The sequence below is a fragment of the Urocitellus parryii genome, chromosome 11, assembly GCF_045843805.1.
Source record: "Urocitellus parryii isolate mUroPar1 chromosome 11, mUroPar1.hap1, whole genome shotgun sequence".
NCBI lineage: Eukaryota > Metazoa > Chordata > Mammalia > Rodentia > Sciuridae > Urocitellus > Urocitellus parryii.
In genome coordinates, this window is record NC_135541.1 from 124,696,005 (window position 1) to 124,838,525 (window position 142,521).

General features: G+C 46.5%; 1 long non-coding RNA gene and 17 other non-coding genes across 18 annotated transcripts; 11 read left to right on the top strand and 7 right to left on the bottom strand.

Annotated features, from left to right (window-relative positions):
- The first annotated feature begins 8,940 nt into the window (after positions 1–8,940).
- Positions 8,941–9,013, top strand: Trnav-cac (transfer RNA valine (anticodon CAC)). The gene has a single exon. It is a non-coding gene; the product is annotated as a tRNA-Val (tRNA).
- Positions 9,014–18,207: 9,194 nt separating this feature from the next.
- Trnan-guu (transfer RNA asparagine (anticodon GUU)) lies at positions 18,208–18,281 on the bottom strand. The gene has a single exon. It is a non-coding gene; the product is annotated as a tRNA-Asn (tRNA).
- Positions 18,282–22,524: 4,243 nt separating this feature from the next.
- On the top strand, positions 22,525–22,688 carry LOC113177336 (U1 spliceosomal RNA). Its single transcript, XR_003300127.2, has one exon. It is a non-coding gene; the product is annotated as a U1 spliceosomal RNA (small nuclear RNA).
- Positions 22,689–24,881: 2,193 nt separating this feature from the next.
- Trnan-guu (transfer RNA asparagine (anticodon GUU)) lies at positions 24,882–24,955 on the top strand. Its single transcript has one exon. It is a non-coding gene; the product is annotated as a tRNA-Asn (tRNA).
- Positions 24,956–31,547: 6,592 nt separating this feature from the next.
- On the top strand, positions 31,548–31,619 carry Trnae-uuc (transfer RNA glutamic acid (anticodon UUC)). Its single transcript has one exon. It is a non-coding gene; the product is annotated as a tRNA-Glu (tRNA).
- Positions 31,620–48,929: 17,310 nt separating this feature from the next.
- Positions 48,930–56,057, top strand: LOC144249204 (uncharacterized). Its single transcript, XR_013342184.1, has 3 exons — positions 48,930–49,097; positions 53,646–53,930; positions 55,657–56,057. It is a non-coding gene; the product is annotated as an uncharacterized LOC144249204 (long non-coding RNA).
- A 16,611-nt stretch (positions 56,058–72,668) lies between these two features.
- On the top strand, positions 72,669–72,831 carry LOC144249423 (U1 spliceosomal RNA). The gene has a single exon (XR_013342220.1). It is a non-coding gene; the product is annotated as a U1 spliceosomal RNA (small nuclear RNA).
- Positions 72,832–78,889: 6,058 nt separating this feature from the next.
- Trnag-ccc (transfer RNA glycine (anticodon CCC)) lies at positions 78,890–78,960 on the bottom strand. Its single transcript has one exon. It is a non-coding gene; the product is annotated as a tRNA-Gly (tRNA).
- A 7,315-nt stretch (positions 78,961–86,275) lies between these two features.
- Positions 86,276–86,438, top strand: LOC144249427 (U1 spliceosomal RNA). The gene has a single exon (XR_013342224.1). It is a non-coding gene; the product is annotated as a U1 spliceosomal RNA (small nuclear RNA).
- A 4,301-nt stretch (positions 86,439–90,739) lies between these two features.
- Trnaq-cug (transfer RNA glutamine (anticodon CUG)) lies at positions 90,740–90,811 on the bottom strand. Its single transcript has one exon. It is a non-coding gene; the product is annotated as a tRNA-Gln (tRNA).
- Positions 90,812–96,941: 6,130 nt separating this feature from the next.
- On the bottom strand, positions 96,942–97,012 carry Trnag-ccc (transfer RNA glycine (anticodon CCC)). The gene has a single exon. It is a non-coding gene; the product is annotated as a tRNA-Gly (tRNA).
- Positions 97,013–102,077: 5,065 nt separating this feature from the next.
- Trnan-guu (transfer RNA asparagine (anticodon GUU)) lies at positions 102,078–102,151 on the top strand. The gene has a single exon. It is a non-coding gene; the product is annotated as a tRNA-Asn (tRNA).
- Positions 102,152–113,782: 11,631 nt separating this feature from the next.
- Trnae-uuc (transfer RNA glutamic acid (anticodon UUC)) lies at positions 113,783–113,854 on the top strand. The gene has a single exon. It is a non-coding gene; the product is annotated as a tRNA-Glu (tRNA).
- Positions 113,855–115,998: 2,144 nt separating this feature from the next.
- LOC144249424 (U1 spliceosomal RNA) lies at positions 115,999–116,161 on the top strand. The gene has a single exon (XR_013342221.1). It is a non-coding gene; the product is annotated as a U1 spliceosomal RNA (small nuclear RNA).
- Positions 116,162–121,909: 5,748 nt separating this feature from the next.
- Trnag-ccc (transfer RNA glycine (anticodon CCC)) lies at positions 121,910–121,980 on the bottom strand. Its single transcript has one exon. It is a non-coding gene; the product is annotated as a tRNA-Gly (tRNA).
- Positions 121,981–129,798: 7,818 nt separating this feature from the next.
- On the top strand, positions 129,799–129,961 carry LOC144249429 (U1 spliceosomal RNA). The gene has a single exon (XR_013342226.1). It is a non-coding gene; the product is annotated as a U1 spliceosomal RNA (small nuclear RNA).
- Positions 129,962–134,263: 4,302 nt separating this feature from the next.
- Trnaq-cug (transfer RNA glutamine (anticodon CUG)) lies at positions 134,264–134,335 on the bottom strand. Its single transcript has one exon. It is a non-coding gene; the product is annotated as a tRNA-Gln (tRNA).
- A 6,130-nt stretch (positions 134,336–140,465) lies between these two features.
- On the bottom strand, positions 140,466–140,536 carry Trnag-ccc (transfer RNA glycine (anticodon CCC)). Its single transcript has one exon. It is a non-coding gene; the product is annotated as a tRNA-Gly (tRNA).
- Between the last annotated feature and the right edge of the window lie 1,985 nt (positions 140,537–142,521).

Sequence of the window (142,521 nt, forward strand, 5' to 3'; positions counted from 1 at the left end):
GGGTTTATAGATGAACAGTGTTTCACATAATAACTGGTGTATAATTAATTGTTCAATAAATGGCATGTATTATTGTGATTATCATTGTCAACTCGTCATTGGGTAACATCATGCAAGCACTTGACTTTAAACAGGACTTGTTAGTTTTTAAAATAAAGTACTTAGATTGAATATCTTTTTCTGACACACTGTCAATTCCAGTAAGTACTGGAGAAGAGAGTTCAGAAAAGTGTGTTTTGAGACATTTCACAAATCAATAGTACTATATAGTTAGATGTGAAATAACAACTATCATTTGTGCATGTGGTGTGTGTGTGTGTGTGAGAGAGAGAGAGAGAGAGAGAGAGAGAGAGAGAGACACACACACTAGGGATTGAGCCCTGGGCAACTCTACCACTAAGCTACATCACTAGTCCTCTTTATTTTTTATTTTGAGAGGTGTCTCACTAAATTGCCCAGGCTGGTCTGGAGCATGCTATCTTCCTGCCTCAGCTTCCCAAGCCTCTAGGATTACAAGTATGCACCACCACACCCCGCAGGATAACAACTTTCAAAAAAATTTTCCCATCTTTCTTCCTTCAACTTTTTATAAATGTTCTGCTGCATTTATAAAAGTAGATGGACGTGTCTGGGGTCACACATGTGATACCACCAGCATAACCACACCCAGCAACAGAGCCATATATAGAGATACTCCAGTGATCTTCCACAGTCTTAGAGTTCAGTCTAGGTAGAGTGAATGCTCAGGAGAAAGGTGGTGGATCAGATGATCAGTCTCTCCCCTTCCATCCTTCAGCATCTCTTCACAATCTCAGTTGCAACTCCACTAAATGCCACTCATTGGATCACCCACCAAACACCCAAGAGCCAGATTTTATCTTACTCTATAGAAAGATCACATTCATGGGCCATATTCAGCTGCTTTATGGAGACTTTCAGCAAATTAATCAAGATTCCTCTCAAATTCTGTCCTGAAAAAAAGAATAAAGAAAATTATTAGATACATGTGTTATCATAAAATGGATGTCCATTATTTATATTCAAGGAGGTTAATTGTAAAATGATCAAGTGTTGCAGGATGACATGTAAAATTGACAACTATAGGAATATTTATAGAAATAAAAAAAGCAAAAACAAAAACAAGATATGGGAATGTAGCTTGATGGTAGAGTGCTCATATAGCATGCATGAAGCCCTGGATTCAATCCCCAGCACTGCAAAACAAAAAAATAAAAAATCATTTGTGTTAGTCAGCTTTTTATTCCTGTGACCAAAATACCCAACATGAATAACTTAGAGAAGGAAAGATTTATTTTAACTCACAGTTGCCGCAGTCTGGCTGGGCACAAAATCAGGAGCCACTCAAGCAGGAACAAACTTTATTTTTGAAACTGCCGCCAATGCCCCCGTAAGCTCCCTGGACGATTGCCAACCTACCCACCCGGCCATTCTCCCGGACTACCACAGGAAGTCCCTCCTCTGGAATTCCCTCCTACCGCACTTCCCCAACCAATGGGAACTCTCCAGGAGTCCTGTAGCAGGCTGAGGTGGACAGCAGGAGTCCAATATCCATATGAATGTAGATCTTAACATAATCATATCATCTCAATGGCTTGCTGGTGTCACCTTTCAACCAAAAATGCCATGCATCATATTACTTGGCTGTGGCTCTTAGCACACAGTTTCATAGATTTTAGTCCAATGTAAGCTGCCCCCATAGTTGGCTGCTCTGGGCCTGAGGTAAAGCAGAAAAATCATAGTGGAAAGGCATTGCAGAGGGGAACTGCTCACTTCATGGCAACTGGGAAGCCGAGAGAGAGGAGGGGCAGAGAGAAGATAACCCCTTTCAGGGCATGCCCCCAGGTACCTACTTCCTGCAACTAAGTTATACTTTCTAGTAGTCTATTCAGCTATCAATGTATTAACCCACTAATGAAATCAGAGCTCTCACGATCAAGTTATGTCCTACCAGCCCCGCCTCTGAACACATGAGCCTTTGGCAGACATTGTGGATCCAAACCATAAGAGTATCCTACAAGCAGACATGGCAGTGAAGGTGACATTAGGAGCTCAAAATTGTCAGCAATTTAAATTAAACCCCAATAATATGTGGGGAAAAGGAAAATTGGTGAAAATAAGTGGGGTCATTGCTGTGACTATATCTGAATTGTGTGGGAAAGCATTTGGAATTGATTTATGGGAGGAGTTTGGAAAAGTTTATAAAAGCAAGTTAGAGAACCCTCTGGTTAGAGCTTTACAGGTGATTCTGGTTAGGGCTCAAAAAACTAGAATTCTGACAAATGCAGATAGTAAAGTCAATACTGAAGAGGTTCAGATGGAAATGAGGATTCTGTTGTGAACTAGACTAGAGGTCACCATGTCCATGTCCAAAGACTTTGTGGGAGGCCAAGCTTAAATATGATGGACTAATTTATCTGGCACTAGGAAACCTCAAGGCACTTTGGCTATGGCATGAGTATTACTGGCTGCTTTTAACCAAATTTATAGTGAGAAACAGAAGTAAAAATGAACAGAGCAGAAATCACTATTTGTCCACTTTCCTCATCAGAATCTTATTTTTGACCTCCTAGAGTTATATCCCTTCTTTAAGCCTATGGTCTTCTCTCAGGGTGCAGGAGATAACTTGAGAATTATGATATTGTGACAATATTACTGTGGATTGTTCCATGGATAAAAAATAACTCAAATAATTACATTCATTGCCCCCTACAAGGACTTAAACCTTAGAAAAATTGCCGGGGGGTGACGAATAACTTGTGCACGTTGATACAGCAGGAGTAGGAGCCATTTATTGTAGGGCAACAGAGCTATTTATACATTTTGCACAGCTTATCTTAATTAGCATGAACTAGATACATCAATCAACCAATAAGGAATCTCCACACTTAATGGCTCGCTTTTGTTACTTCTCAAACCACGCCCTCTGACATTTTGCCAGGCACCATCCAGACTTGTTTACGAACTCTTAACATTTCTCTGGCAAAATACCAGGTGTTATTTTTGACTTATTTACAGACCTTAACAAAAAATGACAATTGAAAACTTAGTTTTCCTCCAAAGAGGAATTAGAAATGATAATTTCCAATGTTTGAGAAGTTAACTGGGTGCTAAGCTCAAAACAAAGCTCTTGCATTCACCCTGGGACTGAGATGAAACATCAGTAAAAGTTGGTTGCAAGGAGGCTTCTTAATCTGCAGATACACTGCTTTAACTGAAAGAAAGTTATATTTCCATTGGGTTCTGGACTCTTCTAGGTTTGCATATGGAATTTATAGAAACTTACATTCCAAGGGAATTAAGGAATAATTTATAGGGGGGCAATTGGTCTGCCAGTCTAGTCTTGAAATAATTTAACAGGTGTTCCCATGAGCCCAAAAATATGTTCTATGACATGACTTTTCCCTGTCATGTCCCCAGGGTCCAAAGCCTCCCCAGGATTACAGAAGAAAGGAATTTGGAAGAGCAGAAGACAAAACAGACTTATTAAAAATGAGTACCTTAAAGTCTTTGAGGATAAAAATTTCTACCGAGTTTCTGAACAGACATTTTTCACATGTGAAGGCAACCTATTCCCTGTAGTGTCCCCACCCCTTTCTGACTGAATATAATGTTTCCTGCTATGTCTAAATTTAGGGCATCTGTATAGTGAATGCTTAAAATTTTATATTGTCTTGGTAACCATCTTGAAATATGTTGAACTTTCTCATACCAAAAGCAGGACTCAGTCATTCTTGGATCAGTTTTATATATATATATATATATATCCCACCCAAGTGGATCCCAGCAGGTGGCCAGAGATAAAACTTAGAGACCTTGCGGGCTGGGCTTCCTTCTTTCCCTCTGTTTCCTTTAAATGGACCATTCAGACATTTGCCCACAAATTTAAAGTGATTACCTATCAGTCACAGTGTGACCTCCTTGAACTTGTGTCTGCTTGCTTTAAACTCACCAATGAAAGTTCCCTGAAAGAAATGCTTATATAATGCCTTGGGGCCAATGAAGCGGTTGGCACAAAGTCCTCCCCCTTTTCTCTCCTTCTCCCTCTCTTCTGCATGACCTCCTCCCTATGTGTGACTTCTGGGTATGCTGACCCTTCAAAATTTGTAAATATTAAAAAAAAAAACCCTCAAATTTTCACATGTGGTTCTTGTCATTGAAGACCCAATCTGTTCTCTAGCAGTAAGGTCACCCTGAGGCAATTCATGCAGATGTATTTCCTGCTGATGCTCTTCCTTCTAAGCCTCTGGTGCCTGCTAGAAACAATAGCAAGCAGCTAAATTGATGGAGAACTCAAAGAGTTTCATTCAAAACAACATGATATGCAAAATTCAACTGCATTATACACCTGGAGCAATATCTTCAGAAAGAATTCAGACTACATTTCAGCAAATGAGAGCTGAGCAGCCCATAGGCCCTTGTTTAGGAGCACTGCCTTCCCTTGGAAGCAAAAACCCAGTATTTTCACATTCTAGATAAAGAATACCACATCTGGGTACCACATCTATATCTTCTTTGATATAAGGGGGGGCGACTCAAAACAGAGCAGGGAGGAAGAGCATGAGAAGAAGATTACCATTAAATAGGTGCGTGGGAATGGGAGAGAGAGGGAATGGGAGAGAGAAGGGGAATTGCGCAGAAGATGGTAGGAGACCCTCATTGTTATGCAAAATTACATATAAGATGGTGTGAGGGGGAAGAAAAAAGAGAGAGAAACGTGTCACAGTAGATTGGGTAGAAAGAGGGGAGGGGAGGGGAGGGGGGATAGGAAGAGCAGCACAATACAATAGACACTAGTATGGCCCTATGTATAAACGTGGCTATATAACCAATGTGATCCTGCAGTCTGTACACGTGGAAAAATAAGATTAAGATTAAATACCCCATTTGAATCAAATGTATGATATGTCAAGATCATTGTAACGTTTTGAGCAACTAATAAAAAAATTTAAAAAAAAAAGAATACCACATCTCAGTCAGGTCTCCCAACTTGAAATCAAAGCACCAATTGAAAGCTTTTAGCCCCTAGACTCTGGAACTCCTGGAAGCTGCAGGAGCTGGAGCACTGGCACAGATCTGATAGGAGATTGCTCCCAGCAAAAAAAGAACATTGGGACTCTCCCCTACCCCACCCCCTTCATTGTATTGCTTAGCCAGGTGATTTTTTTCGGAGCTTCAATTTCTCTTTGTTACCTTCTCCTCTTAAATAGGGAAACCCTATAACTCCTGTCACTTTCCTTTGTTCTATTTGAGCAAATTTCAAGTTGAATGCCTTAGATCTTTATGATCTTAGCACTTTCATACCAGTGCTGAAGGTCTCAGGGCATTTGGCTGTTTGAAAATGGTGAACAATCAAACCAAGTCAGTCCTTGAAAAAGGACTTGAATTGGACAGAAGACCAACCATGAAGCTCAGTACTAATTATTCATAGCACAGAGCCACTGGGTCAGAGCCAAGGTGCAGAAAACATGATCTGCTATGTTTGCCTGATGTTTTGTTCCTATTTCTTTTTTTTTTTTAACTTTAGATTGTTCATTTTCTTGGAGATAATGATATAATGATGTCTCCTACAGGTGTTTCTCCTTTCCAATACCTACACCATCCATTTCCTTGCCATTTTATTTATTGTTGACCTAGAGGTCATTAAGAAATTTTACCCAGGATTAAGAAAAGTATTATAAAAACAGAGAAGCAGTCTTACCTCAACCTAATTATGTTCCTTGGTTGTTTTTTTCTTAACTAAAAATATCCTACATGGAAAGCAGGCAGAAACAGGATTCTTTGTAACTTTCATGTACCCATTTCCTCCAAGATTTCTATAGAAGTGCAAGAAAAAAAAATCCATAGCAACTTAGGACTCCCCATTGAAATCCTGGAAATGAAATAGAAGCTCCATCACTGCTGAATATGGGGGAAAGGCCCAATTGAAGATGTGTCACAAATCTGGATGACTTTATCTACAAGAACTGAGATTAGAGGCAAAACAAGTCTCAACGCTATTATCACAGGGCAAACACATCCCCAACAGCTCCTGAGAATTTTCCCCTTCCCTTCCATCCATTTTCTACCTGCACCCTCTCACCCTGCCAACCACAGAACCCTAGTGGTCAGAAGGCTTAAGACCACTGCAGAACACACAGAGCCAGGTAGGAGCAAAGGGATAGCTATGCTTCCCTGCAGGGTTTTCCTTACTTGGGTTGTTTTGGAGCTCACGATGTCCCAAAGTCCCACAGTCTACCCAAGCAACCAGGAGGCATTGGGAGGGCAGCCTGTGCTGGCAAGGTGAAAAAGTGTGTGCATACCAGCAATGAGTATGCATCTGGCCTGTTCTACCAGGGAAAGTCCGACAGAACTCTTCTACCTGAAGCTTCTCTAACAACTGATCAGAATGACTGTTTAGTTCCTAAAGGGACAAGAGGGAACCTATAAGGACACTTCTCTGGTCTTCAAGGAAAGGTCCCTGAAAATGCTGGCTTTGGGGTACACTCCCAAAGAAAGGAGCAATAGCAGCCCAACAAAGGGATCTTGATATTCTGTGACTTACTCTCAAATGGTGTAAGAAATCCATAAACATGGAAAGAGAGTAGTAACAAAGCAATGTGGGAAAGTGCAAACTGGCAAGTCTACACCAAGAATATTCTTGCAACGTTTTGCAACGTTGCAAGTTTTTGGAAAAGGAGTGATTGGAAGTCATGTCTCCGGTTCTCTTTGGGTGGAAAACTCTGGAAAGGCAGCCAATAAGTCTCTTGAGATGAAAGGATCAGGGTGGAAGTGAGTCCCTGCCCAGCTACTCACCACATCTCACCTGTCCCAGCCTGGTCCTCACAGGAGTCTTGAAGGCAGGTTTTTCTGCATTTGGGGCTTGTGGCAGACCACACCTCTGGAGATAAATGGGAAGATTCTTTAGTGCAGAATTCCCCTGACTGGGAATCAAAGAGGTGAAAACGCCAAATATGAGCCACTATATCGCCAGGTAACAACAAACCACTTTTTTTCTGTTCCATCCTTTCAACAGGAACTCCCTCGCACTGACCTCTGAAAAGCTCTGCCTTCTCGCCTGTGTCTCCAGCCTTCCTCCCCAAGAATTGTTCCTGAGGACCGTCCCCTCCCTCTTTTCTGCAAATTGAGAGCCTGCCCTCAACGCTCCGCAGGTCCCTTCCCGACTTCCCTGGCTGCACTAGTGTTATTCCGGCCAAGGGGACCAGTCCGGGAGGACCAGCCTCGCAGCTGACCGGGAAACGCGCCTTTCCGAGGCCTGAGCCGGAGCCAGGGCCGGGGCTGGAAGGGGTTGCCCCGAGGAAGCGGGGGGAGAAAGGACCGCAGGATCCCCAGCGCCAAGACCTCAGAATCCCGACACATAAACGACGCCGAGGGTCGCAGGAACGGAGACGGTCTGGACGGAAATCTTTCAAGCAAGGCTCGGGGGCTCGGCACTGATCTCCAGCCTCCGCCCCACACACCATGCTGCCTGCCGTTTTCCCTTTAGGAGGGAGGTTCTAAAGACCTGCATCCTTGCATCTTGACGTCGGTGGTTGCCTCAGAACCCACAACCAACTCGGGTTTTATTCTCGGTCAAGGGTGTGGCCCTTTGTCTGCGCGATCTCTCCCTTTCAAGACCTCCGAGACTGAGCCGCGGCTCTTCTGATCTAGCGGGAGAGACCAGTTTTATAAAGCGCGATTCTCGGTGGGCCCCGGACCCTAGTCTTGAGGTCACGCAGTGGGGCCGTCGGTGCGCTTTTTCTTTGAATCTGCCCCTTTTCTGGGAAAGGGCTGAGTCCCCTCTGCGCCAGCTCCTCCTTCACACGCCTTCCCTTTGGCCTCAGGGAAGCGTCGGGGGTGCTTTACTGGGTTTGGAGAACCCAGCCTAGGTCCTGGGGGCGCCCGGGGTGAGTTCGGTTCCTCGGGCGCCCAACGCCTTCGTAGCTTCTGCAGTGGAAAGAACAGTCTTCAGTGCAAACCACCTCTCCCCGGCGGTCGGCGCCTTCGGTGCTGAGCGCGAAACCCTCCGGGCCACAGGCTTTCTGGGAACCCAAACCGCCTTGATCTGGTTGTCCTAGTTTAAAAATCGCTGCCCCAAACCCGTTCAGCAGAAATAACAAAACGCCAATAAAAGGTGTCTTCGTATGTGAAGGGTAAAATAAAGCTCTCCTTAAGAAAGAGTCTAAGCCCAACGAGGAGAAAGCAGCCCTGGTGAGAGGGGCGTCCGCTGTCCCCGGCCTTCCACCAACCCCTGCTTCCTGGTGCACCGGCCTCGGGGCCTGGTCTGCAAACGAATGCGACACTGGTGGCCTGCCCGTGGCTTGGCCTGGATCGATAAACACCTGCTTAAATGTGTGAGTGGGGTTTACTTAGTACTGGACCAAAACCGAGTCAAATAGAATAAGCGCCAGCGGCAAGAACCCGAGAGTCCCCCTTTTCCGGGACAACGGGAGGAGGCGCTGGGTGAAAGGGCTTGGGGGGAAAGGGCCCGAGAGTAAGGTCCCCGGGAGTGGGAAAGAGGGCGGGGAGGGAAGGCCCGGCGGTCCCTGGGTGGGCTGGAAGCATGACCATTTGTCAAGAGCCAAGAGCATAGGCCTCTGGGGCCACGAAAAAGGTCGCCTGGGCTCCGTGCACCTTCGGACGTCCAGACGCCACTGGCTCCTACAGCCTTGGGGAGCCGGAGAGCCAGCGGGGAGCCCGTGCACTCGTGGTTCTGCAAGCCCTGCGTGAGAAGCGGACCCCAGGGCCCGAGACCACAGGCACTTCACTCCCTCAGGTGGGTACAGAACCCTAAACCAGGGCCTAACGCGACCCGCAGTCCTCTGGGTGCTTCCTGGGGCAATTCGGAGGAGCAATTCCTATCGATTTTCGAAAGGCAGTGGATTTCGCGTATTGGGGAAACCATGATAGTTGGAGATGGCAGATGCAGCCTCATGCGGGAAGGTTTCCGTAGTGTAGTGGTTATCACGTTCGCCTCACACGCGAAAGGTCCCCGGTTCGAAACCGGGCGGAAACAAAAGTCTTTTCTAAGAAGTTTCAACCCTTTTTAAAGGGGTAGGTAAAAAAGCAAAGCAAACAAAACTGGTCAAGCCCAGGATTGCTTCACAAGCAACCAGACTGCATCAATCTCAAGGGCATCTAGTATTAACACTAGGTGTTTGTGTCCTCTCCAAATGCGTTGGAACCTTTAACCCTCAATGTGGCCTTTCTGGAGATGGAGGGTGAGCATGAGGTTTACATGAGGTCATGATAGTAGGGGATTAGTATCCTTTTAAGATCAAGAAGAAAGCCCAGGGTGGCCTCTCTCTGACTCCAGGTGAGGACAGTTCTCTATCTGTATCTCCATCAGGTGGTTTGCAATTCAGAAAGACAGCCCTCCTCCTGAGCCAAACAATCAGCAGGCACCTGAACTTCCTAGCCACCAAACTGAGAAACTACTTCCTAATCATTCAGTCTAAGGGATTTTGTCATGGCAGATGAGCTGAATGAAACAACCGATTAACTAGGAAATCGCCAGCATAAAAAATTTTGGAAAGTTGATTTTTTAAGTTCCTGACATATGGAGTCGTTCACTGTCCCCTGGATCTCAATACTGGCAATAGACATGAGAATGATAAGCATGGAGGGGCGCGGGATACAGGTAATAAGGTACTAATCACTTTACAGAAGAAACATGAATTCAGGCTTCAGCTATGCCTAGATTTAAGATATAGGTCACTCAGGATTCCGTGTGGCAGATGAAACTGCACTGTAGCCAGGCCAGTTTGTGATTTGCTTACATCAGTGGAAGTAAGACAGAAGAGTATAGTAGAGTGTAGTAATAAAGTGTCAGTATACTTGTGGAGTCTCCAGGGACACTTTTACCAGTAAGCTACATCCCCAGCCCATTTTTATTTTTTATTTTGAGACAGGGTCTTGCTAAATTGCTCAGGATGTCCTCAAACTTGCCTCAGACTTTCAATTTACTGAGATTACAAGCATGTACCCCTGGGCTCACCATAAGCACTCTTTTTAGTTAAACTGAAAACAAGTTGTTGTGTTATGAGAACAAGATTGTTTATCCAAAAGGACAGCAAGATCTCATTTGAGAAATAGAGTTAGAGTCTGTAAACAAGTCAAAATAACACCTGGTATTTTGCCAGAGAAATGTTAGAGTTCGTAAACAAGTCTGGATGGTGCCTGGCAAAATGCCAGAGGGAGTGGTTTGAAAAGTAACAAAAGCGAGCCATTAAGTATGGAGATTCCTTATTGGTTGACTGATGTATCTAGTTTATGCTAATTAAGATAAGCTGTGCAAAATGTATAAATACCTCTGTTGTCCTACAATAAAGGGCTCCCACTCCCGCTGTATCAATGGTACACAAGTTATTCATCACCCCGCGGCTATTTTGCTGCAGCCGGACTGCGCAAAATAGGATAGATGTTGATGAGGGTAAATGTACTTTAGGGGTAGGAACAGGGTTTAGTGATTGAAACCAGACCCTTTGGGAGATATTGTGCCTGGTGTTGAGGTAGAGGGTGATGTGAGATGCTGACAGGAAACTCACTGGTGTGTTGAATTTTAGTATTTGTAACTCAGATGCAGATGAAGCATTGACTTGTGAATTAGGATTTCAGTATAGCAAGAATAGTCCTCTAGTTTTGAAATAAATGTGGGAATAAATGTAGATCTTGCTGATGTGTGAACATGATATTTGAAGTTACATTGACTGGAGGTTGTGTGTGTCTTGGGTGTTGGGCAGGGGCAGATGGAACCAAAGCTCTTCATCAGTGTGAAGGTGGAGTTCCTTGTTGAGCCCAAGTTGAGTCTCATCTTGGACCTCGCTTGGCTTCTCAGCAAGAGAACCATGATTACACGTCATACAAAACTCTTTGTCTTTCAAAAAGTCATGACTCCCAGACCCAACATATGTGATAGTTCTCCAAGTTCTTCTCTTCAAGAGAAAAATTGATTTCCTTCAGAAAAAAATTGGGGAAAGAAATCTCTCCACTATTTGAATTCATCTTCTCTTCAAGAGAAAAATTAATTTCCTTCAGAAAATTAATTTCCTTCAGAAAAAAATTGGGGAAAGAAATCTCTCCACTATTTGAATTCATCAAAATACCAATATGTTAATATTTCAACCAGCAATGTTTCTTTAACATAGTCCACTACTGATATATCTAATAAATCAAAGCATAAAAATAGGAATTTGATTCTCTCAAACTTTGATTGCAAACATTATCTACCTTTTCATCTGTTAAGGTAGAGGGTGGTTTTGTCTTAAAAAGCAGTCACATTAGTATTATTACAGTGATTAAAAGGCTAATCCTTACTTTTTTTTTCTTCCACGTTTTTTATTGGTGCATTAGCTGTACATAATGATGGGATTTGTTGTTAGATATTCTTACATGCACACAATATAACAATAAAATTTGGCCAATATCATCCCCCGCACTTCCCCTCCCTCCCTTTTTCCAGGTCTAGTCTTTTTCCTTTGATTTTCATGAGATCCTGCCCACCCCCTTCTTTTCCTTTTTCCTCTCCAGCTTCCCCATATGAAAACACACACACCCTCAATTTTCTATGTTTGGCTTACTTTCCTTTACATAATGGTCTCAAGTTCCATCCATTTTCCTGCAAATGACATAATTTTCATTTTTAGGACTGAATAAAACTTGATTGTGTATATGTGTATGTGTGTGTGTGTGTGTGTGTATATATATATATATATATATATATATATATATATCACATTTCTTAATTCATTTTTCTATTAGTCTATACCTAGGCCATTTCACAGTTTGGCTCTTGTGAATTGTGCTGCCATCATCATTGGTATGCATGTGTGACGATTTTAATACCAAGGAGTGGTATAGTTGGGTCATATGGTGGTTTTATTCCTAGTCTTTTGAGGAATCTCCATACTGATTTCCATACTGTAGTACTAAATTGCAATCCTACCAACAGTGTAAAAGTGTTCCTTTTCTCATCCACTCCTTGATGACTGCTGTTTTTGACTCATGTGACATGAAATCTCAGTGCATTTCTCTGATTGCTAATGATGATGAATATTTTTTCATATATTTTATGGCCATTTGTATTTCTTCTTTTGTAAAGTGTCTATTTAATTCACTTACCCACTTAATAATTGGGTTATTTGGGGGTTTTTGGTGTAAAATTTTTTGAATACTTTATATATTTCTAGATATTAATCCTCTGTCAGAAAAGTAGGTAGCAAAGATTTTCTCCTATTCTATAGGTTCTCTTTTCACACTCTTGTTTCCTTTGCTGTGGAAAGCTTTATAACTTGATGCCACCCCATTTATTAACTCTTGGCATTATTTCCGGGGCTTTAGTGGTCCTACTGAGAAAGTCATCTCCTGTGCCTATGTGCTGGAGTGTTCACCTTAAGTTTTCTTCTAGGAGTTGCATAGTTTCTGGTCTAATTTCTAAGTCTTGTACCTATCTTGAGTTGATTTTTGTGCAGGGTAAGAGATAAGGCTAATTCCTACTCTTTTTTTAAAAAAACTACAAAGGAGGGCTGGGGATATGGCTCAAGTGGTAGCGCGCTCGCCTGGCATGCGTGCGGCCCAGGTTCAATTCTCAGCACCACATACCAACAAAGATGTTGTGTCCGCCGAGAACTAAAAAATAAATATTAAAACTCTCTCTCTCTCTCTCCCCCTCCCTCCCTTAAAAAAAAAAAAAAACTACAAAAGACTAATTAACTCCATGGCCAAAATCTGTTTCTTCCCTCCCTTGATTCTTTTTATTCTTTCTTCTAATGCTATATTTTGTTTTGATTTCTTTAATGAATTAAAAATTAGAATTTTATTTACCTAACCCACACATTAGGTCGCCTTATCAGGACCATTAAAACAACTGTTTGAGGTTGGCAATTCTAGGACCAGAAACAAAGGACCTGGATAAATATTTCTAATGTTTTTCTATAGGGGTCTCCTGCTATTGTAAACCGATTTCTTCAGACAAATCTGTTTATCAGACAAATTAGATATTTTGATATTATAGTTCTGTGGGGTTTTTTGGGGGCCGGGGGAAGATACCAGGGATTGAATGCAGGGGCACTCAACCACTGAGCCAAATCTCTAGCCCTATTTTATTTTGTATTGTATTTAGAGACAGGGTCTCATTGAGTTGTTTAGCTGCCTCGCTGTTGCTGAGGATGGCTTTGAACTAGGGATTCTCCTTCCACAGCCTCCCTAGCTGCTGGGATTGCAGGCATGTGCCACCAGGCCTGGCCCTGATATTACAGTTTTGTCTAATAAAAGTGTCCTGTAAAAGCCTTCAATTTGGGTGTCTTTATTAGTTTTTAGCTAACCTTACAACAAGCCTCTTTAGGAGCAATTGTTTTGTTGAATACTCTTTCCAATTTCTTCTCCAGAACCTTTCCCAGGAGTACATGGTGGTTTAGTGGGAGCATTCTTGCCTCCCATGCCAGAGGCCTGGGTTCGATTCCTGGTCCATGCAGAATTTCTTGTCCCAGTCCTTCAAAATTATATTACCCAAGCCCATTCAGCCTTTTAGGGGCTTAACACACCAAATGAAGTGTAATATTTGCAGCAGAAGACAACTGAATTTATGTAAGCGGGACCTTGCAAGTTCTTGGAAGCAAAACCTTGAAATCAGCAACCGCTCAGCAAGTCTGTCTTTGAATGTCTATTTCTTCTGCTGTGTCTCTGCAATTTTGAATGTTAGTACCTAACACCACTGTTATTGTCATCTAGTTTCCTGGCAGAAAGAGTTTTCTGAACACACAAAGAATCATCAGTTCCCTGATTGACATGCTGGACCTTGGACAGACCACTGGGCCACTCCTCGCCATGGAGTTAGAATCAAGAAATCGAGGTCCTGGAAGGAGAGAACCGAGAGGGGAGGCAGCCACCCAGATGATACGGGAGGTAACAGAAAGCCCCTCATGGGTAGGAATCCACTTGGAGGTGGACTGAGCTTCGAATACACTGCATCCTGTGCCAAGTGGCAGAGGAAGCTGGGCTCTGTACCCAGACACCTGAACCAACCTACAATCCCCAGCCGGGGTGGCCGCTGTCCCCTGGGCCCAGCAGTGTTCCAGGGGATTCTGCGTGTCTGCCAATGCGTGTCAACAGATATTGGCCTGAAAATTATCTATTTAATAAGAGAAAACAAACTACAAAATTTGGGAAATTTGTGCACTTTTGTTTTATATTCCAGAATACACTCCAAATTTTGAGAGCAACAGAGATATTACTGTGTGGGCAACGGGGGAATGATTTTCTTCCAAAACTATCTGAAGGATTTTTTTTTTTTCTATTTAACAATAGCTTAAAATCTAAGACCAGCGATGTCGGGAGATTTTTTCCCCCCTTTCCATTTTAAAGATAGACTTGATTTATTCAATTTCAAAAGTTTTCTTAGTCTGAAATTGTCTTTCTGCATTTTTATATGATTTGGTGATGATACTGTGTTAGAACTATCTGTTGTTTTTTTTAAAAAACTGGGTAATCAGAGTTTCATGAATAAATTCTAAACTGTGAACCATAACTTCCTCTTTTTTAGCATTTATGTAAACATCAACCAGACATTAGGGAAGAAAAATGTGAAAGAGAAAGAAAGGGAGAAAGAAAGGGGGAAGGAAAGGGAGGGAGGGAGGGAGGGAGGGAGGGAGGGAGGGAGAGGTGAATTATGAGGAAACAAAAAAGATTAAAACGTCTTTTATGATTTGCAACCGAGGACACTGGCTTTGACTCTATTCTTTATCTTCTGATGCCTGAAAAGTTTCTGCCATATTCCAATGTCTTCTTCTTCTTCTGCAATGAAGAAGCTGGAAAAAGTGGGATGTGGGAGAAGACTCACCCAAGCACAGACAGGAGGAGGTGAATTTTTTTTTTTTTTTTTTTTTTTAAGAATTGAAGGAGAGAAAAGTTATGGGTTGTAAAATAAGCAATGCAAAAGAAAGGAATTGTTTTGTTTTTGTCTTAGCAGATCAATGCCTTCTTAATATGAAAATCTTCTGAAGCTGCTAATGGGAAATCCGTATCTATCAACTTACATTGTGTGTGGTTTTATTTTTTGGGTGTGTGTGTGTGTGTGTGGTAAAATACACATAACAAAATTAATTATCTTACCCATTTTTAGTTGTACAGTTCCATGTATTCACTACATTTATTTTATTGTGTATCTATCACCCCCACCCATCTCCATAATTCTTTTTACCTTGCAAAAATGAAACTCAGTTCACATTAAACAACAAACTTTACTCTCTCCAGTCCCAGCTTCTGGCAACCACCATTCTGTCTCTATGATTTTGACTACCCTAAGTGCCCAATCTAAGAGGAGTTATACAGTATTTGTCTTTTTTTTTATTGGTATAATTCATTAAGTATAACAGCCATGAAATGCATCCATGTTGTGGAATATGTCAGAATTTCCCTCCTCTTTAAAACTAAATAATATTTCTTTGTTTGTATATATCACATTTTGCTTTTCCATTCATCCATCCATAAACACTTGGGTTGCTTCCACATTTTGTCTATTTTGAATAATGCTGATGTGAACAAAGGTGTACAACAATTGCTCTGAGAGCCTTCTTTCAATTCCTTTGAGTATATACCAAGAAGCCTAATTGCTGGATCATATGTAATTTTATTTTTAATTTTTCTGAGGAACTACCATATTGTTTTCCATAGTAGCTATGCCATTTTAAATTCCCCAAAACAGTGCACAAGCGTTCTAATTTCTGGACATCCTTACCAACACTTAACGGTTTTCTGTTTTTATTTTAATTAATAATCATCCTAATGTGTGTGTGCGCGCGTGCGTGTGTGTGTTTGATGGGGAGGGAGAGACAGGGCATCTTGGGCTGTAACTTATATGTTTCCCTACCTATTAGTGATTTTGGGCAACTTTCCATGTTTGTTGTCCATATGTGTGTCTTCTTTAGATAAATGTCTCCTCAAGTCCGTTGCCCACTTTTGAATGAGGTCATTTGTTCTTTTGGTGAGTTTTAGGTCTTTGTATATACTGGATATTGAATCCTGATCAGATATGTGGTTTGCAAATATTGTCTTCCATTATGTAGTTTGTCTTTCCTGTTTATAAGGTCTTTCTGGTGTACAGATTTAAATTTTTCATGACCTCCAACTTGTCTATTTTTTCTTTTGTTGCCTGTGCCTTTGGTGTCATTAAAAAAAAAAAAAAAAAGTCATGGCCAAATCCAATGTCATGAAGCTCTTTTCCTTTGTTCTTTCTTTCCCAAGACTGTTTTAGGCCATACATTTAGATCATCAGTCATTTTGAGTTAATGTGTGTGTATAATGTTAGGTTCAGAAAGGTCCAACTTCATTGTTTTGATGTGGGTTTCCAGTTTCCACAACAAGCATCATTTGTTGGAAAAGATGTCTTCCCCCATTGAACGGTGTTGGTGCCCTGTTGAAAATCATTTGACCAGCACTCAGGACTCTGAGGCAGGAGGATCACAAGTTTGAGGTTGGTCTTATCAATTTAAAGAGGCCCTAAACAACTTAGTTGAGACCCTGTCTCAAAATAATTAAAAGAACTGGAAATGTTGCTCAATGGTTAAACACCCCAGATTCGACCAAAGAAAGAAAAAATTTGATCATATATGTAACAGTTTATTTCTGGACTCTTCATTTTATTCTATTGATCTATATGTCCATCTTTATGCCAGAGCCACAGTTTGGATCCCTGTAGCTTTGCAGTAAGTTTTGATATCAGAAAGTGTGAGTGCTTCAGCTTTGGTCTTCTTTTATCAGTATCACTTTAGCTATTCAAGGTTCCTTGAGATTCCATATGTATTTTAGGATGAACTTTTTTTTTTCCTAACAACTATCATTGACAGTTTGATAGGGAATACATTAAATCTGTAATTGTTTTGGATAGTATTGACATCTTAGCAAATTTTGTCTTCCAATCCATGAACATGGAATGTCTTCATTTCAGTCTTTCACCATTGAGTACAGTGTTTATAGTGGATTTTTCATATATGACTTTTATTGTGTTGAGGTAGTTTCTTTCTAATTTTATTAAGTGTTTTTCATTAAAAAAGGTATTGAATTATGTGAAATGTTTCATTGTTGCACCAATTGAGATCATGTGTTTCCCCCATTCTTCCTGCTAATGCATCAATTTTCTGTTAATGATTAATTTTTTGTATGTTGAACTACCCATTCCAAGAACAAATGATTCCAGAAATAAATCCCACTTGATTATGGTGCATAATCCATTTTGCATGCTGCTGAGTTGGCTTTGCTAGTTTTCACTGAGAAATTTTGCATCAATGTTCATAATTTGCAGTTTTTGTGTCTTCATTTGGGTTTGGTATTAGGGTATTTCTGACATCATAAGACTGTGTTAGAAAGTATTTCTGCCTTTCCAATATTTGGGAAGAATTTGAGAAGAATTGGTGTTCATTTTTCTTTAAATGTTTGGTAGAATTTACCAATAAAACCATTAGGGCTTTTCTTGGAGGAGTTTTAATTACCAATTCAATCTCTTTACTAGCTACAGTTTATTTAGATTTTTTTTTGGCGGGGTGGGGGCGGTGTTTAACCCAGAGTTGCTTCACCACATCCTCAGCACTTTGTATTTTTTTTTTTTTTAATTTTAAGAGAGTTTCTCACTAAGTTGCCTAGAACTTCTCTAATTTGGTGAGGCTGGGCTCCTGCCTCAGCTTCCTGAGTCACTGGTATTACAGGTGTCTGCCACCAAGTCTGGCCACACCAATTGTTTTTGTGTCATTCTTTTTTTCCATGATATGATTGTAATTGGGACTTACATTAATTATTGTTAATGCCATTAATGTCGTCAATGCTTCTTTTCTAATATATATAATGTTTTATTTGTTGTAATTAGTTACACATGACAGTACAATGTCGTCAATGAACTCACTTCACAGCAAATGGATTGTGGCAATGAGTAAATACCAGGTACCACCATAAGGCCTTTTGCAGAAATAAGGATGTAATAGTTACAAGTATTCTTCCCTATTAAACAAACAAAACAAAGTATACATAATGTTTGTTTTCTTCTCTCTTACACCATTATTCATAAGACTAACCTTACATTGTAGCATTTAATTTCCAGATCAATGAGAAGAGTAAACGTTGTTGCTATTGCAAGGACTTGAGCCTTTCTGCTTTTATGACAGATGTTAGCACTGCTGTTACTAGAATCTGCAAACCACAACCTTGTTTAAAAGGTCGCAAGGCCGTCCCTGGGTGGGCTCGAACCACCAACCTTTCGGTTAACAGCCGAACGCGCTAACCGATTGCGCCACAGAGACACTAGTGGCAGACGCTTTCCTTTTTCTCAGTCTCATAAATGAGCATGTATTGCTTGAAGGCGAGAATGTGTGTCCGGTTTTTTGCAAGACAATTGTGCAAGCCCCAGGTGTCGCAACCGGATGGTACGGGGCTGCGTCTCTTTAGAAACCTGTGTGCTGGGGGCTTCTGAAGCTGGACAGCCAGCAGAACGGCTTTCCCCGGGCCTTGGCTCGTCCCCTGCCTCGGAAGCCGGCGGCGTCCCAGAGCGTCGGGGCTGCAGCTCCCCGGCCTCAGCTGCGCGGCGCCCGAGGGAAGCCGCTGTCGGCAGGATCCCCCGGTTCTACGTGGCTGCCGCGGTGGTCTGCGAGGGCGGCGAGAGTGGAGACGGAAGCCGGGTCGAAAGGAGAAAATTGCAAAGGATCGAAAGAGAGCAGAGGTGGATGAGAGAAGGACACCTGCAAGAGGTAGAGGCGCCCGCGGCCGGATTCCGAGACTTGGTTTTGTTGGTAGCAGAAAGAGAAACGGAGAAGCGCATCCCAGAGGAAAACACAGGGGTGGCCAGACATCCTCCAAAAAAAAAAAAAAAAAAAAAAGTTCTAGGAAGTGCACCACTCACATCCTGTCATAGTCGTTGTGTTTGCAACAACCTTGATTCCAGTCCGAGTCACAGTGCAGCCTTCTATTCTGTGATTCAGGCACGCTGGCCGTTTTTTTGCTTTAGCTGTCAGAGAGGATAGTAAACTGCAGGCCTCTAACCGCAATTCAGTCAGAAGAGGACTAAAACCCCGCAGTGCGAAAACCTGGGGGCTGCCAGGCCCAAAGGAAACCTTGGGCTTGCTCTTTGTGTCCCAGTTAAGCAGTAAACATTTCCAAAGGTGAAATGCTGCCTTCCAAGGATGTTATATCTATAACTGATGAAATATTATGGTCATGAGCATTTTCCTAACAGATATATCTCAAATATAAGTGGGACTTTTTTCTTTTTTTCTTTTTACACTGATGAGCTTTTGATTCATTTGCTAAAAAGAAATCCAAACTAGTCGTCACTGCCTGCACCTGCTATTCCCCATCCCCATCCCTATCTACTGATTTCAATGGGGACAGTAAATTACTGAACTATAGTTCACACAAACTGCATAAATCTTAGTGCAGTTGTTTTAATTTTAACAAGTGTAATTAACACCCTGCTCAAATTATAGAAAATTGTCATCATCTTAGAAAGATCTATAGCATCCCTGTCCAGGCAATTCCTAAACTACCCCTCTTAATCACTGTTCTTATGTATAGTTCCATAGCTTACTATTACCTATTCTTACAATTTACAGGAATGTTATGTATTTTTTACAATTGGCTCATTATGTTCATGAGATATATCTGCCTAGTTATTAAATCACTTCTAAATTCTGATGTTATTGATTAGTTATTTTGATGAATATTTTTGCCACATTTGGTGCACTTGTGATTCATTGAAGTACTATAATTGCTGGGTCATCAACTAAGTACAAATTTAATGTAATCATAAATTGCCACTCTTCTAGACTAGTTTCACACCAGCAATGATAGTAAAGTTGCTCTACATTCTTGTCAGCATTTGGTGCAGTACTTCTGTTAAATGTAGCCACAATGGTGAGTGACTGCTGATATCTCAGTATGGAATTAATTTGTATTCCCTAATGAGTAATGATGTTAAGCATATTTTCTTATAACTTTTGACACTAAGACGTTCTCCTTTATGAAGAAAGCCTGTTAAAACATTTTGCCTTATTTGATACAGTTTTATATTACTGGTTTATATTACATGCCTATATATTCAGGCATGGAGTCATTTTTGAAGTGAACATATTGGAGGAGGGCAGGACTTGTTCCAGTCTGCTGCTTGACCTTTAAATTAATGCGTTTCAAGGCTCATCCCATGGAAAAACCAATGTCCTGGAGAACAGTGTGGGGGAGAAAGAAAGGCTTTATTCGGTGACAGAAGGTTGGAGAAGAGTGAGCTCTGCTCACAAGTCAGCTTCTCAACTCCAAATGGTTAAGGGTTGAGGAACTACAGATATAAGGGGGGTGGGGGACTAATAAGGGGGAGGAATATGTCTTTTCTGAGAAAAGGCTGAGATCTTTGAGGAACTTGGATGCCACCTTTTATCATTCCTTTCTCCAGGGCTATTGAAGGTCAGTAAGAACTCTCATGCTCTCTGCTCACTGCCACCACCACCACCAGCTCATCATTGGCAAAAGTCCAGTTTCCTCCTTGAGAATCACAGGTCCATTCATCTTCTGGGTTGTTTCAGGAGTCCCAATGGAGTTAGACACTTCCTGCTCACAGAATAATTCAAAAATTGTTCCTTGAAATGGTCAAGTGCTTTGTGAAAGTAAGCTCTTTGGGGTTTCCTTACAAGGGTTCCCTGTGGTTGCAAACTCTGTTTTCCACATCTGCTGAAAGCCCAAAGACATTTTCTGGCAAGGCTGCTCCAGGTATTTCCTCATAGCATTTGATTTCCCTGAGATGGCATATGATAATGTCCTGGCTGGAAGCATGGCACAAACACCCACTGATTCATTTCACATCTCACCTCTCTTCCCCATGACCCTCCCTCCCCAGATCTCCTCCTTATCCTCTCTTCCCCCCAGCAACAGAGCTGACCTACTCTCTGGCCAAACCCAGATTAAAGAGGCTGATGGTTCCAGCCTCCTGCAGAACTGTCTCCACTTGCTGTTATGTCTCCACCTACCCTCCACTGACAGCCATCCTTACAGAACCCCAATTGTGACGGAGAAGCACTCACTGGAGCTAGCACAGTGCTTATCATTTCAGGCCCTGACTGTGGGAGCCTGACTGTGTTTGGAGGTGGAAATGAAGCCATAGGCAGCATACCCTCCCTCCCAGGATCTATTTCCATTCCCATGATCACTACCGTAGTGCAGATGAACCCCTGGAGACCCACAGAGAACAAGTGACCCCTCCAAGGTCACATAGCCCAACCAAGGTCTGAAACCTAAGAACTTGCCTTTAAGGACTAGGTTTTCTTCATGTTCCCCTACTGGGAGGGGGGCGTGACGAACAACTTCTGTACATTGATACAGCAGGAGTGGAAGCCGTTTATTGTAGGACAACAGAGGTATTTATACATTTTGCACAGTTTATCTTAATTAGCATAAACTAGATACATCAGTCAACCAATAAGGAATCTCCACACTTAATGGCTCGCTTTTGTTACTTCTCAAACCACTCCTTCTGGCATTTTGCCAGGCACCATCCAGACTTGTTTAGGAACTCTAACATTCCCCTGGCAAAATACCAGGTGTTATTTTGACTTGTTTACAGACCTTAACACCCTATCCCCAGTCCCTCTTCCTTTCTCCACCTTCCTCAGACTAACAATGGGGAAAGGAAAAAATTGATGAATCCAACTCCATCAGCAGGGAATAACAGGAGGAGGAAGATGTGGAGAAAGAGGAGGAAGAGAAGAAAAAACGGGGAGAGGAAGAGGAAGAGGAAGGAAGACACAAAATATTTGAGTTTCTTCATGTAGAGACTACAGATCCCCTACAGTAGTCTCTGGGCCCCATTCTTCATGGTGAGAACTAGAAAGCATCAGGTTTACACTTCCCAAATGAAGGAAAGGGGGTCCTTTTGTCCTTGAGGGACAGCAGAGGAGATTTGTTGAATAACACAACAATGGTAGCCCCATGCCTTTGCCATATCCTGTGGGATATACTTGTAAAGCATCGAAAAGTGGATTCACTTTCTTTTTCCTTGAATAATTTAAGTTTTCAACTCATCTTACTAAGGAAGTTGAGAAATTGTTATCAGGCCATCAGTGGAAGATACCACCAGATTATCAAAAGATTAGTTGGTATTCTAGTCAAATCCCACAATTTCTCCAAATGTTTTTAAAGTGAACCCTCATTCCAATCATCACAGGCGTTTTCCCCTTTCCTTTGGATACTCTCCAAAACATGTTGAGAAAAATACTGTGGCCTCTGTAAATCAAGAGGAGACTGAGAGCCAGGGAGGAAAGGTGGGCCCAATTGACCTAGGTAAAGTATGCAGATAAGGCTGCGCAGGGGCTGCTGGTCAGGAGCTATAGATGAAAGGCAGTGTGTTGGCTCGCGGTGGCTTGTCTTGTGAGTGACCGTGGGTGGGAGTCTTTTACGGAGAGTGGTTCGGAAGAATCACAATGGACAAGTAAAAGGGAGGTTGGTGACCATGACTGTACAGTCAGGGGAGAGGAGGCTGTACTGTGCCTGTGCATGACTATTTTCATACTTACCTGGCAGGGGAGATACCATGATCAGGAAGGTGGTTCTCCCAGGGTGAGGCTTTGCCATTGCACTTCAGGTGTGCTGACCCCTGCGGTTTCCCCACATGCGGGAAACTCGACTGCATAATTTATGGTAGTGGGGGACTGCGTTCGCGCTCTCCCCTGACTTGATCTGGTTGGAAAAATAGGTTATTGTATGTGTAGGGTACCTTTTAATATGACCTCGTGAAATGTCTGACATACACCTCTTGTCATGTATGTGTATTTAGAATGGGTTAATTTAGCCCATGAGAGGAAAAAAAAGTTTTTAGTAGCTGTCTTGGTAGAAAGTTTTGATTTTTTCCTACATTTTGCTTCAATAGAAGTATGTACTAGGTAATCCCGCCTAGGTTTTATCTGCATGATACAAACCCCCCAACCACTGAGTTCGTGTATTCTGTGATCTCTCTCCTGTGCGTGGAGCAGCGGAGTCCCTGTGCTGTGTAGGACAGATGGCTTATCGGCGTACGAATCCTTTCAGAAAATGTGGAAGAGCTTAAACCACGCCCAGGTTCAAGAGGGTAGGGTTTCTACCTTCCCTCAGTGTTGTCTCGCTTTTGTTAATCTTCTCGGTACAAGATGACGTCGTGAACCATTTCATGCTGGTCAGATAATGTTCAAGCGGTCCTATTGTCTTTTTAAAAATATTGCTCTGCGTTCTTCTCTGGCCCCCTTAGTCTTGCCGTCTGCTGTAAGAGTACGCGCTACCAAGTGCGCTCGCTTCCTTTCCACTGTTTCATTAGAAGTCCCACCAATATTTGCTATATCTCAACCAGAAAGATGATTCATGCCCATTTAATTCGTGGAAGCTACAGATCAGACTCAGAGCTGGCGTCTCACTTTTTGATATTTTCTGCCAAAAGGTTGAGGAAGGTATAAAAGGTCAGCAGTCGGTGTAGGCAAGAATGCTGAGGGTTGAAAGTGGGACGACTGCTCACCAAAGAGAGACTGAGGGTTGCCAACGGTCAACCTCCGCGCCGGGCTCCTAGTCACGGAGACGGAGAAGGGAGGAAAGACACGATTGATAAAGAAAGCAGCTCTGAGGGGACGGGAGAAGGAAAGGCAAGTCGCGCCCCCTCCCGCGGATCCTCGGCTCGCGGATCCCCCTCCCTCCGGAGACGTCTATCACTTCCTTAAAGAAAACTCGCCTGTTACCGCGGCGTTCAGGGTGCTCATTCATGGACTCCGTGAACAGGGCACGATTCAGCACGACATTACAAGGACTCGGGTTTAGAGCCGTGTTGCTCTGGGCACAAGGCAGAAGGCTAATTGTTAGGGAGGACTGGACGTAGGTAATGCTGTTTTGAAGCATATTCTCCATCTTAGAACAACAGTCACCCCACGGTAACTCTGACCCAGCCTGACTAAACCCCAGATGACACTCCATCATTATGTTACAGTGGAAATCCGGATCCGGTCAGCATTCCACCGAGTCCAAGAATGAACACCGCAAACGCCGAGATTAAGCAAGCAAACTCATTAAAGAGCCGCCCCCATTCCCCACTGCTCGCGACTTCCCTAGGGTGACAGTGTCAGGTCGCAGCCTCCGCTGGGGCCGCCTCCGCAGGCTCGCCCCAGAAGCCCGGCTGCGGGGGCCGCCGTCCACCGTCCCGGTTCCCTGCGCTCCGTCTGTCCGTTCGCTGAATCCTGCGGGATCGCCGCCGCGTGCCTAGACCTACTGGCACCAATTTTCTCCCCTGGTTTTGCTTTTTATTTCCTTTTTTAAATGTGAAAACCCATTGTCGTCGTCGAAGTCGTCGTCATCATCATCTTCATCTTGGCTGCTTTCTTGGTCAACTCCCGTGTCTGCTCCCGGTTTTCCGCTCTCGGTTCGGACACTTTTCTCCATTCTGCATCCGCCCGGTGCCTCTGAGGCTCAGGCACACTGAAGGTCCCGCTGCCGTCCAGCCTCCCCTGCTTCTGTCCCCTTTCCCCTTTCCAGCTCCGCTCTGCAGCCGGACTCCCCCGACCGCAGCCGAGTGGAGCTCGGGAGCGCGAGCCCGCAGACGGCCGGCAGAGGGCGCCCCGGAGCCGCCGGCGCTCGCCCCACCCCCCACCCCCCTCCCCCGGCGGCGCCCCGCGGTCCAGGCGGGACGCCGCCGCTGCAGCAGCCGGGGCAGGGCGAGGGGGAGGCCGTTCGGCTGTCCCTGTGATCTCGGGACCCCCTTCGCCCAGGTCTGGGTCGTGGCAGCACAGCGACTCCACCTCTCCGATCTTGCACGGAGTCGCAGTTTGCAGGTTTTGTTGTCCTAAGAAGTTGGCGGCAACACTCGGAGTTGTGGCATTATTTCCTCCACGTTGAAGTGCCTCGACAAGGGCGTCTCTGTGGCGCAATCGGTTAGCGCGTTCGGCTGTTAACCGAAAGGTTGGTGGTTCGAGCCCACCCAGGGACGGGCTCCTGGCTTTTAAATACTTTGATCCTTTCTTAGGATCTTCTTACTCTTGAAAGTGGAGAAAGAAACTTCCCCTCACTCTCCAATTCTTTGTTTCCTTGGGTATCAAAGAGAATGCAAATTCTCATGTAAATGTAAATTAGAATGTAAATTGCTAATTCTCATAAGGGAACCCCTAAGTCCGAGCCAGGACACAGTCCTTCTCAACCTGGGAATGTATGGGAAAGGAGGAGCTTCACAAGATTCTCTTCCGTCGTTCATACTCTTTTGACATTGATTTAGTCCTATGCTTTACGATTACAAATAATGCCACCGTCATCATTCTTGTCCACATCTTTGACCACTTGTTGGAGTATTTCTGTAGAGTCAACTCCTGGAAGAGCAATTACCCAATCACAATGTTTTCAGGTTTAAAAGATACCAACCCTTTGTCTCCTAGGTTGATTTTTTGGCCATAAGTCTTTCCTTTGTTACATGGTGAATGGCTTCAGTGTTTAGAGTGTCCAGATTTTACTTATTAAGTGGTATTATACCTATTTACATTTCTCCCCTGCCTTCTTTTATGCTACTGATGTCAAGCATTTGGCTTTACAGTGTTATAGATCCCACAGTGTATCTTTATTGTCAGATGTTTTTTAAGATAGAAGTAAGAGGGCTGGGTCGGTGGCTCAGTGGCAGAGGCTTGCCTGGTCTGTGTGAGGCACTGGGTTCGATCCTCAGCACCACACACCAATAAATACATTTAAAAAAAATAGAAATAAGAAAATCCTGTGTTCCCATAATATTTGCCAGTGTAGATACTATTTCCAGCATTCCTCATATTTTGTGTACAACCAGAAATCAGTTTCCTTCTACTTGGAGGAATTAAACAACTTTTAAAATTCTACGTCCACCCCACCCCAATCCCTTTAAAGATGTGCCACTGCCTTCTTTGCATGCTTTACCCCTCACTACCTTTTCCTCTGATTTTTTTTTTAAGAGAGAGTGAGAGAGGAGAGAGAGAGAGAATTCTTTAATATTTATTTTTTTTTAGTTCTCGGCGGACACAACATCTTTATTGGTATGTGGTGCTGAGGATCGAACCCAGGCCGCGAGCGCGCTACCACTTGAGCCACATCCCCAGCCCTTCCTCTGATTTTGATAATTTTTTTTTTCTGTTTCAATGGATTTGAGCAGCTTGATTATGATGTGCCTTGGTGTGGTTTTCCTCAGGTGTCTTGTGCTTGGGGTTTGTTCAAATACTTGGATCAGTGGGTTAATAATTTTCATTATGATTGGAAATTTTTCAGTCACTGTTTCTTCAAAATTTCTTTTTCTTTCCCATTCTATTCATTTACTAATTTTTTTGTTTCTCAAATTACTAATTACTCCATTTACTAATTTTTTTGTTTCTCAAAGTTACCCTACAAGATGTTAATGGTTTGTTCATTTAATAACAATTTTTTGCCATGAGTTTTGTTTTTCGATTGTTTATGGCTTTATGTTTCCTAGTACTTTTGCCTGCAATTTCCGATCTTCTGTCTTAATTCCATCTGCTGAATTTACTGTCTCAGATGTTATTTTTTACTCTATAATTAGATTCTGGCTGTTTCTATCCCTTCCATGTCTGTGCTTAACTCTTTGGACCTATGAAATAGTTATAACAACTGTTCTAAAGTTCTGTTACTTCTAACTTTGTGTCAGTCTGGTTCATCTTTGATTAATTGAATATTCTCCTTTTTATGGGTCATGTTTTCCTAGCTTTTTACATTCCTGCTATCATTTAATAGTGGGATTTGCTTTCTTGAATTTTAGAATTCCTATAAATCTTGAATTTTGATCTGGGGTTCAGCTAAGTGACTTGTAAACCATATAATCCTTTTGGTTCTTGTTTTTCTGATTTTAGGAGATTCAGGAGAGTGCTGCCTCACTACCAAAACATGAATTATGAACAGTTCCAGTCAGGCTGCTATGTTCAGGCACTGTTGAGTGCCTGCCTCGTGCCAGGACCAGACCTGTCCCATGATTTTTCTTAAATATTTCTCTGGTATCAGCTAGTTTCTTTAGAAGCATGTATACATACACTGGTGATCAGATGAATATGGATTGTGTGTGGGGGGGTCTACATATGTCCAGATTCTCTCTCTGCTGGGCTCTCTTCTCTCTGGGTCTTTGTCCTATGAATACCAGATTTCCTGCTCTCATCCGACTCTCAGTTTCATCTCAGTGCAGGAAGTCTGCCATAGAGCCCCTTCTGTGTGCCCAGCCTGGGTCAATTCTGCACCTAACAGTGTAAGCTGGGTCATCAGGGGATACATGGTTTATTTCCCCCTTTTCAGGGGGTTACTGTCCTTTGTTGCCTGATTTCCAGGCAATTAAAATAAAAGATTTCTTTGAAGCCCCTAGAAAGTACTCCATTAAAAATGGTAAGTGGAGTGTGACATTTAAAAATCACCAGAGAAATGTTATTTCCAATTAGGGTATAAGAAGTTGCAAGAGAATATCTCTCCTAACCTAACCATGAGAACAACCTAGCTCAGATTGAAAATAACAATTTTTAAATCACCAGAGAGCTAAGGTTGTAAAAAAAAACTAAAATGAACTGAATTCCAAGAAGTGACAAGCCCATTTTATTAAAGAAGACATCCATGGCAGTTTTCATCTCTTGTGAATTGGTGTGAATAGGAGTCTACCCTATATGTGCATAAAGGGAAGTTATCCAAGTCTTTAATGAATTTTTAATGGCATCCTGTTGGTAACTGTAATGGATTAGAATTCCAAGGAGCTGCAGTCACAGTCAGTACCTACCTACCAACTTCTTTTCACAGGCAATGCTATATAGACTGAATTGTGTCCATTTCCCCCACGCAGTAGCTTAGAATGTGACTCTACTTGGGGATAGGGCCTTTAAAGAGGTAATTATACTAAATGAGGCTATTAGGGTGGACTCTAATCTGACTAGTTTCTTTATAAGGAAAAAAAAAATTAGGTCATAGAGAGAGACACCACACAGAGAAAATTCCACATAAAAACAAAAGTGGTCATCTACAAACTGAGGAGAGAGACCTCAGAAGAAATCAACTTGCCATCTCCTTGATCCTAAACCTGTAGCCTCCAAAACTGAGAAAATTAATTTCTGTTACTCAAGCCAGCCCGATTGATTTTTTTGAATGGCAACCCAGGCAGGCAAATAAAGGCATCAACAAATTCAGGAGAGTAGTACATTGAAAGCTGGACTCAGCGCAGGAATGACTGTCAGAGAGAAGAGAGTACACTTGAGCATTGTTGGGTGCCAACATGGTCAATTAAAACAACCAGCCAAGCTAAAGTAACGGTCAAGCCTTTATTCATTTGGTAGGTTAGCATAAGCAAGAGGTTAAATAAAATGGGTACCAACTTCTTCAATGTTTCTCTCTCTCTCTCCATTGAATGGCATCAAGCAAGTGTGAGATGTATCAAATAGGGGACAACTAAGTTATCAAATAATGATAACCGAGGGGCCCTGAACAAAAAGCTCTTGGCAAGTGGAAGAGAGAGGAGTAATGGCTAAGAGTCAGAGTAAAGTAACTTCCAGTCCCCTGATAAGCTGGTCTCTACAGAGGCCCTGAGCAGAGTTTTGAGGTGAGACCTCCTTTCCATAAAGAGGTCTCTGGGCTGGGAATGTAGTACACACTAGAGCATGACTGCCCCCAGGGGAAGCGCCTTAGTTCTCACCTATGGCCATTTCCAGAGACTGCAGCCCACGGGCTGCTCACTAAACCTAATGTGGGAAAGTCTCTCTCCCACCCCAATTGCCTGTCTCACAAACCCTTTTAATAGTCTATGACAGTGCCTAAAATGTCATCTATAGAGAAGCCCGATTTAAAGATAGTTAGTATAGTTAGGTAAATCGGGTCTAATATCGAGTGAAATCGAGAATAAAGGCCACGTTTGAGACTGGAGTCCGGGAAAGCAGAGCAGCACTTGGGAAATTGAAATGTTAATGTCCCCAAGGCCCTGAGCCCATTCTAAAGAAATGTTAATGGAGCAGCTCCCAGCAAACAGGCAGGTGCTAATCAGAAGCAGCCCCAGGCCTTCCCTGAATGCAAGCCAGCAATTGACAAATTCTGGGAACTAAAAACAACAACAGCAACAAATTACTAAGCTCACACTGAAATCTTTCCCAAATGTAAGACAGATACTTTCTTCAAGTGCTGGGCAAAAGCCCACTGAAGGTTAGGACTGGGCAGATCCCCAGGTACCCAGGGCTTTTGCAGAATGCCTCTCTGTGGATTGCAGAGCCGTGTGGGACAGGGTGCAGAGAACAAAACCACAGGAGGGAGTTTTTATAGCCAAATCTAATGGGGTCTCTGGGTCTGCAAGCTGCCTAAGCTGCCTTGTTGGCCCAAGGCGGGTTAAGTGTTCCGCCTTGAGGGGGGGGGGGATGAAGGGCTCAGCCTTGAGCGGGGGCTGGGGCGTTAGGGCTTGAAGCAAACAGGTGATCAAGAGCCAGACAGAGGGTTTGAGTGGCCAGGTCACCCTGCAGCTAACTTTGTTTGGCGTGCCCTGCAGACAGCTTACTCAGCCTGTCCTGCACCTAACATGGGGTACTACAGAAGGTGAAATAAAACTGCCTCGCCAAAAGAATCCCAGGCCCGAGGTGGCGAGCCTGTGAAGTCCGATAGGCTGCCCTGTGTGCCCCACCAAGAGGTGGCCTCGCAGTCTTTCCGTTCCTAGTCACCTTCGGGGCTGGCCTCCCGAGGAGGTCGAGGCTGGCCTCCCGGGGAGGTCGAGGCAGGCCAAGAAGCGTGGTGTGCTGCGGGCGGAAGCCGGAAGCCTCGGTGTCAGCCTTTGCTGCTGTGCTGGCCGAGCACGGAGACGTTAGTCGCTGAACGGAGGAGGCGACAGCGGCAGGAACCCAGCCTTTCGGAAAGGCTGCGGGGCGCGGGCTCCCCAGGGCTGGGTAGGAAGGAGCCGCGAGAGACGGAGGGGGACTTCCCTGCGGCTCCTGGGGACCGAGGGCGGCGCCCTGCCCAGGGCCGAGGAGGCACCGCCCCTCTCGAGGGGCCCTCCACGCGGCGGGCCGGGGTGCCCAGGGTCCCGTCGCCCACTCCCCCGACCCCTGCCGCGCCTCGTTTCCGGGGGGGCCGTGGCCGTCACGCTCGCCTCGCCGGCGAGAGGTCCCGGCCCAAACCGGGCGGAGACAGTCCCGGGTCCTTTGGTCATTCCAGCTGATCCCCTCCCGACAGAGGGACGAAATCTCACAGGGGGAAGAAGGCCGCCTGCGTGTCTGCTTCTCTAGTAAAGGTCGGCGACGTGCCGTCACTGCCTTCCACACACCTGAGACATCCTCCTTCCACCTGGTCGGACGCGGCCACAGGTGTCATTAGCTCCCGGGAAAAGGCGACGCAGACGAGGCCCGTGTCTTCTGCAGTCAGGTTCCTGTCTTGAGTCTGTTCCTGGAGCAGCGTCTTCCCCTGGGCTGACTTGGTGCCTCTGCCGCGTGAGCCCGGAAAGCCTTCCCCGGGTCGTGCTGGCATCCTGGTGTCACCTCACAGCTGAGGGGCAGGAGGACGGGCCTGAGCGCACAAACGTGCCTGTGGGCCGGGCCGAGAAGTGTCCTCCCCGCTCCCGGGCCCCCGCCTCTGGCTCTGGTGGTGGCCGCGGTGTGCGGGAGGAGCCCTGCTGCGCCCGGGTAGGACTCCAGTGCACTCAGCGGGAGAACCCAGGTCCCCGGGTTCCTCTCCTGGCAGTAATCCCGAGGAGCGGCTTCACACCCTCCTGCCTCCTAGCTCCCGCGGGGGTTCTTCCCGCAGGAAAGAAAACGGGAAAGGGCTGGAGACCGGTGAGCAGCCTCAGACTCGCCTCCTCCGCCTGGCGCCCACCCAGTGCCTCCCGAGCGGGGAGCGCAGGGAGGTCTCGGGCCGGTCCCTGGTCCCCAAGACGGGCCGAGAGGCTTTAGGGAAGGGCGGACCAGGGCAAAGGCAGGACGGCCCACCCGTCTACACCGAGAGTCCGGGGTCCTGGTCGGTGCTGAGGCCCGGGAAGGTGTGCAGGTAACGTCCCTACTCGGTCGAATCCCTCGTCTGAAATGGACTGGGCCTAAAACTTCAGCGTCCCAAAGAACTTGGTGTTTTGGTGGGTTTCGTCTGTTTGGGGGATTCGCTCTGAGCCCTGGGAGGGTGGTAGTACAGGATCCCAACCTGAGATGCCGAGGTGCAAACGGTGGTGGGGCCAACAGATGGGATGGTGATGGGCTGCCTGCTCGGCCGGAGTCTCGGCCCTGTGGCTGGAGACCCTGGGTCTCAGGCTCAGCCCCTTTCTCCCTGGTCCACCCCCTCATCCTGGCAGGCAGCGGGTCCAGGCCGGGTCCCTCTCACCCCGGGTTCCCGGTCACTACTGAGCTGCAGTAGAGACGCACCACCAGCGGCGCCGCTCGGCGGATGGTGCTTTGGGGGTCTTCAAGTCGCCCTACTTGTGGGACCCAGTTCTGTTGCTTCGCCTGCGGCCCCAATTTTTGGAGACAGCTTGGAAGGTCCGACTTTCTCGATCATCTCTAAAACCACCAACAGCTCCTGGAAGGGCAGACGTTTCTCGTGTGTCCACTAAAATTAAGTGGAGGCACAGCCACAGCTCCCTGGTGGTCTAGTGGCTAGGATTCGGCGCTTTCACCGCCGCGGCCCGGGTTCGATTCCCGGTCAGGGAAGGCCTTTTTCTGCCACCAGCCTTTCGCGCCCGAGGAATCCTACCTTGTAGCTCCCCAGAGTGTGTTAAGTGGTGCCAAGAGTCTCTTCTACAGTCTTTGGGTTCATGAAAAGGGACTCCCTCCAGGCCCTGAAAATTAACAGTACCTTAGGAACCTGGGGGGCGACGTCAAAACCCCTGATGTGTCTTTATTCTTCAAGAAGTTGAGGCAGGAGAATGTGTATTATTACCAGATTTGCTAAGAACCATCTCTTCAACATACAAAGACAAAGCCTGTCCTGTCTCAGGGGAGGGTACGACCTGCGGAGGAGGAAAGGGACGTCGAGGGTCTCTGGCAGGAGGGGAAGCGCTGGCCCGGCTACTAGGCCATCAGGGAACTGCGACCGGCGGACTGTCCCGCTCCTCGACGGCAGCTCCTTTGCGGCGGGCGGAGCACCCTGCACCTCAGCCTGCCTACACCACACCTGCGGTCCTCAAGGCCATAGGCTCCCCGCTGTCCGCCAGAGACCAGCCCCAGCGCCACCACCCAGCGCCCCCACCTCCGCCAGGGGCGCTCCCGCCGGGCCTGCTAGGTCCACAAGTCCCCAGAGTTGCCTTGTCCCCGACGGGCGCACCTCACAAGGCCAGCCAGAAAAGTCAGCCAAAACTTTTGTTGTTGTTGTTCAGGAAAAAATCCAGACGCTATTTAAAGTGTTGCAGATAGACATTTTTCCTGCCACGAAGATTTATTCTCCATGGAGGGTACAATAGAAGATCTTTAACCACAGGGTGAACCAGTACCTATGAGGTAGTTGCATGTCCCCCACTGAAATGAGCAGAATGAAGTGACAGTACATCCTGATATTCTCAGCTAAGAGAAGAGAGAGGGAGAACTAGTCAGTAGGAGATGGAGGGGAGTAGAAGACCTGTAGCTGCCATAGAAATAGCAGGTAACGATTGTGGGTGTTTTTACAATACAGAGAAGAAGTCCTCCAGGGAAAGTTCCTATTAGGGAATATGCACACCAATAATTCCATTACTGGTGGATACAAAGTACACCATGATCAGAATGTCACTTGGATATTGTAGGTTTAAAATTCAAAACTAAAACTCTGAATTTACTGACAGAAATTTAGCAGAACACATAATCCTGGGATATAAACACTTCTTAAGAGAACGTTAAAGGCCTTAATAATCAAGGCTGTGAAGAACTGACTGAGCCTTGAGGTAAAAATTGGCTCCCTCCGTGTGAACCTCTCCCTTGCAGGAGGGGTTGACAATCCCCAGTACCATTGTACCATTTGTTGCTACAAGGAAATGAAGGTCACTTGTCTGTTGCACAAACACATTTAAAGGATCTCTGTTAGTATCTCCTTCATCCTTCTTATATGAATCAGTCTTCTAAGTCTGAGGCTTATCAGATTGTGTATGTTTCAAAGCTTCTGGACAAACTGTCCCTCTTTTATATTTGCTGGCAAAACACAAGTCAATGAGTATGAAGAAGTTATCCTCGGAAAAAGAAATCTAAAGGGTAATGTTATTTGAAACATACCAGTTCCATCTAGGTATTGTTTCTATACTTGTGGGTCCCACAGAAACCTCTAGAATGGAAATTTGGCCTGCATGGAAAGATTTTTCCAAATTATGAATAAATAGCAAACTCCTATCCCTGTTTCCTTGGGTTGCCGAAGAGTAAACATGTATATGGCTGCAGTCTTGCTCACAGATTTGCTTCCCTACAAGAGCAGAATTCCTTGCCTGAGTTATCTCAGTTCCCAAAGTGTGGGACACAACATAGGTTTTCTATGCCATACCAGGTGCCTACTAACATATAATTTTAGAACAAAGTTATGCACCCAGCCTGATTACTATTACTCTGTGGTATTCATATGGTGAACATGTTAATGATTTGAGTTTCATGACTTTAACTGGAGAAAAAAAAAGAGTTATAATTTTTACTTTCACACACACAAAAAGAATAGGCCTCAGAATGTGTATAAAATAAACTTTATTCTCAAGAGTTTTCTAAATCCTCATCCTTCAAGGAAAACTAACACATGCTTCACGGGCTGATGAGCAATCTGCAGACATTATTCTGACTTTTTCTTGATCCCAAGTCTTTGCCATTTTCCTCCAGTGCTGCTGACTTCAATCACTAGAAGGAGGGGGAGGAAGGGCGCAAGGGTCAGGGCTTTTCAAGATTATCACCGAATCTAGGCATTGGCGTCATTTAGACAGTCATCACGTTTGCATGTTGGAGGGCTGTGATTTCCACAAACTACCCACTTGGAACAGCTGTGAAATTTGGTTTTCAGAGATGGAGCCCTTGGGCTTTCAGATTTGGGTTTTCATTTTTTGTTGTTGTTGTTTCAGGTTTTTTCATCAACTGAGGAACTGTTTGTGTTTATGCTTTGTTGAATTAGACAATAACTTTTCAGAGTTCCCAATATTAGTTGTTATCTGAAATAAGGAATAAGAAAAAAAAAAAAAAAAAAACAAGAATCTTCTATCAGTTCTTGCTGGTACCTAACTGGGGCTGGCGAGGGGCTAGGTGGTGACAGATGGCGGGTGCACAAGGAGTGCAGTTGAGTGGAGAAGCTGTGGGGGTGAACTACCAGGGACAGGAGCAGCTGCCTGTGTGCAGGACACAGGGTCCCCCACCTCAGGTTAATCGCCCTGCTCAAAGCTGCTGCAGGTGTGTCAGTCACACCTCCACCCGGCCTCCTCAGCCTCAGTTTACTCTCCATTGTATTCCTCTAGAGGAAAATTAAGATCTTTATACCACCCAGGAAGAGATTTGCTTAGCCTCAAACATGCACATTCAGAAACAGCTTGTTATAGGAGAGAGAGAATAATTTGTAGGGAAACCAGCCCCCACTCCTAAATCCAATAGGAGGGTGGTGCCAAGGGAAGAGTCCTGTAATGTGAAAGCCAGCAGGGTCCTTAGACACCATGCAGGTAAGTTTCATCTTTAGCCACGAGAAGACAGTGGTATCAAGATGTTGAAATTAGTTAAAGCCACATGAGCTGCAGGTGGAAAACCTGGTACTAAAGTCTAGGCCTTAACACTTTTTCACTATGTCAGAGTTGAAAGGCTTCAATCTGAAGGAAGCCAGCAGGCTCCAGAGGCTGTTGGGTGACCTTGGCTGGGACAGAAAGACTCATGTAAATGTTCTTCTAAAGAGATAAGGTGGGGTACAGAGAAGGACTCATCACAAAGAATAAAAAACCCTAGCAAATAAAGAGCCATCTTGGGCTAATCCAGTAGAGACCAACATTCCACAAACTTAATTCTATACCTGGATGCTCCTTATCAGCATTTCCAAAAATATTTTCAGTATAACAAAGGTCTCAAATGAAAAGTGAAAAAGTACTTATTTCTCATTCTTAGGTGTTCTTCATCATCTAATCTTTTCCACATTTGTGTTCAAAAAAATTTGACAGTTGGGCTGGGGCTGTAGCTCAGTGGTGAAGCACTTGCCTTGCATATGTGAAGCACTGGGTTCGACCCTCAAAGATCCTGTGTGTTCATCTACAACTAAAAAAAAAAAAAAAAAAAAAAAAAAAAAAAAAAAAAAAAGTTTGAAAGTGCTGGGTGTAGTGGTGCACGCCTGTAATCCCAGCAGCTGAGAGGCTGAGGCAGGAGGATCCTGACTTAAGCCAGCTTCAGCAAAAAGTGAGGCATAAGCAATTCAGTGAGACCCAGTCTCTAAATAAAATACAAAATAGGGCTGGGGAGGTGACCCAGTGGTTGAGTTCCCCTGAGTTCAATCCCTGGTACCCGCTCCCCCTGCAAAAAAAAAAAAAAAAAAAAATTAAAAGACTCTGCTATATGTAGCTAGATTATAGGTCTAATCCACCCGCCTCTTTTTCTCTCTTTTTTAATTTTTTTTTTTTTTGCATGCTACAAAAACAAAACCACTAGAAAGGAAGGCAAATTCTATCAATGGATTTTCTGTGAAGCTAGCTGCAGACATCCAGTAGCTCTATGGTCCACATCTGTAGCCACATGTTATAATCACTCGGGAGTTTTTAAGACTACTTAATGCCCTGAAACCACTTAAATTCTCCAGGTATAAAGTCCGGGCATTGGGTTAGTTGAAAACTCACCAGGTTATTATGACAGCACTATTTAACGACATTAAGTCGACATTAAGATAGAAGGGAGAACAGGAAGGGGATCCAGAAGGAGAGAGGAGAGCAGAGAACGGGGACAAACTAGGAAATAAATTCTATCAGATTATGCTATTTCCACGTATAATCTACCACAACGAACCTTGATTTTTATATAATTATAATGTAATAACAATAATAGAAAAGAGATTAGTAAATTAGAGAAAGCAGACAGGGGCAGGAAAAGGGGGAGGGAAAGGGAAGGTGAAGGGAAATGAGGTAGATCAAACCATGTTATGTGCACGTACAAATAATGGCATGACGAATCCCACTGTTATGCTTCTGGCAGCTCTGGCCTCCCCTCTCTCTTTTGGGTGTGGCAAGAGAGAGGATCATTCTAAGAGTGACCTCACACTGTGAGCTTGACCCCTTACCTCTGGAAATAGAATTCAGGCTAGCAGGGAGGCTCTGATATTCCTCCCAAGGTCACTGCTTTCACTACCCGGCTGGGCCATGGGACCTAGGGTCGGCCTGTGGAGGCTGGAGGAACACCCTGTTCCAGGGAATAATCACACTTAGGCAAGTCACACACATCTGCTTAAGAGAAAGCTCTCTGGAAATTCCATGTCCTTCCATTCCATCTCAGCCCAGGAAGAAAACCATGGGACTCAAGGGCCGGGGCTTCACTGGGGTGGGGCAGAAGCTTAATCTTCACAGGATCTTCAGTGAGAATAGTCACTTTCACAGGCATCATCACATGCAATGGCCGGCTGCAATAGGAAGGAGGCTTCTCCCACTCATTGAATGCTGCTTCTGTCTGGGAAGGGACTGGGTCACTGTCCTTCTAGCTGGCCGGCTGCAATAGGAAGGAGGCTTCTCCCACTCATTGAATGCTGCTTCTGTCTGGGAAGGGACTGGGTCACTGTCCTTCTAGCCTCGTACAATACTGTAGAAGGATGGCCTCCATGGGATGGCACTCTAACAGGAGGGTGTAGGGAGAACACTCTTGGGGATGATGATGATGACCGAGACATCAGGAAAGTGAATGACAGTGGCAGCAGAGGAGACCTCCCTCCTGATGAAGGAAGAGCCCAGAAACCTAGGTCCTGCTGAATCACCAGTGAATAAGAACAAACACACAACATGCAGCACACAGCCGCAGACAGCACACAGACAGAAGTCACAAGAATGGGAGATCACAGGCTCTAAGAGGCATAGTTTGGACTTGGGACAAGTCTCTACCTAAACCTGCTTATTATAAAATGGAATGATAGTTCCCGACCTCCTTCCCACCTAGGCCATTTGGGAAAATAAGTGAAGTAAGGTATATCAAAGTGCTTAAAATCTGTGAAGTTGTGCCCCTGTGACATGTCCTTAGAAAGGTCAAGGTCACCAGAACCCTGCCAACTGTCCCTCTCCTACCCTTTCCACGGTCAGAGATGCTGAGGTGATATTCCAGCTTTTCTCGCAGGCAGTCATTGATGAAAAGGGTTTCCTTCAGGTGCTGCTGCAACTTCCACATCTCATCTTTTGTAGCCATTCCACCAAGACATGAGATGAGGTAAGAGATAAGGAATCTTTGTCATTTCACTTAGCATGATAGTCTCCAATTATTTGCAAAATAATGTCATAAAGTCATTTTTATTTATGGCTGAGTAATACTCCATTGTGTATCTATACCACAATTTCTTTATCCATTCATCTGTTGAATAGCATCTCGGTTGGCCCCACACCTTAGCTATTGTGGATTGAGCTGGTGTAAACATTGATGTGGCTACATGTAGTATGCTGATTTTAAATCTTTTGGATATAAACCAAGGAGTGGGATAGTTGGGTGGTTCCAATCCTAGTTTTCTGAGAAATCTCCAGTAAGGGGGGTGGGGGGAGGAGAAGAATAGACATTCAGTAGATTAGACAAAGGGGAAGGAAGGAAGGGAGAGGAACAGGAAAAGGAAAGACCATGGAATGAATCCAAAATAATCTTTCTAGGGGCTTGTACAAAACAATATAGTGAATCCCACCATCCCTAAGAATGGGGCCCTAACTAGAACAAGACATATCTCATGCTGGTACAATTATATCAAAATGGTTTCTACTGTCATGTGTAACTAAAAAGAACCAACTAAGAAAACTTAAAAAAAGAGTCTTTGTCATCAGGTGGTTGCAAGGGTCTCTCCTCAAGGTCCGGCCTTTTACTGTTCTTCTGCCAATCTCACCTTTTCATCCAGGTACCCCAAGCAACTTCCAGAGCCCTTAGGGTTTCAAACAAAGCCTAGTCAAGTGCTAAGCGGACTCCACAGAATTTAAGAAGTGTCAGGGAGATTGACAGGAGGTGGGAGAACACTGAAGGCCTCCCCATAGGGCCACCTAGCACCGGGAAAGGTGTGGCCACCTCCTTGGTGTGACTAGCCCTAGGTACCCAAGGTAGGGCAGTGAGGCTGGACACCTGGGGAATTTCAGGAAGCAGGTTTATTTAAGCTGCAGTGGTCCAGAGGGGATAATGCCTAAAAATCTCTGGACCCTGAGTCTGGAAATTCTTTTAGATTCATACTCGGGGGGTGGTTACATGACAGCTGGAGTGGATGGGAGCATACAGTTACTCTTTATCCCATATTCTTGGGCGAGACAGGGGTTTCACACATTTTGTCTGCAAACCTGGTATTTATAAGGAAGAGGAAGCTCCAAACCACACAGAGCTTTCTACAGAACTCCTGTGAAATCCTAAGACACTCTTTATAAAAATCTCTCTGACAAGAGAAGAGTAATTATGGTCAGAGTCTTTTGCTTCAGTTCTAGGGAATGTTTTTCTCTCTACCACATCCCTTTAACAAATGATGAAGGGACCTGGCATGAAGATGCCTTTGAAGGGGAAGATCTGAGTAATCAAAAGCACAAACTTACATCCATTACTAACCCAAAGAGGTTGAAAGACAAACCTGATATTGTTTACTTCACTATTAAAAACTCAGTTAACAGTGAATGAATCAATATGGTCTATTTTCTGGCCTAGAAGAAGATATAAGGCATATAGTCTCCTAGCAATCCAGACTTTTATCCCCAAAGAAAAGTCAAACAAGTGAGGGAGACTGAGGTTTTAATCCACGCACACATCAGTGAAGCTGCAGCCCGGGCCTCTCATCTGGAAGAGCTTGAGGTCACGGAAGGAGACATGCTGGGGGCGTTGCTGTTAATCCAGCCTTTCCTTCAGCGCAGACGGATGAGCTTAGAGCACTTAGACCAAATCCACAACGATTTCAAAAAACAGACAAAAACCCGGTGCTACACACAGATGGGAACTTTGGCCATGTACCAAAGGGTTGCCAAAATCAGTCTTGTCTTTAGGGAAGTCACCTGATATTCTGCTCCTCAGACAGAAACTTATGTGGAAAAAAAGAACCCAAGGGGGAAAGAAACTGAGACTGAAGCCGAGGAACCATACTTTTGCAATATAGGCAAGATTTCCCCCATTCTTGAATAGTTAGAAAAACTTATCAAGAACATTTCAGGAAAGATAAGCTGTCCCATCTTAAAGAAGGAGTCTGTTAGATCCCGGGCATGTGACATTGGGGCCCAGAGTAACTGGGATGAGGCATGGACCCAAAACAAAACAAATTATCCGACTTGACACTTGTGTTCAGCCCAATCACCTTTTCAAGATGATTTTTTTTTTCCTTAAAGAGATAGGATCCTACTATGTTGTCCAGGATGGCCCTAAACACTTGGGCTCAAGTAATCCTCTTGCCCACCTCCCAAGAAGCTGAGACTACAGGCACATAGCTCTGTACCCAGCTTAAGGAGAATCTTTAGGGCTCACGGCAGAGTTGATCTCAGTCTAGATAGCATTGGTGAGCATGAAGAATATAAAAGCTATGGAAAGTTTGTTGGACTCTTATTTTCTTTTTAAGAGGAATACTCACTGGCTATGCCCATAGCAGAGGTGGCTTCTTGCATATTAGACAAGATCACATTGCTGCTAGAAGGCTGTTGACAGTCACAGTGGCTAGAAGGAGTCAAGTACTGTTCATCTAGTGAGTCTTCCAGGATTTCATTTGCTTCCTCTTCTGGGACCTCCCTGCTGAACCTGGTGGGGTACATGGGACAAGAGATTAAATCAAGGCAGTCTAGAACCAGAGCTTAATAATTAGTCCTGATCCAAAATTCATGGAAGAGGCTTTGAAAACCAAAGAGGAAGTGCATCGATCCATTTGTGCTTGGGACATAGTGTACTTAGAATCCAGCTCTCTTAACAAATAGACGAGGAAATAGACAATTATGCTAATGACACTTAAGCCACAGTGAGATTTATGATATTGGATTCACAAGGCTGCATACGAGTTTTACTTCATATTATATTGGTGAAGGCAGTCCCCCACTCACTGCCTTGACAGGGTCACAGTGAGAAAAAGTGTTGGCAAAGCCGCTCTCCCACTGTCTTGACAGGGTCACAGTGAGGATGAATGCTGGCAAAGCCACGCTGGTTGGTGGGTAGCCGAAACCATGAGACCCTTTTTTATGTAATTGGGACTTTGCATTTTCATGCTGATGTTTCTCACAGGAGGCATGAGTATGTTAAATGCCAAACAAATTAAATTTCAGATGGCTAGAACAGAACAGGTAGTTCATGCCTTGGAGGCTGTTCTACTACCCCTCAGCATATCTAGGACAAAGTAGAAGGCTGTTCTTCTATCTTAGTACATTGTGGACAAACCTAATAACGGACAACAATCATCCTCTGAAAGGTCATGAGAACTAGTGCACCTTGACTGAGAAACAAACTCTTTGAGAACTAGTGTACCTTGACTAAGAAACAAAGAAACTCTTTGAGAAAGCAGCTCAACCAGTTTTATGAGAATAAATTTAGGAATTAATTAAAATAGCTTTATAGGACACAGTTTTAGAATAATGTTAGAAATATTATTTTATTTAGATTCTTAAGTTTAGAAATTCTCAAGTCTTTAGTTGTATAGGTTTCTGATATGCTTTAAGGATGAGTCATAAACTTTAGGATATTTTAAATATAAGATTTAAAGGGACTTTTTTAGATGGAATTTTAGATTAAAAATAAAGTACAAGTGTACTTTAAGTTAATGATTGGTTAGGAGACTTAGAGTCTGGTTACGTAGTTTGGCATTAGTTAATAAGAAAATAACATACCTTGGGAAAAATAGTAAATCTTGGGAAAATCTGAAGGGTGTAAATTGGTGACATGTTTTTTGATGATTCTGTACTTTTGATGATTGTATGGCTGGGGGCCATATCCTGGAAGGATGTAGATTGGTGTGCCCTCAATCATGGTTAAGGAAATGTCATGTCTTGGCAAAGCTTTAAATCATATAATCAATGACGTATTGTGAATCTATAATGATGAGAAAAATTGTAATAAAAGGGGACCCAGAGAAAGCTGCTTTAGCCCTCTCTCTGGAGATTGCTCGAACGGAACAACTCCTGTCTCATCTTTTCACCGACGCCACTCATCCTTCAGGACTCCCTGGACCCCGCTAGGGCTGGACCCCGGCATTATATGAAGTGGTTCATTGAATATTGAATCCTGAGACAATAACAATCCCAGGACTCTTGTGGCTTTTAGACCTCTCTCTTGAATGGTTCAGATTTATTTTTCAAGGTAATTTTCTGCCTGTGAAACATCTGCCAACATACTTTCTGACTCTGTGCAGAAAGCAGGAAGGTGTCTCATTCTGTCTTAGTTTTGTTGTTGTTATTGCTGGTGCTGATGTTGGGTTCAAACACAGGGCCTTGCACGTGGGAGGTAAGTGCTCTACCACGGAGCTACATTCTCAGTCCCTCACTTTGCTTTTTAACGACACAGGCTTTTAAAATACAGAAACCAGGGATTCCTGCTCAAATTACTTTTTGGTCAGACTGACTAGTTACCCAAACTTTCGGGAGGAACCTACGGGGGACCAGGGTTGTGACTCACTGATAGAGTGCTTGCCTCACATGCATGAGGCACTGGGTTCAATGCCTGGCACCACATAAAAAAAAATAAATAAATAAAATAAATAAATAAATAAAATAAAGATATTGTGTTCAAAACTAGAACTAAAATAATAATAATAAAAAAAAAAGAACCTACAGGAACTGAGCATAACACATTCCCCAGACAGCTGCACGCCATCTTCGGAGGGCTAGGAGACTCAGAAATGGGAAACAATTCAAGAGCTAGAAACAAAACAGACAACCATGTTTATTTTATTTATATTTGTTTGTTTGTAAATTTGTTTGTTTGTTTATTTCTTTTCTACGGTACCAGGGATTGAACCCAGGGGCACTTAATCATTTAGCTACATCTCCTGGAATTTTTATTTTTCATTTAGAGACAGGGTCTCACTAAGTTGCTTAGGGACTCAGTAAGTTGCTGAGACTGGCTTTGAACTTGCAATCCTCCTATCTCACTCCCAGAGTCACTGGAATTACAGGTGTGTGCCATTGTGTCAGACAGACAACCATGTTTGAAAAGGATCCATCACTGTAAAATGATTAAATGAAACAGGTATAATAAGCAGTTTCTGGTTTTTGCCTGAATTTGAGACATTTGACCTCTTAATTCCCTGCCTCTGGAATCCTCTCTAGATGGCACCATTCCATCATCAGCCTTCATCATTCAGTTACCTGACAGCCTGTAGCCTTTGTCTGTCTTCATCCTTCTTACTATGATTTTCTGGAAAAAAAAAAAAAAAAGCAGAAGATCTCGTCATAAGTTAAATAGGTCACATTTTACACACTGGAGACATGAGGGCTGTGTGATCAGGGACATAACATGCTATATGTTTGTTGAGAGCACTCAGAAAACTATTCCAGGAAGCCTCAGGTTGTACCTTTTGGGAAGTAGCCTGGCAGACTTCTCTGAGCAGGGGTGCTCCTGACATGATAAACTATCATTAGGACATTCACAAAAAGTTAAAAATGTGATTTTTTCACCAGCTTACAGGATACTTGCCCAGCTCTTCAACTTCTCCAGCTATAACCTTTATTCTCTGCACAAGGCTGGTTGCTAGACCATGGCTGTGAGTACCATTACTGCCATCATGAAGAACCTAGCCCACTCTCAGAGGAGAGGACAAATGACCCTGTTCTACCTCCACTCCAAAATCAGGGGACTCTCCAGGTTCAGTCTGTCTCTGCTATGCTTCTGATGTTTTCATGGGTGATTCAACCAAAAATCCTATATCCAATTAAAATATCTTTCAGAAATAAAGATGAATTCTTTTCACACTCATCAAGATGAAGTAAACCAGCTACCTCTTACTGATTAAAGACTAAGGACTCAAGAAAGAATGTCATGCCATGCCTGTAATCCCAGCAGCTCAGGAGGCTGAGGCAGGAGGATGGCTAGTTCAAAGCCAGCCTCAGCAATGGCAAGGCACTAATCAACTCAGTGAGACCCTGTCTCTAAATAAAATGCAAAATAGGGCTGGGGATGGGGCTCAGTGGTTGAGTGCCCCTGAGTTCAATTCCCAGTACAAAAAAAAAAAGAAAAAGAAAACAAAAAAGAACATTACAAGTATTTACCTGGGTTCTCTAAAAAGGAAATAATAGCATGTAGGTTAAAGATCATACTCAAAACTAAAATAATCTACATTGGGAAAAACTTTGCATTCTCTCCTGCTCCTTTGGGGGTCTGGGAGGAACTCATCTTCAGAGCCTGTAGCCAGTTTACCAGTGGTGAGCCTGCGGGCAAGGTGCTCTGCCAGCTTGCTTCCTTGGGTCAGTTGCTCACAGAGTCTTTGTCCATGATAGCTGGTGACGCCAGTGCTCCTGAGGACACTCTCAAAAGATTTGACTGCATTTTTCACGTGCTGAGCAAAAAGATAGCAGACACCTCTCCCTTCCTGTATTTTCTGCCGTAAATAGGTCAGTTCTTGGGCCTGAGCCTGAAACAGGCTATCAGATTTCCTAAGGTGGAAAAAAAGAGTGAACTGTAGGAGTGAACGTCATGAATGGTAGTTACAGGAGCAGAGATGTCTCTGAGAATGCCCCCAGGAACTTGCCAAATTGAATTCCTGTGCAAGCTGTCTGACTTGCCTGAGGCAAATGGAACAAAGAAGCATCCTTGGGTTTGTGGAGTTTTACTAACTTGGTTTTTTCAAAATGCCTCTTTAGGAGGGCTGGGGTTGTGGCTCAGTGGTAGAGCACTTGCCTAGCATGTGATGCACTGAGTTTGATTCTCAACACTGCATATAAATAAATGAATAAAATGAAGGTCCATCAACATCTAAAAATATACATATTTTTAAAATGCTCCTTTAGTTCCTCACTTCAACCCAAGTCCATTTCCTTATAATATACACCGAGCATTATGCAGTAAGTGACCAAATAAGCCAGGGATAGAAACGTTGGACAAGTATATCTGGTGTTAATTGAAAGATGAAAAGAAAAATCAGTGTAAAGGTCAAGAAGGACAGCATTCTTTTGAAGGACCTGAAGATAAATCTAATCAGGAGTAAATAAAGTTCTCACTCTATGGGAGATTTTGTTTTTAATTATTATACACATATTTCTTATGGGTTCCAATGTAGAATGTGAGCTCTGTGAAGCAACAGTGACACATCTTACCCAACTTACAGCCCCCGGTAAGTAGCATTTACACATATAAGTAGTTGTTCAGTTAATGCTTAGACTCATGTAATCATAAAACTGGATTAACATTTACAGTCACCTGGCCAATCTGACGCCTGAATCTCCTCCAAACTTTCCTACAAAGTACAGATTGTTGTCCAAATTATTCCAGGGTTCTTGTGAAGTGTTAGGGGAAGTGACCTATGCCTGCTTTGATCAAAGATCTCTATGTTAGTGGGTTTTACACATTTAAATTTCTAGGATTTCATTTTAACAAAAGGTCAACAGAAATTTTGGAACATCACAATCTATCCTATGTTTGAAATCTTCCAAGGAAGGGCAGTGCTGGTCCAGAGCCAATTAATAATGCCTTTTCCAGAAAACAACCACTCAGTTCTCTGTCCAGTAGTCCTAACAGTTAATACTCTACATAGTATGATACTTAAAGTGGGAAGGAGAAACACTTTTGCATGGAAAGTCACTTCGGAAAACTTGAAAATATCTCTCATAGAAAAAGCCCATTGGCCGGGTGCTGTGGTGCGCGCCTATAATCTCAGTGGCTCAAAAGGCTAAGGCAGGAAGATAGAAAGTTCAAAGTCAACCTCAGCAACTTAGTAAGGCCCTAAGCAATTTAGTGTGACCCTATCTCAAAATAAAAAATAAAAAAGGGGTCAGGGTTGTGGCTCAGTGGCAGAACACTTGCCTAGCATGTTTGAGGCACTGGGTTCAATCTCTGGCACCACATAAAAGTAAATAAATAAATAAATAAATAAATAAATAAATAAATAAATAAAAGTATTGTGTCCATCTACAACTAAAAAGAAAAAAAAATAAAAATGGATGGGGATGTGGCTCAGGGGTTGAGCACCCCTGGGTTCAACCCCTGGTACTAAAAAGAAAAAAGGAAAAGTTCATTAATGACAAATCCACACCTATAAAAATAGAGCAAGTATAATGATTATAGTAGAACCATGTGTCAGAGATGGTTCTATTCAGTATTTAATCTTTGCAACCCTCTGAGTTAGATACTCAATATTTTCGCTTTGCAGATGAGCTAGCTGAGGGAACTGACCTGCAGGAAAATTAGGTAAATTTGCTCAAGGACACAAAGCTAGAAGCCAATACTTATTATTCCAACCCTGGCCTCTGTCTCCATTTGATTCATATGTTATTAATGGAGAGCCCTGGAGCCCTCAGTAGACAGCAGCCCCATTGATTGTCTTTGTCTAGTTCTGTGCCTATCCTATGCATTTCTGCCCTTCTGCTGGCACAAATTCACTTTTTATTCTACCAGCCTGGGCAGCTGTATTCATGATCTTCATGCAGGTACCTCCTTACCCAAGTCTTGCACCTCGTCTCAACTCCTCTGCCACACCGCCCTCTTCAGACTGCAGCTCCTCTTCCAGCACAGATTTAATGAGTTCTTTGTACTCCTCACACCCTGGGAAGACAGACAAGCTTGTCTCAGTGGGAAGCCCAACATACTGCTGTGGTCACTGCCTCCAGGGGAGAAGGCAAAAGTAACCCCTGCACCCAGCTCTACAGAGATTTTCACATCTTTACTCTTCAATCTTCAACTATACTCCTTATTTTAGAGGTAAGGGAAGAAGTTCACGGGCAGATAAAATTACCTGGCAAGGTGATTCAATTGGTATTTGGCAGAGTCAGAATTCACATTTCCTGAGGTCTGACCATGATTACCAAACCTTTGGCCTCTTACACTAAGCTGGGGCATGAAATAGTGATTTCCTGTGTATTTGGGAAGACACCAAGAACTGCAAGACTAATGATTCCAAAGTATTTCAAAGATTTAAAAGTGTATCTGGGTTGGAGTTGTGGCTCAGGCAAATAAAAAAGTGCTTGCCTAGCATGTATTGATACGTTATTTATTATTAATAAAAGTCCATATTTACACTAGGTTTTGTTCTTGGTATTATAAAACACAAGTGAGATTCAAAACCAGAAAGCATTATTACACAAGAGTACATGTTCTTTGGAGGTTTCTTGTTTGTTTTTGCCGAAACAGGGTCCCAGTATGTTACCCAGGCTGGTCGTCTCAAACTCCTGTTTCCCACTGCAGCTGTACCATAAGCATCAGGCGCACCACACCGAGCACATGCTTTTAATCACTGCTCTACATTAATTTGATATAAAGTCCTAAGTAACATGTTTCTTCTTCAGCTTCAAAAATGTGTGTCTTGAAGTTGTGTTATGGTTGTGATAAATGATGTTTAAAACAACAACAGCAACTCAGTATTTCCACAATCCAGAGCTCATCTTTTTACTTCTTTAATAAGTGGGCTTTAAGTTTTACTTGTGTGTCTACGACAATAAGTTGGATAGTTTTTGTTTTTTTTTTTTGGTCCTGGAGATTGAACCCAGGCATGCTTAACCACTGAGCCAATTCCCCAGCCCTTCTTTATCTTTAATTTTGAAACAGGGTTTCACTAAGTTGCTTAGGGCCTTGCTAAATGGCTGAGACTGGCCTTGAACTTGTGATCTTCCAGCCTCAGACTCCAGAGTCACTGTGATTACAGGCAGGTGCCACTGTGCCTGACTAGATAGCAAAATTTACCCCTCCTCCTTGATTTATTGAAAAATTGCAGAAATTTAAAGGCAAATTCCATTTCAAAGTTTGCAGGATCCTCTTCTGATATCTGCATTCCACTCATGCCCATTTTCCCATGTGGTTCTCCATCACTGCAGTTTCCCTTCTTCCTCCTCATTGTCAATAGATAGGGGGTTCCCGCTGGACTTCCAAATGTGACAGCTGGCTGTGGACTCTGTACTGGACTCAACTGGGACTGAGACTGGTGGTCTTCACTTGGTCTTATTCTCATTTTGGCCAAGTGTCTCATACATAATCCAGAACCTAGAGGTCCACCTGGACTTGCTTTTTGTCTACAAAGTTCATATTCACTCAGGAAGAGATAGAAAGGGTGTTATAGAATCTCTGGTTTTCCTGGAAATACCCTCAATCTGACCAGAATGTGATGTCTTCCTGGAGCTTAGGTGGGAATGGAATCTTCTTAAGGCATCAAGACTTCCCTATTTGTCTGCTATTAATATTCTCATCTGTAAACGTCTGTGAGTCAGTTGGGAACCGACAGCTTTCATCTCCTTTAAGGCAGTTAGGATACACTATTACTTCTTTCTCCCCAGCATAATGCCTTACAAATAGGTGTTCAGAAACAGCTTGAACTGAATCCTGAGATTTCAGCCAAAAGTGGTGACACATGTTTCTGAGAAAAAACAATTTAGCACCTTTAACAAGATTTTAGTCTCTATTTCTCCCTACTCTCTTCCTACAAACTTTATTTCTTTGTTCTTCAGTTCTTTCAACCTCTGCAAATTGAGGGCAGAAACCCACTTCTACCTTCCTAGGAGCACAGCCAGGATGAAGTCTATTTTGATGAAGGATAGAAAAGAAAAAAGTTTTGTGGGAAGCCGTTCTCACACATGATTGAGCTACTTCCCTGGCTGGGTGTGAGGCGCTCAGACCAGCTGTGTCCGAGCTTTCCCCACCCTTCCCAGATGCGAGGGCCTGTCCGTGTGGGGGTGTGACTGACCACTGACCTGAAAACCAATCACTGACCCTGACCTTGGAATGCTGTCCCCCTCGACCTTCATTGGATGGAATTTTCCCCTGAATTTTTTGTTCCCCAATAAAAACTCACTCTCTGGTGTGCTTCCTCCTCTCTCCTGCTGGTCTCTTGTGTAAGCCTCGCTGCCCCATCAGGTGGCTAGAGGCAGGAGCTAGGAGGAGTGTCTCTGAGCTGGGCAAGAAAAAGGTAATTTGAGAGTTATGTGTCTTTAATTTGATCTCACTAGTTAGTTTACGGCAGAAGTGGCGCCCAAGAGGGGACATATTAGATTAACTAGGTTGGGTGTGAGCGCGCTATAGAAATAAGGAATTGGTGACATTTTGGGGTCACAAAAGTACCAGGAGGTACTGAAGCGACGAGACGTTAAAATTATTAATAATGGGAAACTCAACTTCTACTGATAAGGACATGTACTTGACTATTTTAGAAACGATAATTAATCAGAAAGGAAGGCAAATAAAAAAGACTCAGTTGTTACAATTCTTAAAGGTTGTAGGTGAATTTTGCCCTTGGTTTTGTGACCAAGATTCGCCAAATTTACATACTTGGGACAAATTAGGAAGGAAATTACATAAAATCTGCCTTTCTAATGAATTACCTGGAAATTTTGATAACATTCAAAGAGTATGGACTGCTTTAGAAATTTGTCTTTTTGATTACATGGGCCAGAGTCCATGGCCCCCTGAATATCTATTGAAGGGTATTCAGAGAGCCATTAAGTCTATTCAAATGGAAAACCTGTCTGAGGCCAAGGTAATCTCCTTTCCCTTAAGCCCGATAAAGACAAAAGCTCTCGGGGCTAAACCGAAAGTGAGAAATGTAAGCTTGCCTGAAGTGAGTCAGAGTGACTTGGAGGAAGATCATAGAGACGAAGATCATAGAAAGGAAGCCTCCGGAGGGATAGATAGTTGTCTTCCCGGAGGCATAGAAAGTCCTCCTGGAGGGATAGAAAGTAATCCTCCCGGAGAGGAAAATCCAGAAGAAATTCCTAGAGAGGTAAAAAGCCCTTCTCCACCACGTGGCTTAGAAGCCCAATTTCAAAATGGCAACAGCGAAAACTCAGCTGAGGAGTCGCAGTCTGAGGGAGAGGAATCAGACATTGAGATCCAGGACTTGCGGGGAAATTTTAACAGGCTGCGTTTAACACTGCCTGCCCAGGCTATTAGAATTCGGCCATTGTCTGCTAAAAAGACGAGATTTAACAGGTACTCTGAATTAACAAGGACTTTCCTTACCCCGTTCCAGCCAGGTGTTAAGAAGGCACAGGAAGCGGGGGAGGACATTAGCGAATTTCAACTTTTCCCAGGTTTTGAGCAGATTAATGAACAGGATCAGCGGGTTCGCGTCCACGCGGTAATTCCTTTTAAGACTATCAAGGAATTAAAGAGCGCTTGTGAGGTTTACGGTCCAAATTCACCTTTTGCGCAAAATTTGCTGGAGACTATCGCTTCACAACCGCTCCCACCGAGTGACTGGGTTTGGTTAGCTAGAGCTTGCCTGAGTGGCGGGGATTTCTTGCTTTGGAAGTCCTACTGGTCTGATTTTTGTGCTAAACAAGCAGAAAGGAATAGGAGACAGAATCTCCAGACACCAGTGGAAATGCTTTTAGGAACGGGTGAATTTACCGATTTGAAAAGACAGTTAAATTATGAATTTGCAGTATATGATCAGATAACTGCTTGTGCCAAACGTGCCTGGAAACAGATAGTTTCCAAAGACCAATCTAATTTAGTTCTAACTAAGGTTAGACAAGGTGCTAGTGAACCTTATTCTAATTTTGTAGGGAGACTGTATCAGACAGCCAACCGTTCCATAAGAGACCCAGGCGCTCGTGAATTCATTGTTAAACAATTGGCATTTCAAAATGCAAATAAATATTGTCAGGCTGTTCTCAGACCCCATAGGAAAAAAGGGACAGTTTCTGAGTTTATCCGTTTGTGTTCTGAGATCGATTGGACTCATCTACAAATAGTAACATTAGCTGCTGCATTAAAACAAACTTTGCAGCCACAGGAATTGGCCCGAAAACGCCCCGGGAGGTGCTACCTCTGCGGGAAAAGTGGTCATTACGCCCGGGAATGCCGCGCTCCTAATGTTAAGTCCAGGGCTCCCTCTGCTGTTGGCAGTAAGTATTACAGGGCTCGGGCCCACGTGGCGGATCAAGATGGCGCTGGTCAGCCCGCCTTCTTGTCATTTCCTCCTGGCAGGGAAAAAAACTTCCAATCAGCCCTTCCGCGGCCCTTCCCCGGTCCCACCAAAGAAATGGGGAATTGGAGGAGGGGTCGCACAGTTTGACTGGCACTGGCCATGGCAGGCTGCCATTTTCCTTATGACCCTCAGTGACAATGGAATTAAATCCTGAATCAGGGCCAAAACAAATTCCTACTGGGATTTTCAGGCCACTCCTTGAAAAAAGTATAGGTTTAATTTTGGGACATAATGATTTAAAAGAGGCCTTGGAGGTAATACCTGGAGCAATAGATTCTAATTTTAAAGGACAATTAAATGTTGCTCTAAGGTCCAATTATGCCCTACGGCTTACTCCAAAAGATACATTTGCCCAATTAATTTTATTACCCTGTGATTCAGATGAACACCCTCAAGTAAATTCAGTTTCCAAACCGCCAGACAGAATGTACTGGTCTCAATTAGTGCTACAGGAGAGCCCTTTATTGGAACTTAAAATTAATCATAAAAAAATCAAAGGAATTCTAGATACTGGGACAGATATTTCTATTTTTTCTAGTAAATTCTGGCCTAGGAATTGGCCCTTACATGTAGCACCAGCTAACCTAGAGGCAATGGGACAAATTTCACAGCCTGCTCAAAGTGCAAATTATCTCCGTTGGGAGGATTCTGATGGGAACAGTGGAGTTTTTAAACCTTATGTGTTAGAGTCCTTACCAGCAAACCTATGGGGAAGGGATATTTTAGCTAAAATGGGATTGTTATTAGTAACTCCAAATTCTATAAGATCAATTGAGGAAGTTAATCAGGGTTTTTTTTTTTCCTGGAGATGATAAGAAAACCTTTCAGGGAGAGTATCTGCTTGAAAACCATTCTCCGCGACAGAGATTAGTAAATACTCCAAACCAAAATTTTTACTAGGGGCCCTTTAGTGTTTCCCCGATCCAAAAGACAGCTGAAAAGATTACCTGGCTCACAGAGGAGCCTATATGGATTTCTCAGTGGCCCATCTCAGGGAAATAACTTAAAGTAATTCATAGGTTAGTTGAGGAACAACTTCAGGCTGGTCATATAGAGCCAACACTTAGTCCTTGGAACACCCCCCATTTTACCAGAAAAAATCAGGTAATTGGAGATTACTACAGGATTTAAGGGCGATAAATCATTCAGCCTATGGGATCCTTACAGCCAGGACTTCCTTCCCCCACAGCCATCCCTTTAAACTATAGCTTGATGGTAATAGATTTAAAAGATTATTTTTTCTCTATAAGGTTACATCCTGAAGATTGTGAAAAATTTGCCTTCACTGTCCCAGCAATTAATTTTTAAAAACCTGTTAAAAGATATTGCTGGAAGGTACTCCCCCAAGGAATGCATAACAGTCCTACATTATGCCAGAAATATGTAGATCAGGCGATAGCTCCTATAAGAAATAGCTTTTCTGAATCGAATATTATTCATTTCATGGATGATATTGGCTCATGCTAATCCAGAGGTACTTTCAGAAATTTTTACTCAGTAAGAGGCTTCACTTACAGCAATGGGTTTATGCATTGCTCCTCAAAAAATACAAAAGATGCCTCCTTTTCAATATTTAGGTCAGATAATTCAGGGACGTACAATCCGTCCACAAAATCTTCAGATAAGAGTTAAGGAGTTACATACCCTTAATGATTTTCAAAAGCTATTAGGAGATATTAATTGGCTGAGGCCATCCTTAAAACTAACTACTTCTGATTTAAGTCCTTTATTTCAGATATTACAAGGGAATCCTTCCCCAACATCTCCACGTCAGCTAACAATAGAGGCTAGAACAGCTTTTAAAAAGGTTGAAAGTGCAATTAGAAATGCACAACTTACTAGAGTTGATCCTAAAGAAATACTGTATTTATTAATATTTCCAACTGAGCATACCCCAACAGGAGCCATATGGCAAAGATTGGGAGTTATTGAGTGGATTTATTTAGCTCACTCCCCTCAAAAAACATTGATTCCTTTTTTTTTTTTAATAAATATGCACTTTTTAAAAAAATTTTTTTTTTTTTAAGGAGAGAGAGAATTTTTAATATTTATTTTTTAGTTATTGGCGGACACAACATCTTTGTTGGTATGTGGTGCTGAGGATCAAACCTGGGCCGCACGCATGCCAGGGGAGCGCGCTACCGCTTGAGCCACATCCCCAGCCCCATTGATTCCTTTTCATGACTGTATTGCTCAATTAGTAATTAAAGGTAGAACGAGAGTTTTACAATTAATTGGATCTGAGCCTGATATCATAATTATTCCATTTTCTGTTCAACAAAACAATTGGCTTTTTCAAATTTCTAGCTTATGATAGATAGCTTTTGCTGATTTTCCTGGCCAGATAGATAGTCATTACCCTTGTGATAAAATTATTCAATTTGCATCATTAACACTGCTTAGTTTTCCAAAGATTGTATGTGCCCAGCCTATAGATGGAGCCCTGTGTTCACTGATGGTTCAAGCTCAGGTAAAGCAGGTTTTTATAGTTGTGTTTACACAGAGGTAATGCAAACTTTATATACTTCTGCCCAAAGAGCGGATCTTCAAGCTCTCATTTGTGCCTTAAATTACCTTACAAATGAGCCTATTAACATTTATTCTGACAGCTTATATGCAGTTGAAGTTACCAAAAATATTGAAACTTCAGTTATTGGGATATACTTCATCACAAGAGTTATTTAAATTATTTCATAACTTACAAAAGGCAGTACAAATGCAAAAATACCCATGTTTCATAGGACACATGTGGGCTCACACTAATCTTCCAGGACTTTTAGCTTCAGGAAATGACAAGATTGATAAATTAGTAGCTGTTTTTCAACAGATGTCTCCATATAATTGTGCACAAGCTTCCCATTCCTTACATCATCAAAATGCTTCTAGCTTATGTAAAAAATTTAATATTACCAGAGAACAAGCTCGTCAAATTGTAAGTCACTGCCCTAAGTATGTCATTCATTCTCCATCTTTGTCATCAGGGGTAAATCCCCGTGGATTAAAACCAAATCAAAATATGGCAAATGGATGTAACTCGTATTCCTCCATTTGGTGAATAATGCAGATTTATTTTTGCCACAGTACATACAAATGAAAAAACTCAACATGTAATTTCTCATTGCCTAGAGGCCTTTGCTATGTTAGGGTGCCCTTTATAGATTGAAACAGATAATGCACCAGCTTATGTAAGCTCTTCTTTTCAACAATTTTGCCAAGAGTTTCAAATTAATCATAAAACAGGAATTCCTTATAATCCCCAAGGTCAAGCCATTGTGGAACGAGCTCATTTATCTATTAAGCTTCAATTACAAAAATTAAAAGGGCAGAATAGGTTTATGACTCCCCAAAATAGCCTCAACCATGCCTGTTCATTTTAAATTTTTTTAATTGTGACGCAGAAGGTCACACTGCAGCTGACAGACATATGTCTCCTGCAGTAACAGGCCCTTTAGGCAGAGTTTTGTGGAAAGATTTACAGACCAGTCAGTGGAAAGGCCCAGACCCAGTGATTATGTGGGGCAGAGGTCATGCTTGTATTTTTCCAGAAGGTGCTTTCCGTCCTGTCTGGGTGCCTGAACGTGCTATCAGACATGGAAGAGATAGAACCCAGATTCAAGCGACTGAAGATCGACCCAGAGAAGCCCCCATTCAAAAGGAAGAGATATAGAAGAAGGACGAAGAAAAACCAGACTGAACCAGCCGAAAGGCTGATTTCATGGGAAGACGTGAAGAAGCTAACAACCCAGGCTTCCCGAATAATTCGACTCCTAGGAAAAAACAGGACCCCAGTGATGATGATAGCAACAGTAATTGCCCTGCTGGGCTGTCAGGTAAAGGGGAATCAGATAGACACTTACTGGACATATTTCCCAGATCCACCCCTGGTACACCCAGCTGTGTGGACTGGAGAATCTATTCCAGTGTTTACTAATGACTCATTCATGATGGGAGGATTTACAGATACTCATATTACTCCCAATCATGTGACTAGATTTAATTATTCTGGCCACAGTGCCCAATTACCTTTGTGTTGGTCCCACAATAAACATGCTGGCTGTCTGAAAGTATTTGAGGAAAAGACAGCGATTGGTAGACCTAGACTGACTAATCATACTATTTATGGAGACTTAAAACCTTATACTAGGGCTGGGAATGTGGCTCAGGCGGTAGCGCGCTTGCCTGGGATGCGTGCAGCCCGGGTTCGATCCTCAGCACCACATACCAACAAAGATGTTGTGTCCACCGAGAACTAAAAAATAAAAAATATTTAAAATTCTTTCTCCTCTCTCTCCTCTCTCACTCTCTCTTTAAAAAACAAACAAACAAAAAAAACTCATACTAGATCAGTAATTAAGATGGGACTTTCCCATAACAAACCAGTCATTTCTGCAAAACCTCCACGGATACCCCACTGTCCAAATAATTCTGCAATTGAGATTGGCACCTTTCCTAGATGGATAGATTGTGTAAATACCCTTCCTGTACAACATAAGGTGTCTAAAGATAGTGGGTATATTTTAGACTGGTCTCCAAAAATTGATAAGAGACAATTACAAAAAAAATTCTGCTATGACACCTGCAGGATTTGTTAGTAATATTTTGACTCACAGTGAGGGTGGTATTCAAAAAGATGTTTGGTGTTTAATTGCTACCTCAGAATTCTTACATTTTACAGACAAGCCTTTACCAAAATTTGTTGGCAAGAGCTGTAAGGAGGGATCTTGCTATGGCTTACGAGCCTGTGTCCAATCTCCTTATGTTTTAATTATTGGAAATGTAAAAGTTAAATGGATAGATGACAGATATGTTGTTACATGTAACAAATGTAACCTAACCAATTGTATTACTAGGTATAATGGAGGAAAAGGAGTGCTAATACTTCATCAGCCCTCTTTTGTTTTATTGCCTGCTAATATTTCAGAGCCATGGTACGCTGATGCTGGTTTTCAAATCAGCCCAGCTAGTGAGACCTAAACGTGCTATTGGAATTATAATTGTTGGTGTTTTAGCGCTGTTTCTTTTATTGCATCCAGTGTTACTGCCTCAATAATCTTATCTCAAAATATTCAACATGCAAAATTTCTTAATTTAGCCCAAAATACTTCCAAGGCTCTGTGTAATCAAGTAAATATTGATGAAAGGATTGAGACTAAGTTAAACGCCTTAGAGGCGACTGTTACAGACATAGGTTTGTTACAGACATAAAACTTTCGGCTTTAAAGTTTGAGGAAAGGCTTAAATGCCACACAAATTATAAATATGTGTGTGTTACAGCTGCCAAGTACAATGCTTCTCTCTGGGATTGGGAGAAGGTTAAGAACCATTTGTTAGGTATTTGGCAAAATAATAACAATAGCTTGGATCTTTTGGAACTTCACCACCATATCCCAGAAATTCAAAATAATAGAGCTGATTTTTCAGATCCTTCTTCTTTGGCTAACCAGATATTGAAGGAGTTAAATGGATTTAACCCTGGAAATATTCTTAAACACTCGGCCTCGTACATTATTGGATTGTTCTCTTTGCTGTTAATTCTCTTTTGTCTTGTAATTATAGGATGGTGAGTCTTCGGAGCAAAAGTGCAGAGGCTCGAGAGAGTAAATCATCGCCTGATTTTTAAAAGAAAAAAGGAGGGATATGTGGGAATCCGTTCTCGCACGTGATTGAGCTATCTTCCTGGCTGGGTGTGAGGCGCTCAGACAAGCAAGCTGTGTTAGAGTGTGGGAAGCCATTCTCGCACGTGATTGGGCGACTCCCGGTTTGGGTCTGAGGCGCTCTGGCTAACTGTGTCGGAGCTTTCCCGGCCCTCTCCTGATGAGAGAGCCTGTCCGTGTGGGGGTGTGACTGACCACTGACCCTGAGGCCAATCACTGACCCTGACCTTGGAATGCTGTCCCCCTCGACCTTTATTGGATGGAATTTTCCCCTGAATTTTTTGTTCCCCAATAAAAGCTCACTTTCTGGTGTGCTCGCTCTCTCTTGCTAGTCTGTTGTGTAAACCTTGCTACCCGGTCAGGTGGCTAGAGGCAAGAGCTGGGGGAAGCCGTCTCTGAGCTGGGCAAGAAAAAGGTAATTTGAGAGTTACGTGTCTTTAATTTGATCTCACTGGTTAATTTCTGTGTTTCGAACCTCTAGTATGAAGCTAGCATGCTGGTCGCATGGCAGAAAATTTGAAGAATATTTAACTTCTGATGTACATTTATCACTTTGGTGACCATGCCCCAGTAGGACTTACCATATTTCTGCAGGTGGTTGGCCAGAGAGAAAGCTGTAGCTTTGGAAGTGAGGTATTTCTCTCTGAGATCTTGCAATTTCTGTTTGCTTTCTTCCAGCTGAGAGAGCAGGTACTGGTTAGATTCCAGAATGCTCATTTCTTTCCTTGGACCAGAAAGAGTAGCGGGAGATACTGCCATGCTAAAGGTTGTGGTAGAAGTAGAACCAGAACCTGGGGATAAGAGATCCAAACAAATAATAAACTAAAAATAAGTGATCATGGTGATGATTGTACTACTTGGTAAGCTAATAAAAATCACCAAACTATACAAATATAATGGATGAAATCTATGGTATATAAATTATAAAATTTATTGTGTTAAAAATTTAGTTTCCTTACATTAAAAAAAAAAAAGAATCAAAACAAGTATAAAGAATGCAGACTTGGGCCAGGCATGGTGCTGCACGCCTGTAATCTCAGCAACTTGGGACGCTGAGGCAGGAAGATCATGTGTTCAAAACCAGCCTCAGCAAAAGCGAGGCACCAAACAACTCAGTGAGACCCTGTCTCTAAATAAAATACAAAATAGGACTGGGGATGTGGCTCAGTGGTCAAGTGCCCCTGAGTTCAATCCCTGGTGACACACACACAAAAGAATGCAGACTTGAAACTAGGCATAGTGGCAAACACTGGTAATAGCAGTAACTAAGGAGGCTGAAACAGGAGGATCACAAGTTTAAGACCAACCTGGGCAACTTAGTGAGACCCTGTCTCAAAGAAAAAAAGACTGGGAGTGTACCTCAGTGGTAAAGCACCCCTGAATTCAAATCCCCAGTACCACCACACACACACAAAAAAAGCAGATTCGATCATGACTTACTTTTAGAATAAACTTTGTCGGCATGCCACAACCCTTCAAATCCTTAGCCACAAAAATAAAGCCCAAGATGCCCAGACTCAGAGCCTAAGTCAGCCTGTGGCTCAGACCCCCACAGGAGGGAGGCTCCTGTGCCAGGCCTGGAGCTGAATAACAGAATCAGAAGGTGGAGGATGTCATAGAATCTCAGCAACTCCCGCCTCTGGCTCCCTAGTCCACAGTGACACACAAGGCCACTGGTGACGCCGTGCCCTCCACAGTGCTTCTCGGTGTCTGTGTGACAATCCTAAAGGCCATCTCTGTCTAAAAGTCAAACATACATTCATTTTTTATTTTTGCAAGTGCATAGAAAACACAAAGGAATCAATATTTCCCCAATTCTTAAATTATCTTGAGGACTGTCATGACATCATTTTTTTCTTTAAAATATTTAAGAATTTTGGATAATATGGTATTCTTCTCTGATTCCTCTCAAGATTTTTTCATACTATTGTAATATTATAGAAAAAATCCTGAGTATGGTATTCTCTACATGTGAATGGGTTCTGTCTTCAGGTTCTTCTTGCTGTGCCCAATGTTAGGCTGGCTCCATTTCCTCCACTAAGGAATCGCATTGGCTTCTCATTAACTTGAAGACAGGTTTCAGGCCTCTGCCTCCTGATCCACTCCTCCTCGTCTGTGTGTGGGGTTTTTGTTTTTAATCTCTATATGCCAAGTGTGTGCTTGCCACTTTCATTCTGCCTCCCCAGGATCTCTTCCAATCTGTCACCTTTGATTTCACAGAATCTTTTTTTCCAAAACAGATCTTGAAGTAGTTTATGTATATCTCAAATACATTAGTGACCACCTTGTTTCAATTGAAACTATTCTTTGGAGCAGTTTTTATGCAACAATGATTAGTAGTTTCAGGTCGACCAATGCTGTTGACCTGAGGATGTATTCTCAGAGCGTGGTAAAAATCAAGATTGTGAGTCTGTGGTGGGAGATTCTTCTGAGAAGAATCAGAGAAGAATACCATATTATCTAAAATTTTAAAATATTTCTGTGGTAAGAAGTTACCACAGAATTCCTGTGCAAGGGGGTTTAGTGGCAAAGAAGTTGAGGTTACAAATATAGGCCCAGATGGGAGAAAGTGATCCCTGACATACCTCATTTCCTGTGCACAATTCCTCCCCAGTAGTGAGAGAGGCTCCTCTCGAATGTGTATCTCTTCACTTCTGCTGCCTGGCTCTCTAGGCTGGTGGCCCACACGTGCAGGACCGTGGACACGTCCCTAGGTACCACTGAACGGTCATGACAAGTGAAGGAAACTGCCCAACCCCATGCCAGCCTGCAAATACACCAGGTTTTTGAGAGTCTCAAAAGCTTTAGATGATATCAGTATTTTTAAATGTTGAGGTGTATTTGAAGGATTAGCATGTGGTCTATCCTACAGAATGTTTCATGTATACTTGAGAGGACGTATATTCTGCTCTTTTTCAATGGGGTATTCTACTGGTGTCTATTAGGCCATGTTGTTTTAAACATTTTATTTCCTGGTTGATCTTTTGCCTAGTTTTTCTACCCCTTATTAGAAATATGGTATTGAAATCTGTAACTGTTATTGTTGAATTTTCTACTTCTCCCTTCAATTGCATCAGATTTTGCTTTCAGTATTTTTGGGGTTTTGTTAGATGGATATGTGTTTGTAATTGTTATATCTTCCTGGTAGGTTAAGCCTTTTATAATTATGAAATATCCTTATTTGTCTCTGGTACCACTTTTTATTTAAGATCTGTCTTTTTGTCTTGAGGTAGTATAACGTTAGCTTTCTTACTGTATTAATATGTAGGGTTATATGCCAAAAGGAATTTTGCAGATGTGATTAAATTGGCCTTAAAATGGGGAGATTATCCAGGTGAACTTAATTCATCATGAGGCCTTTAAATATGGGTCTAGAGCACATAGAACTAGAATGTCAGAAAGGTTCAAAGCATGCCAGTGATCAGTGAGGAAGAAGCTCTTAAGTGCTGACTTTGAAGGTGGTGAGAGCCACAGTCAAAGAATTAAAGTTTTTTACAATTAGTGCTACCTCAAAACATAAGCTTTTTTTCTTTAAAGGTATATGGATTGAACCTAAAGTCACTCTATCACTGAGCTACATCCCCAGCCCTTGCTATTTTTTGAGACAGGGTTTTTGCTACATTGACAAAGCTGGACTCAAATTTGTAATCCTGCTGCCTCAGCCTCCAGAGACGGTGGGATTATAGGCATGTGCCACCATGCCTAGCAAGTTTCTCAAAAAATATTTTTAGTTGTCAATAGACCTCTATTTTATTAATATGTGATGCTGAGAACCAAACCCAGTGCCCTAGACATGCAGGCAAACACTCTACCACTGAGCCACAACCTGAACCCTAAGCTAACAGTTTTTAAAAATTTATCTACAGTGGGGTACGGTGATGAACGCCTGTGATCCCAGCAACTTGGCAGGCTGAGGCAGGAAGTTGGAAAGTTCAAGACCAACTTTGGCAAATTAGGGAGACCCTAAGTAATTTAGGGAGAAACTGTCTCAAAATTTAATAAATTATATTTGCTTTATATTTGCCCCCTACTGTCTGTCTAGAATGGGAGTCACAACCGCCAGCACTTTGCCCTGCCTCCTGTCCTCTCTGGATGTGCCATGCCTTTCTGGAGCCCGACGGCACTGCCTCAGTCCCCCATCCACATTCACCCAGGCTCCAACCTCTACCCTTCTGGGAGTCCAGAGGGCCCTCCCTCACAGTCACAGTTCTATACAGGTAATTACCACAAACTTTGCTCTTTTCTGGTCCCATAAGGCCAGGACCTCTAAGACTTGTACTACTGTTGGTGTATTTCTATTTTCGGTGTATCTGGAGAACTCTCTGAAGTTTCAGTTTCTTCACCCCGCTGCATAGAAAGAAGTTACCAGACGACCTGTACAAAGCCCAGTACACAATCAGGGCTAAAGTACACAATCAGGACCAAATGATAATTCGCCTAAATCAGTCAGAGATATTGGTAAATGTGGTGAGGGTATTTTTCCTAAGGTTCCACACTACAGAAATATACTAGAACTTACTTTTTACCAATACACAACCCGGAGCGGTGGTTGTACACCTCAGGCAAAACACTGATCCCTCCAAGACCACAACATGGTTTCTAAGGCCAACCATTTCTCTACTGCTTAGAAATATTCCTTTTTTTTTTTTTTCCTGGTGCTGGAGATTGAACTCAGGGGCATTTTATTTTATTTATCTATTTTATTTAGAGACAGGGTCTCACTGAGGTGCTAATTAGCAAGCCTCACCATGCTGAGGCTGGCTTTGAACTCTCAATCCTCCTGTCTCAGCCCCACCTCAACCAGCTGCTTAGACAAATTCTTGAGTATCATTTCTCTTAAAACCACTATCAAGTCTGCATAATTTGCTCCTGGTGACTATATTTCTGTGGAGACCTGAGTTACCTTACTCATAAATAATTCAGCAGAAGTAGCAAAAAGATCACTGTCCCAGTCTGGCATGTACCACAAAGACTCCCATGGACACTCTGTAGATGCATTGATGAACCGTGCAGAGCGAGTGACAATCACATACATTAGCCAGAAATCAAAACTTGGTCCTCCACATGAAACTGCAGAGTCTACCTTCAAACCACCAAAGCCCAGAATCCGTGCCTGTGGAGCATGTGGGACGACCACATCGGACCTGAGGACTTTGTTTTCCAGATGCCTTCAAAGACTTGTACCCCCTCCTGGAGCCACCATTTAGACTTGGTGACCCCATATTGAGAGTGGCATATTGTGCTCTCTTCATAGGAAACCATGTTTTTCATAAGAGGTATTTGTATGTTTTATGGAAAGTGTTGGCAGATATCAATTCATAAAACATAGACACTCAAACTGAGAGGGTCCTATCCAGAAGCTCCCTTACGGCAGTTAGTTCTGTCCCAGTGCTGCAGGACATGGGCCTTCCAGGAAACGGAGGCAGCACAAAGGTCTCCCTTTCAAACCCCGATTCTTGTGATCAAGTCGGAAAGATTTCAGACATTTACCTCAGAGTAACCGGCGTGTGTTCTTTTTTCAATATTTATATTCATTGTACCGGGGATTGAACCCAGGGACGAAAACACTGAGCCACATCCCCAGCCTTTTTATTTATTTATTTATTCATTCATTCATTTATTTATTTATTTATTTATTTTGAGATAGCATCTCCAAAGGCTGACTTTTTGGGTTTTTTTAATTGCGATATGTTCTTTATTTACTTTTTTTTTTTTTTTACTTTATTTTACTTTATTTTTTGTAATGCTGAGGATCAAACCAGGGCCTTATGCATGTCCGGCAAGTGCTCTTCCTCTGAGCTACACCCCAGGTTGGCTTTCAACTTGCAATCCTCCTGCTGCAGCCTACCAGGTTGCTGGGATATAGGCTTGTGCAACCTGTCTGGCCAGGGATAGGAAAGGGAAAAGGGGGTAATCTCAAGGAAGAGAGTCGGGGAGAGGGACAGTATACCTCTCCTATATTCCAAGTTTACTGGGGATCTCAGGTTTCCAAAGAGTCCTGCCCAAGTTCACCTCTTGACTTTTGACCAACAACAGGATGACATCAGACTTTTAAGTCCCCACTGCCATGACAACTCTAAGTCACTTCGGCCTATGCTGACTGATTCTAATTGGAATCTGATCATTACAGATTTTGTGGTTAGGAGGAATTATCTTTATTTCCCTGAGTTCTGGGGTCTGGTCTGTGTAAGAGTCACAGAAGTCCCCTACTTGGGGTGACTCATGTTCTTATTGGCATTTCATGACCTGCATTTCTCCTGCAGATAACAGATAGTTTGCTAAGGAATGTAACATATCTTGTAGACTTAAGCCAAGCAGGGCTGCAGATAAATTGCTTTTTAAAAGTCAAAATATGTGGGGGTCAGCACAATGGTCCCATTTTATAAAGTTATTCTATAAATTTTATAGAATAAAAATTTTTATGGGCCCAATTTGTAGAAATATTATTAATCTTATGTTTCCACCATTCACATCTGACTGTTTCCTATTGAGAGAAGAGATGTCTCTGAGGGACTGGACTAGAGGTGGAGCTGGGCAGAGTTACACAATTTCATGCCGGTTTTCCCTGTGCATTGCCCTCATTTTACTTTAGCGTACCAGGGCACAGCCAAGGGCACCGGCTAGGTTGTGACGATTCGTGGGCCTTTCTTCATTTCAGGGTTTCATGGGCACTTCCTTTTGCAATTCAGTATCTCTCCCTTTATTCCCAAATTCCTATATCTGTTCCAGGAATGCTAGCCAATCCCATAAATTGGCTAGGAAAAGTATATTATTGTATTTTGGAGAACAGTTTCCATAGTTTTTTCCTTTACACCCTTGAGTCTTCGAAACTTGTGGAATCCAGGCAGGATAGAAGAAATTTTAAAATAGGTAGAAAGAAGACACAAGAGAAGGGCGTGGAGATAGAGTTTTGATCTGAGGCTCGGCATACATTCCCGCCTGTCACTCCCCAAACCAGTCTCCCCCCTGGACTGTCACTCCCAAATTTCTAGGAAATCTTTAAATATTTTTATTTAATTTTTGTTTTTAGTTGTTGACAGACCTTTATTTAATTAATTTATTTATTTGTGGTGCTGAGAATTGAACACAGTGCCTCACACATGCTAGGCAAGTGCTCCACCACAATCCCAGCCCTTAAATCTTAAAGTTACCATAAATTCACCCACTTATGAAAATTACCTTGTGCACTATTAATTAGACCATCAATAAATATATTAAGCAAAGAGAAATATTATATTTTTAGAAGCCTATAATTTGGGGGACTTTCCAAGATTATATGCTGATCAGATGGAGACCCCACCAGCCTAAGGATTCTGAGAACGAGGAGCTGATACCCTCTTCACATACCTTCCAAGTCCATGGCCTACCAAGTTTAAGAGTTGAGAATCCCAATAGCAATCTCACTCTCAAGATGGCCCCTATTCTTCCTGGAATGTGTATTCTTTGCTTTCCTAAACAAATCTCTGTACCTTTACTGACACAGCTTAAATTCTTTTCCATCATGTTTATCAAAAACCCATTTGTCCCTAGTCGTGTGCCCCTTTCTCTGAGAACTCCTTGGGACTCTATTCTGGGGATATAATCAATATACTCATGTAGGCAGGATAAAGTAGAATGTGTTTCTACTTGTCAAAAGAGACATGGAGGAGATCTATTTTCAGAATTTTGGAAGCATCATCTTTCAGTGCAAATTTTACTGATAGACTCAATTGCAGGGCTGGGGATGTAATTCAACAATAAAGTTCTTGTCTAGCATGAACAAGCCCTGGGTTCATCCCCAGCACTGCCAAAAAACAACAACAACAACAACAACAAATCTTTCAAAATATTAACTTTCTTGATATGAAAATTAGCTCTAAGATGTCTGCTTTTACAAGTTAACATCACTAGGTAAGCAGTAAAACAATGTGGGTTCTTCTGCCCCTAAAACATCTGCGTAACAATGAAATTATCTTCAGAGACAAAACTCTCCTAACAGACCAAGATATTTAGCATCTCTGATGCTTGAAAGTCAACTTGGCTGGATATAACTGTCCAGGTCATCTTGATTTGGGGTTGGGATGGGAGGGAGGCTAGTACACCTTATCCTAGCTATTAATCAGGTTTTCTTATGTAAACTAGTAATACTTTCTCCAAGTTTGCACCTTCCTTGTAACTCAAAGTGCTATTGTTTTCCCCAAGAAAGTAGCTAATTATAACCAGACCACAAAAATGTGTTCCCAACCAAGATTTTGTACAATTTTCTATCTCAAAATTATCTCTTACTCATTTCTAGCACTTAAATATTTTAATCCACATTTATTTTGCTTAGTATTTATTGTTTTACTTCAAATAACAACAAGCCAAATACTAAATGTCTCAAGCCAAAAAAAGAAATTTATTGTCAGGAAAATTGTTCTAGGTATGTAAATAAGTAAGAGAGATTTCTGGGTGTTCTAGTTGTGAAGTGTTGGGTATTGTTTCTTGAAAAGGAACAGAAAATAAATATCATGTGCCTAGATGCAAAATCAAGTATATTACATGGGTACATACAATGGGTAAGAAAATAAATGTCCATATGTTTTATTGATGAAGTACAAAATTATTAATAATTGAGCACAACCTTTTGCATGGTGAATGTCCTTACCTGTTCTGCTTGCCTTGGATCTCTGGTACAATCCTCACTTTCCTCTCCACAGGCTACTTGCTCTATTTTCTCCAAAAGTGGGGAGACCTAGCACTCTGCCAAGCTGTGAACTGCCAACACCTCAAGTCCCAGAGCGAGACCCCCAACATCCTCAGAGTAATATAGGAAGACTCATATAGTAATATAGGACTCAGAGTAATATAGGAACAGAGATAACATTTCTCTCTCAAGGAAAGAGAAACCCGAACAATGAAGTCCTCAGGCCTCTGAACTGAATACCAGTTCTGTCCTCTGCCGACTGCTGCATCTAGTTTTTGCTCTTGTCTTTAGTATTGCCATCCCAGGCCCTCCACAAGGCCCTATCACTGAGCTACAACCCTAGTCTCTGGTTTTACCTACCTTGGATGGATGGCAATTTCCTTGTGCTCAGGCTAAATTCTCCTTGAGACCAGGCTTTCTCAAACACCACACCTCCAATCTGTCAGGGGGAAAAATGGTGTTTCCTCCTTGATAAATTAGAGACTTTGATCTGCGTCTCTGAATGTGAGCAAACTGCTCTCCTGATAAAGGCGAGGTGGTGGATTCAACTCTCAGCCCTGCGCGTTTGACACCCTCAGTCCAGGGATCTGGGTCTGGACGGCCGTTGAGACTTTTCTTTCGTTCCGAGCGTCAAAATCATCCTCTGCGGAGGAACAGGATCAGGACTAGGTCCTCTGGCCGGCCCCTCTTGCCTGGTCAGGGACACTTCAGCCCTTCCCTGTCCTCTGCAGAGAAGCCCAGGGGGCGTTTATTCACTGTGCCTGGAGCTCACGAGGCACAGGGGCGCGGGGGCGCGCGAGGTCATTTTGCGGTTCCTCCAGGAGCCCCTGCCTCCGCTGCCTTGTTCTCACCGGGAGAAATCATGTCCGCGTCCCAGGAGCTTTGCAAATGCCCCAACAGCTGGGGGGGGGGGGACCAGCAGGGGAAAGGCAGAAGCTGCTGAGGGCGAGGTGGAAGTAGACCAAAGGCAAAAGAAGAAACCCCCATGAGATTTTATGGTTCAAAGGCACCAAGAAGGTGAGAGGGGCCTTCTCTGCAGCCAGTGCCTGGGCAGCAGGTGGTCGAAGGCGGTTGTCTCCAGTCCGGTCACAGTAGCAAACTTGGGCCTGGCTATTCCCAAATAAACCACCGTTTCTACTTCCCAGTTGGGTAGTGCTTGAACCTGATACAACTGATGCGTTTTACTTCTTTATTTTATAAGTTATGTACTTAAGAGTATTTTCAATTTTTTTAGCCACACGCGGTAGTGCCTGCTGTGATCCCAAATTTGCTATCCTGCTTCGCTCAGTGGTAGAGTACTTACCTAGCAAGCCTGAGGCCTGGCAAAGGAAAGTACTTTTGTTGTTATTTTAAAGAGAGAGATCAGTTTGGGGTGGACACAACATCTTTATTTTATGTGGTGCTGAGGATCAAACCCAGCGCCCCGTGCATGCCAGGCAGCACCTTACTGCTTGAGCCACATCCCCAGCCCCTGTCTTTTGAACTGTACTTTCCAATGTGATGAAAAATTGAAAAACCTCTGCATTAGGGAAAGCAAATACTGTTGAGAATCTCTCTCTCTCTCTCTCTCTCTCTCTCTCTCTCTCTCTCTCTCTCACACACACACACACACACATTACATTTCAGCCAGATAGGTTTGAACCCTTAGGTCAGACACATTTTAAGTGTGCTGTTAGTGGAACTTAAAATGTAGGTACATTTGACCAATTAAGCAAAAGTAATAGCGATGGGTTGCAGAGGTGATAACAGGAGAAGCAGCTCTGTGGCCTCCCCGCTCTGGTTAACCAGAGCTTGCCCTTGGATAAAACTCGGATTTCCGTTGGCAGCCTTCTTCAAAGGATCAAAACCTAAGACTACGGTGGGTTGATCCAACAAGTCCTAAGTGAGGGCTGGACCCGGGTGGCTGGAGGACCACACTATCGATAGCCACACTATCGACGCCCTTGCCACCGTGCAGAGCCGGGGCTCTGAATCCGCGGCGGGAAACTTCCCAGCTCCAGGAAGGCGGCAGAGTGGGGTGGGCGGTTCATCACTGCAGGACAGCGCCAGCCAGCCCCCGGGGGAGCAACCCTGGGACCACACAGCTACTCCCAGGTTGAGTTCTGAAATAGCCGAGGGGGTGACGGGCCAGTACCATTCTGCTGCCCCTCTGGTTTTGGAATCCCTGGACACCCAGGTTTCCCATGCGACAGTGGCCACGGTTCACTACTCTGGTCTCCTCTGCTTCTCTAGTCCTCAGAACTTGCGGTGCCTTCAAGGGGACCGAGCTTAGTGAGGAAGGATTTTCTATAGAACAGAACTGAAGCTAATCGTGTGTCTGTGGTGCAGTCGGCTGGCTCGCGCGTTTGGCCGTTGACCTAAAGCTGTGGGTTCGAGTTCCCCGCCCCCGCTATAAACACACTATAAACACGCTATAAACACAGCTTTTTCTTCTGGTCCCCATTCCTTCCCACGTCTGATACCTGTCCAGGACTGCCCCGACTCCCAGCCTGACCCTGTGCTCACGGTATCTGTTCTCTGCAACTGAGCCATATCCCAGCCCTTCTTGTTATTTCCAGTCTTGCTAAATTGCCCAGCCTGACCTCAAACTTGTGATCCTCCTTCTTCAGCCTCCGGAGTCACTAGGATTACAGGTATATGCCACTGCACCTAGCTTTCCATTTTTTTTTTTTTGGGGGGGGAGATAATTCTTCCTTAATTTGTGCATTTAATTAACATTTCCAAATGCTTTTGAAACTAAGTTGGTTTTATGATTTTATGATTATAAATAATGCTGCATTCATTCTTGTACACATATCTGGTCAGTCATGCACATGTTTCTGTAGGGTAGAGAACTAGATGTGCATTTTTTACATTATAGAGTGTGTACAATGCTTCTGATTTTAGTATGTTCTGCAAATTCACCTTCCACAAAAGTGGTTCCAAATTATATTTCAATTTATTTTCCAATTCTATCAACATCCCTTTGCTTGCCAGCACAACAAACCTTTTCTTCATCTATGATAGGTCAGCGCTGCCTTCCTGGCTTAGCTACAGCAGAGGTCCAACAGAGGCCATGTGGCTATGACTCTGATAAATATGTTGTATATTTTAGGCAGTTAAAATCTTAAGATAGGGGCTGGGGTAGAGCACTCTACTTAGTTGGTAGAGTGCTTGCCTCATACGCACAAGTCCCTGGGTTCAATCCCCAGCAACACACACACACACACACACACACACACACACACCCCTCATATAATTAAATTCCTCTAATAGCTGTAATCATTTTCTGTGGTGACGTAGTGACTCGGGTCTAGAGAATACTGGACAGCATAACCTCTTTGATTGCTTTCCGCCAAGCTACTTATCAAAGAGGAGGAAAATCATAAAGGTCCCCAACATTTTATCCTCCTGTCCTTTCCACTTTTTTATATAAATGTTGGTTTAGCTTTTAGTAGTTGTTGAAAACAATCTAAAGCCAGTGCTCCCTTCTATACAATGGTGAATTATTATCCAATAACAGTCTCTATATTATTCCTTAACAGGTCTTTTCAGGGACAATGGGGATACAAATTAACCAACCTGAACATATCACTGTACCCAGTCCTGTACTTTGTAAGCACCTCATGCAAACCTGAGTCCTTAGAAGCTATTGGCTGGCATTCCCTTGCCGAATGCCAAGTGCCAATGTCTCGGCTGGCACAGAATCACGAGCCACCACACAGCTTTGTAGGTTCAAACAGCAATTCTTTATTCCGGATCTCACACCAGCTTCCACACGAGTTCAGGGGCAATTCCCAATATGTCCGTTCCCAAATCCTACTGCACGAGGCTTTTTCCAAATCCCATTTTAATCTCACGAGAAGGAGATCAACCCACAACATAGCATAATTTTCTGATTTGTGACATAAAGTGAATCTCTGAGGATAGTCTTTGTTGGGTAATGGCTGACAGGGATCCATTCGTTTTGGTGATACATGACATTTAATCTAGTCTGTCTACTTTGATCACCTATTGTCCTAACTTTCTAGTATTTCCTGATGTTTGAGACAAAATTTTTTCCATCTTGTCTTTCCAACATTTGGTAGAATTTATGGACCTGTAGTTGTCAACATCTACAAAAGTTGAATACAGTATCTATAATAAGAATGATGCTATTTGCCATGGTCCCATCGAAGGAACTCTTGGTTTTCATAAGTTTCTATACCTAAAGGGGATCTTGTGCAAGAAGAAAATTGACTCAATGTGAGCTGCAGCTTGGTTGGTTTGCTCATTTGAAAGGATTTGGAAATTTTCAAATCAATTCACTTTAAGGATCATTTAGGTCACACTACAGAATGGAAAGACTTTTGTATGATTTTCTCCCATCAGTAGCCATTAATCACAAACAATTAACCAGCAACATTAGCATTTTCAACAACTATATAAATCAAATTTAAAAATGTAAATTTTGAATGTACATTCCAGGAATGTAAGCAAGGTCAGTCTTTAGTAAAAGTGGATGAAAAGCAATTACTTCCTATCCCGAGAAAGAGAATGTACTGCCAGACTCAAAAAGGCATCATAGAATTACTCAAATCTTCATCAAGGGGGGTTTCCAAGGTTCTGGTGGTGCTTAAATATTTCTTCTTGTTTCCCTCATCTATAAGCTGTTATGGTCTGAGCTTAATATGAATTATAGGTTATGAAAAATATATAAGTAGTATATAAGTATATAATATAAGTAGGATAATAGGATTATGTGATAAGTGTTAGTGTTATGGACTAAACAACGTTAAGCTGTTTCTAAGATGTTTTTCTGCTTCATATCCCCACAAGTGTGCTGGAACCCAGGATGCAGGATGTAGCTGTCTGTTTTTGTTCTAACTGCTTCTTCAGCCCTGGTATCCTGCTTTCTTGCTGCACCTACATTTTTTTTTAAGAGGGGGGGGAATTTTTAATATTTATTTTTTAATTTTTGGCAGACACAACATCTTTTGTTTGTATGTGGTGCTGAACCTGGGCGGCATGCATGCCAGGCAAGCGCGCTACTGCTTGAGCCACATCCCCAGCCCTGCACCTACATTTTTGAGGATGTGGTTTTTTCTCCCTTACAAACCCCATAGAACTCAGACTGGCACTGTTCCTGGCAGAGACAATTTGGGTCCTGCAGGGAGCAGTCCCAGCTGGCTAAATAAAAAACTCTCTAATTTGGACAAAATTCAGACTGAGATGTTTTCTGAGAGATCAACCCACAACAAAGCTTGCTAATAGATTACTACTGCTCCTGTTTCCACCTTAATTGATATTACTTACCATAGATGGTTTCTTTAGAAGCTCCACCAGTTTGATAAAATTCTTTCAGACATATAAATACATTATTCTTAGGAAATTGATACATTCTTTTTGTGTCTGAAGTGAATAGAGAAATTAGATCTCTAAAAATTTAGAGTTACTGCCCTGATTAACTTAAGCAAGGTAATGATCACTTACATAAACTTAAATTTTAAAAAAGTTACTAAAAGACATTTTACTAAGCCAAGTAGGATAGCACACCTCTGTAATCCCACATACCTGGGAGTCTGAGGCAGGAGGCACCTCATCCAGTTAGCAGGACCCTTTCTCAAAATAAAACTTTAAAAGGTGGGAGATGTAGCTCAGTGGTGAAGGATCCCTGGGTTCAATCACTAGTACTGAAAATTTTAAAAAAGGCGGGGGGAGGGTTAACTACTTCTTGTACCTTAAATGTGAAGTTTTCTTAATGGAAATTTTTGTTCTGAATTGTAGCAAGGAAAAAAATGATTGTAGATTTGTAGATTAAATCAATGCTTTCAATTGTTTGGTCCTAGAAAGGAAACGATATAATGTTGTTGATAGCAGGAAGGAATCTTGAATACTTTTTTTGTGTGTGTGTGTGGGGGGGGGGGGGGTTGCAGGGTATTTAACCCAGGGCACTTCACTACTGAGCTACATATCTCAGCCCTTTTTATTTTTTATTTTGAGATAGGGTCCCACTAAGTTGCATAGGGCCTTGTGATGTTGTTGAAGCTGGGAATCTTGAATACTTTTATTTAAAGAATTCAAATATTTAATATATAATGGCATTGAAAAAGTTTGTTATAATTTATTTTTAATCAAGGTAGATCCTTAGAGAAATTAGAATAGTTGTTTGATTTGATCTAAAAACCACTGTATATTTCATTTCAGATTCTCTCCTAATGTAGAAAATAATAATAGCATAATATTCTGGCACATACAAAGCTTGGGTTTATTTTGGCTTGACAATCAAATTTACTTCCTAAATTTCTTATGATGGTCAAATAGTCAAATAAGTGAATCTGTAAGGAGCAAAACATATAATTAAAAAAGTATAAACGCAAAGTACAAATGAAGGACTTCAATCACTTCACATATACAAAATATGAGCTTTTTACTCACTATACATTTTTCTCAATTACATGTCTGAAGCAGCTTGAGAAAAATAGAAATTTCCTTCTCCCGTCCTACTTTTCTTTAAGGATAGCCACGCTCAACTCATGCAACCTCTTAAATAAATAGTGCTTTTCCTCGGTGTTCCTGTTATCCATCCCATCCCTGCAGACCCCTCCTCAAGGGAAAGAGGAGTTTGTGTGTTTTCCTTCCCCCCCTTTCAGCCAAGGGAGCCAAAAAGGTGCCTGCCCTCGTTTTCACGCGCTGGCAACCACCAACCCATCTCCCTCCGACCCAGAAAGGAAAGTGCAACAACACAGGCCAGACTAGGGCTTCGCTGCGTCCTGTGTAACTGCGTTGCCAGGTGAGTGCCTACGGGATGGAGGCTCCAGGGGCAGGAGCCCTGGCCTCCCACACCCGGCGAGGCTGTGCGGTCGGTTCTCGCGCTTCGGTTCTCTGTCTACCATCCTCCCCAGACTCCTCTCCCACCCGCAGCTGTCAGTCCTTCGCGAGCTCCACGGGCGCTCCCCGCGTGGACGGCTGCTAGGCAAGCCCTGGTGAGCGTTCTCACTTGGAAAGATGAAGCCCTTCGAGGCCCTGAGGCCTGGAGAACGCTCTGCGCAGTGCTGGGGTCCTCCGGGCTTCAGTCCGAGGCTCTGCCAGAGCGGAGGAAGTCGCCTCTCCACCCGGCGGCGGCCAGACGCATCTTCTCCTTGGAGCCCGGCCGCCGCCGGGCTGTAGGCACGTGTCCCCTTTGGCCCAGGAACAGCAGCCTGCAGACCGCGGGCGGAGACCTCCACGACGCCGCTCCCTGGAGGGTCGGGCGACTCCGCTTTCTGCAGAGCTCAGAATCGGAGTGACATTTCCCGGAGTCACCTCCACAGCGGCTGTCACCGCGACCTTCGATGTCCACGGGGACACCGGTGCCGACCAGTGACCGCCTGGAATAAAAGCAGCCTCTGGGTAGAGCACAGGCCTCGGAGCAAAGGCCCAGCCGTCCACCCTCCGAGTGCGAGGCGCTCCCCCGGCGGAGCTGACCCGTCGTGCCGAGAGCGCCCCGGGCTTTCTCGCGGGGTGGTGGCCCCCGCCTTCTCAGCGCAGCAGGGTCCGCCGACAGGGCTCGTGCCGGGGTCCTCTGTGGGCTCCCTCGGAGGGCCTCCAGGTCTCCCTCTAAGCCGCGGTCCCTGCCCCGGTGGCCAGTTCCCCTGCTGAGCGGGGACTGCTGCACCGCCTCGTTTTCCTTCTTGGGCTTTCCACGTTTCCACTGCCCAGGGGACGTCCTGTCCGACACGAGTGGACTTCCTCGTCCTGGGCCACACAGGACCCGGGCCCTCCGGGAAGAGACAAAGGGTCACCGAGGAGGGGCGGTGCCAGGGAGCCGCTTGTCCTTCACATCCTCGGGCGCAGGTCGGGGTTGGGGAGAGAAGTTCTATTACAACGAACCCACGTTCCGGGAGAAGGGGCTCCGCGCACCGCCCGAGCCCCCGGCGGGACGCGAGTTAAGGAGGGAGCGACCGCGCACTTCCCGCAGCGGCTGCGGGGGCGCAGTTGGGGCGAGTGGACCGCTTAGGGCAGGGAGCGGCGGACGGACCCAAGGCGAGGCGCAGGTCCGGGGCGGGGCTCCTTCTGTGACGTCACCACGAGGGAGGGCGTATGTAGATAAGGGGGCGCGGGGCGGCAGAGCCGGCACCTGCAGCAGAAAGGCGATCCATTTGGTGTGCGGTGGGAGCAACGCACGACTGTAAACAGGGTCCACTCGCTGTGCGTGAGGACTAAGGAGGCCCGGGATTGCGGGTGTGAAGTGACCGTGTGTGTACAGTGGAGGGCAATGAGGCTGTACATCGAGGGCAGGCGATCAAGTCATACTTACCTGGCAGGGGAGATACCATGATCACGCAGGTGGTTTTCCCAGGGCGAGGCTTCTCCATTGCACTGCGGAGGTGCTGACCCCTGCGATTTCCCCAAATGTGGGAAACTCGACTGCATAATTTGTGGTAGTGGGGACTGCGTTCGCGCTCTCCCTGTCGTGTTTGTGTCTGCTAAAAGTAGATCTGAGTTTCTTTGATTGATACGTGGCTCACCGTGCAGCGAATCCTTCTGTTCTTGTTCTCCTTTGGTTTCTAAAGGAGTCTTTCCCTACCAAAACGAATACTAGTCTCCTCCCAAGTTTCTGGACTTTCCTCCTTTTCCTTCATTTACTGAAGATGGGGCTGCATCTTTGTTGATGAGTCTTTCTGGAGAAAACCCCCAGCGCTATATGCTGTCTGCTGTCGGTTGGTCATTCTCTCTTGTAAATGACTGATGGTCTGTAGACTGATTTCAGCAGTTCTATCGAATACAAATTACCTGCCCAGTGGAGGACACTCTACAAAGTCGCGTTCTCTACCACACTCGTGCCACTCTGGGACCGATTCCAAGACGTTCAAGCTCCCAGATAGTCCTGATACGACTTAAGTGGCGTAAGGTGGCAGCGCGGCTCTCCCAGATAGTCCTGATACGACTTAAGTGGCGTAAGGTGGCAGCGCGGCTCTCTCTCCACATTGCGCCCCCCACCCCCCTCCCAAAAAAAAATAATAACACCACTACCCAAAACCTAGATGCAGGGGGTTACCAGAGAGGTATTCAGAACACTGCAAGTACAGGTCTGGAGTTCTACAGACTGATCTAGTGTGATGAAAAGCCTTCTCTACTCCTCTCCAACAGCGTGGAGGTTTTCTTCCTCATATAAGATTCGTGGACCACGAAAGGTCAATTTATAGCGCCTTACTGAGAATACTTGAGTTTTAAAGTGTCTAGGAATTTCCTTTTCTCAAGCCTCTAGATCCTTGATGGAGGAGCTTCTGAACAAAAGCAGCCTTCCAATGCAGCCGCTGGAAATGGTGTGAGTAGCACCGAGTGTGGGATTGAAAATTTGAAGAATGTGGGCTGGGGATGTGGCTCAAGCAGTAGCGCGCTCGCCTGGCATGCGTGCGGCCCGGGTTCGATCCTCAGCACCACATACCAACAAAGATGTTGTGTCCGCCGAGAACTAAAAAATAAATATTAAAATTCCCTCTCTCTCCTCTCTCTCTCTCTCTCTCTAAAAAAAAGTGTTCCTTCCTTTCTCTCTAAAAATAAAAAATAAAAATATCTATATATCTACATCAATTAAAAAAAAAAAAAGAAAATTTGAAGAATGAAATGTACTTGGGGGGGGGGGGGTGACAGCAAAGTAACAGGATTTATTCGCAGTAGAAAGAAGATGGAGCTCACAAAGGGATGGGGGTCCCAAGAGAGGCATACCAGAAAATGGCTATTATCTAGTGGTTTATGTGAATCTACACGAGCTATTTGAGCTAGCCCCCACCCAATCCTGAGTAAGGCATTCCGTGTCCATGGCCTCCTCACCTGTTCTTTGACCCAGTCAGGTTACTGTGAGTCCCTTTGTGATGGGGGTCTAGGAACCAGACACCAGGTGTCTTACCAGTTAGTTGTTTTTTTTTTTTTTTCCACTTTTCTCTGCTAACCCCGAAGTAGGCCTGGCCTGGATGAAGCTGCCTTGTGTCCCTAGTTTCTCAGCACATTTTCAGTGCAAGAGATCTTCTACCCTGCGGTTCACAAGAGGACTGGGTTTGGCAGGGATGAGTAGGGGTCCTTGTTGGCTCTCTGGGTACCTTGGTGGCAGGGATAGGGAGATATCTGAGGATGGTTTAGTCACCCAAATTCGATATGTCCAATCCCCTGTGGAGCATGGCCTTTCCCAGAACCTGGCCACAGGGACTCTAAATCTTGAGGAGCTGTCAAAGCAGTTGACAGATACCTAGCACAATGACTGGGGACCAGGAGGAACAGTGGGGATCTGGTGGAGACCTTGCTCAGAGCAGCTTTCTTCCCTGGACCAAAAATCAGGATGTGGAAGCAGAAATCCAGAAAATGAACTTTATCCAAGCTAGACGAAACGTCCCACCCAGACTTGAAGTCAGGTTGCAGGATTCAGAATACAGAGTGCGCACACTGACTCCCTGGAACACACTCGCAGGGAACACTCAAACATCATCAGAGATGTGTAAGGACATCCAGCGAAACTACCGACTAACCCAAGGATCTCACTTCCACCCAGAAAATGTGATAAAGTCACCTTTGGCTCAGAGCAGAAGAAGAAACCTTCCCCCCAAGTTTCCAACATGGGCCACATTCGCTCCCTTAGTTCACCAGTTTCTCATCCTGAGGTGACATTTTATGCAAACTATCATATTATTTTCCTTTTCTTGGCCTTTATACAACTCTCTGGACCAACCATGACCCCATGATTGTCAGGGTGACACTTGGGACTCCTGAGTTCCTTGGACACATAGTACGTACTCACTTCACCTGAGCCACCTTGTGATAAAGATGTGTCACCAATGCAAGATGATTGGGGTGCCGGAAAACTCTTTCATGTATGTTTGGGATTGTTTGTGTATTTGTAAGATGAGGGGAATATGTTTTTATTTTACAATGAGTATTTGTTGAATTAGAATAAAAAGCAATCAAACATGTTTAATATTTATATTGATACTCAAACCAGACCATACTCACCTGCCTGTCACTCAAAATCCACCATACATGGCCTCACCAGGGAACAAGGCTCTGACACTTAGACACGTTGTTTTCCTGAGAGTTGGCCAAGCTGACTCCATTCCAGTGTCTGTATCAGGACCCTACAGTTGGGCTGGGCATGGTGGCCCACACCTGCAATCCAGGCAGCTGGGGAGGCTGAGACAGGAGGGTAGTGAGTTCAAAGCCAGCTTCTGCAAAAAGCTAAGCAACTCAGTGAGATCCTGTCTCTAAATAAAATTCAAAATAGGGCTGAAGTTGTGGTTCAGTGGTGTAGTGCCTCTGAGTGGTATCTCCAGTACCACTCTGCCCCAAACAAACAAACAAACACCCTACTGTTGGATGGTTTTTATTTTATTTTTATTAAATTTATTTACTTTTACAAGCTGGATGGTTTTTAAAAATCCCCTAATGTAAAGGAATCCAAGAGCACTCGTTCCAGGGTATGTGTACCCAAGTTCCCTTACATTTTATACAGTGTTTATGTGAACAAAACACTGCAATATTAAATAGGTTCAAATATAGTCAATAAAAGTTGATAAGGCATCTCAAAATAATCTGTATGCATTGCAGGAAAGCTCCTCTGGCCTCAGATGTTAAACAGAAACCTGAGCACATTATAATTGAAAGAGCAGGAGAAGTAAAAGAAAGGTACTGGGGAGTGAGATTGATGGCGTCATGTGCAGGTACAAATGTGCCCTAATGAACCTCTCTACTAGGGATAACTCTAGTGCATCAATAAACAGTTTAAAGAGCTTATTTGAACATTTAGTGCTTCAAAAATGGGGCTGACTGTAAACAACTTAGCACTCTGCTGGGAGTGGAAACAAAGGAAAGGTGACAAATGTTCATGGGAAGCAGAAGAAACATGTTTGGTTGGTTTCCCAGGAAGCTGCCTAGAGATGAGTTGGCGGTTTCTGGCTGGGAGGGCTCAAGCTCTATTTCACTGTCCACACGTGGCTTTGGCTTGCTCATGTAAGAAGGCAAAGCTCCAGGCCCTCACCCTAATATTAGCATGTCAACAAAACAACTTTGTGAAAACAATTCCTCCTTTCCTCCTGACTCTCATTGATAAGACATTGACCAAACTTTGGGCACAGGCACCACTCTGTGTCTTCATTATGGTTGGTTACTCTCTGTCTCAGTGAGGAATTCATAAATCACCACGTCAGACTCATTGAAGAAAAATTCCTTTTGTGATTCATCTTGAATTTTCTTGCTCTGATCACAATGGAACCTTCGGGCATACAGAGCAACTTGCAAAACAGAAACCGACTTGTTAAAAATGTGTTAAGAGATAGGTTGTCACTACGTTGTCCAGTGTGGCTCCAAACCCCTGGGATCCAGCAATCCTCCTGCCTCAGCCTCCAGTGGAGCTTGGACTACAGGACTAAGGTATGGGCCACCGTGCCCAGCAAGCAACATTCCCTTAACAGATAAATTACAAGTAAAAAGGTGGAGAGAGATATACTAGGCCAATATTGATTGAAGCATAACATTTGTAGCTATGTTAGTATCAGGTAGAGAAAACTTCAAGACAAAGAAAATCATTGGGGGTAAAGAAGGATATTATATTACAATAAGGAGGTCGGTTCCCCAAAAGATAAATATAACAATCCTTAGTAAGTGTGTCCCTAACAGGAGAGTGACAGAATGTGTCAGGCAGAACCTGAAAGAATTGCAAGGAGATAGAGACAAATGCACACTCTAGTTGGAGACTTCAGCCTCTCTCAAACTGTAATTGACAGATCCAGCAGGTAGAAAGTCAAAGAGGGTAAGGTTAAACTGGAAGCACCACCAGGTGATAGGATCCACCTGAGGTTTAGAGATTACTTCTTTCATTCCCAACCATGATCTGCCCTAAATGGCCCATAAAACATATCTCAACCAAGTTAAAGGAAGGAAAACCATACACAATGGCACTCAACAAGCAATCACTAACAGAAAGACAACTGGAGACCCCAAATTGGGTGATTAAACAGCATACTTAAGTATAACAGATGCATCAAAATAACATTTCAAGAGAAATTAAATATTTTGGACTAACAATATAAATACAATGTATAGAAATTTATCAGTAGAATCAAAGCAGTATATACAAAAGGAGACATAGTCTACTTAAGTCTTCACGTATTTAAAACTGGCATCAACAGCTCAAAAGCTTGCTAAACAAAGCACCAAGTCTAGGTATTTTTTTTTAATTTTATTAATTCTACTAAATAGGACAGGGGAAAGAGAGAGAGAGAGAGAGAGAGAGAGAGAGAGAGAGAGAGAGAGAGAGAGAGAGGAGTGTGTGTGTGATACCAATTCCCTGTACAATTTCTTCCAGAAAATATAAACCAAGGGACAACTTAACTATTTTTTGAGGCTAGTTCTAGTTCAGTACCAAAACCAATAAATGACCCGGGGTGTTGAAATAATCTGGGTTGCTGCCCAGCTCTTCAGAATCAACCCTGGAGGGAGTATAGGAGCAAGAAGGAAACGGAGCCTTCAGGACTTTATAGGAGGGGGAGGAGAATGTACAGGAGAAGAGGGAGAAGGAGGGGAGGAGGAGGAGGGAGAGGGGGAACCAGGGCAGGAGGAAGAGGAGCAGAAGGGTCAGGGGCAGGAGGAGCAGGGCAGGAGGGGCAGGGGGGGCTGGGGCAGGAGGAGGAGAAGGGTGGGGGGCAGGAGGAGGAGGGCAGGAGAGCTTCCCCGCAGACTGGAGCCAATTCTTCTCAGTTCTGTTGTCCTGGCGTCTCCCTCCAAGCTCTTCCCGAGGCCCTTTAAGGAGAGCAAAGGACCGGTGGCCCTTGGCCAGTGCGCTGGAGTGGGCAGCCCTTGGGCTGGCTGAGACCCACACAGGCTTGTGCAGGCGAAGAGCTGGTGAAAACAGGCCTGGTCCCTTGGCTCCTCCTCCAATCCCACGCGGCTCGAGGTCCTGAGGGGGGGCGGGCTGCAGAGCCCCAGGGGTTCCAACCTCTGCACAGAAGACGGTGCCCGTCGGCGGGCGAAACAGGAGGGTTGGAAGGTCGTCCCCTTCGCCGGGCTCAGGGGCCACCCTGAATTTCCCTAGAGGACGCGGACTTTGACCGGGATCACCAGGCACAAGGGGCGGCTGTCCGCCTGCCGGGGCCACGCGCAGAACCCGCGGAGCGAGTGGGTCTGGGCTCCGCGCCTCCCGCGCCTCCCGCGCGTCGTGAGCACCCGGTCCCGTGGCACTGCCATGGGGTGTTCCCTTCCGATCCCCTTCTGCACGGAGAAGGGGCCCAGTGATCTGTCCAAAGTGACCTGTCCAAGTGCAGGAAGTGAATCCGTGCGCAGGACCCTCCAGATCCGAGGAAAAAGGGTGGCACGGGACAGGCAAACCGACACTGCGTAGTCAGCCTGTGCCTGCCGAGCTCCCTTCCTGTGTGGCAATTGGGAAGTGACCCTGAGGTCGTGGCCTTTGTGGTCTTTCCTGACCAGGGTTGCTGGAGACCAGGGCAGGGAAGGCGAAAGGAGGGCTCCCAAGCGCTAAGAAAAAGGGTGCATTGGCCGGGAATCGAACCCGGGTCTCCCGCGTGGGAGGCGAGAATTCTACCACTGAACCACCAATGCTCCTTGTGGCCCTCACGTTTTGGGCCATCTTGTTAAAGTTTGGAGACGCGCTTCTCAACCTTACAATAGACGTGCTTCGCCCTTTGAATGAATCGATCCGCCCCCCCGAATAAAACATTAAAAGGGGCTCCATGGACTTTCTAGGATGCAGGAAATTTTGTATCACTTCATCTAAGAGATGGTTACTTCTTGTCAAAAGTCCTGTGCTCTCGCACTGAAGATCCCTGCGCTTTAGCCTGTGTTACACTGGAGTCATTTACTGCTCGCAAAATAAATGCTAAAAATTGCTGGCGCTGGGCGGTGGTAGAGCCGTGCCTGGCACGTGTGAGGCGCTGGGTCCGGGCCGCAGCACCACACAGAGATCAGTAAGGTGACAGTGGACATGGGCCAGAGTTGACCTAAACTATCCAGGCAGCCTTGAATCTCTCTTCTCACTTCTCATTTGGATTCAGAAAGGCCCCACTGAGGTGGCAAACCCGAACAGAACAAGCTGGTTGGCACCTCCCGAGGATCCAGGGGCAGCGCCTCACCTTTTGAGGCTTGCGCTTTGGGGAGGACTGGCCCTGTCACCTCTCGGGCAGGGAAAGGATCGCTGCAACCTGTCCTCTAGGCCGAGGCAGGATACGCACGGTAGGCTTTCCTTTCCCAGACCGCAGAGAGCTCTGGAGCCCAGGCAAGTGTCGCACTGTCGTCGCAGGTAGGTGGCCCAGCGCCGCAGAGGTCAGAGTGGATGGAAAGAAAAGGGAGGCCACGTCCGCGGAGGGCCCTGCGCGCTGGGATCCCGGCCGAGGCTGCTGCGGACCCCGCGGAGCGCCGGCCTCGGTGCGCTAGGGCGAACCGCGCGAGGCGGCTGCTCCTCCGTGTCCTGTCCCCGCCGAGGAGCTGGAATATGCGGCAGCTCTGCGGGGACGGCCGCAGGTCGTCGCCTTTACCGCCCGTTCACGCCTCTGCTCTCCCCTTTCTTCTCACTCGGCTGCGCTGGGAACCGATTCCCGTCTCCGAACGTCGGACCTAGGCGACGCGCACCTCGGCCCAGCTCCCGTCGCGGGGTGCAGCGCCACGCCACCGCTGCCCGCTGGCCGCTGCCTCCTGAGGCCACCAGCTCCTGGCGCGGCCACTGACCCACCCCAGCCCCGGGAGCTCCAGCTGGGACAGCGCAGGCCGTGCGCAGGGCTTCCCGCCTCCCGGGGTTACCGGGAAACCACCGCGAGGGGCGCCTTCTATAAAGAACCTCGCCTTTGCTGAACTCTGGGAAGTGCGCCCTCGGGGTTCTTCGGGGGACTCCAACGTGTGACGACGTCCCTGGCTTAATGCAGCAAGTCCTAAGGGAGCGCCCGGAGACGGCCGAGTCCGGGAGTCGGCGAGGGGACCCAGGACCACGTCCTCGACCTCTGCCATCGCAGAGCCCCACTGATGCACACAGAAATCCGAAATGCAGGGGCGAGCGGCCGGTCGTGCGGGCACAGGACTTTCCCGGGGTGATCGTGGCGCAAAGAACAGAGAAGGCCACCACTAGGACCCACGCGGCGTCTCCCCGGGCTGCGACTTCTGAGACGGGATGACTTAGTGACGGGCCAAGGCCGTTCCGCGGCCCTTCTGGCTCGGAGCCCCGCAGTCGCCAAGTCTCCTAGGCGACAAACACAGCGATTCACGCTTTGAATCCCTGGATGCTTTGGCTTTGGAACTTGGAGGAGCGCCCTGCAAACACATGCTCTCATGCAGAGGGACACTTACAAAGCAAGACCTCCTCCTGCAACCATCATCCCACCAGGCCTCCCTACAGTATCTGATCACCTAGTGGTCTGGCACCTGAGACACTTAGACATTGAATACCAAGGGACAGGAGGCCAGGACGACTAATGTGAACCCTTTCATCAGCACCTGAGATAGACATTAGTATCCTGCCTCCACTGGGAGCCTGGATTTGGATTTGCTGATTGCTCTGTCAATAAGGAGACAATCAATTCCCTATCTCTCTTTGTTTTAAGCCTGTCTTCCTTAGTGTGTGATATCACTATGAGAGTCTAGTAGGTGCAGTGCTTAGCCAAGGGGCTTTCCATCAGAAGGTCCCAGTGGACAAGACACATTCACATATTCCCACGCATTTTCTGAATAGCTGAACTTCCTGGCTGCTTTAAAGTCCTCCAATAACTAGTTGTTTTCTGTGGTGGCCTAGTCAGGGCTGGAGAACTCTGGCCCAAGTGACCACTGTAATAGCTTTCTGACAAGCCACCTATCCAAAGGAAGTGTGTGAGTCAGCTTCACATTGCTCTGACAAAATACCTGAGAAATCAACCTAGAGAAGGAGACATTTATCTTTGGCTTCCAGTTTCAGAGGTTCCAGTTCATAGTTGCTTGGGCCCATCATCGTTGGCTTATGGTGAGGAAGAAGGACATCCCAGTGGGAAACACTTGACAGAGCAGAACCCTTCACCCCAAAGGTGCTGGGAAGCAGAAAGAATGAGACAGTATTAAGAAGGGTCAGAGACAAAACATACCCTTCCAGGGCATGCTTCTCTGGCTAACTCCTAGTTTCTACCACCTCCCAATGCCCATTTAATCCTGGACCTATCAATGGATTAATCAGAGCCCTCGTGATCCAGTTGCTTCTCAAAAGCCCCACGTCTGAATGTTGCTGCCCTGGGGACCAAGAGTTTAACCCAGATCCCAGCTACAACAGGAGGAATACCTTGGTGCTTGTAGCCATGGTTTTCCTCCTCACCATTCCTCTCTTCTTTATAAATATGGGTTTGGGTACATGATAGCGCCAGTGCTCTCTCCTGTACAGTGCAATGAATTAGCATCCAGATAAGTGTCGCTCTATTTTTCATTAACAGAAGTAGAGATGGCCTTAACATTACCCCATCCAGTACACATCATTGGCGCCAAGAGAACCCTGCCCCCTGTAACAGGTACCCGAGGGCTGTTGGATGACTTTCCTCAGCTCTCCTCAATATTTGAGCTCTTGGATTTTACATACCATGTGTGGTTAATGAACAAGGAATTTGTCTCTCTCTTCTCTTGGCATCAAATGATGGATGCAGGTTACAGCTCTCGTGATCTGATCATTTCACCTCCTGCTCACACAGGTGCTTTGGGGATACCCCATCTCCAAGCCATAAGAGGACTTGAACTTGGCCATCACTTCTCCTGGATCTCCAGCTGGCTGACTTCTCATCTAGGACTTTTGGTCTCCATAATCATGTGAGCCAATTCCTTTCAGTAAGTTTCTCTATACATATCATATTTGGACCTTATTGGGTTTGTTCTCTGAAGAACCCAGACCAAACACAGAATTTGCAGCAGTTTTGTTCACCAAACTTTTGAAAAAGGAAAAGAAAAGAAGAAATTGTGGACAGTTCTCAAGAGTAAGGATCGTGTTCAACATTTCCTTCAAGACAAAGTGCAAAAACTATTTTGTTGAACCTATTTCAGTAAAATAGTTTTAGCCTTAGTGACTTCTTTCTTGTTTATTTCTTTGTTTATTTATTTATTTATTTATTGATTGATTGATTGATTGATTGATTGTGCTGGGGATAGAAGCCAGGGCCTGTGCATAACCTTAGTGTTTTCTAAACAAAGTTCAAAACAAAGAGAAATATATTTTATTTGGCAAATACATTTTAAACGTAATTCAGATATAATCTTAAGAACTCATAAGAGAGATCCCCTGTGGCTTCTTTCCCGGTTTGCTCCAATTGTAACTTCATGGTAATATTTGAAAAGTGGTGTGGCGGGAGTTAGACATGCTTATACCATAGTACCAGGATATAGCCACTGGCACAACCAAGTTACACAACGTCTTCATCACCACCAAGATCCATCACCTTTTTAATGGCTCTCTTCAGGACCGCCTCTCCTTTCCTCTTTAACCTCTGGCTACCACCAATCAGTTTCCATTCCTGTAACTTATTCATTTAATCAATGGTAGGTGACGGGAATCCTATACAAAGCCCTTGGAACCACTGTTTTTCACTTAGTGAATTTCTCTGCAGAGTCATTCCAGTTGCTGCATCAACAAGTTGTTCTTTTTGTATTTCAGTAGCTGCACACTTTGCCTTGCTGCAGATAAATTTGTCTACCCATTCACCCAGAAAAGATTATCCACATTTTTCTCTTTTGGGGAGATATTAAGAATAAAGTTGCTATAAACTATAATACACAGGTATTTGTGTGAACATAAGTGCTTATCTCTCTGTGATAAATATTGGAATGCAATTCCTAGGTCCTATGGCAGACGCATGTTTACCTTGAAAAACAGACCATAAAAATATTTCCTAGAGTGGCTGTAACATTTGGCATTCACACCAGCAATATAGGTGTGATCCAGGCTTCCTTGAATTCTTGCCAGCCATTGATGTTGTCATGCTTATTTTGGTTTTGGGTATTTTGTTTGGTTTGTTTTAGTACCGGGGATTGAACCCAGGGGCACTCAACCACTCAGCCACATCCCCAGCCCTATTTTGTATTTTATTTAGGCACAGAGTCTCACTGAGTTGCTGAGTGCCTTGCCATTGCTGTGGCTGGCTTTGAACTAGCAATCCTCCTGTCTCAGTCTCCAGAGCCACTAAGATTAATATTTTTTTTAATGAGGACATCCTGATTGGTGTGTATTGATATCTATCTATTTAATTATCAGATCCTTAGTGGCTGATGATGTTAGGACTTCAACCAGTGAACCTGGGCTTGAGGGAGGGCACAATTCAGCTCATGATAATATGCATTCTGTTGCTCCAGAGGATTCTAAAACTGTCAATTAAATTCTGCTGATGGATTGTGTTGTTGGGTTTCCTGTATGCTTGCTGATTCTGATGGGTTGTTCTATATGTTGTTGAAGATACTGAAGTCTGAAAGGAAAGTGACCACAACACTCGGAGCAACCAAGGGATCTTTATTGCAGCAGTGCAAAAAGAGGAGAGAGAGAGAGAGAGAGAGAGAGAGAGAGAGAGAGAGAGAGAGAGAGAGAGAGACGGAGTCCAAGAGCAAGAGAGACAGAAAAAGCCAGAGCAAGAGAGGGGCCAGGCAGGAGGGAGTTTTTATAGCCCAAATCTAATGGGGTCTCTGGGTCTGCAAGCAGCCTTATTGGCATACAGTGATTGGATCATACAGTAGTGTCATCTTCTGCATTCAGGGAGATGGGGCAGAGGTCGTTTGTGGGGTTCCAGACGGGTGGGGGTTTCGTGTTCAGCCTTGAGTGGGGTCCAGTGTTCAGAATTGTTGAAAACAGTTGATAAAGGACCAGACAGAGGGGGATTTAAGTGCGTGGGCTATCCTGCAGCTAAAGTTTGGTCAGCCTGCCCTGCAGACAACTTAGTTCAGCCTGTCCTGCACCTAACGAAATATCCAATTGTAATTGTGAAATGCTCTATGTCTCTGTTCATTTCCATCAGTTTTTGTTGCATATGCATGTATGCCTTCTGTTATTTTTTAAAATACTCTTTTAGCTGTCAATGGACTTTCATTTTTACTTATTTATACGTGGTGCTGAGAATTGAACCAGGTGCCTCACACATGCTAGGCAAGCACTCTACTGCTGAGCCATCAGCCCAGTCCCTCTTTTATCATTGTGTAATGTCCCTGTGGGTCACTATATCTGATCTTAATACATCCAGTGCTGCTTTCCTTTGCTTAATGTCTGCAGGCATGGTATAATCTCTGTCCATCCATTCTTTGCTACCTGCCTATATCACTATATTTGACATTAGTTTCTTTGTAACCAGAATATACTTGCTTCATATCTCTTAATCCACTCTTCTAGTCAGTCTTTGAACCATTTACATTGAAGGTACTTTTTGAAATGAGCAGGCTTATGTCTACCATTTTTGTTGTTGTTGTTGTTGTTCACTTTCTGTTTGTAACGTTTCATTTGTTTTCTGGGACCCTTTTCTTTTCCTTGCCTCTGTGTGGGGGCTGCAATATATTTTAGAATTACACATTGCTGCATCCATAGTGTTTTTGATAAGATTGGTTTATATAGCGGTTTAGGTTTCTGTCTATATAGAGAGGCACAGTACATCAATGTCATTATTTTACCAGTTCAAGTGAGCTACAGCAAACTTACGTGCCTTTTATATGTCTTTACCCTCCCTGTTTAAAATCTCATTATTTTAAACACTTCCTTGACATAAATGTAGAACCATGCCAAACAGTGTATGAATTTTTCTTAAACCATTAAACATAATTCAGGGAACTCAAGAGAAGGAAATGTGGTGTTGATTATGTTCCTCCTTTCTTTCTGACGTCTCAGATTGCCTTCTGTTATTTCCTTTCTGTTTAGAGAGCTCCCAGGGGCATTCTTTTATGGTAGAAGGGTGGGTGACAGGTTCCCTTGGGTTTCCTCAATCTGACAATCTTCTGATTTCCTTTCAATTGCTGAAAGGTGCTTGTTGCTGAGGGGGAGCTTGGCTTGACCCTTGTTTCCTGGATACTTGAAACATTGTGCCACTTAATTCTGTTCCACGTTTTCTGATGAGCACTCCACTGTCATCTGAATTAGTTTCACCCTGTAGATAATTTGTTATGCTGTTTTTCTTTGTAGGTAGTTTCTTTGTCTTTAGTTTTTAAAAGTTGGATTGCTATGCATCTTGCCATAAAGTTCTTTTTTTTTTTTTTTAATTCCATTTGTGTTTGTGCAACATCTCAAACCCGTAGGTTTCTGTTTCTTGCCAAATTGGTCATTTCCTTGCTTGGCTGCTGTTTCAGCCTTGTCCTTCAGTCTTTGTCCCACACTCTGGTAACTTGAACATTAGACCTCTTTATGGTGTTTCCCAGGTCCCCGTCGGAGGGCTCCGCTCTCGTCCACAGGAACCCTGAGGGCAAGGCTGGGGGAGCAGCTCAGGGACGAGCCCCTGCGGCTACGGGGTCCTCACCCGGCCCCAGGGTGAGGAGCCCCGCAGTTCCGGAGACCAGGCCCGGGCTCCGCGCACCGCCCCGACGCCGGGTGGGGCAGGGGACCAGGACGGGAACCAGCACTTTCCACACGCACTGCCAGGGCGCCCGCAGGCGCCAGGGACCACGCAGGAGAAGGCGGACCTCAGGGAGCCGCGGCCAGCGCCGTGGGGCGGGGCGCGGCTCGTGACGTCACAGACGGGGCGAGGCGTATGGAGATGAGGCGGCGCAGGGGCTGCTGCGTGGGCACCGGCCGCTCGCAGGCGGAGGCTTTCCCGGGCTGCGGGAGCCGGGGCAGAGGGCTGCGCGAGGCGCGGTGGATGCGCTGCGCCAGGGCTACGAGGACCCGGGAGTGTGAAGGTCAAAGTGACCGTGTGTGTACAGTGCAGGGCGCCCGAGGCTGTGTTGGGGGGAAGGCGAGCAAGTCATACTTACCTGGCAGCGGAAACACCATGATCACGCAGGTGGTTTTCCCAGGGCGAGGCTCCTCCATTGCACTGCGGAGGTGCTGACCCCTGCGATTTCCCCAAATGCGGGAGACTCGGCTGCATAATTTGTGGTAGTGGGGACTGCGTTCGCGCTCTCCCCGGATTTCTCTAAACGTCCGTTAAAGAGAGCTGAGGCAATCTGCCTACTCCTTTTCTTCAGCCTTCACCCTGCAGCTGTATCTCCCACACCACACTCTGGTTCTCACCCCGTTTCTGAACTATGTCTCTCACGGTGTTGAGAGGAAGCATTTCTTCTTTCCCAACTAACATGAGTGCTTCTTTGGGCAAAGGGCATGCGTGGAGCCGACAGCAGAATGTTCCTTCCCACAACCATTTTTAGACTGTGCAACCACCATAGGAGAGCGAGCTGCCTGTATCTACAGTATTTATTTATCTACTTACTTAGAAAGAAGGCATTGACTCCGATACCATCATTCCTGGTCCCAGTCGTAGAAGGAACAGGCTCATCATGTGGGCAGCAACAACAGCTCCACCGTGATTCATATCGTGGGATCTTCTTCCTATATTCAGAGGCCACCCGAATCGGAATTCTGTGCTGTCCTCCCAGGGCTCTTGTACAGCACTCAGGACCACAGTAGTGGACCGTAATAGTGGGATTCCACCAGGGCGGTTTTCCATCCCAACTCCTTGCCTTTTAAGTAGATCACCCTTCCTCAAACTTCATTTCTCATGTGATTGCTGACTTGCTTCATCTCTTGCTGTCACACACTATATCTGTTCTCAAGTGACTTTAGATATCACACCGACCCATCCTTTCCAGCCTCTTCACATTCACGATTCTCACTTCCTTACCGTCCCCAGCCCTTTCTTCAGGCCCTTGCTTATCACTTTCATTGTCAGAAAAAGGACTGTTCTCTCAGACTCTGCTATAGTGTGCTCCACTGTCAAATTATAGAGGCTTCCTTCCTACATACCCCCTCTCCTCAAATGGCAGAACAAATTGTAAATAGTTATTCCTTTTCACTGTCAGAAGTCATGTCTTCTCCTTCAATCCCAGCACTCAGGAGGCTGAGGCAGAGGAGGATGGTGAATTCAAAGCCGGCATCAGGGAAAGCAAAGTGCTGGGTGAGACCCTGTCTCTAAATAACACACAAAATAGGGCTGGGGATGTGGAGTGCCCCTGAGTTCAATTGCCAGTACAAAAAAAAAAAAAAAAAAAGCCAGAAAGAAAAGGAAGAAATTTATTTTGCCTGGTGTTTTGTTGCATGCCTGTAATCCCTGTGAACACCTGAAGCTGAAACAGGAGGATCACAAATTCAACGTCAGGGGCAACAAGGTCCTAGGTAACAGAACCAGATGCTGTCTCCAATCAAAAAATGAAAAGGGTTGGGGATACAAGGTAGATGAACCGCGACCGGTCAACTTTCAGCACCATACAGGGGAGAATACTTTGGGAAGTGGAGTGTCCAAGGAATTTCCTTGTTCTCAGGGCTGTGATCACCACCTTATGTTCCAGATCCCCGAGGGAGGAGTTTCTGACCAAGAGCAGCCCTCCAGTATGGCAGCTGGGAACTGCTGGCCTAGGGGTTTCCAGGCCTATCTGAAACACCGATGTTACCCCAAAGACATTGGGGTTGTCTGTCTTGGGAAGGACATCTTTCCAGTCCTGGAGCCACCAGTTGCCTTCTATCTGACTTACAGTCAGCTCTTTCAGTTTCCTTGGTCTTAGTTTTGCAAGAGTCATATGGAAAAAAAAATAAGAATAATAATAAGAGAATGTTAAGTACTCATACAATTGTTGCATCAATCAAATGAGATGGGCTGGGGCTGGGGCTCAGAGGTAGAGTGCTCACCTATCAGGCGTGAGGCAGTGGGTTGGATCCCCAGCACCACATACAAATATGTGTCCACCTATAACTAAAAAAATCAATATTAAAAAAAATCAAATGAGATAATCTGGTAATAGACCTAGGTGTTTGCAGCCTACATTAAAAATGGGCCAAAAGGAAACAATATCTAAGATAAAGTTTTCATCTATAATGATGAAATATAAAGGAAAGTGCATAGACTTCCGCTTTGGGCTTTCATAACATCTGAATGAACTTGCATTTATAAATGAAATATCCTTTCACAAAGTAACAAAGTAAGTTAGTATTGAAGGATACCACATTTAAGACAGAATTTATACATTATATATACACCAAAAAAATGATTTCTTTTTAATACATTCTTTTGTGACCGTCCCCAAACTGGAAGCAATTCAAATGTCCATCAAGAAAGGAATGAGTACAGAATGATGCATCCATCCATTGGAACACTGCCCTGCAAGAACATGCAAAAGTAACTTATAGTGACAGTATTTTGGGTGAAACTGCACAAAAATAGATCATGGGCTGGGATTGTGGCTCATCGGTAGAGTGTTCGCCTAGACGTGCGAGGCCCGGGGTTCAATCTTCAGCGCTGCATCAAAATAACTAAGTGAAGATATTGTGTCCATCTACAGGTAAAATGTAAGATCTTTCCAAAGCATAGGACATGATGAAAACCAGTCGTTAGGTTGGTATCTGGAACCTCCAGTCCACAAAGGCTTGGCCCCAGTGCAGTCGTGCTCAGAGGTGAACCAATTTGGGGGAAGTGGTTGGATTGCCAGGGCTCTAACTTCACTGGATTGATGCATTGAGGGGTTCACAATTTCACGGTATTATTGGGAGGTGGTAAAATCTGTAGAAGGTGGCCCTAGTAGAAGGGAGTGAGTCCTTGGTGGCATGATCTTGGGGACCCTGTCTTGTCCCTGACCCTTTCCTGCTTCCTGTTTGCCAGAGGGTGAGCAACTTTCCTCTGCCTCATCCTTCTGGGGTGATGTTTCTGCCTTACCACAGCTCAAAATTTTAAAAAGGAAGAAGAAAAGAAACAAAAATAGACTCAGCTGACCATGGACTGAAACCTGACACCGTGAGGCAATATAAAGGTTTCATGCTGATTTTCTTTAAATGTAAGTTTCATCACTGGAGCTTTTTGGAGGCCAAAGGCCCTCAGAGGGAGAGTGCGGTCCTCCTCTCTGAGCAGCAGGGACTCCTGCTCTCAGGAGTGTCCCAGGAAAACCCCTCAACCTATAGTAGGTTTGCCCTGAAAGGAGCTATAGAGAAGGAGCCATAGACTTCATCGTACCTGGGAATTTTCTCTCGTTTAAAGGGGGATATTGAATCCAATTATTGCTTCAAAACTGCCTCCATAACGTGTCCTAGTTGCACGGTGGAAGGCATTTTTACATGGAGGGCAGGGGAAATGCTCATTCCTTGCCCATCCTCAGCTCAGGGCCCAGGCCTCTATAACAAAGAAACAGAGTAACAAGAGGAAAGCATGCACGTTTATTTAGTCACAAGCTTTTCCTGCCACAGTGCCTTCCTTCCTAAGGAAGAAAGGGGAGTAAGCTGTGGACCCAGAGGTGTTTTCTACATTGCATTGTTGAAGAGTGGGCCGCAGTTAAGGAAGAGTGATCTAAGGTGATCAGCAAGGAAAGGAAGCAAGGCCCACTGGGTTCATGTCGTGTCCCTGGCTCAGAGATAAGATGCTTCTTTCCTCTGGGTACAGGGGGATCCCTCTCACGTGAGGGTCTTAGGACGTGCTTCCATGGAGAAGGGGGGTGGGGGTGGTAAACTTTCCACTCTGTTCCCCAATTGCTTTGACTTCTGTCATTCAGTGTGCCCGTGCCTTGGAGCTGGGGTAGTGTTCCATCCCAGGCCTGCAGAGCGGCCTCAGGGAAAGCGGGCTTCGTGCCTTTCCTTCCTGCACTCCAAACCAGGGGGCCAGCAAGCCCCCGGCCTCTGCCTCCCTGCGCTCGACCCCCTCCCGCCCGCCCAGAACGGAAGGTGCGGGAACCCAGGCCCGGCAAGTGCTGGGCTGCATCCGGGGTGGTGTGCCTGGTGGATGGCTCCCTGAGCCCGGAGGAGCCACAGGCGGCGACCTGGGCTGGGCTGCGCCGTCCCCTGCGCCCTGCCCTTCCCGTTTCTGCTCGGCACCGGCCTGTGGCCTCCCGGGGCTCCGCGGCGAGGCCGGGGTCAGTCTCTCCGTGGCTCGATGCCGCAGCGCCGTAGTACCCTGTGGGCAGTGGGCAGGACCCGAGCCTTGCCCGCAGCTCGGCTTTAGAGAGCACCGCACTTGGGCCTCCTCTCCCAGGGCCCCGCGGCCTCCGCTCGCCGCCTGGGCTGCAGCTCGTGTCCCCTGGCGACGGGACCTCCACGCCGCCGCTCGCTGGAGGGGTCCGGCGACTCCGCTCTCCGCCCGGGGTCACCTCCGCAGAGGAGCCAGAAACTCTGGACAGAATCTGCCTGTGCAGAGCCACCAGGGGCCGCCTGCCGCCAGCACAGGCCGCGCACGCGGAGGACAGGGCTGGTGCTGGGTCCTCGGAGGTGGGCTGGGGACTTGCGACAAGGAAAAGGGAAAGGTCCCACCGAGATTTGAACTCGGATCGCTGGATTCAGAGTCCAGAGTGCTCACCATTACACCATGGAACCCACGGAGGCGGGCTCTGAATCCTGCTCAGAGGTGGCCATGGACGAACGGCATGCCTAGGGACCAGTGCCAGGGACTTCATCTGCTACAAACACGCGGGGCCAAATGCTCTTGAGGCTCCGGCAGAGGAAGTACCCGTGCGGCCCCCATCTTTCTCTGCCTCTGGTGACCACTTTCCTATCAGGTGAAAGTTCTGCAAGCGACACTGTGATTTTCCTTTCCTGCTCTTTCCACTTTTCCCTTGACCCAGGGAGACCCCAGGATTGTCAAGATGGGACCTGGGACTCCAGAGTGCCTTGGCTTACAGGACCCAGATTAGGTAAGGTGTATCATCAAGGGAGGATTGCTGTGCAGGGAACTCTCTTTTTCATATAATTAAGATAGGTTTGTTGGTCTGGGAAGGGGATATATTCTTTTTCACAATGAATGCAGATTTGTTGAGTTAAAATGAAAACCAGCAAAGATTTTTCTTAATTTCTTTTTAGATGTTGATGGACCTTTATATGTTTATTTATGTATTTATATGTGATGCTGAGAATTGATCCCAGTGCCTCACACATGTGAGGCAAGTGCTGTACCACTGAGCCACAACCCCAGCCCTCAACAATGTTTAATGTCTGTTTTTGCTTTTCCTTGTTCCCAGGGACTGAACCCAGGAGCACTGAACCACTGAGTGAAACCCCTGGCCCTTTTTAGTCTTGGAGACAGGGTCCCCCTAAATTCCTTAGGGCCTCACTAAGTTGCCAAGAGTGGACTGGAACTTGCCGTCCCCCTGGGCCTGGACCTCCTGAGCCACTGGCATTACAGGTCTGTGCCAAACCCTGCCAATGTTTGTATTACCACTGCAACAAGAACATACCTGCCTGTGACTCAAAATCCACCATACACGGCCTCGCCAGGGGGCAAGGCCCTGACACTTAGACACACTGTTTCCTGAGAGGTGGCCAAGCTGAATCCATTCCAGTGTCTCTGCCAGAACCCCCAAAGTTGGGTGGTTTTTAAAAAGTCTCCACGAATCAGAGTACCCGAGAGCACTCACTACTGCGTCTGGGGTGTGTGTACCCAGGTTCCCTCACAGTTTACACAGTACTTATGTGCTCATAAGTACTGCATAAAGTTACATAGTTACACAGATGATCAATAAAGATGGATATGACATCTCAAAATAACGATGTGCGGGCATCACAGGAAAGTTCTCCAGGTGGCCTTCGTTTGTGAACCATATACCTGGACACCTTAACATTTTAAAGAGTAGGAGGAGGAGGGAAATACATGAAAGGTACTGACGATGAGGTTGATTAAATTACGTGTACGTACAAATACGGCCTAATGAATCCTGCTATTAGGTATAATTATAGTGCATCAATAAAGACTTTGAAGAGAACTTATTTGAACATTCAGTGATTTAAAAATGGGGCCTACTGTACAAGCAGGTTAGCACTCTGCTGAGGGGGGCAAGAAAGGAAATTTGATAAAATGCTCATGGAAAACAAAGTAAAGAAATCGTATTCGATGGTCACAGCAGGTTAGCGATTAGTTGATGGTTTCTGGCTGGTAGGCCTCAAGTTCAGTTTGACTGTTGTTTGCCTGTGTGAATCCAAAGCTCAAGGCCTTCAGCCTAATAGCATGTCAACAAAACAATTCCTCCTTCCTGTCCCCCAGACTCTCCTTCATAGGGATGGACCAAAAGTTGGGCATAGGCTACACTCTCTGTCATCATGATGGCTGGTTTCTCTCTGTCTCGGGAAATCATAAAGCACCACATCAGACTCACTGAAGAGATATTCCTTTAGTGGTTCATCTTGATTTTTTTTTTAAAGAGAGAGAACTTTTAATATTTATTTTTATTTTCCGGTTGACATAACATCCTTTTTTTATTTTTATGTGGTGCTGAGGATCGAACCCAGGGCCCCGAGCATGCCAGGTGAGCGTGCTACCGCTTGAGCCACATCGCCAGCCCTTCATCTTGATTATTTTTGCTCTGATCACAAGGAGACTTGCTGGTATACTGAGCAACTTCCAAACCAACAGAAACCTACTTTTAAAACAAATTAGGAGATAGGTGGTCACTGTGTTGTCCAGGGTGGCTCCAAACCTCTGGGATCAAGCAATCCTCCGGCCTCAGGCTCCAGAGGAGCTTGGACTACAGAACTAAGGAACAGGTCAACCTGCCCAGAAAGGAACCTACTTCAATGTGAAGAAGCACAGATAATTTATAAGTAAAAACGGGAAAGTGAGAAAGCAACGAGTAAGGTGGAAGATGAGCTCTCTCCCTGAGAGCTGGGAGGAGGCCGAGGGCAGGAAATCCAGATCTTCTGCCCAAGTGCCCTTTGCGATTCAAGAGGATAGCCTTCCCGCAGTCCCCTCCACAGACCCACATCCTCTCCAGGACCACCAACAGTGGTGTGGACAGCAGCCCCAACTCCAACACTGGGCCAGCCCTTCAGGACAAGTCCCTGGCTCAGCTGGACTGAGAATGTGCAGGCCCTGAAGCACATGATGTGCAGAGCCAGCCCCAAGGAGCAGGAGAAACCCAACCCCCACAGGCCAACCAGGATCTCCTGACCCAAAGACAGCAGGCAGCCCAATAATGGGATCAGAGAGCCTTTGGGTCCTGAGGGGTCTCAAGGCCTCCAAGAGAAGGAGAGAGATACACTAGGCCCATGCTAATTGAAAGACAACTGGAGGAGCTATGTTGATTCCAGACAGAGAAATCTTCAGGGCAAGGAAAGTCATTAGGGGTAAAGAAGGATATGACTTAATGATAAAGTGGTCAGTTCCCCCAAGAAGATGATGCAATTCTTCATAATAGGGTCTCTAACAGGAGAGTGTCCGAATATGTCAGGCAAAACCTGAAAGAAGGGCAAGGAGGTATAGCCAAATGCACAGCTATAGTTGGAGACTTCAGCCTCACTCAATGGGTCGTCGACAGATCCGGCAGGTAGAAAATCAAGGAGGATAATGTTGAACTGGCAGCACCACCAGAGGTTTATAGATCACCTCATTCGACAAGGAAGAAACATGTTCTTCTCTAGCTCATGTGAAGTACTCACCACGATCTGCACATTTTGGCCCATAAAACACACTTCAATAGATAGAAAGCAATAGAAATCATACAAAGCATGCTCTCAGGAACAATGAAACTCAACAAGAAATCTCTAAGAGAAAGGTAGCTGGAAGGCCCCAATTTGCAAATGAAACATAACCCTTCATTACAATAGATGCAACAAAATAGTCTCAGGAGATATTGAATATTTGCAGTACGTGACAATGAAAATACAAGTGTGTCAATAGAGTCAGGCCCAGTGGTGCTCCTGTAACCCCAGACACTTGAGTGGCTGAGGCAGGAAGATTCCAAGTTAAGGACAGCCTTAGCAATTTAGGGAGAAGTTGTCTCAAAATAAAAAGTGAAAAAAGGGTTCAGGATGTAGCCCAGTGGCAAAGTGCTTCGGGTTCAACCTCTAATGCCGTTAAGTAAACAAGTAAATAAACAGCAATACAACAAAGCCGATGCTCACAGGTGCATTCACAGCAATGAGTGCACACGCCAACAAGGAAAAAATCCAAAAGTATCATCTAAGCTTCCATTCAAGAACTCTAAGCAGAAGAGCAGATTTAATCCCAGGTATGCCAAAGAAACCAAGATTACATCAGACGTCCTGAAATGGACAGAAGAGAAAGTGTAGAGAAAACCAGTGAAACCAAAAGGTAGTTCCTTGATGATCAACCAAAATCCACAACCTGGGCTGGGGATGTGGCTCAAGCAGTAGCGCGCTCGCCTGGCATGCCTGCGGCCCGGGTTCAATCCTCAGCACCACATACCAACAAAGATGTTGTGTCCGCCGAGAACTAAAAAAAAAATATTAAAAAAAAAAATTCTCTCTCAAAATCCACAACTTCTCACTGAATAACCAAGCAATGGGAAGACTCAGATTGCCAATATCCAGAAGAAGGAAAGGGGCCAAACTACTCATGTCACAGGCCTTGACAGGAGAGTAGAGGCCTATTAAAACAACTCTCTGCTCACCATGCTGACACCTGCGATGACACAGTCTAGCAAAGCTCACAGGCCACACAGACCATCCACATAAGTCCTCACATATTAAAGAAATTGAATCTGCAAGGAACAACCTCCCAAAACAGAGCCCGGGGTCTAGGTAAATTTGATTCATTCTACCAGACACTTAAAAAAGAGGTGATAGCCAATTTTCTCTACAATCTCTTCCACAAAATACAAACCCTGGACAGCTTCTTAACTGTTTTATAGGCAAGTTTTAGCACAGTACCAAAACCAGAGAAATGACCCAGGGTGTTGAACTAGCCTGGGCTGCAGACCACCTCTTCAAAATCAGCCCTGGAGGAATGATTCACCCAGCAAGGAAACAGGGCTCCCAGGACCTGTTGGAGGAAAGGGAGGAGGGGAGGAGGAGCAGGGGCAGGAGGAGGAGGAGGAGATGGGGGGGGGAGAGGAGGAGGAGAGGGAGCAAGGGGAGGAAAGGGAGGAAGAGGAGGAGGAGGATGGAGGGAAGAGGAGGAGAAGGGGGAGCAATGGGAGGAAAGGGAGGATGAGGAAGAGTGGGAAGGAAGGGGAGGAGGAGCAGGGGCAGGAGGAGGGGGAGGAAGAGGGGAGGGGGAGGGCAGGAGGAGGAGGAGAATGGGAGGGAAGAGGAAGAGGAGGTTGAGCAAGGGGAGGAAAGGGAGGAGGAGGAAGAGGGCAAAGCAGGGGAGGAAGAGCAGGGGCAGGAGGAGGAGGAGGGGGAGGGGGAGTGGCAGGAGGAGGATGGTGGGGGAAGAGGAGGAGGAGAGGGAGTGGCAGGAGGAGGAGGATGGTGGGGGAAGAGGAGGAGGAGGGGGAGCAAGGGGAGGAAAGGGAGGAAGAGAGGGAGGAGGAGGAAGAGGGGAAGAAAGGGTGGAGGAGCAGGGGCAGGAGGAGGAGGAGCAGGAGGAGGAGCAGGGAAGAGGAGCAGGGCAGGAGGAGAGCAGGGGCACGAGGAGGAGGAAGAGCTGGTGGAAGAGGACAGGGAGGAGGATCAGTGAAAGAGGAGTAGGAGGAAGAGGATTGGGAGGAGGACCAGGTGCAGGAGGAGGAAGAGGACCAGGAGGAGGAGGGGCAGGGGAGCTGGGGCAAGAGGAGGAGGAGGAGAGGCAGGAGTAGAGGAGGAGGAGGAGGGGCAGGAGGAGCAGGAAGGGCAGGGACAGGAACAGCAGGGTAAGGAGGAGGAGGATCAGGGAGGAGGAGGAGGAAGAGGGCAGAAGGAGCAGGGCAGGAGGGTTGCCTGCAGACTGGAACCAATTATGCACTTCGGTGTGCATGCGGATGACCTTCAGAGACAGGACAGAGGACACAGAAAGGAGAGAAGCCTACTCAGTTCTGTTGTCCTGGCGTCTCCCTCCGAGCTCTTCCTGAGGCCCATTCAAGAGAGTAAAGGACCGGTGACCCTTGGCCAGTGTTCTGGAGTGGGCAGCACTTGGACTCTGCGAAGAGCCGGTGAAAACAGACGGGGTCCACCGACTGGACGCAGCTTGGCTGGTCCCGGGCTCAGAGCCGCAGGGGTTCCAAACTCTGCACAGAAGGCAGGGTGTCCCTGGGCGGGGGGGGGGGGGTGGGGGGCGAAAGCAGGAGGATTAGAAGGGCGTCCCCCTCCCCGCGCTCCTGGGCCACCCTGAACTTTCCGCAGACGCTGCGGACTGACTTTGACCGGGACCACCAGGCACAAGGGGCTGTTGTCCGGCCGGCCGCAGCCACGCGCAGAACGCGCGGCGAGAGTGGGTCTGGGCTCCGCGCCTCCCGCGCGGTGTGCGCAACTGGTCCCGTGGCGCTGCTGTCGGGCGTTCCCTTCCCGGTCCCCTTCTGCAGGGAGAAGCGGCCCAGTGACCTGTCCAAGTGCAGGAAGTGAATCCGTGCGCAGGAGCCTCCAGATCCGAGGAAAAAGGGTTGCACGGGTTTGCTGAGCAGAGGAGGACAGGCAAACCCACACTGCATAGTCAGCCTGTGCCTGCCGAGATCCCTTCCTGTGTGGCAGTTGGGAAATGACCCTGAGATCTTGGCCTTTGTGGTCTTTCCTGACCAGACTTGCTGGAGACCAGGGGAGGGAAGGCGAAAGCGGGCCTCCCAGCTGCGCTGAGAAGGTGTGCATTGGCCGGGAATGGAACCCGGGTCTCCCGCGTGGGAGGCGAGAATTCTACCACTGAACCACCAATGCTTGGGGTACAGGACTTGCTCCATCCTGGTGACGCGGAAAGCAATAATATACGGACGTCACTATGAAGAAAACCAACTGGCTTCAAGAAGCCCAAGTCTGCAGCGGGCTCTGGACCACCGGGTGGAGACCCGCTAGAGGAAAACAGCAGAAATTCACCCGTTTTCGGTCCCTGGTCTTCATCTGCGGCGACCCTAGGGAAAGGTCATGTCCTCGCTTGTTAATCTATATGGCCCCTGCCCTGCCCTGGCTGGCGGCTGCTAGGGGCTGACCAGTGGTGGGAGCTCGAGGGTCCGGGAATGATGCCACACACAGGCTCCACTGTGCTGATTCTCCTAGGCTTTCTTTTTCCAGAAGCAGTTTCCCTGCAGCCCTGCCTGACTTTCATGGCCAGGATTTGTCAAGTTTCTCGGCGAATTGCCTGCCATCCCTGCAGGAGAAACGCAGCCTGAGGTGAAGTCCACAAAAGCAGCACAAGGTACCCTGCAGGGGGAGGCTTTTCTGACCCTTTCAACAGGCCGGGGCGCAGAACTCAGGGAGTGAAGGATAATCCCTCTAATCTTAAAATCTGTGAAAATTTATGGCCAAGGGTCCACTTAGAAACTGTCAGCATGGGCCAAAGTGACCTGGAGTTGTCATGGCAGAGGGGACGTGCCAGTCTGATGCCATTCTACTGTCAGTCAAAAGTGAAGAGGTGGACCTGAGCGGGACTCTCAGGATCCCCAATAAACCTGGAAGGCAGGAGAGGCACTCTGTCCCTCTCCTCTCTGAGGGGACCCACTCCCTCTCTCGCCTGACAGTACTCCCTTTCTCTTTTCCTTTCCCTTCCATAAACTCAGGGTTGTTTGAAGGGGTCTTCACAGGGCCTCAATTCCCACCAGGCCCCAACCCTGTAACACTGCCTCCCAAGCCCCATCCTCCCAACCTTGAGACCCATGTCAGGTGTTTGCCCCAAAGACCTTCAGAACCCAGCTGCACTCTTGGCTATGTCCCTGGGTGACTCTGCACCTGAGTGGTAATGGAGCTTCTCTCCTCTCTCCTTCCCTTCTGCATCCCTGGAACGGACCCAGGATTGAATCTTGCTTTAGATTCTCATGTCTTACAGAGACTTACACAAGAGCCAATAAAGGACAGTTCCCAGGAATTCTGCCCTCCCCCACACCCTCTTTGGCCCCCCAAGAGGCTGGTTCAGGGAGGAACAGTGGATGGTGGAGCCATAGGATGTGGTTCCTCTTTCTGCCAGCCATTTGCTTTTGTCCAGTGTTCACCCTTGTGCTTAAGAGCAGCCTGGTACAGAATGGCACCGTCTCATGGTCTGATCTTTTTCTGTCTGATTAACTTCTACAGCTGGAGTTTGCTTTTATATTCAAAATGAGTGAACTAGGTCTATTCTGATGGGCAGGAGTTGTGTTGGGGATTCGTGGTCTAGTTAGACTCATTTTCACCACCTCATCCTGTGGTTCCTGTTTTTTTTTTTTTTTTTTTTTAATTTCTTTGCATGTCCTTAAATCTCTTTCTGCCTTTTATACCTAGACTGTTCTGCTTCAAATGACTGTATGTTTTTCTATATCAGTTCTAAATTCCATATCCCTGAGCATTTAAGATATTTCTTGGATCTTGGGTGCACAGGACAAAGGCAATCCTCCTTAGTTCAGGACACATGACAGTGGCTTCTCTGAGCAAGGCCTTCTTTGTCTTCCATTATCTCCTGAGTGTATCCTACTCCTAGTAGCAAATGTATTTATGCTTTACTTGGGACAAAGGTATCATTCTAATGTAAGATGTTAAAGGCTAGGGGAAGCCGGGTGTGGAGTGTAGAGAAATCCTGTGTACTGTCTACTCTATCTTTCACAAATCTAAATGTGTCTAAAAGTAAAAGGTTATGAAAAAAGAGGGGAAACAGGGTGGGTGTGGGGACCTAGGCCTGAAATCCAACAACACTAGAGGCAGGAAGATGGCAAGTTTGAGCCCTGCCTCAGCAACTCAGTAGGGCCCTGAGAAACTTAGTGAGCCCCTATCTCAAAATTTAAAGCATAAAAAGGGCTGGGGAGGAGGCTCAGTGGTAAAGCACCCTGGGTTCAATCCCTGGTAACAAAAAAGAAAAAGAAAAATGAAAGGGAGGTGGAAAGACACTGATCAGCATCTCTCCAACAACATTTCTACATAACCAAAAGAAATCAGAAAGGAACTCAATATCATTGCTCATTCGGGAAAATAATGGTAATATACCCTTACACACCCACCCGAATGGGTCACTTTTAAGAGATAGTTAAAAACATGAGCTTACAAGAATTTGTATCTTCTCTCCCAATGGGAAAAAGAAAAACTCAAATTATCCTTGTTTGCTGAGGACATGATTCTATGCACAGAAGACCCAAAGAACTCTACCAGAAGACTTCTAGGACTCATAAATGAATCCAGCAAAGGAGCAGGATATGAAATTAACACCCACAAATGAATTGCAGTCCTCTACATAAATGATGAATCAATTGAAAGAGGCACTAGGAAAACTATCTTCAAAAAATAGAGAGAGATTCCCAAGTATATGCATATACATATACATTAGACCTCTACAATGAAAACTACAGGACACTAAAGAAAATAATTGAAGAACACCTTAGAAGATGGAAAGTTCTCCCATGTTCTTGGACATGCAGAATTAATATGATCAAAATGGCCATACTACCAAAAGACATACAAGAGAGGTCTTTCACCTCTCTTGAGATTCCCTCCTGCTCCAGTCAGAATGGCAGTTATCATGAATACAAGTAACAACAAATGTTGGTGAGGATGTGGGGGGGAAAGTACATTCATGTTTTTCTGGCAGGACTGCAATTTGGTGCAACCATTCTGGAAAGCAGTATGGAGATTCCTCAGAACACTTGGAATGGAAACACCATTTGACCCAGTTATCCCACTCCTTGGTATACATCCAAAGGACTTAAAATCAGCATACTACAGTGACAGAGGCACATCAATTTGACAGCAATTCACAACAGCTAATCTATGAAACCAGCCTAATGCACCCTTCAACAAATGAATGGGTAAAAGGAAGGTGAAAAAAAAAATATATATATAGCATTAGACAAAGGGGAATAAAGGAAAGGGAGGAGAATGAGGAGAGTACAATGAATCGGACCTAAGTTTTCTTTGTTCACATACGAATACACAACCAGTGCAACTCCACATCATGTACGACCTCAACGGTGGAAAATTATACTCCAGGAATGTGTAATTGCAAAAAACACTCTACCATCATGTGTGGCTAAAAAGAAAACAAAGTATCAAAAATGAAAACATAAAAATAATTAGTATCTTCTCTTGTGGTGAGAGAGTAAGACAGTGCAAACATCCTGAAAACCCTTGCTAGCTTCTCCTGAAGTTTAAAATACATCTGCCCCATGACCCAGCAATTCCCTCACTAGGTTTGTACTCAAAAGAAATGAATGCACAAGGCCTCAGGGGACCCCTATGGGAATGTTCATAGCCACCTTCTTCTCCAGGGCTGCAACTAGACATAACCGGTAGCCATCCACTTTACTTTATTCACATTTTGGGACAATACCAAAACACTGATCGTGACAACAAATGGATGCATAGCAGAAACTTTATTCTGCATTAAAAAATGCAAACCACTGGCCAAAAAGTATGGTATTTGATCGAGAATTTCAAGAATAAAACAAAACTAACCCTGGAGATAGAAAACATAGCTGTGATTCCCTTCAGTGAGGTTGTGGGGATGGATGGAGAACAGACTCCACGGACTTCCTGAGCTGATGGAAATTTTCTGTCACTTGCCCTAGAAGAGGGTTCCTATTGGACGCGATCCAGCGGGCCATGAACTGAGGATGGGTGCAATTTAATCTGTGAGCTGCACTTCGGTTTTTATAGTCCCCCGCCCCCGACAGACACACACACACACACACACACACACACACACACGGTTGGGGAATGTCATTCACTCAGTGCACGTGTTACTACGGTTATTCGACCTTGTTTCCAAAGCCTCGTTGGAGTGCAAATGTCATCTCGTTTCTTATTTGGTCTAACCCGACCCCACGGATGACTGCAATACGTGAACCAGGAAGAGGAGGTCGACCACAACCACTGCATCAGAGGCAGCACCTCAATGCTCGGGTTCTCTGGTGACCGAGAACTGGCCAAGGACGGGGCTTCCTTTCCTCCTCCAGACCAGAGAGCTCTGGAGCCACCTAAAAGCTTGGCACTGGATGCGGGGGTGAGGATTGAAAGACAAGGGGGGCCACGTGAGTGCAGGGCCAGCGGTGACTCGATTCGAAGCGCGGTTGCTGCGGCCACAGCGCAGAGTACTGACCACTAGACGGTCACGGCGCCGAGCGGGGGAGGACGGGCGGCGCCTTCTCGGTCCCGGTGGTGGACGCAGCTCGGCGGCCCCCCCTCCGTCCCTGTGCTGGACGTCGCTCAGGGCTGCAACTCCGTGGCTCCGTGTTCACAGCAGCAGGTCGTCGCCTGTCTTGCTCCCCTCCGCCCCTTGGTGCTCCTGGCCGTGGCCTTCGGCCGCCCGGTCGCTGCTCTCGCCCGCGCCCACCCCAGCCTCCGTGAGCCCCGGGACCTCGAGGGCGCTCGGGTGCACCGGGCCTTCCCGGCTTGGCCTCCGCGGAGGCCTAGAAACTTGGCCGAGCCGAGGCTTCGTGCAAAGACCTTGGCCTGGGATAAACGCTCGCGTTTCCGTTCTCAGGGTCCTTTAAAGGACTGGCCCCGCGGCCCGTCCCAGGGCGGCGCGCTACGGTGGGGACAGGCCCACTCAGGGCAGGACGAGGAAGAAGCCTCGACCCCGGAGCCCAGCGGGCATCTCCCGGGCGTCAGCTTTTGAAATCAGCGCCTGGCAGCTCGGGGTGGAGGCCATTCTGCTGCCCTCTGGCCTCGGATTCCGCCGATGGTCAGCTTTCCAACTCGCCGCGCTGATCCGGCGGCTTTTCTGAGCTGTGGGAATTTGCCCGGGATTCTGCAGGAGCCGCGGCGCGTGGCCTGGGGGAAAGCGGCTTAGTGCGCACTGGAACGTATGGACTCCAGGTAGGGGACCCGCCGCGTCTCTGTGGCGCAATCGGTTAGCGCGTTCGGCTGTTAACCGAAAGGTTGGTGGTTCGAGCCCACCCAGGGACGCTTAGCCTCCTCTGTCCAGCTCTTTAGCAACCTGCTCTTGCCCAGTCGTTTTAGCTTCCGTTGAGCTCCTTAGCAATCAGCCCTTTAGCAACCGCAGGGCGCTAGGGACCGCGCCTCCCTGCAGTGCAGGGCCATCTCATCCTTGTTCTGCCTTTCTGCCCAGGCTGCCATCATTGAGCTCAATTCTGGGATGGTTGTCTTCTTGTTTTTCATCAGCAGCATAGTGGACAGGTACACTAGTACAGTAGTACCCTAGCCCCAGGGGGGGCTCACCAGTGCCATCCCCAATATGATTGTCCTCTTCCTTTAAAGAAGGAAAAAGAAGAAAACCTTTCTTTCTTAGTTTTTGCAGTTTTCATTGACCTTTTCCAAATGGTTTTGAAATTGGGTTGGTTCGAGATTTTATGTTAACAAATAATGCTGCCCATCATTCTTGCACCACTACATCATTTCCGTGGTGCAGAGAACTGGCGGTGCAATTGCTGCATCACACTGTTTACCTGATACCCCTAATTTTTGTATATTTTACAAATGTATCTCCCCCAGGAATGATGACAAATCATCGTCCAAGTTACTTCCAACTCTATCCATCGCTCTCTTTGTGAACTTGCCAGGGTGGCCGACTTTCTCTTCATCTACCTATCCATGATTTTCCAGTAAGGGCAGTGCCGAGGCCTGCGGGGAGGGCCACATCAGAAGGCCCCAGTGGACATCACACACAGTTATGCTGTTGCATGTTTTTCCCAGCTTAACTTCCAAGATATTTTAGAGTCCTCCAATAACCATGATCGTTTCTTGGTAGTGACCTACTCACTCAGGTCAAGAGAAGACTGGCCCCTGTTGCGGGGTTCTACCAAGCCACCCGTGCAAAGGGAGGGTGTCAGCTCCTCCGTGTGGTGACAAAACACTTGAGAAAATCTGCTTAGAGGAGAGAAGATTTATTGTGCTTCACGGATTCACAGGTTTCAGCCCACAGTTGCGTGGCCCCGTGATTGTGGTCTTGTGGTGAGGCAGAACATCATGGTGGGGAGCGTGTGGCAGAGCAGAGCTATTCGCCTCATGGTGGCCAGCACAGAGCGGGTGGCCGGCTGGAGAGAGACAGAGAAAGAGAGGAAGGGCCAGGAAGCACGCATACCCTTCTAGGGCATGTTCCCAGTGACCTACCTCCTTCAACGAGGCCTCACTTCCTACAGTTTCAATGGGTTCCCAATAGTCCTTCAGTTCCAAACCCAACAGTGAATTAATCCATCGAGGAGATCGGAGCCCTGTGATCCAGTCATTTCCCAGGAGCCCCACCACTGGACTATGGTGCCCTGGGGACCAGGCTTTCAACACATGAGCCTGGGGGACATCCCAGATCCAAACTACAGCCAGGAGGAAATCTGGGTGCTTCCTGTCAGGTTTTTCCCTTTCTAGGGTCAGTCCTGTTTTCTTATCAAATCTTGGTTGGACTTTTCTAGTATGAAGGAAAACCCACAAATGCCAGTCCTCCCTCCAGTGCCAATGGGGAATTAGCATTCCGAAGACCACCTCTATATTATTCCTCGCCGGAAACAGCAGCGGCCACGTCCTTAAAAACCAGCCCCTCTGAGGCCCAGGATTGGAGCCAGTGGCACCCTGCCCCCAGCAGGCACCTGGGGCAGACCTGAGCCCTGAGACTCTCAGGTGGCTTTGCGCAGCTCTCCTCAGTGCTTCCATGTGAAACGTGGCTCCTCTCCTCCCCTCCTTCCGCCATCAGTGTTTTGTTGCATCAATGGCGTCCCTGTGTGTTTCTGGCTTTGGTGCTAGAGGTGAACTTGGGGATGATCTCTGTGGGGCTGTGGTTGACAGGGACCCATTCTCTGTGGGGTGGTACTTGACTCTAATCCATGCCATTCGTCTGTTTTGATTGCCTACTGTCCTGATATTTGAGGTTGAGAGATTTTTCAACTTTCCTTTCCAATATTTGGAATATATATAAACACACACACACACACACACACACACACACACACAATCTGCAACGTTGTCCATTCCTGCCAAACTTGGGTACAGTTCCTATGGTGAGGATGATCCAATATGCAATGCCCCTTCTGTTCCATACAAACTCTTAGCCCTCATAAATTGCTGTAGCTAATGGGGGTCTTAGTGCTGGAAGAAAATGGAATATCTAACACGTAGGGAAGGGGCGGCTCTCTTGGATTGGTGTGACCATTTTGGTAGCATCCTTTGGGGATATATGTGTTCACATTTCAAGGGAAATAAATCCAAACAAAATTACTGGGTTGTGTTTAGGGCAGTGGTGTCTTTAATTTTCTGAGTAACTTCCATATATGAGGAAATGAGTTGTGCTACATCATAGTCCAAATGACACCATGCAGCAATAGTGTACCCAGGTAGAAGGGGAAGGGGGACAACCACTGTCAAAATCAGTTTTTCTATATTTCACTTCTACACCTTGTCCCCATCCTTAATGGCATCTAATACAGTGGTCATGGTCACACCGAGTGTCCCTACCAGCCTATCCAGATGGGACACAGAACCGTGGCCCAGCCAAGTGTCCGGCTCAGAAATGCCAGGCAGGAAGAGATGCCCATGGAATGACAAGGGCCAAGTGACCCCCCCTTCTCCTGTCCTATCTGTGACTGTCTTGGCAGAAACTGTGTCACTAAAGCTATTGTTTGCACTTCCTTTGCCAAAGGGCAACAAAGCTGGGCATTAGCTGAAGCTGGGAAGACATATTTCATTGAGTGATTACTGACAGCATAGGACAGAGCTGAACTTCCCTCAGATTAGTGCAGGGGTGACAGGGCATTCTAAAGGGACAGTGACTTAGAGAGAGAGCCGGGAGCACATATGAAAAATGACAAAGGGCTGGTCACTGTAACCATCTGACTTATCTGGCCGGCTGTGTCTCGGCCACCTGGCAATTATTGGGAACTTAGGATTCTGTCCTCCCACAGAGACCGGGAGAAAGAGGTTCGCTCCCTCCTGGTGAAGACATTTTAAAAGACGGGCATAGAGATCTTTGAGAGAAACACGTCGAGACTGCAGAAGATGCACACCAGAAGAGAGGAAGGAGTTGGTGTTCAGCAGGAGCTCTGGGAAAGACGCTGTGTTTACTTACAATCAGGTGTTGGTAGAACCACCCACCACCTCTCCCATCAGGCTGAAGCTTTCTCAGACAGGTATTCTCAAGGGAGGATGCTTAGGAAGGTGACCGAATGCTGCTGGAAGTTAGGCTGGGATTGTCTGGCTGCCCTGGGCACAAAGGTTTGTACAGAGTCACGTGTGCTGAGATTTCAGTAATTCCCACCTCCCAACCCTCTGTTCCATGGCCATGATGATGACCAGACTTCCTCCGATGGTCATGGCCACAAGGCCATCATGAATGACATTAAGAGGCCAGGCACATCTGGTGACCTGGATGGAAGTATGAAGGACACCATTAGACGAAGAGTGGACACCATAATAGGTATGTCTTATCCATATCCAGGGATCTGGACAGAAAGCATTTTAAGGCTTGGTCAAGATGGAAAGTCACTTGTGCAACTGGCCTGAAGTTCAAACTGACATTAGCAAAGTCCAGAGTGTACTGATATTTTGAAAAAACAAAGCCACTCCAACAATTCACTGGTGGTAATGATGGTAGGGGCTGGGGTGAGACTACATGCGGTCAAAATGAACCCCGTGTTCACTGAAAGCCCAACATATTACTACTGCAAAGGAGAAGCCAACGATATGCTGAAATATAGTAGAGGTATTTTATAAGACATTATGTTAAATGTATTACTTGGAGTGATTGAGGGTATAGGAGTAGTTAATTTTACATGTCAGCTTGGATAGACCAGATGGTGCTGTGACATTTGGTAAAACACTTCTGAGTATGTCTCCAAAAGTGTTTCTGGATGAGATTACCATTTGAATCATAAACTGAATAAAGCAGATTGCCCTCCTCCATGTCTATGAGCCTCATTCAGTCAACTGGAAGCCCTGGATTACAACAACAAAACAAGAAGAAGAAAAATAAAATAAAAACAAGGTTAAGGAAGAATTCTCTCTGTGTGTCTCTCTTTTAAATACACATCTTTAGTTGTCAATGGACCTTTATTTCATTGATTTATTTATAGGTGGTGCTGAGAATCAAACCCAGTGCCTCACAGTTGCCAGGCAAGTGCTCCACCTCTGAGCCACAAGCCCAGCTCCTCTTTCTCTCTTCTACACTGTCTTTGAGCTGAGACATCAGTTTTTGAACTACAGCATGGGCTCTCCTGGATCAGATGCAGGTCTAGGATTTCTCAGTGTCCATGATCACGTGAGCCAATGCCTTTTTATAAGCCTCTCTATGCAAATAATGTTTGAACCATATGGGTTTTGTTTCTCTAAAGAATTCAGACCAGTTCAATCTTTAGAGTAGTTTTGTTCTCCATGCCTTTGAAAAATGCAGAGGAGGATAGAAGAAATTGTGGACAGTCCTCAAAGAAGAACAGTAGGGATCAGTGAACATTTTGTACTCTTCATTTTAAAAAAGGTGCAAAGCCTGGTGTTATTGGCGCTATCTTCAAGGGTATCAAGGGTGCTGGGAAGTTTTGTTTGCCTTAATGTTTTCTAAACAACGTCCAGGACAAACAAGGAGAAATATACTTAGATTTCATGTAGTACCTGTGTTTTTTTAGAAAGAGTTCACATAGTATCTTAAGAACCGATACAGAGAGGTCCCTTGTAGTTTTTACCCGGTTTCCTCAAATTGTAACATTTGGTGGTATTTACAATGTTTTTTAAAATATCCCATGTAGTATAGTACCAGGACACTGACATTGATATAAGCAAGAATATTTTCATCACCACGAAAGTCCACCAAGAGGCCCCCTATTTTTAAATTAAACTCTTCTTATTTTTTTAGTTGCTGATAGAACATTATTTTTGTTTATTTATATGTGGTGCTGAACATCAAACCCAGTGCCTCACACATGCTAGGCAAGCATTTTACTACCGAGTTGCCACCCCAGCCCCCTGGAGGCCCTTTTGGAATGATAGTCTCCTCTCTTCAGGAGGGTCCCTCCTTTCCTCTTTAACCCTGGCCACCTCTAATGGACTTGCATTCCTGTGGTTTATTCTTTTCAACATGATGTATGAATGGAACCCCGTGTTTAGCCTTTGGGATTACAGTTTGTCACTGTGAGTTTTTCTGGAGAGTCATTCCGGTGGCCGAGTGTATGAATGGGTTGTTCTCTTGGTACTGAAATGCCTGGTACTATTCCATGCTATGGATAGATAAACCATAATTTGTTTACCCAAAGGTTGTCCACATTCCCTCCCGCTGCCGCCAGATATTAAGAATGCAGTTGCTATGAAACTTACTATACAGGTATCTGTGGGAGCCCCAGTACTTATCTCTGCCTGGCCTTTGCTCATTGTACAGAACAAAGGAGTTGGCCACTATGGACTGAGACTTCTGGAACTGTAGCCCCAAATAAAGTTTTCGTCAGGTTTAGTCAAGTATTTTGATCACAGCAACACGGAGCTGACCAAAGAGTGGCTTTGATGCTTCCTATTCACCCCAGCAATATACGAGTGATCCAGGCTTCCTTGAATCCTCATCAGCACTTGATGCCGTCATGCTTTTATTGAGGACATCCTGATGGGTGTGCACTGATATCTCACTGGGACTTTAATTATCATATGCCTAGTGGCTGATGAAGTGAGCACTTCAACCTGTGAATCTGGGCCCAAGACTGTATGCATTCTGCTCTTGCAGAGGTTTCTAAGCTTGACAATTATTTCCTGCTTCTTGATTGTGTTGTTGGGTTATTCAAGATCCCAGCTGATTCTGACTAGTTGTTCTCTGTATTATTGAAGTCTCCAGCTGTAATTGTGAAATTGTCTGTTCAGTTCCACCGATTTTTGTTGCACATGTTGGACCGACCCTTCTACCATTGCCTAATGTCCCTGTGGGTGTCTGGTTAGTGTCTTTGTTCTGAACTTCTCTTTATCTAATATTAATACAGCCAGCTCTGCTTGCCTTTGCTTAATGCTGCATGGTATAGCTCTGTCCATCCGTTCTTTCCTACCTGCCTGTATCATTATATTTGACTTTGGCTTCTTTGTAACCAGCATGCACTCTGGTGGGTCATACCTCTTAGTCCATTCCTCTACAGTCTGTCTTTGAATGGATGTAATCAGAAAACTTGCATTTAAAAATGAATACTTTTTAGGGGCTGGGATTGTGGCTCAGGGGTAGAGCGCTTGTCTAGCGTATGTGAAGCACTGGGTTCGATTCTCAGCACCACATACAAATAAATAAATAAAAATGTAAAAAATAATAATACTTATTGATAGGAGGGGGCTCAAGTCTGCCATTTTATATTTCATTTTCTGTGTGTAGAGTTTCATTTGTGTTCTGGGGCCGTTTTCTATTTGCTACCTTCTTCTGGGGACTGGAATATATTTTGGAATTGCATATTGGAGTATATGTAGTGGTGTTAATACCATCTGTTTGTGGAGCTCTCTTGGTTTCTCGAGATGGATATATTTTTATATCTATGTCTATATTTTAACACGGTACACTAGTGACATTATTTGTTCGAGTGAGCTATAGAGAACTTAGCTGCCTTTTATATTTCTTTGCCCTCCCCATTTGTAATGTCCTTCTTTTAAATATTTCCTCTACACCAGTTTGGAACCACGCCAAACAGTGTATGAATTTTTCTTAAACCATCAAACATAATTCAGAGCACTTAAGAGGAGAAGGGAATATTATTTTGTTTACTGTGTTTTTCCCCTTCCTTCCTGATGCCTCAAATTTTCTTCTGTTTTTGTTTGTTTGTTCTTGTTTTCCTTTTTGTTTGAGAGCTCCTAGTGGCCATTCTTTTGTGGTAGAACTGTGGGTGACAGATTCCATTAGTTTTCCTCAATCTGAGAATCTTTTAATTTTCCTTTAGTTGCTGAAAGGTGCCTGTGGCTACATAGGAGTGTGACTTGATCCTTGCTGTCTTTAGCATGGGAAACACTGTGCCACTCTCTCCTGACTCTGGATTCTGATAAGAAGTCTGCTGTCATTGGAATTATTTTTACCTTCTAGGAAAAAATGTTATTGTTCCGTTTTTCTTTGCAGGTTTTTCCTTTGTCTTTAATTTTTGAGAAGCTGGACTTAGTCCCCACCTTGTTGGAGTGGAGGGGAATCCTGAAGAGGCCTGGTCCAGTGTGAAGTCTTGTGGTCACTGGGGCATGCCCTCCAGCGGGGATCATGAGATCCCAGTCAAAGCCCCTGTTCTACACTTCCCTGCCCTGAGCTGAGGAGCTTTGCTCTGTAGGTGATGTGGCCAGGATGCACGGCCTCCCCACAGCCCAGAAGCAATCAAGGAGTGAAACTTAGAAAACCGTGAACCATAATAAATCTTGCCCCTTTGTAAGTTGATAATCCCAGGTTTTTTGTGACAAAATGTAGCAGAGAGGCGACCAACACCTTCTGTCAATGTTTTCTGCCTTCCTCGGCTGCCCTCTCTCTTCCTGATCTTTTGGCTACAGAGACAGGATCATTGGGGGACTTTTGATCTGCACCCTTTGACGTTCCTGGGGCAGCTGTACCTCTGAGCTATACCAGTGAGAAGAAGAAAGCCCTGTGGACACTCCATCTGAACTTTCGGGGTCCTGAGATCCTTTGGTGATCTGTTTTGTTTTTCTCCTCACCAAGGGTCAGAGCCTTCTAGGTTTGTTTTCTGTACAGTGCCCAGGGGCTTCTGTTTGTCTGTCTATTGTCATTGGCAAGGACAATGGGGAAGAGTTCACCTGTCCCCTGTTCTCCTTGCAGGCCATTTCTCTCCCTGCCTTTCCCGACTGCTCTCCGTAAGTGCTCACCTGAAAGCCCAGTGGTGAGAATGCACTTAAGTGCTCTGACCTCAGTCTTCAGGTGGCCCACGTTGGCTCCCTGGACCCAGAGTTGTAGAGGTCAACGATGGACCCAGAAAAGATTTAAACACAGGCGAGGCTTTATTAGGGAATTCTGTTCCTTCCAGCCGGAAGGGAGACAGCACTGGGGCGACCGAGACCTCAGGTGGACTCCAGCAAGGAAGGGGGCAATACTGTCCAAGCAGAAGGGAGACCGCACATAGAGGACAGAGGCCCCAGACGGACTCAAAGACTAAAGGGGAGCGGCCTCCGTGGCATCTCTGGACCAGGCGGCAACGTCATCTCTTGATGTCAGTACACATCGAGGTGGGATCTGGATGGCGACTGTCCTCTTCTCCATCGGGCTTCTGTGTGCCTCACATCTCTCATGACCATCGTGAGCCTCCACCTAGGACTGGAAAACTCACTAGGTTAACAGGGTAGAAGTGACTTCGGTGACTCTCCTAGGCACGCGTTTTCCCCACACCACCTGGAGTTGCACTTATCACCTGGGAAAGTCTCTGCTATTATTAGCTTCAGGACAGTGTAGACTCTGCTTAGTCTGGATTCTGCTGGCCCTTCTGCTGACCACCTAGACTCAGGAGGCTGCACTGACTTTCCCAGCCTCCTGTCTCCTGGTGTGTCATCTCACACTGACAGTCTTGACGACCGATGCACTTTTATTTATTTATTATTATTTTTTTACTTGTTGATGGACCGTTATTTATGTATTTCTATTTATGTGGTGCTGAGGATGGAACCCAGTGCCTCCCATGTGCCAGGCAAGTGCTCTACCACTGAGCCCCAGCCCCAGTCCTGATGTACTTTTTAACTCCCGATTCTCTAGTATGGCTGTCAGCCCCATAAGAGTGAGAGCTGGCGTGGCTGTCCATCAAGAGGTGTTTTCCCCTTAGTCCTAAGGGGTCCTTTCTCTCATGGGGGCCCATTGTATGTCACTAAAGGAAAGACATTCAGTCTTTCTCCTTTAAGTGTGAGGTCAGACTATTGGGGTTTCTTTGTTTTTGCTAGTTGTTCTTTATAATCTTGAAAACGATCCTTTCTCTTCCCACTTGTCAAGGCGGTTTTCACCAGGAAAGGGGTGTGGAACTCTGTCAACAGCATTGTCTTCTTTTCTTTTCTTTTGGGTGGTGCTGGGATTGAGTGCCACTGGCTTTCTATTCGTGGATTGGTAGCTTTATGTGGGTTTTCTTCTGGAGACAGTTTTCAAGTTCTTCTGGAGAACCAGCCCTGTATCCCTGGAATAAACTCCACGTGGTCATGGTTTATAATTCCTTTTCTATATTGCTGAGTCATATTTGTCAAGTTGTTTTTACATCGATATTCATTAGGGATATTCGTCTGTAGTTTTTGTTGTTGTATATTTCTTTGTCTGGTTTTGGATTCAGGGCCAAGAAAGCTTCAAAGAAATAGTTGGGAAGTGCCCCCTCCTCCATCTTCTGGAAGAGACTACACAGAACTGGTGGTAATTCTTCCTAAACCCTTGGCAGAATTCTCCAGCGAAATCACCTGGACCTGGAGATATCTTTTCTGGCTATTTTAAAAGTCAGAATCCAATTTCTTCCATCATGGTGGAGTGCTCCAGATGATCTCTTGGGTATTGTGCGAGATGCGGTAGTTTGTAGTTTTGAGCAATTCCCCCAGTTCATCTAGGTTGTCATATTTATGAGTACAGACAATGTTCCAAAGTTTCTCCCTGTTATTTTGTTAGCATTACAAGTCTGTAGTGCCTGGAGTCTCTGTTCCATTTCTGATTCTCTTAATGGCTGTGGTCTTCTTTTCTTTATTGATATTATCCGTCTTTTCAAAAAATCCAGCTCTGTTTCTTTGGTTTTCTCTATTATTTTTCTCTTTTCCCGGGCATTGATTTCTGCGCTGACCTTTATTATTTCCTCCCTCGCGTTAGCTTTGGATAGTGTTTCCTCTCCCCGCGCGTTGTTTCTGGAGGTGGGGGCTTAGCCTGTGGATCTGAGACCGTCCAGCTTTTCTAGCTTGGGCGCCCAAGGCCTTGAATTCCCGCCCCCACCCCCGCGCCCGCCCTGCCTTAGCTCCCTCCTCTAAGTTTCGAAATGTTGAAATCTCATCAGATCTTTAAAAGCAGCCAAACCCCTTTGCTGCCCGTGGTGTCCAAAACCGCCAAGGCGCGATTTAGTCGCAGACTTCAACCGAGTCGGAAAGAATAAGTGACAGTGGCAGAAACTCGTCGGGGTTTCCTTTGCCAGGAGGGCGGGGAGGAGGCGCTGAGGAGCGGGTACAGGCTTTGGGGAGTGGGGGAGAGGGCGGGGGCGGAGGACCCTGCGGTGCCTGGTTGGACTGGGAAGGACAAGCATTTGGCCAGAGCCAAGAGTACCGAGAGCTGACGCTGCGGGAACGGGCCTGGGAGGCCCGCAGCTCGCAGAGGTGTCGTACACATTCCGGGAGCCCAGAAGCCACCGGCTCCTGCAGCTCAGACAGCGGGAGAGTGGGCCCCGGAGCACCGTGCGCACGGGGGGTGCTCGGGAGCTGGAAGCCCCGCAGGAGGAGCTGGAAGTCCCGCAGGAGGAGCTCGAAGCCCCGCAGCGGGAGCCGTAGCGCCGGCTCCCCGGGTCCTTGGCTTCCCCGTTGGCGAGGAAGCCCTACACCAGGGCTCCCCCGGAGCCCATCGTTGTCCTTGCTGCGGCGATCACGGGTGCTTCGCCGGGCCTTTCGCCACCAACACGTTGCTGCGGGGGGGGGGGGCAGAACCTCGAAGGGCAGTCGCCTGTGTTCTGTCGTGGGCAGCCGCACTGGGGCAGAGGAGCGCCTCGGTTTCGGCGGGGGAACCCTCGAACGGGCTGGTTGGCGTAGGTGTCCTGGCCCAGACTCCCGGGAGGGGACGTGCTCGTTTTCCCGAAGGTACTTCTCCGGCAAACAGTCGCTGAGCAGGAAGCGGGAGGCAGAGGAGGCAGCGGAGCGGAGGAAGCGGGAGGAAGGGAAGGAGGCCCCAGGAGGCCGGCGAAGGCCGCGGGACCGGCGGCGTGCGCGTCCATCAGCGGCGGAGAGGGAGCCACCGCTCCCTGCAGCCTCGCCCAGCACTGGCACCCAGGCCCGCCTGCTGGCCGTGAGTCCCGCGGAGACCCGGGCGCGGACGGGCGGACAAGCGGGAGCCGCGGTTGGGGATCGCGCCCTCCCCCGCGGCCCCGGGACCTCCCCGAGCTGACCGGCGTTGGGGCGCGAGCGCCGAGGCGCGCTGCTCGCGGGGCGCGAGGGCTTCTCCCCACTTCGCGTTCGGTGCTGACGGGAGGGTCCGCGAGACGGGGACGCGCGAAGACTGAGCGCAGGGACTCGAGCGGCAGAGACGTCCTGCGCCGGCGTCTGGCTCCGCGCTCCTGAGCGGGCGGCGACAGCAATGAGCCCCCCACGCGGTGGGCGTCCGGAGCCCGCGAGTCCCCAGCAGCCCCGACCTCCGCAGGGCGATGACTGTGGGCCTGCTGCTCGCCGAGGGCCGAGGAGGCCGATTGGGGGCCTGAAGCCGCGGTGTCGACGAGGGTGCGCTGGGCGCTGGCGCCAGGCTGTGCGAAAGCTGGACCGGGCGGAACCGGGGCGGGCTCCTGTGCTTGGCCTCCGCCCGAGACTCGCTCAGGCCTGGGCGGGTGGGAGGCGTCGCGGCAGGGCGGTGGCGGACACGCAGGCGACTCCAGCCTTCCCAGGGGGCGCCTTGGGTCTTGCAAGTGCCTCCGCAGACAGCTGCCTGCACGAGGAGATGCACCTTTGCAGGGCACCCGCCCCTCCCTGGTGGTCTAGTGGCTAGGATTCGGCGCTTTCACCGCCGCGGCCCGGGTTCGATTCCCGGTCAGGGAACTTCTTTTGCCAAGGCCGCTCCCCTGCGCTCCCTTTCCCTGTCCTAACCGCAGCCCCAACCTAACGTGGCGCTTCCCATCGCTCTTTTCCGAAAGAAAACCCAAACCAAGGTCACTGGGACTCCCAAGCCCAGATCGCCAGGACAGCCAAACGCGCGGCTCTAGGGTCCCACACACGCCGCCTTCCCACCTCTGCTTCCTCTCCCTGTTCCCGCCCTTACCCGCTGCCCACCCGTTGACTGGCTCTCCCGGACACCCCAGCACCCTTTGGTGGATCACCTCAGGACCCTTCCTGCGAGACCCCCGCCCCGTAACTTCAGGAGCCCCACACCCAGGGGTTCAGGCTGGTGGCGAAGCCCAGGGGAGTTCGGTGGCGTCCCCAAAGGTTCATGTGTTGAAGGCTTGGCCCCCCCAAAGCAGTGGTGTTCAGAGGTGAACCAATCTGGGGGAAGGGACTGCATTGCGAGGGCTCTAACTTCAGTGGATGGATCCATTGATGGATTCACATTTAATGGCATTATTGGGAGTGGTGGAACCTGTAGAAGGTGGCACCTAGTAGAAGGGAGTGAGTCCTTGATGGCATGCCCTTGGGGACTATGTCCTTGACAATTTCCTGTTTGTGTTTGCCAGAGGGTGAGCAACTTTTCTCTGCCTCACCTTTCTGCAGCAATGATTCTGCCTTCTTCAGGTTAAAAAAAAAAGAAAATCCACAGACCTCGGACTGAAACCATCACAGATCCTAAAAGCTGACTAACACGATGATTTTGTTTAAGTTTCATCACTTTTCTAAGGCAGGGGATTTCAAAGGGAGAGGACAGTCCTCCTCTCTGCGCAGCAGTGATCTGCTTGCAGGAAACCCCTCAATATAGGGTAGGCTTGCTCCTCCAGGGAGCTGCAGATTGCGAGCCTTAGAAACCACGTGTCTCGCACCTGGAGAAGGCTCTGCGCAGTGATGGGGTCCGCCAGGCTCCAGGCTCATCTGCCAGCGAGAAGGAAGTCGCCTTCCCAACCTGCGCGGCCGGACGCATGCTCTCCCTGGAGCCCAGCGGCTGCGCACAGAGGCCTGCAGACCGCGGGCGAGGACTTCCACGCCACCGCTCGCTGGAGGGGTCCCGCTTTGTGCCCAACTCGGACCCGGAGTGAGATTTCCGGGAGTCACCTCCACAGCGGCTGTCACCGCGACCTTCGATGTCCACGGGGACACCGGTGCCGACCAGTGACCGCCTGGAATAAAAGCAGCCTCTGGGTAGAGCACAGGCCTCGGAGCAAAGGCCCAGCCGTCCACCCTCCGAGTGCGAGGCGCTCCCCCGGCGGAGCTGACCCGTCGTGCCGAGAGCGCCCCGGGCTTTCTCGCGGGGTGGTGGCCGCCGCCTTCTCAGCGCAGCAGGGTCCGCCGACAGGGCTCGTGCCGGGGTCCTCTGTGGGCTCCCTCGGAGGGCCTCCAGGTCTCCCTCTAAGCCGCGGTCCCTGCCCCGGTGGCCAGTTCCCCTGCTGAGCGGGGACTGCTGCACCGCCTCGTTTTCCTTCTTGGGCTTTCCACGTTTCCACTGCCCAGGGGACGTCCTGTCCGACACGAGTGGACTTCCTCGTCCTGGGCCACACAGGACCCGGGCCCTCCGGGAAGAGACAAAGGGTCACCGAGGAGGGGCGGTGCCAGGGAGCCGCTTGTCCTTCACATCCTCGGGCGCAGGTCGGGGTTGGGGAGAGAAGTTCTATTACAACGAACCCACGTTCCGGGAGAAGGGGCTCCGCGCACCGCCCGAGCCCCCGGCGGGACGCGAGTTAAGGAGGGAGCGACCGCGCACTTCCCGCAGCGGCTGCGGGGGCGCAGTTGGGGCGAGTGGACCGCTTAGGGCAGGGAGCGGCGGACGGACCCAAGGCGAGGCGCAGGTCCGGGGCGGGGCTCCTTCTGTGACGTCACCACGAGGGAGGGCGTATGTAGATAAGGGGGCGCGGGGCGGCAGAGCCGGCACCTGCAGCAGAAAGGCGATCCATTTGGTGTGCGGTGGGAGCAACGCACGACTCTACACAGGGTCCACTCGCTGTGCGTGAGGGCTAAGGAGGCCCGGGATTGCGGGTGTGAAGTGACCGTGTGTGTACAGTGGAGGGCAATGAGGCTGTACATCGAGGGCAGGCGACCAAGTCATACTTACCTGGCAGGGGAGATACCATGATCACGCAGGTGGTTTTCCCAGGGCGAGGCTTCTCCATTGCACTGCGGAGGTGCTGACCCCTGCGATTTCCCCAAATGTGGGAAACTCGACTGCATAATTTGTGGTAGTGGGGACTGCGTTCGCGCTCTCCCTGTCGTGTTTGTGTCTGCTAAAAGTAGATCTGAGTTTCTTTGATTGATACGTGGCTCACCGTGCAGCGAATCCTTCTGCTCTTGTTTTCCTTTGGTTTCTAAAGGAGTCTTTCCCTACCAAAACGAATACTAGTCTCCTCCCAAGTTTCTGGACTTTCCTCCTTTTCCTTCATTTACTGAAGATGGGGCTGCATCTTTGTTGATGAGTCTTTCTGGAGAAAACCCCCAGCGCTATATGCTGTCTGCTGTCGGTTGGTCATTCTCTCTTGTAAATGACTGATGGTCTGTAGACTGATTTCAGCAGTTCTATCGAATACAAATTACCTGCCCAGTGGAGGCTCTTCAAAGGCGCGTTCTCTACCACACTCGTGCCACTCTGGGACCAATTCCAAGACGTTCAAGCTCCCAGGTAGTCCTGATCCGACTTAAGTGGCTAAGGTGGCAGAGCGGCTCTCTCTCCACATTGCGCCCCCCACCCCCCCCCAAAAAAAATAATAACACCACTACCCAAAACCTAGATGCAGGGGGTTACCAGAGAGGTATTCAGAACACTGCAAGTACAGGTCTGGAGTTCTACAGACTGATCTAGTGTGATGAAAAGCCTTCTCTACTCCTCTCCAACAGCGTGGAGGTTTTCTTCCTCATATAAGATTCGTGGACCACGAAAGGTCAATTTATAGCGCCTTACTGAGAATACTTGAGTTTTAAAGTGTCTAGGAATTTCCTTTTCTCAAGCCTCTAGATCCTTGATGGAGGAGCTTCTGAACAAAAGCAGCCTTCCAATGCAGCCGCTGGAAATGGTGTGAGTAGCACCGAGTGTGGGATTGAAAATTTGAAGAATGAAATGTACTGGGGGGGGGGGTGACAGCAAAGTAACAGGATTTATTCGAGTAGTAAGTAGAAAGAAGATGGAGCTCACAAAGGGATGGGGGTCCCAAGAGAGGCATACCAGAAAATGGCTATTATCTAGTGGTTTATGTGAATCTACACGAGCTATTTGAGCTAGCCCCCACCCAATCCTGAGTAAGGCATTCCGTGTCCATGGCCTCCTCACCTGTTCTTTGACCCAGTCAGGTTACTGTGAGTCCCTTTGTGATGGGGGTCTAGGAACCAGACAGCAGGTGTCTTACCAGTTAGTTTTTTTTTTTTTTTCCCACTTTTCTCTGCTAACCCCGAAGTAGGCCTGGCCTGGATGAAGCTGCCTTGTGTCCCTAGTTTCTCAGCACATTTTCAGTGCAAGAGATCTTCTACCCTGCGGTTCACAAGAGGACTGGGTTTGGCAGGGATGAGTAGGGGTCCTTGTTGGCTCTCTGGGTACCTTGGTGGCAGGGATAGGGAGATATCTGAGGATGGTTTAGTCACCCAAATTCGATATGTCCAATCCCCTGTGGAGCATGGCCTTTCCCAGAACCTGGCCACAGGGACTCTAAATCTTGAGGAGCTGTCAAAGCAGTTGACAGATACCTAGCACAATGACTGGGGACCAGGAGGAACAGTGGGGATCTGGTGGAGACCTTGCTCAGAGCAGCTTTCTTCCCTGGACCAAAAATCAGGATGTGGAAGCAGAAATCCAGAAAATGAACTTTATCCAAGCTAGATGAAACGTCCCACCCAGACTTGAAGTCAGGTTGCAGGATTCAGAATACAGAGTGCGCACACTGACTCCCTGGAACACACTCGCAGGGAACACTCAAACATCATCAGAGATGTGTAAGGACATCCAGCGAAACTACCGACTAACCCAAGGATCTCACTTCCACCCAGAAAATGTGATAAAGTCACCTTTGGCTCAGAGCAGAAGAAGAAACCTTCCCCCCAAGTTTCCAACATGGGCCACATTCGCTCCCTTAGTTCACCAGTTTCTCATCCTGAGGTGACATTTTATGCAAACTATCATATTATTTTCCTTTTCTTGGCCTTTATACAACTCTCTGGACCAACCATGACCCCATGATTGTCAGGGTGACACTTGGGACTCCTGAGTTCCTTGGACACATAGTACGTACTCACTTCACCTGAGCCACCTTGTGATAAAGATGTGTCACCAATGCAAGATGATTGGGGTGCCGGAAAACTCTTTCATGTATGTTTGGGATTGTTTGTGTATTTGTAAGATGAGGGGAATATGTTTTTATTTTACAATGAGTATTTGTTGAATTAGAATAAAAAGCAATCAAACATGTTTAATATTTATATTGATACTCAAACCAGACCATACTCACCTGCCTGTCACTCAAAATCCACCATACATGGCCTCACCAGGGAACAAGGCTCTGACACTTAGACACGTTGTTTTCCTGAGAGTTGGCCAAGCTGACTCCATTCCAGTGTCTGTATCAGGACCCTACAGTTGGGCTGGGCATGGTGGCCCACACCTGCAATCCAGGCAGCTGGGGAGGCTGAGACAGGAGGGTAGTGAGTTCAAAGCCAGCTTCTGCAAAAAGCTAAGCAACTCAGTGAGATCCTGTCTCTAAATAAAATTCAAAATAGGGCTGAAGTTGTGGTTCAGTGGTGTAGTGCCTCTGAGTGGTATCTCCAGTACCACTCTGCCCCAAACAAACAAACAAACACCCTACTGTTGGATGGTTTTTATTTTATTTTTATTAAATTTATTTATTGTTACAAGCTGGATGGTTTTTAAAAATCCCCTAATGTAAAGGAATCCAAGAGCACTCATTCCAGGGTATGTGTACCCAAGTTCCTTTACATTTTATACAGTGTTTATGTGAACAAAACACTGCAATATTAAATAGGTTCAAATATAGTCAATAAAAATTGATAAGGCATCTCAAAATAATCTGTATGCATTGCAGGAAAGCTCCTCTGGCCTCAGATGTTAAACAGAAACCTGAGCACATTATAATTGAAAGAGCAGGAGAAGTAAAAGAAAGGTACTGGGGAGTGAGATTGATGGCGTCATGTGCAGGTACAAATGTGCCCTAATGAACCTCTCTACTAGGGATAACTCTAGTGCATCAATAAACAGTTTAAAGAGCTTATTTGAACATTTAGTGCTTCAAAAATGGGGCTGACTGTAAACAACTTAGCACTCTGCTGGGAGTGGAAACAAAGGAAAGGTGACAAATGTTCATGGGAAGCAGAAGAAACATGTTTGGTTGGTTTCCCAGGAAGCTGCCTAGAGATGAGTTGGCAGTTTCTGGCTGGGAGGGCTCAAGCTCTATTTCACTGTCCACACGTGGCTTTGGCTTGCTCATGTAAGAAGGCAAAGCTCCAGGCCCTCACCCTAATATTAGCATGTCAACAAAACAACTTTGTGAAAACAATTCCTCCTTTCCTCCTGACTCTCATTGATAAGACATTGACCAAACTTTGGGCACAGGCACCACTCTGTGTCTTCATTATGGTTGGTTACTCTCTGTCTCAGTGAGGAATTCATAAATCACCACGTCAGACTCATTGAAGAAAAATTCCTTTTGTGATTCATCTTGAATTTTCTTGCTCTTATCACAATGGAACCTTCGGGCATACAGAGCAACTTGCAAAACAGAAACCGACTTGTTAAAAATGTGTTAAGAGATAGGTTGTCACTACATTGTCCAGTGTGGCTCCAAACCCCTGGGATCCAGCAATCCTCCTGCCTCAGCCTCCAGTGGAGCTTGGACTACAGGACTAAGGCATGGGCCACCGTGCCCAGCAAGCAACATTCCCTTAACAGATAAATTACAAGTAAAAAGGTGGAGAGAGATATACTAGGCCAATATTGATTGAAGCATAACATTTGTAGCTATGTTAGTATCAGGTAGAGAAAATTCAAGACAAAGAAAATCATTGGGGGTAAAGAAGGATATTATATTACAATAAGGAGGTCGGTTCCCCAAAAGATAAATATAACAATCCTTAGTAAGTGTGTCCCTAACAGGAGAGTGACAGAATGTGTCAGGCAGAACCTGAAAGAACTGCAAGGAGATAGAGACAAATGCACACTCTAGTTGGAGACTTCAGCCTCTCTCAAACTGTAATTGACAGATCCAGCAGGTAGAAAGTCAAAGAGGGTAAGGTTAAACTGGAAGCACCACCAGGTGATAGGATCCACCTGAGGTTTAGAGATTACTTCTTTCATTCCCAACCATGATCTGCCCTAAATGGCCCATAAAACATATCTCAACCAAGTTAAAGGAAGGAAAACCATACACAATGGCACTCAACAAGCAATCACTAACAGAAAGACACCTGGAGACCCCAAATTGGGTGATTAAACAGCATACTTAAGTATAACAGATGCATCAAAATAACATTTCAAGAGAAATTAATTATTTTGGACTAACAATATAAATACAATGTATAGAAATTTATCAGTAGAATCAAAGCAGTATATACAAAAGGAGACATAGTCTACTTAAGTCTTCACGTATTTAAAACTGGCATCAACAGCTCAAAAGCTTGCTAAACAAAACACCAAGTCTAGGTATTTTTTTTTAATTTTATTAATTCTACTAAATAGGACAGGGGAAAGAGAGAGAGAGAGAGAGAGAGAGAGAGAGAGAGAGAGAGAGAGAGAGAGAGAGAGAGGAGTGTGTGTGTGATACCAATTCCCTGTACAATTTCTTCCAGAAAATATAAACCAAGGGACAACTTAACTATTTTTTGAGGCTAGTTCTAGTTCAGTACCAAAACCAATAAATGACCCGGGGTGTTGAAATAATCTGGGTTGCTGCCCAGCTCTTCAGAATCAACCCTGGAGGGAGTATAGGAGCAAGAAGGAAACGGAGCCTTCAGGACTTTATAGGAGGGGGAGGAGAATGTACAGGAGAAGAGGAAGAAGGAGGGGAGGAGGAGGAGGGAGAGGGGGAACCAGGGCAGGAGGAAGAGGAGCAGAAGGGTCAGGGGCAGGAGGAGCAGGGCAGGAGGGGCAGGGGGGGCTGGGGCAGGAGGAGGAGAAGGGTGGGGGGCAGGAGGAGGAGGGCAGGAGAGCTTCCCCGCAGACTGAAGCCAATTCTTCTCAGTTCTGTTGTCCTGGCGTCTCCCTCCAAGCTCTTCCCGAGGCCCTTTCAAGAGAGCAAAGGACCGGTGGCCCTTGGCCAGTGCGCTGGAGTGGGCAGCCCTTGGGCTGGCTGAGACCCACACAGGCTTGTGCAGGCGAAGAGCTGGTGAAAACAGGCCTGGTCCCTTGGCTCCTCCTCCAATCCCACGCGGCTCGAGGTCCTGAGGGGGGGCGGGCTGCAGAGCCCCAGGGGTTCCAACCTCTGCACAGAAGACGGTGCCCGTCGCGGGCGAAACAGGAGGGTTGGAAGGTCGTCCCCTTCTCCGGGCTCAGGGGCCACCCTGAATTTCCCTAGAGGACGCGGACTTTGACCGGGATCACCAGGCACAAGGGGCGGCTGTCCGCCTGCCGGGGCCACGCGCAGAACCCGCGGAGCGAGTGGGTCTGGGCTCCGCGCCTCCCGCGCCTCCCGCGCGACCTGAGCACCCGGTCCCGTGGCACTGCCATCGGGTGTTCCCTTCCGGATCCCCTTCTGCACGGAGAAGGGGCCCAGTGATCTGTCCAAAGTGACCTGTCCAAGTGCAGGAAGTGAATCCGTGCGCAGGACCCTCCAGATCCGAGGAAAAAGGGTGGCACGGGACAGGCAAACCGACACTGCGTAGTCAGCCTGTGCCTGCCGAGATCCCTTCCTGTGTGGCAATTGGGAAGTGACCCTGAGGTCGTGGCCTTTGTGGTCTTTCCTGACCAGGGTTGCTGGAGACCAGGGCAGGGAAGGCGAAAGGAGGGCTCCCAAGCGCTAAGAAAAAGGGTGCATTGGCCGGGAATCGAACCCGGGTCTCCCGCGTGGGAGGCGAGAATTCTACCACTGAACCACCAATGCTCCTCACAGCCCCCACATTTTGGGCCATCTTGTTAAAGTTTGGAGACGCGCTTCTCAACCTTACAATAGACGTGCTTCGCCCATTGAATGAATCGATTCCCCCCCCCCAATAAAACATTAAAGGGGGCTCCATGGACTTTCTAGGGTGCAGGAAATTTTGTATCACTTCATCTAAGAGATGGTTACTTCTTGTCCAAAGTCCTGTGCTCTCACACTGAAGATCCCTGCGCTTTAGCCTGTGTTACACTGGAGTCATTTACTGCTCGCAAAATAAATGCTAAAAATTGCTGGCGCTGGGCTCGGTGGTAGAGCGGTGCCTGGCACGTGTGAGGCGCTGGGTCCGGGCCGCAGCACCACACAGAGATCAGTAAGGTGACAGTGGACATGGGCCAGAGTTGACCTAAACTATCCAGGCAGCCTTGAATCTCTCTTCTCACTTCTCATTTGGATTCAGAAAGGCCCCACTGAGGTGGCAAACCCGAACAGAACAAGCTGGTTGGCACCTCCGGAGGATCCAGGGGCAGCGCCTCACTTTTTGAGGCTTGCGCTTTGGGGAGGACTGGCCCTGTCACCTCTCGGGCAGGGAAAGGACCGCTGCAACCTGTCCTCTAGGCCGAGGCGGGATACGCACGGTAGGCTTTCCTTTCCCAGACCACAGAGAGCTCTGGAGCCCAGGCAAGTGTCGCACTGGCGTCGCAGGTAGGTGGCCCAGCGCCGCAGAGGTCAGAGTGGATGGAAAGAAAAGGGAGGCCACGTCCGCGGAGGGCCCTGCGCGCTGGGATCCCGGCCGAGGCTGCTGCGGACCCCGCGGAGCGCCGGCCTCGGTGCGCTAGGGCGAACCGCGCGAGACAGCTGCTCCTCCGCGTCCTGTCCCCGCCGAGGAGCTGGAATATGCGGCAGCTCTGCGGGGACGGCCGCAGGTCGTCGCCTTTACGGCCCGTTCACGCCTCTGCTCTCCCCTTTCTTCTCACTCGGCTGCGCTGGGAACCGATTCCCGTCTCCGAACGTCGGACCTAGGCGACGCGCACCTCGGCCCAGCTCGCGTCGCGGGGTGCAGCGCCACGCCGCCGCTGCCCGCTGGCCGCCGCCTCCTGAGGCCACCAGCTCCCGGCGCGGCCACTGACCCACCCCAGCCCCGGGAGCTCCAGCTGGGACAGCGCAGGCCGTGCGCAGGGCTTCCCGCCTCCCGAGGTTACCGGGAAACCACCGCGAGGGGCGCCTTCTATAAAGAACCTCGCCTTTGCTGAACTCTGGGAAGTCCGCCCTCGGGGTTCTTCGGGAGAGTCCAACGTGACGACGTCCCTGGCTTAATCCAGCAAGTCCTAAGGGAGCGCCCGAAGACGGCCGAGTCCGGGAGTCGGCGAGGGGACCCAGGACCACGTCCTCGACCTCTGCCATCGTGGAGCCCCACTGATGCACACAGAAATCCGAAATGCAGGGGCGAGCGGCCGGTCGTGCGGGCACAGGACTTTCCCAGGGTGATCGTGGCGCAAAGAACAGAGAAGGCCACCACTAGGACCCACCCGGCTGCGACTTCTGAGACGGGGTGACTTAGCGACAGGCCAAGGCCGTTCCGCGGCCCTTCTGGCTTGGAACCCCGCAGTCGCCAAGTCTCCTAGGCGACAAACACAGCGATTCACGCTTTGAATCCCTGGATGCTTTGGTTTTGGAACTTGGAGGAGCACCCTGCAAACATATAGGGCGCGTCCTCCTTACTCCCCAGCACCTAGAAGGGCGGCTCAGTGCTGCGTGTCTGTGGCACAACGGGTTAGCGCGTTCGGCTGTTAACCCGAAGGCTGGTGGTTCTGTAAGGGTCCGGGAAACGTCGGAGTAAGAGACCACAAGAGACTCTCTTATGTAACAGCAGAAGGGTGGGTTTATTTGGAGACCAGCATGCTGGGGCCCGAGCTCTCTATAGCAAAGAGAGATAGAGCCCTGAGAACAGCTTGAGCAGAGCTTATATACTTTCCTTGGAGAGGGCAGGGAGAGAAGTTACATTTTGTAGTTTGGCAGTTGGGGACAGCTCATTCTGGGAACAAGATTAGCAGACAGTCCACAGTTGGGGACAGCACATTCTGGGAACAAGATTAGCAAACAGTTCTTAAGATTTCAATAGTGTTTTGTTAAGCATATAGAGAAACTGAGTGACAAGTACCTATTTTATTAACCTTTCAGTTGGATCCCACCCAGGGACTCCAGCGAGCTCTTTTAACTTCCTTCCTGCTCTCACGCAGCAGGACACTTACAGAGCACGACCTGCTCCTGCCACCATCATCCCACCAGGCCTCCCTACAGTATCTGATGGCATAGTGTTCTGGCACCTGAGACACCTAGACATTGAATACCCAGGGACAGGAGGCCAGGACGACTAATGTGAACCCTTTCATCAGCACCTGAGATAGACATTAGTATCCTACCTCCACTGGGAGCCTGGATTTGGATTTGCTGATTGCTCTGTCAATAAGGAGACAATCAATTCCCTATCTCTCTTTGTTTTAAGCCTGTCTTCCTTAGTGTGTGATATCACTATGAGAGTCTAGTAGGTGCAGTGCTTAGCCAAGGGGCTTTCCATCAGAAGGTCCTAGTGGACAAGACACATTCACATATTCCCACGCATTTTCTGAATAGCTGAACTTCCTGGCTGCTTTAAAGTCCTCCAATAACTAGTTGTTTTCTGTGGTGGCCTAGTCAGGGCTGGAGAACTCTGGCCCAAGTGACCACTGTAATAGCTTTCTGACAAGCCACCTATCCAAAGGAAGTGTGTGAGTCAGCTTCACATTGCTCTGACAAAATACCTGAGAAATCAACCTAGAGAAGGAGACATTTATCTTTGGCTTCCAGTTTCAGAGGTTCCAGTTCATAGTTGCTTGGGCCCATCATCGTTGGCCTATGGTGAGGAAGAAGGACATCCCAGTGGGAAACACTTGACAGAGCAGAACCCTTCACCCCAAAGGTGCTGGGAAGCAGAAAGAATGAGACAGTATTAAGAAGGGTCAGAGACAAAACATACCCTTCCAGGGCATGCTTCTCTGGCTAACTCCTAGTTTCCACCACCTCCCAATGCCCATTTAATCCTGGACCTATCAATGGATTAATCAGAGCCCTCGTGATCCAGTTGCTTCTCAAAAGCCCCACGTCTGAATGTTGCTGCCCTGGGGACCAAGAGTTTAACCCAGATCCCAGCTACAACAGGAGGAATACCTTGGTGCTTCTAGCCATGGTTTTCCTCCTCACCATTCCTCTCTTCTTTATAAATATGGGTTTGGGTACATGATAGCACCAGTGCTCCCTCCTGTACAATGCAATGAATTAGCATCCAGATAAGTGTCGCTCTATTTTTCATTAACAGAAGTAGAGATGGCCTTAACATTACCCCATCCAGTACACATCATTGGCGCCAAGAGAACCCTACCCCCTGTAACAGGTACCCGAGGACTGTTGGATGACTTTCCTCAGCTCTCCTCAATATTTGAGCTCTTGGATTTTACATACCATGTGTGGTTAATGAACAAAGAATTTGTCTCTCTCTTCTCTTGGCATCAAATGATGGATGCAGGTTACAGCTCTCGTGATCTGATCATTTCACCTCCTGCTCACACAGGTGCTTTGGGGATACCCCATCTCCAAGCCATAAGAGGACTTGAACTTGGCCATCACTTCTCCTGGATCTCCAGCTGGCTGACTTCTCATCTAGGACTTTTGGTCTCCATAATCATGTGAGCCAATTCCTTTCAGTAAGTTTCTCTATACATATCATATTTGGACCTTATTGGGTTTGTTCTCTGAAGAACCCAGACCAAACACAGAATTTGCAGCAGTTTGGTTCACCAAACTTTTAAAAAAGGAAAAGAAAAGAAGAAATTGTGGACAGTTCTCAAGAGTAAGGATCGTGTTCAACATTTCCTTCAAGACAAAGTGCAAAAACTATTTTATTGAACCTATTTCAGTAAAATAGTTTTAGCCTTAGTGACTTCTTTCTTGTTCATTTCTTTGTTTGTTTATTTATTTATTTATCTATCTATTTATTTATTTATTTATTGTGCTGGGGATAGAAGCCAGGGCCTGTGCATAACCTTAGTGTTTTCTAAACAAAGTTCAAAACAAAGAGAAATATATTTTATTTGGCAAATACATTTTAAACGTAATTCAGATATAATCTTAAGAACTCAAAAGAGAGATCCCCTGTGGCTTCTTTCCCGGTTTGCTCCAATTGTAACTTCATGGTAATATTTGAAAAGTGGTGTGGCGGGAGTTAGACATGCTTATACCATAGTACCAGGATATAGCCACTGGCACAACCAAGTTACACAACGTCTTCATCACCACCAAGATCCATCACCTTTTTAATGGCTCTCTTCAGGACCGCCTCTCCTTTCCTCTTTAACCTCTGGCTACCACCAATCAGTTTCCATTCCTGTAACTTATTCATTTAATCAATGGTAGGTGACGGGAATCCTATACAAAGCCCTTGGAACCACTGTTTTTCACTTAGTGAATTTCTCTGCAGAGTCATTCCAGTTGCTGCATCAACAAGTTGTTCTTTTTGTATTTCAGTAGCTGCACACTTTGCCTTGCTGCAGATAAATTTGTCTACCCATTCACCCAGAAAAGATTATCCACATTTTTCTCTTTTGGGGAGATATTAAGAATAAAGTTGCTATAAACTATAATACACAGGTATTTGTGTGAACATAAGTGCTTATCTCTCTGTGATAAATACTGGAATGCAATTCCTAGGTCCTATGGCAGACGCATGTTTACCTTGAAAAACAGACCATAAAAATATTTCCTAGAGTGGCTGTAACATTTGGCATTCACACCAGCAATATAGGTGTGATCCAGGCTTCCTTGAATTCTTGCCAGCCATTGATGTTGTCATGCTTATTTTGGTTTTGGGTATTTTGTTTGGTTTGTTTTAGTACCGGGGATTGAACCCAGGGGCACTCAACCACTCAGCCACATCCCCAGCCCTATTTTGTATTTTATTTAGGCACAGAGTCTCACTGAGTTGCTGAGTGCCTTGCCATTGCTGTGGCTGGCTTTGAACTAGCAATCCTCCTGTCTCAGTCTCCAGAGCCACTAAGATTAATATTTTTTTAATGAGGACATCCTGATTGGTGTGTATTGATATCTATCTATTTAATTATCAGATCCTTAGTGGCTGATGATGTTAGGACTTCAACCAGTGAACCTGGGCTTGAGGGAGGGCACAATTCAGCTCATGATAATATGCATTCTGTTGCTCCAGAGGATTCTAAAACTGTCAATTAAATTCTGCTGATGGATTGTGTTGTTGGGTTTCCTGTATGCTTGCTGATTCTGATGGGTTGTTCTATATGTTGTTGAAGATACTGAAGTCTGAAAGGAAAGTGACCACAACACTCGGAGCAACCAAGGGATCTTTATTGCAGCAGTGCAAAAAGAGGAGAGAGAGAGAGAGAGAGAGAGAGAGAGAGAGAGAGAGAGAGAGACGGAGTCCAAGAGCAAGAGAGACAGAAAAAGCCAGAGCAAGAGAGGGGCCAGGCAGGAGGGAGTTTTTATAGCCCAAATCTAATGGGGTCTCTGGGTCTGCAAGCTGCCTTATTGGCATACAGTGATTGGATCATACAGTAGTGTCATCTTCTGCATTCAGGGAGATGGGGCAGAGGTCGTTTGTGGGGTTCCAGACGGGTGGGGGTCGCGTGTTCAGCCTTGAGTGGGGTCCAGTGTTCAGAATTGTTGAAAACAGTTGATAAAGGACCAGACAGAGGGGGATTTAAGTGCGTGGGCTATCCTGCAGCTAAAGTTTGGTCAGCCTGCCCTGCAGACAACTTAGTTCAGCCTGTCCTGCACCTAACGAAATATCCAATTGTAATTGTGAAATGCTCTATGTCTCTATTCATTTCCATCAGTTTTTGTTGCATATGCATGTATGCCTTCTGTTATTTTTTAAAATACTCTTTTAGCTGTCAATGGACTTTCATTTTTACTTATTTATACGTGGTGCTGAGAATTGAACCAGGTGCCTCACACATGCTAGGCAAGCACTCTACTGCTGAGCCATCAGCCCAGTCCCTCTTTTATCATTGTGTAATGTCCCTGTGGGTCACTATATCTGATCTTAATACATCCAGTGCTGCTTTCCTTTGCTTAATGTCTGCAGGCATGGTATAATCTCTGTCCATCCATTCTTTGCTACCTGCCTATATCACTATATTTGACATTAGTTTCTTTGTAACCAGAATATACTTGCTTCATATCTCTTAATCCACTCTTCTAATCAGTCTTTGAACCATTTACATTGAAGGTACTTTTTGAAATGAGCAGGCTTATGTCTACCATTTTTGTTGTTGTTGTTGTTGTTCACTTTCTGTTTGTAACGTTTCATTTGTTTTCTGGGACCCTTTTCTTTTCCTTGCCTCTGTGTGGGGGCTGCAATATATTTTAGAATTACACATTGCTGCATCCATAGTGTTTTTGATAAGATTGGTTTATATAGCGGTTTAGGTTTCTGTCTATATAGAGAGGCACAGTACATCAATGTCATTATTTTACCAGTTCAAGTGAGCTACAGCAAACTTACGTGCCTTTTATATGTCTTTACCCTCCCTGTTTAAAATCTCATTATTTTAAACACTTCCTTGACATAAATGTAGAACCATGCCAAACAGTGTATGAATTTTTCTTAAACCATTAAACATAATTCAGGGAACTCAAGAGAAGGAAATGTGGTGTTGATTATGTTCCTCCTTTCTTTCTGACGTCTCAGATTGCCTTCTGTTATTTCCTTTCTGTTTAGAGAGCTCCTAGGGGCATTCTTTTATGGTAGAAGGGTGGGTGACAGGTTCCCTTGGGTTTCCTCAATCTGACAATCTTCTGATTGCCTTTCAATTGCTGAAAGGTGCTTGTTGCTGAGGGGGAGCTTGGCTTGACCCTTGTTTCCTGGATACTTGAAACATTGTGCCACTTAATTCTGTTCCACGTTTTCTGATGAGCACTCCACTGTCATCTGAATTAGTTTCACCCTGTAGATAATTTGTTATGCTGTTTTTCTTTGTAGGTAGTTTCTTTGTCTTTAGTTTTTAAAAGTTGGATTGCTATGCATCTTGCCATAAAGTTCTTTTTTTTTTTTTTTTTAATTCCATTTGTGTTTGTGCAACATCTCAAACCTGTAGGTTTCTGTTTCTTGCCAAATTGGTCATTTCCTTGCTTGGCTGCTGTTTCAGCCTTGTCCTTCAGTCTTTGTCCCACACTCTGGTAACTTGAACATTAGACCTCTTTATGGTGTTTCCCAGGTCCCCGTCGGAGGGCTCCGCTCTCGTCCACAGGAACCCTGAGGGCAAGGCTGGGGGAGCAGCTCGGGGACGAGCCCCTGCGGCTACAGGGTCCTCACCCGGCCCCAGGGTGAGGAGCCCCGCAGTTCCGGAGACCAGGCCCGGGCTCCGCGCACCGCCCCGACGCCGGGTGGGGCAGGGGACCAGGACGGGAACCAGCACTTTCCACACGCACTGCCAGGGCGCTCGCAGGCGCCAGGGACCACGCAGGAGAAGGCGGACCTCAGGGAGCCGCGGCCAGCGCCGTGGGTCGGGGCGCGGCTCGTGACGTCACAGACGGGGCGAGGCGTATGGAGATGAGGCGGCGCAGGGGCTGCTGCGTGGGCACCGGCCGCTCGCAGGCGGAGGCTTTCCCGGGCTGCGGAGCCGGGGCAGGAGGGCTGCGCGAGGCGCGGTGGATGCGCTGCGCCAGGGCTACGAGGACCCGGGAGTGTGAAGGTCAAAGTGACCGTGTGTGTACAGTGCAGGGCGCCCGAGGCTGTGTTGGGGGGAAGGCGAGCAAGTCATACTTACCTGGCAGCGGAAACACCATGATCACGCAGGTGGTTTTCCCAGGGCGAGGCTCCTCCATTGCACTGCGGAGGTGCTGACCCCTGCGATTTCCCCAAATGCGGGAGACTCGGCTGCATAATTTGTGGTAGTGGGGACTGCGTTCGCGCTCTCCCCGGATTTCTCTAAACGTCCGTTAAAGAGAGCTGAGGCAATCTGCCTACTCCTTTTCTTCAGCCTTCACCCTGCAGCTGTATCTCCCACACCACACTCTGGTTCTCACCCCGTTTCTGAACTATGTCTCTCACGGTGTTGAGAGGAAGCATTTCTTCTTTCCCAACTAACATGAGTGCTTCTTTGGGCAAAGGGCATGCGTGGAGCCGACAGCAGAATGTTCCTTCCCACAACCATTTTTAGACTGTGCAACCACCATAGGAGAGCGAGCTGCCTGTATCTACAGTATTTATTTATCTACTTACTTAGAAAGAAGGCATTGACTCCGATACCATCATTCCTGGTCCCAGTCGTAGAAGGAACAGGCTCATCATGTGGGCAGCAACAACAGCTCCACCGTGATTCATATCGTGGGATCTTCTTCCTATATTCAGAGGCCACCCGAATCGGAATTCTGTGCTGTCCTCCCAGGGCTCTTGTACAGCACTCAGGACCACAGTAGTGGACCGTAATAGTGGGATTCCACCAGGGCGGTTTTCCATCCCAACTCCTTGCCTTTTAAGTAGATCACCCTTCCTCAAACTTCATTTCTCATGTGATTGCTGACTTGCTTCATCTCTTGCTGTCACACACTATATCTGTTCTCAAGTGACTTTAGATATCACACCGACCCATCCTTTCCAGCCTCTTCACATTCACGATTCTCACTTCCTTACCGTCCCCAGCCCTTTCTTCAGGCCCTTGCTTATCACTTTCATTGTCAGAAAAAGGACTGTTCTCTCAGACTCTGCTATAGTGTGCTCCACTGTCAAATTATAGAGGCTTCCTTCCTACATACCCCCTCTCCTCAAATGGCAGAACAAATTGTAAATAGTTATTCCTTTTCACTGTCAGAAGTCATGTCTTCTCCTTCAATCCCAGCACTCAGGAGGCTGAGGCAGAGGAGGATGGTGAATTCCAAGCCGGCATCAGGGAAAGCAAAGTGCTGGGTGAGACCCTGTCTCTAAATAACACACAAAATAGGGCTGGGGATGTGGAGTGCCCCTGAGTTCAATTGCCAGTACAAAAAAAAAAAAAAAAAAAAGCCAGAAAGAAAAGGAAGAAATTTATTTTGCCTGGTGTTTTGTTGCATGCCTGTAATCCCTGTGAACACCTGAAGCTGAAACAGGAGGATCACAAATTCAACGTCAGGGGCAACAAGGTCCTAGGTAACAGAACCAGATGCTGTCTCCAATCAAAAAATGAAAAGGGTTGGGGATACAAGGTAGATGAACCGCGACCGGTCAACTTTCAGCACCATACAGGGGAGAATACTTTGGGAAGTGGAGTGTCCAAGGAATTTCCTTGTTCTCAGGGCTGTGATCACCACCTTATGTTCCAGATCCCCGAGGGAGGAGTTTCTGACCAAGAGCAGCCCTCCAGTATGGCAGCTGGGAACTGCTGGCCTAGGGGTTTCCAGGCCTATCTGAAACACTGATGTTACCCCAAAGACATTGGGGTTGTCTGTCTTGGGAAGGACATCTTTCCAGTCCTGGAGCCACCAGTTGCCTTCTATCTGACTTACAGTCAGCTCTTTCAGTTTCCTTGGTCTTAGTTTTGCAAGAGTCATATGGAAAAAAAAATAAGAATAATAATAAGAGAATGTTAAGTACTCATACAATTGTTGCATCAATCAAATGAGATGGGCTGGGGCTGGGGCTCAGAGGTAGAGTGCTCACCTATCAGGCGTGAGGCAGTGGGTTGGATCCCCAGCACCACATACAAATATGTGTCCACCTATAACTAAAAAAATCAATATTAAAAAAAATCAAATGAGATAATCTGGTAATAGACCTAGGTGTTTGCAGCCTACATTAAAAATGGGCCAAAAGGAAACAATATCTAAGATAAAGTTTTCATCTATAATGATGAAATATAAAGGAAAGTGCATAGACTTCCGCTTTGGGCTTTCATAACATCTGAATGAACTTGCATTTATAAATGAAATATCCTTTCACAAAGTAACAAAGTAAGTTAGTATTGAAGGATACCACATTTAAGACAGAATTTATACATTATATATACACCAAAAAAATGATTTCTTTTTAATACATTCTTTTGTGACCGTCCCCAAACTGGAAGCAATTCAAATGTCCATCAAGAAAGGAATGAGTACAGAATGATGCATCCATCCATTGGAACACTGCCCTGCAAGAACATGCAAAAGTAACTTATAGTGACAGTATTTTGGGTGAAACTGCACAAAAATAGATCATGGGCTGGGATTGTGGCTCATCGGTAGAGTGTTCGCCTAGACGTGCGAGGCCCGGGGTTCAATCTTCAGCGCTGCATCAAAATAACTAAGTGAAGATATTGTGTCCATCTACAGGTAAAATGTAAGATCTTTCCAAAGCATAGGACATGATGAAAACCAGTCGTTAGGTTGGTATCTGGAACCTCCAGTCCACAAAGGCTTGGCCCCAGTGCAGTCGTGCTCAGAGGTGAACCAATTTGGGGGAAGTGGTTGGATTGCCAGGGCTCTAACTTCACTGGATTGATGCATTGAGGGGTTCACAATTTCACGGTATTATTGGGAGGTGGTAAAATCTGTAGAAGGTGGCCCTAGTAGAAGGGAGTGAGTCCTTGGTGGCATGATCTTGGGGACCCTGTCTTGTCCCTGACCCTTTCCTGCTTCCTGTTTGCCAGAGGGTGAGCAACTTTCCTCTGCCTCATCCTTCTGGGGTGATGTTTCTGCCTTACCACAGCTCAAAATTTTAAAAAGGAAGAAGAAAAGAAACAAAAATAGACTCAGCTGACCATGGACTGAAACCTGACACCGTGAGGCAATATAAAGGTTTCATGCTGATTTTCTTTAAATGTAAGTTTCATCACTGGAGCTTTTTGGAGGCCAAAGGCCCTCAGAGGGAGAGTGCGGTCCTCCTCTCTGAGCAGCAGGGACTCCTGCTCCCAGGAGTGTCCCAGGAAAACCCCTCAACCTATAGTAGGTTTGCCCTGAAAGGAGCTATAGAGAAGGAGCCATAGACTTCATCGTACCTGGGAATTTTCTCTCGTTTAAAGGGGGATATTGAATCCAATTATTGCTTCAAAACTGCCTCCATAACGTGTCCTAGTTGCACGGTGGAAGGCATTTTTACATGGAGGGCAGGGGAAATGCTCATTCCTTGCCCATCCTCAGCTCAGGGCCCAGGCCTCTATAACAAAGAAACAGAGTAACAAGAGGAAAGCATGCACGTTTATTTAGTCACAAGCTTTTCCTGCCACAGTGCCTTCCTTCCTAAGGAAGAAAGGGGAGTAAGCTGTGGACCCAGAGGTGTTTTCTACATTGCATTGTTGAAGAGTGGGCCGCAGTTAAGGAAGAGTGATCTAAGGTGATCAGCAAGGAAAGGAAGCAAGGCCCACTGGGTTCATGTCGTGTCCCTGGCTCAGAGATAAGATGCTTCTTTCCTCTGGGTACAGGGGGATCCCTCTCACGTGAGGGTCTTAGGACGTGCTTCCATGGAGAAGGGGGGTGGGGGTGGTAAACTTTCCACTCTGTTCCCCAATTGCTTTGACTTCTGTCATTCAGTGTGCCCGTGCCTTGGAGCTGGGGTAGTGTTCCATCCCAGGCCTGCAGAGCGGCCTCAGGGAAAGCGGGCTTCGTGCCTTTCCTTCCTGCACTCCAAACCAGGGAGCCAGCAAGCCCCCGGCCTCTGCCTCCCTGCGCTCGACCCCCTCCCGCCCGCCCAGAACGGAAGGTGCGGGAACCCAGGCCCGGCAAGTGCTGGGCTGCATCCGGGGTGGTGTGCCTGGTGGATGGCTCCCTGAGCCCGGAGGAGCCACAGGCGGCGACCTGGGCTGGGCTGCGCCGTCCCCTGCGCCCTGCCCTTCCCGTTTCTGCTCGGCACCGGCCTGTGGCCTCCCGGGGCTCCGCGGCGAGGCCGGGGTCAGTCTCTCCGTGGCTCGATGCCGCAGCGCCGTAGTACCCTGTGGGCAGTGGGCAGGACCCGAGCCTTGCCCGCAGCTCGGCTTTAGAGAGCACCGCACTTGGGCCTCCTCTCCCAGGGCCCCGCGGCCTCCGCTCGCCGCCTGGGCTGCAGCTCGTGTCCCCTGGCGACGGGACCTCCACGCCGCCGCTCGCTGGAGGGGTCCGGCGACTCCGCTCTCCGCCCGGGGTCACCTCCGCAGAGGAGCCAGAAACTCTGGACAGAATCTGCCTGTGCAGAGCCACCAGGGGCCGCCTGCCGCCAGCACAGGCCGCGCACGCGGAGGACAGGGCTGGTGCTGGGTCCTCGGAGGTGGGCTGGGGACTTGCGACAAGGAAAAGGGAAAGGTCCCACCGAGATTTGAACTCGGATCGCTGGATTCAGAGTCCAGAGTGCTCACCATTACACCATGGAACCCACGGAGGCGGGCTCTGAATCCTGCTCAGAGGTGGCCATGGACGAACGGCATGCCTAGGGACCAGTGCCAGGGACTTCATCTGCTACAAACACGCGGGGCCAAATGCTCTTGAGGCTCCGGCAGAGGAAGTACCCGTGCGGCCCCCATCTTTCTCTGCCTCTGGTGACCACTTTCCTATCAGGTGAAAGTTCTGCAAGCGACACTGTGATTTTCCTTTCCTGCTCTTTCCACTTTTCCCTTGACCCAGGGAGACCCCAGGATTGTCAAGATGGGACCTGGGACTCCAGAGTGCCTTGGCTTACAGGACCCAGATTAGGTAAGGTGTATCATCAAGGGAGGATTGCTGTGCAGGGAACTCTCTTTTTCATATAATTAAGATAGGTTTGTTGGTCTGGGAAGGGGATATATTCTTTTTCACAATGAATGCAGATTTGTTGAGTTAAAATGAAAACCAGCAAAGATTTTTCTTAATTTCTTTTTAGATGTTGATGGACCTTTATATGTTTATTTATGTATTTATATGTGATGCTGAGAATTGATCCCAGTGCCTCACACATGTGAGGCAAGTGCTGTACCACTGAGCCACAACCCCAGCCCTCAACAATGTTTAATGTCTGTTTTTGCTTTTCCTTGTTCCCAGGGACTGAACCCAGGAGCACTGAACCACTGAGTGAAACCCCTGGCCCTTTTTAGTCTTGGAGACAGGGTCCCCCTAAATTCCTTAGGGCCTCACTAAGTTGCCAAGAGTGGACTGGAACTTGCCGTCCCCCTGGGCCTGGACCTCCTGAGCCACTGGCATTACAGGTCTGTGCCAAACCCTGCCAATGTTTGTATTACCACTGCAACAAGAACATACCTGCCTGTGACTCAAAATCCACCATACACGGCCTCGCCAGGGGGCAAGGCCCTGACACTTAGACACACTGTTTCCTGAGAGGTGGCCAAGCTGAATCCATTCCAGTGTCTCTGCCAGAACCCCCAAAGTTGGGTGGTTTTTAAAAAGTCTCCACGAATCAGAGTACCCGAGAGCACTCACTACTGCGTCTGGGGTGTGTGTACCCAGGTTCCCTCACAGTTTACACAGTACTTATGTGCTCATAAGTACTGCATAAAGTTACATAGTTACACAGATGATCAATAAAGATGGATATGACATCTCAAAATAACGATGTGCGGGCATCACAGGAAAGTTCTCCAGGTGGCCTTCGTTTGTGAACCATATACCTGGACACCTTAACATTTTAAAGAGTAGGAGGAGGAGGGAAATACATGAAAGGTACTGACGATGAGGTTGATTAAATTACGTGTACGTACAAATACGGCCTAATGAATCCTGCTATTAGGTATAATTATAGTGCATCAATAAAGACTTTGAAGAGAACTTATTTGAACATTCAGTGATTTAAAAATGGGGCCTACTGTACAAGCAGGTTAGCACTCTGCTGAGGGGGGCAAGAAAGGAAATTTGATAAAATGCTCATGGAAAACAAAGTAAAGAAATCGTATTCGATGGTCACAGCAGGTTAGCGATTAGTTGATGGTTTCTGGCTGGTAGGCCTCAAGTTCAGTTTGACTGTTGTTTGCCTGTGTGAATCCAAAGCTCAAGGCCTTCAGCCTAATAGCATGTCAACAAAACAATTCCTCCTTCCTGTCCCCCAGACTCTCCTTCATAGGGATGGACCAAAAGTTGGGCATAGGCTACACTCTCTGTCATCATGATGGCTGGTTTCTCTCTGTCTCGGGAAATCATAAAGCACCACATCAGACTCACTGAAGAGATATTCCTTTAGTGGTTCATCTTGATTTTTTTTTTAAAGAGAGAGAACTTTTAATATTTATTTTTATTTTCCGGTTGACATAACATCCTTTTTTTATTTTTATGTGGTGCTGAGGATCGAACCCAGGGCCCCGAGCATGCCAGGTGAGCGTGCTACCGCTTGAGCCACATCGCCAGCCCTTCATCTTGATTATTTTTGCTCTGATCACAAGGAGACTTGCTGGTATACTGAGCAACTTCCAAACCAACAGAAACCTACTTTTAAAACAAATTAGGAGATAGGTGGTCACTGTGTTGTCCAGGGTGGCTCCAAACCTCTGGGATCAAGCAATCCTCCGGCCTCAGGCTCCAGAGGAGCTTGGACTACAGAACTAAGGAACAGGTCAACCTGCCCAGAAAGGAACCTACTTCAATGTGAAGAAGCACAGATAATTTATAAGTAAAAACGGGAAAGTGAGAAAGCAACGAGTAAGGTGGAAGATGAGCTCTCTCCCTGAGAGCTGGGAGGAGGCCGAGGGCAGGAAATCCAGATCTTCTGCCCAAGTGCCCTTTGCGATTCAAGAGGATAGCCTTCCCGCAGTCCCCTCCACAGACCCACATCCTCTCCAGGACCACCAACAGTGGTGTGGACAGCAGCCCCAACTCCAACACTGGGCCAGCCCTTCAGGACAAGTCCCTGGCTCAGCTGGACTGAGAATGTGCAGGCCCTGAAGCACATGATGTGCAGAGCCAGCCCCAAGGAGCAGGAGAAACCCAACCCCCACAGGCCAACCAGGATCTCCTGACCCAAAGACAGCAGGCAGCCCAATAATGGGATCAGAGAGCCTTTGGGTCCTGAGGGGTCTCAAGGCCTCCAAGAGAAGGAGAGAGATACACTAGGCCCATGCTAATTGAAAGACAACTGGAGGAGCTATGTTGATTCCAGACAGAGAAATCTTCAGGGCAAGGAAAGTCATTAGGGGTAAAGAAGGATATGACTTAATGATAAAGTGGTCAGTTCCCCCAAGAAGATGATGCAATTCTTCATAATAGGGTCTCTAACAGGAGAGTGTCCGAATATGTCAGGCAAAACCTGAAAGAAGGGCAAGGAGGTATAGCCAAATGCACAGCTATAGTTGGAGACTTCAGCCTCACTCAATGGGTCGTCGACAGATCCGGCAGGTAGAAAATCAAGGAGGATAATGTTGAACTGGCAGCACCACCAGAGGTTTATAGATCACCTCATTCGACAAGGAAGAAACATGTTCTTCTCTAGCTCATGTGAAGTACTCACCACGATCTGCACATTTTGGCCCATAAAACACACTTCAATAGATAGAAAGCAATAGAAATCATACAAAGCATGCTCTCAGGAACAATGAAACTCAACAAGAAATCTCTAAGAGAAAGGTAGCTGGAAGGCCCCAATTTGCAAATGAAACATAACCCTTCATTACAATAGATGCAACAAAATAGTCTCAGGAGATATTGAATATTTGCAGTACGTGACAATGAAAATACAAGTGTGTCAATAGAGTCAGGCCCAGTGGTGCTCCTGTAACCCCAGACACTTGAGTGGCTGAGGCAGGAAGATTCCAAGTTAAGGACAGCCTTAGCAATTTAGGGAGAAGTTGTCTCAAAATAAAAAGTGAAAAAAGGGTTCAGGATGTAGCCCAGTGGCAAAGTGCTTCGGGTTCAACCTCTAATGCCGTTAAGTAAACAAGTAAACAAACAGCAATACAACAAAGCCGATGCTCACAGGTGCATTCACAGCAATGAGTGCACACGCCAACAAGGAAAAAATCCAAAAGTATCATCTAAGCTTCCATTCAAGAACTCTAAGCAGAAGAGCAGATTTAATCCCAGGTATGCCAAAGAAACCAAGATTACATCAGACGTCCTGAAATGGACAGAAGAGAAAGTGTAGAGAAAACCAGTGAAACCAAAAGGTAGTTCCTTGATGATCAACCAAAATCCACAACCTGGGCTGGGGATGTGGCTCAAGCAGTAGCGCGCTCGCCTGGCATGCCTGCGGCCCGGGTTCAATCCTCAGCACCACATACCAACAAAGATGTTGTGTCCGCCGAGAACTAAAAAATAAATATTAAAAAAAAAATTCTCTCTCAAAATCCACAACTTCTCACTGAATAACCAAGCAATGGGAAGACTCAGATTGCCAATATCCAGAAGAAGGAAAGGGGCCAAACTACTCATGTCACAGGCCTTGACAGGAGAGTAGAGGCCTATTAAAACAACTCTCTGCTCACCATGCTGACACCTGCGATGACACAGTCTAGCAAAGCTCACAGGCCACACAGACCATCCACATAAGTCCTCACATATTAAAGAAATTGAATCTGCAAGGAACAACCTCCCAAAACAGAGCCCGGGGTCTAGGTAAATTTGATTCATTCTACCAGACACTTAAAAAAGAGGTGATAGCCAATTTTCTCTACAATCTCTTCCACAAAATACAAACCCTGGACAGCTTCTTAACTGTTTTATAGGCAAGTTTTAGCACAGTACCAAAACCAGAGAAATGACCCAGGGTGTTGAACTAGCCTGGGCTGCAGACCACCTCTTCAAAATCAGCCCTGGAGGAATGATTCACCCAGCAAGGAAACAGGGCTCCCAGGACCTGTTGGAGGAAAGGGAGGAGGGGAGGAGGAGCAGGGGCAGGAGGAGGAGGAGGAGATGGGGGGGGGGGAGAGGAGGAGGAGAGGGAGCAAGGGGAGGAAAGGGAGGAAGAGGAGGAGGAGGATGGAGGGAAGAGGAGGAGAAATGGGGAGCAATGGGAGGAAAGGGAGGATGAGGAAGAGTGGGAAGGAAGGGGAGGAGGAGCAGGGGCAGGAGGAGGGGGAGGAAGAGGGGAGGGGGAGGGCAGGAGGAGGAGGAGAATGGGAGGGAAGAGGAAGAGGAGGTTGAGCAAGGGGAGGAAAGGGAGGAGGAGGAAGAGGGCAAAGCAGGGGAGGAAGAGCAGGGGCAGGAGGAGGAGGAGGGGGAGGGGGAGTGGCAGGAGGAGGATGGTGGGGGAAGAGGAGGAGGAGAGGGAGTGGCAGGAGGAGGAGGATGGTGGGGGAAGAGGAGGAGGAGGGGGAGCAAGGGGAGGAAAGGGAGGAAGAGAGGGAGGAGGAGGAAGAGGGGAAGAAAGGGTGGAGGAGCAGGGGCAGGAGGAGGAGGAGCAGGAGGAGGAGCAGGGAAGAGGAGCAGGGCAGGAGGAGAGCAGGGGCACGAGGAGGAGGAAGAGCTGGTGGAAGAGGACAGGGAGGAGGATCAGTGAAAGAGGAGTAGGAGGAAGAGGATTGGGAGGAGGACCAGGTGCAGGAGGAGGAAGAGGACCAGGAGGAGGAGGGGCAGGGGAGCTGGGGCAAGAGGAGGAGGAGGAGAGGCAGGAGTAGAGGAGGAGGAGGAGGGGCAGGAGGAGCAGGAAGGGCAGGGACAGGAACAGCAGGGTAAGGAGGAGGAGGAGCAGGGAGGAGGAGGAGGAAGAGGGCAGAAGGAGCAGGGCAGGAGGGTTGCCTGCAGACTGGAACCAATTATGCACTTCGGTGTGCATGCGGATGACCTTCAGAGACAGGACAGAGGACACAGAAAGGAGAGAAGCCTACTCAGTTCTGTTGTCCTGGCGTCTCCCTCCGAGCTCTTCCTAAGGCCCATTCAAGAGAGTAAAGGACCGGTGACCCTTGGCCAGTGTTCTGGAGTGGGCAGCACTTGGACTCTGCGAAGAGCCGGTGAAAACAGACGGGGTCCACCGACTGGACGCAGCTTGGCTGGTCCCGGGCTCAGAGCCGCAGGGGTTCCAAACTCTGCACAGAAGGCAGGGTGTCCCTGGGCGGGGGGGGGGGGGGGGAGCGAAAGCAGGAGGATTAGAAGGGCGTCCCCCTCCCCGCGCTCCTGGGCCACCCTGAACTTTCCGCAGACGCCGCGGACTGACTTTGACCGGGACCACCAGGCACAAGGGGCTGTTGTCCGGCCGGCCGCGGCCACGCGCAGAACGCGCGGCGAGAGTGGGTCTGGGCTCCGCGCCTCCCGCGCGGTGTGCGCAACTGGTCCCGTGGCGCTGCCGTCGGGCGTTCCCTTCCCGGTCCCCTTCTGCAGGGAGAAGCGGCCCAGTGACCTGTCCAAGTGCAGGAAGTGAATCCGTGCGCAGGAGCCTCCAGATCCGAGGAAAAAGGGTTGCACGGGTTTGCTGAGCAGAGGAGGACAGGCAAACCCACACTGCATAGTCAGCCTGTGCCTGCCGAGATCCCTTCCTGTGTGGCAATTGGGAAATGACCCTGAGATCTTGGCCTTTGTGGTCTTTCCTGACCAGACTTGCTGGAGACCAGGGGAGGGAAGGCGAAAGCGGGCCTCCCAGCTGCGCTGAGAAGGTGTGCATTGGCCGGGAATGGAACCCGGGTCTCCCGCGTGGGAGGCGAGAATTCTACCACTGAACCACCAATGCTTGGGGTACAGGACTTGCTCCATCCTGGTGACGCGGAAAGCAATAATATACGGACGTCACTATGAAGAAAACCAACTGGCTTCAAGAAGCCCAAGTCTGCAGCGGGCTCTGGACCACCGGGTGGAGACCCGCTAGAGGAAAACAGCAGAAATTCACCCGTTTTCGGTCCCTGGTCTTCATCTGCGGCGAATCTACGGAAAGGTCATGTCCTCGCTTGTTAATCTATATGGCCCCTGCCCTGCCCCGGCTGGCGGCTGCTAGGGGCTGACCAGTGGTGGGAGCTCGAGGGTCCGGGAATGATGCCACACACAGGCTCCACTGTGCTGATTCTCCTAGGCTTTCTTTTTCCAGAAGCAGTTTCCCTGCAGCCCTGCCTGACTTTCATGGCCAGGATTTGTCAAGTTTCTCGGCGAATTGCCTGCCATCCCTGCAGGAGAAACGCAGCCTGAGGTGAAGTCCACAAAAGCAGCACAAGGTACCCTGCAGGGGGAGGCTTTTCTGACCCTTTCAACAGGCCGGGGCGCAGAACTCAGGGAGTGAAGGATAATCCCTCTAATCTTAAAATCTGTGAAAATTTATGGCCAAGGGTCCACTTAGAAACTGTCAGCATGGGCCAAAGTGACCTGGAGTTGTCATGGCAGAGGGGACGTGCCAGTCTGATGCCATTCTACTGTCAGTCAAAAGTGAAGAGGTGGACCTGAGCGGGACTCTCAGGATCCCCAATAAACCTGGAAGGCAGGAGAGGCACTCTGTCCCTCTCCTCTCTGAGGGGACCCACTCCCTCTCTCGCCTGACAGTACTCCCTTTCTCTTTTCCTTTCCCTTCCATAAACTCAGGGTTGTTTGAAGGGGTCTTCACAGGGCCTCAATTCCCACCAGGCCCCAACCCTGTAACACTGCCTCCCAAGCCCCATCCTCCCAACCTTGAGACCCATGTCAGGTGTTTGCCCCAAAGACCTTCAGAACCCAGCTGCACTCTTGGCTATGTCCCTGGGTGACTCTGCACCTGAGTGGTAATGGAGCTTCTCTCCTCTCTCCTTCCCTTCTGCATCCCTGGAACGGACCCAGGATTGAATCTTGCTTTAGATTCTCATGTCTTACAGAGACTTACACAAGAGCCAATAAAGGACAGTTCCCAGGAATTCTGCCCTCCCCCACACCCTCTTTGGCCCCCCAAGAGGCTGGTTCAGGGAGGAACAGTGGATGGTGGAGCCATAGGATGTGGTTCCTCTTTCTGCCAGCCATTTGCTTTTGTCCAGTGTTCACCCTTGTGCTTAAGAGCAGCCTGGTACAGAATGGCACCGTCTCATGGTCTGATCTTTTTCTGTCTGATTAACTTCTACAGCTGGAGTTTGCTTTTATATTCAAAATGAGTGAACTAGGTCTATTCTGATGGGCAGGAGTTGTGTTGGGGATTCGTGGTCTAGTTAGACTCATTTTCACCACCTCATCCTGTGGTTCCTGTTTTTTTTTTTTTTTTTTTAATTTCTTTGCATGTCCTTAAATCTCTTTCTGCCTTTTATACCTAGACTGTTCTGCTTCAAATGACTGTATGTTTTTCTATATCAGTTCTAAATTCCATATCCCTGAGCATTTAAGATATTTCTTGGATCTTGGGTGCACAGGACAAAGGCAATCCTCCTTAGTTCAGGACACATGACAGTGGCTTCTCTGAGCAAGGCCTTCTTTGTCTTCCATTATCTCCTGAGTGTATCCTACTCCTAGTAGCAAATGTATTTATGCTTTACTTGGGACAAAGGTATCATTCTAATGTAAGATGTTAAAGGCTAGGGGAAGCCGGGTGTGGAGTGTAGAGAAATCCTGTGTACTGTCTACTCTATCTTTCACAAATCTAAATGTGTCTAAAAGTAAAAGGTTATGAAAAAAGAGGGGAAACAGGGTGGGTGTGGGGACCTAGGCCTGAAATCCAACAACACTAGAGGCAGGAAGATGGCAAGTTTGAGCCCTGCCTCAGCAACTCAGTAG